Source organism: Oncorhynchus gorbuscha, linkage group LG26 (genome assembly GCF_021184085.1).
Source record: "Oncorhynchus gorbuscha isolate QuinsamMale2020 ecotype Even-year linkage group LG26, OgorEven_v1.0, whole genome shotgun sequence".
Classification (NCBI taxonomy): domain Eukaryota; kingdom Metazoa; phylum Chordata; class Actinopteri; order Salmoniformes; family Salmonidae; genus Oncorhynchus; species Oncorhynchus gorbuscha.
In genome coordinates this window covers 24,553,900-24,698,078 of record NC_060198.1, presented here as the reverse complement: position 1 = coordinate 24,698,078, position 144,179 = coordinate 24,553,900, and the positions used below count along the sequence as shown (strand labels likewise).

Sequence of the window (144,179 nt, the reverse complement as noted above, 5' to 3'; positions counted from 1 at the left end):
ACATATCCCGTTGTCATGTTTTCATCCTACCTATATGTCCAATTTGATGAGACATCATCGCATTAGGTACATTTTTGCCCTTTAAAATGATCAAACTCATGTTTCACTGTGGTGCTACCCTAAAAAGGTACAAACTGCAAGGGTACAATTATCTACCTATAACTAATGAAACAAAGGACGTACCTTACAGGGTAAGGGGGATGCCTAGTCAGTTGTACAACTGAATGCATTCAACTGAAATGTGTCTTCCACGTTTAACCCAACCTCTCTGAATCAGAGAGGTGCGGGGGGCTGCCATAATCGACATCCACTTCTTCACAGATTTTTACCTTGTTGGCTTGGGGATTCAACCCAGTAAACTTTCGGTTACTGGCCCCACTACAGTGATAAGAATTTGTACCCCTTTAAGTACAATTCGGTACCTTTTTTTCTGAGAGTGTAGGGCTCTAATAAATCTGACCCAAATCAGTGAATCCCAATGCCAGCCTCTGATGGAGTACCTATTGTATTTGCCTATACCACTAAGGGGCTAATGGATGGATGCTCACTATGCTTGTGAACCATGTCTTATATCCTCAACATAGTTTATTAAAACATTGTTCGCTCCTACAGACAGTGAGTCACGTGGCTGTGGCTTACTATAAAAAGCAGGCAGACAGTCAACGAGACATTCAGTTACTGTTCGATTGAACGTTAGAATAGGCAACATGAGTTACCTAAGTGACTTTGAGCGTAGTATGATTGGCAGTGCCAGGCGCGCCAGTTCCAGTATCACAGAAACAGCCAGCCTCCTGGGCTTTTCACGCATGACAGTGTCTAGGGATTCTTCCTGTGGGCAAAAACAGATTGCTTAACGAGAGAAGTTGAAGGAGAATGGCAAGAATCCTGCCTAGTGTCAATGGTACAGGCTCGTGTTGGTGGTGTAAGGATGTGGGAAATCTTTTCCCGGCACAACGTTAGGTCCCTTGATACCAACTGAGCAACATTTGAATGCCACACCTTGTAGAATCCATTCCCAGAAGAATTTGGGATGTTGTGGTTTCAAAGCGGGGTCCACCCCGGTACTAGATGGGTGTATCTAATAACCTGACCACTGAGTGTACATGTCATTAAGGCCCTAAACCATGGCAAGGAAGGTGCACAACAAGGCCAATGCAGGCATCCCAGTAAAAACAGTGAATGGTGTACAGTAGAGTAGTGTCGGCTATATTCAGAGACTGCTTACTAAAGATCACATGAAAAGGCAACAAACCGTGTCAACATTATGGCCCATCTCCATGACAATCTGTGGGACCCAAGTTATGAATCAAATGGCAGCCGGGTTTTGTGGTTAAGATAATTTACTTTTGTGGTTATTCAAGAATTATGTGAAATGTTGTACTGGGAACTAAAGCCTTGGGTGTAACTTACCCAGATAATACTGTGCAGTACATAGATTGTTGAAATGAGCCCCAGCCTCCTGAAAGTCACCAGCTTACCAGGTCTGATTTTTGTGGGTTGTGCTTCACGGGCCCACATGGTTTTAGGTGATGCTTTGCACGGACACACATGGACACACGGACACACACACACACACATGGACACACACACACACACATGGACGGACACGGACACACACACGGACACACACACACACACACACACACACATGGACGGACACGGACACACACACACACACACACACACACACACGCACACGATCTAAGGTCAGAGTCCTAACTTTAGATGTGTAACTCTAATTTCCTCCCAACACTCCCACAGACATCACTGCTGTATAATTTAAATGAGAGACCTAGTTACACATGCATGTTTGTTGGGTTAGGATTCCCTGACAGAGTAAAGGACATCCACTCATATTGAGGGGTCTATGCCTTATCTTAATTCTAAACATGTGCTTTTAGGGTCGAGTCCTGTTCTGTAGTTATGCTTCTTCTTGTACGATCAAAGCATTTCTGCAAGAAGTTATACTGTGTGTTGTCTTTGTTGCAACCATTTCCAGTTAGAATGAGTCTATCTTCTTTAGTGGACAGTTTTTAATCTAGTGGTTTGTTCTTACAGAATGCCATACTAATAACACACCTACTACCATACATCGTATGTTTCCAGTCATAAGTCAACTATATCCACGTGTTATAACAGTTCCATTATAAATAGCAAAGAAGCACTTACACTGGTATGGAACAAGGCCCATGCTGAAATGAACTGACACCACGCCTCAATAACACTCCAGTCAACAGTGATAACCGGACATTCAAATGATCTCTGTTGTGTGTTTATGATTGTCAGAGTTATAAGGTTGGTGCTAATGATCCGTTATGATTCCCTTCGAAGGAGTAGGATCATTTTCACAACATCTTTATGTGAATACAATGACAGGCTGCCTGTGTGTGATGCATCACATGACCCTTGTTGTTTTCATCATTGTTGATTATGTATCTGAGACAGGGACCATCATTTAGAATACTTTTTTTGCCTCTGTAACTATTTTTGAAAGTTCTTCACATAGTTCCATATGGTAAAACAATTGGTAAGGGATCTGAAGATTATTCAAACTTTGTATCTAGGGCTAAAGATCAAGAAAGCATGCACTCGTTCACCATTATTCCAACCATTTAATGGCGGTGCATTTGGAAGCAGTTAGAGGCATTTATATAACCACATAATAGCCACTCTATCTTACTAAGTGTTGTAACACTCCACACTCTTTTCTTTGGTGCTGGCGGACATAAAGGACATTTTGAATAAATAGCCATCATTCTACTTCAATTTCTTATATTTCACGACTTGATTTCATGTTAAACACTGCTAATGTTTACTCATCCAGTTTAACAAGCTCAGTAACAGTAATTAAGTCATTTAGATTTTGTGTTATCAATGTGGCTATGATGATGATGATGATGATGAATATGTAGAGTTCTGGTTATTTAGGCTATTAGTAAGTAGCACCAATAATAGTTTTACTTCAGTGCTGATGCATGGATATATTTCTTCAAACTTTTCCCACAATTTATTCTAGCTACAATTTGGTGATGATACTTGGTTAATACCTTTAGTGGTTTAAAACCTAATCGAGCTACATTAATTACTACAAGAGGCTGCAGTTATAATAGTGCCATTGTTCTGAGCCTGAAATATAGCCTGACTTCATGTTCATTGAAATGGCCTTGGTCTGGTCTGTCAATTGGATCTTTTGACAACTGTTTTGTATTATTAACCACATGCTGCTTAACATTGTGTCAGAAATGAGAGAAACATGGTTGAAGGGTGTTGATTCCAATTAACAGCAAGCGTCAAATGTGATAATATTTTCGATATTATTATTAATTTCGAGTAGTTAATTATGCCACAGATCAAATAAGATTAAACATGCGTTTTTTTTCCTTGCCTAAAACTCAAGATTCGATTTTAAGGATTAAGTATTGACGTTAATGGCAGTTAAGCGTGAACATGGAAGTCACACTTCTCCATGTAGTTCAAGTGAGGATTATGCCAAATCTCACTTTTTTTAAACAAACAAATAAAAACATGTATTTTTTTCACGCATGTCAGACTGTTTAAACCAGCTCTTTGAAATGTAATTTAAAAATTCAACCAAAATCTACTTTCAAAGATATAGATTATTCTACTAATTTACTACACAGGAAAATGTATGTTTGCCTCCCTATTATATTCATTCCTCTATAATGGTGACACAGCATGCAAGGTCCATAACTGGACACTGTTTCATGGGCAGAAAAGATCCATATGGTGAAGATATATTTACACGGAAAATAGAAAACAAGGTGAAAATGCCTCGTGTCCAATAAGTGTAGGATATTACAATACTGCAACCATGTCTGCTGTAAATTTAAAGCATGTTGCTTGCATTTGCGCAAATATTCAGTTCACAAAATGTAGGCCTAGAACACCTTTACAACAATGGACTAGGTTACTTTGATTAGCATGTACTGTGCTCCACGAATCCACGTTAGAAAACATAAATAGCCTACTATTAGATCATTGAATGTTGTTTTTCCGAAGAAAAATGTATCCGAAAGTCTCATTGAGGACTTAGACCTCATTGCGAAGAGTGGCCCCTCTAATAAAACTGTGACTTGACGTGAAACGCCCAACCTGTCCCCTGCACCAAATGGTGGTACTTTAGAGATTGCAAATACTGTACAAGGCAGCTTTAACGTCTGGTTCATATTTGAAGAAACTGTTAGTATATGGAGAGTATTCGTCGATAATTCACCCAATGAATCGTTAGTGTCTTGTTTTCAGAATGCTGATGCTATATTTATGTCCATTGTTTATGTCCAAAGTGTCGGTATCCAGCATTTTCATCAGGAAGAAAGGCTATAAGCTACGTATCTTCTCAGGGTTGGAAATATTTTAGAATCAAGCCAAACACACAAGGAGGTAAATGTGAGGCCATGGCAACACGCCATCTCTGCCAAGTGCTCAGGGAACAATGGGAAATTACATGACATTTGCAAAGAGTTAGTATGCTGAATAATTGACATTTATTTGTGTATTAGGAATTATTTGTAGTTTAAAAAATATTTGTAGCATACATGATCAGACAGTTATTGGGTGTAAATAAATAAATAGCGGCATGTGTACGCACACAACCATATTGTGTTGGGCTGTTGGCTACTCCTTTCATCACACTTTTAAGGCCTTATCATTCTCAAATGTTTAATATAGAACTCTTAAATTCCAGAGAGCTCTTATATTCCATGATATGTTTTTGGTTTGAATAAATAAATACAAATTGGTACACATTCAAACGCCCAGGGTTGTTACCTTAATATTCATACGCCATGTCTGGTATCCACACACAGAAGACAAAAAAAAAATGTTACTGAGACCTAATCATGTTTGGTGAATCATTATAACTACGCACAACACGTTCTCCTCAATAACTTTAGTACCTGCATGATATACTTATTCCACATTGAAGCCTGATAGTCTAATGTATTGTTTCCAAACGGTATAGCCTACTGTATTCACAAGTAACTCATACCAAATAAAGCTAGTTATTGTAAAAACTTTTGTTTTGAATATGTTTTATGGACAAGTCGTTTGAAATGGAATATAGTATGGCGCTTGTAACGCCAGGGTAGTGGGTTCGATTCCCGGGACCACCCATACGTAGAATGTATGCACACATGACTGTAAGTCGCTTTGGATAAAAGCGTCCGCTAAATGGCATATATTATTATTATTATTATTATAGTATCGTTTTCAAAGCATTGGTAATACATTTTCTTTTTCCCCCTAGGAAATATTTCACCTGAGTTTATTTGCACGTGTACACCACTCTTTCTATTGTTGTCTGTCCCGCGAGGCACTCCCTTTGTCAGTTGCACAATTATGCATAGTTAATATTACTTAGGTTACAAATCAGTTTTGAAACTTACCATTCCTTATTCCTGGATTTGGGTATAGGAAAATGCCTTTTATTTTCGTGGAGAGCGAGAGAACCGTGAAATGCACCGACCCTTTTGTGAAGTCATTATGAGCCTCGACAACTGGGCAGGAAGTTTGAAAATAAGGCTTATTAAGGCATTTCCTGCGTACAGTAGCTCTGTGCGCAAGTACAGCGTGTGCCATTAGGCGAAGGCTTTTTGCACCTCAAGGAGCCACGGCGCGTGGCATCGACGCGGTACGCATGAGACGTGACACAGCAGACAAAACACGCCAAATACAGCATAACATATGTTTTCTAAAGTGGATTCGTGGAGCACAGTACATGCTAATCAAAGTAACCTAGTCCATTGTTGTAAAGGTGTTCTAGGCCTACATTTTGTGAACTGAATATTTGCGCAAATGCAAGCAACATGCTTTAAATTTACAGCAGACATGGTTGCAGTATTGTAATATCCTACAATTATTCAAGAGGAGTCTTATTATAAGTTTGGAAACCGTAGCGCCACGATTACATTCTTAATACATGATCTTAGAAATCATGTATTCATTGAGCATATATAGGCTAGCCTAGTCTCTTGCCCTGTGGTTTGTAGGTCTATCTTTGATTGAAATGAAAGAAAGGTGCTGCTTACAAACGTTATATGCTATTTGTGCGCCTTGTGTGTCTGTGATGATGGCACACAGACAGAGGCAGCCTTGAACTTGAGCATTTGCTCAGGCATGGTCGTTTTGGTCTGGTCGGTGGCGGCCTAAACAGAGCCTTCAGGGAGGGCCAGACTCACTTTAAACTTGGCCTTGACCTTGAGGGCCTATTCTGATCCCTATGTAAAGACTACTGTCTGGGGGGTGTGTGTGTGTGTGTGTGTGTGTGTGTGTGTGTGTGTGTGTGTGTGTGTGTGTGTGTGTGTGTGTGTGTGTGTGTGTGTGTGTGTGTGTGTGTGTGTGTGTGGTGAGGGTTGGAATGAGTGAGGGGAGGGGTAGAGGATAAATAATCTGGGTAGAGGATAAAGATGATAGTCTTTCTACCTATCCCATTTAAACACAATGTACAAATCCTGACTAATGAGAATAATCATACACTAGTTTAGACTATTTTTATTGCTAGAAACATTTTCATTATGGTTATATTGTCTGAAACATTTTCCATATCGCTGGACCTTTTGCGTCTCTCGCTGACGCAGGTCAACTATTAGATGCATAACTGCGCCATTGAGCTGAAATGTACATTTCCATACCTGATAGCAATTCCAGAAGCAGATTCACATGTGTTTTCATAAAACTAGATAACATCAGTCCTACCTTCAAAATGGCAGAGTCGGAGAGGTCAAGGATTTTCCATTGCAGCATAAGGATACATTTCAGATATAACACCACTTTTCCGCACACGCGCATGAGCATTTGCCCACTTATTCAATCTCGCTCAACACATTTGTGAACATGCGATAGCTTTGAAAGAGCTATACGAGCAACCAGTAACAATTTACTTATTCATTGTGTTTTCCATGTCGTTCTCTAAAAACTATGTGTAGTATTTGACGTGTGGGCATAGCCTACACAGATTTTCAGAACATGGCAGAATGAAAGCGTACTTTGCTTTTTTTCAACCACTTCATTTCAGGTTTGACACGTTTGTGATATAACATGTATTTATTTATAACCTTTATTTAACTATGCAAGTCAGGTAAGGACAAATTAGTATTTACAATGACTGCCTACCCCGGCCAAACCCTATCGCGGACAACGCTGGACCAATTGTGCACCGCCCTATGGGAATACCAATCACGGCCGGTTGTGATACAGCCTAGAACCGAACCAGGATCTGTAGTGACGCCTCTAGCACTGAGATGCAGTGACTTAGTCCGCTGCGCCACTCGGGAGCCCCAACATACGTACAACATTTACTTTAGACACGTTTAGCTATATCTCGAATAATGACAATAGGCCTGTGCATTTCAGTATAAAATACTTAAATTCATAACTACAGTCATAACCACAGAAATAATGATTACACAAAGAATATTACTCTGAAGTGCCTCAAAACCCTAATAAATAAACTTCAACCGTATTTTAGAAATCTTAAGACCTCCAATCCCGTTCATAAATGATCTTTACGATTCCTTCAATAATATGTTTTTAGCCATGAAACATTGATCATGATATATTAAAAAAGCGCACATAATTTACTATTAAACGTACAAAGAAGTTATTTTATGACCTCCTCCCCCGCCCCCCAAAAATGTGGAAGGTATCTAATGTTATGTTATGCTTAGAGAATACTTTTATGACAACGATAAACTTTCTTCATGCATTTGGCAAGGACGATTATAAGTCTTTAAATATGTCCATAACCATTGGGAAATATTCAGCATTTTACATTAGCTAATTAAATCCGAACCAAAAAGGCGAACGGTGTAACATAATCTGTTGGGTTTTGTGGTAAAATCGACATTAATAGTAATTTTGTGTGAAAGTTAAAAAATAAAAAAACATGTTTTAACAGTGTTCATTTTGAATGACCATTTCTCTATGTGATGCCTATATTATTTTTATGCAATTATTTAAAGAAAAAAAGAAAACAGTATTTTTCAAAGTAGGTTCCATTATTACTGGACTTTTGATGGAGCGATTGCCAAAGTGATTCATTCCCAGATTATCTGCGCATTCAATAGATGTCATAGGTAAAATTAGCCCCCGTACCATCATTGTATGACGTGATGTAACATAGGTAGCCCTTTTCACGGCATTTGATTTAGAATAGCGATAATTGTGATGGCTACATGCTCGTTGGTCTGCTTCCATTGGCCTTTGGAGAGGTAGACGCATGGAGCTTTGGGAAGCTTTATTCACCCTACACATCCAGTACGAAATGCATGTAGAAAGGCTTTTGTACACCGTGTTTATTGTTATGCTGTGCTTCAGAATTGTAGTCAGAGGTTGAATTGTGTTATTAGAGACAGTGTGTGTATGGAAACCGCAGAAAACACAACAATTGGGGAATAGAAAATGACAAAACAATACGCTGAAGAGAATCTCGTGACATTTCTCCAGAGCAATAAAAAATAATGAATTTGACTGACATCCCCAACAAGGGTTTGTTTTATTTATCACGTGGTAAACTTTTCATCCAATGGCGATGCCCCATTCCATGCCTTGGTCCGTTGCGTCAATACAGCTGTGGATGTAACCTGGTGTCCTACTCTGGACTTTGGTCTTTGAAACAGAATTCTCCGTCCGAATGGTGAGCGTGATATGACCACCTCCTTGGTCCTGAATCCTCGCTGGGCGGACACGGTTATGTTTGTGTATGAAAACAACTTGGATGAGTTAAACAAGAACATGGAGGGTCTGGTTGGTAGCGGCAATTTCGCGGCCAACCAATGCAGGAATCTGATGGCCCACTCCGCTCTGGGGGGTCACCCCTCTAGCTTGGTGCACAGCTCCGGCTACTCCGCGTTGGATGTATCGGGCTCAAGCTCCGGGGAACCAGGCAAACAGTGCACACCATGCCCCGCGGTCCCTCAAGGCTCCTCCACAGGTCCCTTACCCTATGGGTACTTTGGCAACGGCTATTATCCCTGCAGAATGGGGCGGGGTTCGCTCAAGTCCTGCACCCAGCCCAGTGCGCTCAGCTACTCTGCGGAAAAATACATGGACACCCCGGTCACGTCTGAAGAATACCCGAGCCGGGCTAAAGAATTCGCGTTTTACCACGGGTACCCAAGCCCCTACCAGTCCATGGCGAGCTACCTGGACGTGTCGGTGGTGCAGACTCTCGGGTCAGGAGAGCCCCGTCACGACACGCTGCTTCCAATGGACAGCTATCAGCCCTGGGCACTGACGAATGGCTGGGGCGGCCAGATGTACTGCTCAAAGGAGCAGAGTCAAGCCGGACACCTTTGGAAATCTGCATTGGCAGGTAAAAACATATGCTCTGAACACTGTCTTAGTACATTATTAGATTACTGTAATGGGACACATTGTGACATTAGTTGGATAGCCTATATAAGGCACATTTCATTCGCGCTTTTTCTAATGCATGATTTCGCAATATAATCACCCTTCATGTTATGCATTATTCGCAAGCCATCGAATACATGATGATTTTCAATCCCTCATTCTATCACATGTTTGGGCTGAATATTGGATGTTAATAATGTGTCTCTGTATAGGCACGCACGTTTATATGAGCGACCATTTTGGTCGTTGTAGTCTTCCTGGTTTTCTGAGTTTCTGAATACCTCATTGTAGTGTTAATTCATCAATATGTAGGCAGTTATACACTGCCGTTTCCCCCAAAAAACGCAACGTGGGTTATCCCTTTCAATGAGAACGACTGAATTATAGAATTAAATGCACATTTTCCAGACTCCAGTTTCTCTTTGTTGTCCATTACAGATGTAGTGGCCCACCAACACGATGGCAACTCCTTTCGTCGTGGTAGAAAGAAAAGAATACCGTACACCAAGATGCAGCTAAAGGAACTGGAAAAAGAGTATGCCGCCAACAAATTCATCACGAAAGATAAGAGGAGAAAGATTTCAACAGGAACCAACTTGTCGGAAAGGCAGATTACGATCTGGTTTCAAAACAGGAGAGTTAAAGAGAAGAAGTTCGTGGCCAAAGTCAAGACCAGTGCGCCGTAGCCAGCCAGGCTTGAGCTAGACGATTTGGATGAGGGACATTGTTTCTGGTGTATGAACAAAAAATGAAGGAAAGAAAACGTCGACGTGGTACTTTTTTTTGGATTGGGATTTGTTTTGCTATTTTGCCTGCGCAATTGCATCTCCAATTCGTCTTTTGAAAATAATAAATAAAACAAGAACCAAGCACTCTAAAGACAATATTTTAGAGGCCTGTAAATACAGCACTTGCCTGCTTTAATGTAACACTTAAATCTGCTTAACTGTTTAACTCGTGCTATACATGAAGGTATATATAGGCTATATGTTAGGTATGTCAATGTTGTTACTGCTGTAGACTAGGAAACGTATTATGCAATCATATTCCCAATATTTACTGTTTATAACGCTTGTAAAACAGTACTTATAAAAAATATAGCGTAATGCTTAATAAATTGTTTTAATCCCAGTATGTTGTATAAATTAAATGTTACTTCGTGGAATATATGTGTTATATATATGAATCTGTTTGCAAACCCTGTTTATATAGGGATAGTTAAAGATAAAAATAGAATAATGACTGGTAGAAGTACATATTGAAATATGGATGGTCTAAGACCAAGAAATGGAGTTCAGAAATTCCAGTGTAATGTAAAGTTACATTCAAACCGTTTATAATATATTTCAAATATGAGTTTTAAGTTAGTGATGCATTTTACATATTATGCTCCATCATGAAAGCTGCATCAAAACTTATTTTTTTAAATTCCAACTTTTAAAGTGTCCATGCCCTCTACAAATAATCCCGTGCTTTTCATGCCAAATAAGTATTTCCCGGGGTCATGATTTTGGTGATGGGCAAAAGCTACTGTGCCGTTTGTGCCAAATATATTATTTATTAAAAACTGGATGGTGAATGCTGATTGGCTGACAGCCGTGGTATATCAGACTGTATACCACGGGTATGACAACATGTATTTTTACTGTTCTAATTACGTTGGTAACCAGATTATAATAGCAATAAGGCACCGCTGGGGTTTATGGTATATGGTCAATATACCACGGCTAAGGACTGTGTCCAGACACTCAGCATTGTGTCGTGCGTAAAAACAGCCCTTAGCCGTGGTATATTGGCCAAATACCACACCCGATCGGGCCTTATTGCTTAAATATACTTTGAAAGTTGAAGGCCTGCAAACACAGCCATATTTGAAATGGCTAGCTATGATGTGTTGTATGTTATTACTTAGCCTTACTTGTATCAGCTATTGATGCTCTTTTTACTGCTTCGTTTATACTCTTGGAATCTTTGGGCGTTTACGCAGGCCTAGGCCAATAGGCTACTTCAATATATATATATGAATAGTTTAGTTTGTTAATTTGCTAGGCCTATTTAAAATGAGCATAATTACTAGCCTATTCAATACGAAATCAGTCAAATATGGCTACAAAGGTTAAACTGACTTCAGATATAGGCCTTTATATGCAAACTAAAACAAATTAAATTCACTTCAAGCGTCAAGAAATTAGTTACGGATACGCGGATACGAGAAATGTTTTGACGAGAAATGTTTTGATGTTCAAGAAGAAAACAGAGCATGAGTCAACTGCAGACTTCCTTAATCCGGCCTTGACCTTAAGTGTCACTTGGTCCCCACCTTCAGTTGTTCATTTCTCGGATATACAGTAAATCTCACAACGTTAGTAATATTTTGTGTCAATATTGTTTGGGGTGGCAGGTAGCCTAGTTGTTAGAGCGTTGTACTAGTAACCGAAAGGTTGCAAGATCATATCCCCGAGCTGACAAGGTACACATTTGTCGTTCTGTCCCTGTTCCTAGGCCTTCATTGAAAATAAGAATTTGTTCTTAACTGACTTGCCTAGTTAAATAAAGGAAGACATTTTTTTTATGCAAAAGACTCTTAAAGTAGCTTCTAGCCTTGGTTCCCCACACATGCTTCCATTCGCGTTGAGAGGACCTCATAGTGACTATCCTCCTGCGTAACTATGAAATAATATTCGCCGAATGTTCGCTCGTTTGGAAAATACATTTTACGCACTATAATCTGTTTTACAGTCTTTTGAGACGCGATTTACGTATCTGTCCGGTTCCGAACAGTTTAATTGTTGAATAGTGAGCAGAGCTAAGGCGCGCTCCGGCTGCATACTACTCTTAACGCCGGTCTTGGTTAGTCAGGGTGTAAAAGGTGCGTCGTTATTCAAAGGCTGCACATCATCACCTTTGCATCGTCCTGTTGCTTTCATTTTGCTGGGCTCTGTTTTAAAGTCAGTTGACACACCACATAGGCATGTATTTCTCTCATTGGTGAAATATAGACACTTTTGGGGAATGTTGCCCATGGAAAAATTTAGCAGAGTGAAATTTCGGATTAAAGCATATACTACCGACGCATTGATGAAGACCATACCATAATATACCACAATACCATATTATGTATCATAATATGTGCCATATGTAGCCTTGGCAACGCTGCATAAAGTAATGTAATAATAATACACTACTACTAGCCACATAGTCAGAACAGTGTTCATTTTCAAAATGTAGGTTATTTCAGTTTTCCATTGATAAATGCAACAACTGCAAAGACGAGCTGAAGCACTAGTTTTACGGTCCAACCTGGATTGGGGACTTTTGTGCTTTGGTATGGATTCTGACAGAATTCGAGAGCAACGACATCAAAGCCCATTCAACACTGTAGATAATGATGCCAGCGCTTCAGGTCGTACATTTCCCTTTGCGGCTTTACTCATAGCGAGAGACGTTTGGAAATCCATCTGAGTTTTTTGGTATTCCAACCCAAACCCACAAATTTTATTATATTATCTTGGTGCTACTCTCAGAACCAGACATCACTAGACGTACGAGACCAAAATAAAACGATTAAAAACACGTGGAGCTATTAGACCTCATAGGCCCATTTGAACACTGCCTAAGTAAGGCGCTTGTTGTATCACTTTTTCTTTTGCTGACATAGGAACAAATGAGCCATAGTGTTCAGCTGTATGTGCCCCGTAGCATTTCTATTCAGATAAGCCTCGGTAAATAGCAATGCCTGCCATTTGAAACCTTCTTGTAATGTTGTTATTTCAGTTCCATTGTGTTAAATACAATTTCAAGATGTATATCTAATTAAGTTCGGGCGTTATACTAAATGATTTATAAACATGGCCTATAGCCAATTCATGGCGATTTTGAATGGACCGGTCATTTCTCAGTCCAAGATTTCACGGCATGTGCAGTGCAGCTTTTCAGACCAACACAGCTTAGGCTAGACGTGTCTTGCACCGAACTGTGCTAGGCAATAAATGCAGAACACCATTCCGTCAACCGTTGGTTAACATTGAACTTGACAAAAGCGTTCTAACAAACGGCGCGTCTGCTTTGTGTTTACGTTGTGGTTTAATGGGAGTTCCTTCTCCTCCTTTAGAAAACGCACAATGTGAGAGCATCAAGCACGGAAGTAGCTTTCCACCAGCAATACAATAAAGCTGCAAATTTCCCTTAGTTGAAATAGCAGACCCTATCATTCATTGTTTTACTCTTGAATAGTACATTGTAATGGGTCGATATTTTATCAATGTATAGGAATATAGCCATTTCCCATTTCGTATGACCTGCATCCACTTCAAGGATTTAAACGTACATCTGGGCCTATACCACTCTGGAGTGACGGATGATTGATGCTGTAGTGCCGCAGTACTGACGCAATAGTGTGTTTTTTGTTGTCTTCACTGTTATCATCATTTTGCTTTTGTCAATTTAAGATATTCTCATAACTGAAACGCTCCGAGACTTGAGTGTGCTGTATACCCAAATACCAATACAATATTACGGTTTGGGAGTATAGCCTACATTTTTGCTCAAGATTCACCGAGGTGTAAACTTTAAACATAACCATAAAGAATAGCATGTCGTGGCTTTTTGAAGTAGGCAACAGATCTTATCATCATCACACAACATTCCAACTCTGAAGAAAGTGCCATTTCAAAGTGTGACGAATTCTAAACGAATGTATTTTATTACTGCTCCATTAATACTCTTGGAACCCTTGGAAGTTTACGCAGGCCTAAGGCCAATAGGCTACTTCAAGATATATATGAATGGTTTAGACAGGATTTTGTTAATTGGTTGACCTATTTCATTTTAAAATTAAAATCAGTCAAATACGGCTACAAAGGTTCAACTGACTTCAGATATAGGCCTTTATATGCAAACTAAAACAATTGAAATTCACCTCAAGCGTCAAGAAGTGAGTTGCAGATTCAATATTGGTTGTTAGAAATGTATGTCCTGCTCTGGGTGGATACGAGGAATGTTTTGATGTTCAAGAAGAAAACGGAGCATGAGGCAAATGCAGACTTCCTTAATCCGTCCTTGACCTTGAGTGTCACGTGCTCATCAGATCAGCAATACGGTTTGTCTCACGCTAATCATGAATATTTATACGGGGAACGGGAGTTTCTATGTCCCTATGAATAGCCTACAGCAACCGTTATGCTAGATCTGATTATCTTCAGTTGTCCATATCTCGGATATACAATGAATCTCACAACGTAAACAATATTATGTGTCAATCTTGTCATGGAAAAGGTTCTCAAAGTAGCTTCTAACCTTGGTTCCCCACACATACTTCCATTCGTGTTGAGAGGACCTCATAGTGGATATCCTCCTGCGTAACTATGAAATAATATTCTCCTAATGTTCACTCGTTTGGATAAGCAATTTTACGCACTATAATCTGTTTTTACAGTAATTTGAGACTCGATGTACGTATCTGTCCGGTTCCGAACAGTTTAATTGTTGGATAGTGAGCATAGCTAAGGCGCGCTCCGGCTGCATACTACTCTTAACGCCGGTCTAGGTTAGTCAGGGTGTAAAAGGTGCGTCGTTATTCAAAGGCTGCACATCATCACCTTTGCATCGTCCTGTTGCTTTCTTTTTGCTGTGCTCTGTTTTAAGGTCAGTTGACACACCACATAGGCATGTATTTCTCTCGTTGGTGAAATATAGACAATTTTAGGGAATTCTCATAATATATTATATATATAATATAATATTAAGTGTGCTTTATATCCAAATACCAATACTATATTAATGTTAGGAGTATAGCCTATATCTTTGCTCAAGATTCAGCGAGGTGTAACAAACCTCATACCTTTAAACATAACCATAAAGAATAGCATGTCGTGGCTTTTTGAAGTAGGCAACCGATCTTATCATCACACAGCATTCCAACTCTGGAGAAAGTGCCATTTCAAAGTGTGACGCTCAAAAGGAATTTATGGATAGGACAGGCTATGTCACATATTGGCTATTCATGTATGCTTTAATATCATAGTTAGGTCTACTTGACTTTATTCGATTTATTTGACAGGGACAATGTTTATGTCTGTGAAAATTGACGGGTATTTGGAAGCAAATGTAAAATATATATTTTAATACGCCTATTTTCCATTTGAGTATTTTTTCTGATAATATGAAATATTGCGATAGGAAAGTTACACAAAGTTAAAAGGAGAACAGCCGTTTAATAATTGTTAACCTATTGAAACGACTTAATTATATTAAATGTTTTTGGACATGGTAACGTCAGGCCTATTTTAGATTTTAGACATTCGGCCACTCAGGCTAATCTTTTAACCTCCTGAGTGTGCTTTAAAATACATTTTTTTTTAAACAAGGCAGATTACAAATTATTATGTCAATCTGTCGATGTTAAAATATGAATGTTTTGACAGTGCTTTTGGTGGCTGGCTTGAAGACAAGAAGGAGAGTCCAAGCTACGACCCGAGATGACTTCCATGTCAATATCCCTCCAACTGGTCGTCCCAAGAGCATGCTTCATTTCTAGAATGCCAGACTCTTCTCTCTCAAGTTCACGTCCAGCCCCCCCACCCCAGTTTACTACACTCTCACTTTGCAGACTCCTCCTCCCCCTAGTCTGCATTGCGGACAGTCTTTTGTCACACGGTGGACTTTGCAGTTGAACTTGAGACATCTTGTAAACAATAAGTAGTCTGGCCCTTGTCTGGACAGAGGTGGTCAATGGACCTGAGGCTCAAAAGGTGTCCGCTGCATGCAGGAGGAAGAGGAAATGACTACACACCAGGCCTCCAACAATGCACCTAGAAATCGTGATCAGCTCAGTCTGAGCTCCCTGAGCTGCAAGGTGACACATATTCCTACATGGTTTAATGAATTGAGGATAGGACCTGCATTCCTATATAGGAAAAAACGGGGACAATATCAAAATCACATAAAAACATTGACGATATTTATATATTTGGGGTGGCAGGTAGCCTAGTGGTTAGAGCCAGTAAGCGAAAGGTTGCTGGGTTGAATCCCCGAGCTGACAAGGTAAAACATCTGTCGTTCTGCCCCTGAACAATTCAGTTAACCCACTGTTCCCCGGCAGGCCGTCATTGTAAATAAGAATTTGTTCTTAACTGACTTGCCTAGTTAAATAAAGGTTAAATAAATAAATATACAATATTTACAAAGATAAACATTATATATATATGTAAGAAGATCATGGATGAAAATCACCACCTAACGACCCGTTTAAAACGGCACAACACTATCACACAACACTAATAGTCTAGCTAATAGTCTAGCTATTCTAGCTGAGCTAGAATTTACCCAAATGTGTGCTTTAATAAAGAGCCTATAGATTGTAGAAACAAGTGATGTTTCTTACAACTACATCAGCTGGTGCCAACACTAGTCCAATAGGGTATGAACTCAACTGCAAATATTTTCTGGCGGTGCACGTGCTAAAGTTTACTGCCCTTACAAGTGGTCAAATGTGCTATTTTGAACGGCTCACAAGAATATGTCTACACCAACTTTTATGATTGGAATGTCTTCTTTTGTTGCTGAGCAAAATAAATTGTTGGCCTAGCGCTGTGTAGATGCTCAAAAGTTACATACGCCAATCGTTTTCAACAATGTATCTGTTTACCCTATATGTTGCCAACATAGTAGTAGTATTATTATTAGGCATGTTAGCTCTGTAATAATTATTTACAAATAAAAACCTAAAAAGCGTAGGGCTATTCTAATGTTTATTGTAGGTCTGTATCTCGAATGAATTATATGAAAGTAACAGTGATTATTGCAACCAATACTATTTCATGTATTCGTTTTATGTACGCCCCCCACATATTCACATGAACATACTAAACTCCTAGCCAAAGCTGGATACTTACTTACTTACATTACATTTGGAAAGGAGAGTCATTAAGATTCATTGATAAGCCTCTCGTCGTGTTAGGTATGCCATTATTTACCTTCCTTGCATAGTGTCATGCCAAAGGTTATTGATAGGCCCATACGCCAGCAAAGGTACTTTTTGGATAGACGCATTCAACCAGGCCTAGACTATTATATTTTCAGCTACCGGATATGGCTGAATAAATGGGGCTCTGGGAGACAAGGCTAGGCTACTTACAGGGAAATAAATGTACAATATTTAAGATGAATAAAGACTATACTGAAAATAATTTGACAGGTAATTATACTAAAGTGTGACAGCATGGACTTGGCCTGCCTTTTGGCCATGCGCTAGGCTACTCAGTGTATATCTTGAATCTGGTTAGGGTTGTGCTTTCTTTTCTTATGTCGCCAGGGGATCTGGGAGCAGCGGGAGAGGTGTTGGTGTTGACAAACAGGAACACGAGTTGGAACATCTCGAGCGCGCTAATGATCACCAGCCCACCCCCGCGCAATGGAACCACATCATAGCATCGTTCGGATTGAGAAGAAAAGCTCGCTTACTTAAACCGAGATCAACATAACTTTAAGACTACGCAGTAAAATAACCAATTGTATTGGCATGCAACACACAACTCATCTGTGAGATTTTACGGGGCACTACAATTATGTGGACCTTATAAATCGGAGTTGGTTTAGGGAGAAAGTGAGGCAACGTTTTGCATTGTACTGGGCTAATATTGGTTCCATTATTTTCCCTGTCATTGAAATAATTTACGTACTGACCTCCAGTTTTAGAACCTAGTTATTATGTTATAACTGTTAGCTACATTTGGATGTATATAGCCCACCAATATTTCATTTCAATAACATTATGCTGAATGTATTGTCAATAATCACATATGGCTTTACAGTTGGCCTACAATTGCAAAAATAATTTTAAACATTTTGTGTATCGGAACCGAATAACACAAATATAGCTATATCTACCATGTTAATTAGGTAATTGTAAGCAACAACCTCCATCTTTCACCTTGACCTGTTGTGTGGAGATTTCCTTAAAGGAACAGTTCACTCAAATTACAAAATTACACGTTGGTTTCCTTACAATATGACAGCAATCCATGCTTTAGTTTAGTTTCCCTTTCCGGGTGCGAATATTTTAGCATTTGTGGCACAAATCCCATTCAAGTCATGGGACTGATATTAGCATTTAGTTCAAAACGTCTAAAAGTGACTTTGTTGAGCTTCACGAATAATTTGAGATTCTTAGAATGATTTGAACATGATACGCAAGAAATGCTCATATCGGTCCCATGACTTGAATGGGATTTGTGCCACGAATTCAAAAACATTAGCATGTGGAAACAGTGCCCAAGGGAAAATAAACCGAAGCATGGATTGCTCTCATACTTTGCCCATTGATTGCTTACAGGGTAAGGAAACCAATGTGTAATTTTGTAATTCGGATAAACTATCCCTTTAACCTTGCTCCATGCCTTCTACACGTATTAAAATCTGACTCGGTACATCTGGATGAGTTGTGTAACTAGAATCGTAATGAAAGGCGTGGATGTTTTTAGCAGCCCAGTGCACTAGCCCGCTGGCATCGCGTGGATGTGGTCCAGATGTGTTGGGCCGCACCAGAGTGCAGAGGTGCCCTTCGCGAATCAGTAGCGTGTTAGAAGAGGCCGAGGCCAAATTGACCTTACTCGCATTTTCTGGTTGCCGATTCCATATTTCGATGGCCAGTAAAATGGGAATTTTGTATCATGACGTGGGTGGTTTGTCAACACCTCACGCCAGACATTGCTCTCCGGGGCGGTGGTGTAGGCATAGCCTATAATGGACAAGTGTCGATGCCAGGTGTTGGAGTGTATCAGCGAAACCGCAGTTCACAAAATATATATATTTATCGTGGTTTTTGCAGGCCGTTGTGTATTTTAACGTTTTTCCAAAACAATAACACACAAAATCGTTAATAACCTGTAATTCTGTTAATTCATTCTCTACAGCCATAAATGATCAAAAAAAAATTTCGGCAGACAGTAGCTTCCAGGGTTATAAACCCTTAAATTAGCCGAAATTGGGATACCAATTGTTGTACAACTTCAGAATTGTGCAGGTTTAAGATATATAGACAACGTTATATTAATGTTGTAACCTGTATGGGTACATATAGCCTAAGTAACAGCTGGTGAACAACGTAATCGAATGCAATATTTTTGATCCGAATTGTTACATGTTTGATCGACTAATCTATTGCATTCCCATTTGGAGATATGAATCAGGCCTGCTGTGTTGGACCTTTGCTACTATTCAAAACGTTTAGTGGTTCTGTGATATAAATTCTAAACGTAATATGCTACACATTTCTTTATTTCGATAAGTGCGTAAACAAAGACTCATTTAGCCGTATTAGTTCTAGAGAGAGAGAGAGAGAGAGAGAGACTCGCAAATGCAGGCTTCGATATGACCAATCGATTACAATTGTTGAACTGTTAATACATTTAGCCTAAATGTAGAAAGCGATAGGCCACAGTGACCAGTAAAATTATAAATTATAAATACCTACTGCACACACACTTCTTATAATGAAACATCTAGGCTACTGAAAGAGCTACTGCCTAAATACTGCAATGCGGGATCTTATGCATCCGTCGGATTGTGCAATTTTCTGTGTCATGCATAAGCATATGCTGTCATGTCAAATACCTCAGATTTAGCAGGAAAACATTTAAATACTGGGCTGTAATTTTGCATTGTAAAAAAGATTTGCTCTTATTGTCGTATGAAGTATCTCTAGAGGCTTTGATAGCGGTTCAAAGACAATAAGGTGTTTGTTTATGCTATTGCTTTTCAACCAAAACAATAATATGTATTGTATTCAATTCCGATTTTGAGTTTTGCTATTCATCTATGCCTTATCTTTTCAAATCTTGATCAAAATGTATTTGATCCTACGTAAACTATTCGGAACAATTACAAGAGGATCCGATGAAAATGGTAAAAACGTATTTATTATGGTCCAAGTTGTTCTTGAGTCGACCTGCCTCGAGCTGAATTTCTCTCTTCCCTGTTCACCTTGTAAAAAGTACTTTCCAACAATAATATCTATCGAAAAAAGTTTACAGCAGGAGCTTTCTTATTTTATGGATGTTTGATTGTCCTTTTATGAAATAGGATTTTGCAATTGAATACTCAAATCATATGGCACATTTTGTGCTCCCAGACACAGAGCTGAGGCCTATATTTTCTGACATTCAACAAGTTATCATTAGCTTCTCGCACATACCGATTAATCTTCATGAATCATGAATACTTGTTTTGGGACTTCAGTGGTTTCTCTTTTTTTTCAGTATGTACAATTGCAATTTTGTGCTAGCCTTGTTATGAGTTAGCCTACTCGTGATGTTTTGCAATGTGATGCTTGATGATTGACATGATAAAGAAAATAATGTATTGAAATTGTATTCATATTTGATTAATAGCCTATTTCCCAGTCCCAATTGTTTATACACTTCTAGGCTGCACTATAAACTTGTAGAATATAGTTGTGTTAAAATATGATTGGTACATTTGATATGAATTCGTATGCATAGTCAAAGAGACAGACACTTTTGTGCAACATCCTCTTCAGTAAATCGGCTCTCTTCTGCCATCTTGCGTCGTTTTGAGAGACATGCAACCAGATAGTTGCATTAAACGTCCACTAGTAGGCTACCCATGAGGTCGATGGAAGAATTTTCCTTCAAGGGAATTGTGCACAGACTGCACTCACAAACCAAATATACAAATCTTTAGATCGGGATTTGACATCAAGTAGAATAAGGAGAGTTACAGAAATATAACTTTACACAGACAGAAGAGAATTTCTTGGTTTTGTCAGCTTTCACGGTCACTCAAGGTCAAACGAGATCTTGAAGCGAGAGCCTCTGATTAGAGAACGGCCTAGTGTTTTACGATTTCTTTCCAGTGACGACATCGGCAGCTCGTTTTACAGGAAGGCTCTTTATTGAATTGTTCTCGCTCTGATAGGCACCCGGGATATTGAACGTGTGTTCCCCCATCTTAATTGTCTGTCGGAGGCAACAGAGTCACTGAAATACACAACTATAAAATACTTCACCCTTGTCCAATGATCTAGATTGGCTGTCACCAAATATATATGAATGAAAAATACAACTCAGGAGTTATTGGAAAATACTTCTTCGCATTGTGCAGTTTTGCTTCCATTTTGAGAAGTATGACCTATATGCCTTCATGCGTTTTGCATGCTTTTGAATTAATCAACTGGCTTAGTGGTTTAATTATAAGTATCACAATGTTAGTCAGTCCTAGAAGTTGGGTATTCATCCATCATGAGATCAGGGGTTGTCTATCATCATCTTTACATGTCGATGTTTGATTGCTTACCACAGGTGCTGGTAGAGCCTACTGTAGGCCATGTACAGTATACTATACATGATGTAATTCTTCATAATGTTTCATTGATGTTTAAGTGTGATGTACATTTGATGCACAGCGACAACAATCTGCCCAACAGGCTAAACACAGTTTCCATTCAGAATGCAGTTTATTAGATATTGGGCCTTTGTTAAAATTAATACCATGTACATGTAATATACTGCATGCATAACAAGTAGGCAGAGTGGAAACCAAGGGAAATACTTTATGAATATGCTCTTACCCTTGTAAAACGGACTATCCTACCAATCCTTGACTTCGGTGATGTCATTTACAAAATAGCCCCCCAAAACTCTACTCAGCAAACTGGATGTAGTCTATCACAGTGCCATCAGTTTTATCACCAAAGCCCCATATACTACCCACCACTGTGACCTCTATGCTGTCGTTGGCTGGCCCTCACTACATATCTGTCGCCAAACCCACTGGCTCCAGGTCATCTATAAGTCTTTGCTAGGTAAAGCCACACCTTATCTCAGCTCACTGGTCAAATACCTCAGTGCCAACACTTCCTTTGGCCGCCTTAACTTCCAGTTCTCTGCTGCCAATGACTGGAACGAATTGCAAGAATCTCTGAAGCTGGAGTCTTTTATCTCCCTCTCTAACTTTAAGCATCAGCTGTCAGAGCAGCTTACCGATCACTGTACATGTACACAGCCAAATAGCACACCCAACTGCCTCATCCCCATATTATTACTTACCCTCTTGCTCTTTTGCACCCCAGTATCTTTACTTGCACATCATCATCTGCACAAATATCACTCCAGTATTAATGCTAAGTTGTAATTATTTTTGCCTCAATGGCCTATTTATTGCCTACATCCCTACTCTTCTACATTTGCACACGCTGTACATAGATTATTTCTATTATTATTTTATTTTGTGTTATTGACTGTACATTTCTTTATGTGTAACACTGTGTTGTTGTTTTTGTCGCACTGGTATGCTTTATCTTGGCCAGGTCGCAGTTGTAAATGAGAACTTGTTCTCAACTGGCCTAGCTGGTTAAATAAACATTTACATTTACATTTAAGTCAAGGTGAAATATATATATTTTTATCAGCATGTTTATTTCATCACAGGCTTTTTCAGGCTGAAGTAATTACCAATCAATGTCTCCGATCCTCCTGGATTCCAGAGCGATTGTGAATGATGGTTCATAGTGGACCCATCATTGCATCTTTCTCTCCCAGTACAGAGGGGCAGACCAGAACAGTACATCTAAGGGCTGTGGACTGATAGAGAGAATGGAACAATGATGGAAAGAGGAAGATTTTTGGATGACATTGAAAGTGCCCTTGATATAATTATGGGTTGAATTGAAAAGCACGTATATTGTGGTCTGATATATCAACATGTTGGAAGAGAGTCTCTGCACAGGGTGTCATTGTTAAGCAAGATTATGGCCATATGAATTGGATTAATATGCTAATTGCAAGCAGACCATCCAAATCATAAATGTTTGGGCCAAAAGTGTGCAAACTAGTCAGATCGAAATTTGGTTGTGCATCGGCAGTTTTTGTCTTGTTTTCTGAGTCACTGACAGTCACTCAATTAGCCATGTCAGCTTCCAATTTTTACATTGGTAAGTTAGTCTAGCCAGTTATCTAAACTTAATTATAGTACACACCGGGCATGCAGGGCACGTGCCCAAGGGCCCGGACCTCCAGGGTGCCCCATTGATTTTCTAAGTCACTCTCACGCATGGCATTAGTCATGGCAAAATGTGTAGAATTGCAGGAAATTAACTTCAAAACATACATCTTTTCTCTTCTGTCACAGAAAATGTTGCCCGCTTGGAAGGGGGACCCCCCAACCAAATATTGCTTAGGGCCCCAAAAGGCTAGAGCCGGCCCTGGATTGACGTAGACAAACACATCTGTGATGAGTCTGCTTTTCACATTTGTTCTTGTGTAAAACAATGTTTGGTTGTTAATCTCCATGGCCAGTCTGTTTCCTGTGTCCGTCACAGGCCTCATTTATATACAGATGCTGCAGTAAAACTTAAATATCTATATCTGGGCATTTGTGATTAAAGCTAGTAACCTTAGTTGCTACATCCATTTTAGGACTTATAAATTGACAATATATACCCATTGATTCTTGAAGAATACAACTTAAATGCCTCATGAGCTTATTTCAATGGTTGTATCCCATCAGAACCCAAAATGTAAGCTTGTTTTACTCCAATGTTTGTAAACAATATAGATGTAAATAAACACCGTATAGCTTTAAAGCATGGTTAAAACGACCATTTTGATATCATGGATGGTCAGTCCCTTGCATCCATACCTCTGTCTATGAATTTGATAGTGGATACATTTCTCCATGCCTCTATTTATTTCAAAATAGAGGCAGGGTGTTGGCTTTGTTATTGTTTCAATTAAGGATTCTAGCTTTAAAGGGTGCAAAATATATCAGTAATGTCGAATGAAAAGAGAGTAGATTTTCACTGCCCTATTGTTTTCGGGCAGACACCAGTACTTTCCACTGCAAACCTTTGCATACATAAATCAGCTTTTAGTTTTCTTGCACCTTATTTGTGGAAGAATCTTCAAAATGTTCGGACATGTGATGTTCTGGTGCCTCTAGGGCAATTCAGAAAGCTGATTTGAGGACCTTATTACTGAAGAATGTGTTTGTTTTTTATGACCTTGTTTTTCGTTCTGCTTGCATTTTTGTATTTACATTGATTTGTGTATTTTCTGTCATTTCTGTAATTCAGGGCTCATCTGTAAAAGAAACCTTGGTCTCAGTATGACTCCCTGATAAAAATGAAAAGTAAATTCAAATAAATACAGGAGTCAAAGTTAGGCAACACTGTCACCTACTGGTCATAGTATAGTATTGCACACCGAAGGCAGACGTTCTCTCCAACAGTCAACTCAAAGTATTAATGCAAAAGCATAGCTCTTTGCAGATTTTTTTTGTCCATATATTCGTGGGATAAATAAGATGGTTTCTACATAATCTAAAATACGGAGCAATTTTGAAATACATAGCATATTAATTAACGGGAAATACAGAATGAATCCATTGACATTTGAAGGGATAACACATCCAGCAATACAAATGATTTAAAGCATGCTGTTCTGATATCTATTTATAAACATGCAATTAAAAGAAAAAAATCAGTCTTCTACACAATGAACACCCCACTAATAATAAATGAATAACAATAACAAATAACAATCCATTTACTTGTCTTCTTCTCTCGCCTCTCCTCGTTTTCGAGTTATGATAATAGTAATAATGATAATAATAGTAATACTAATGATAACAATAATAACGATGATCCTTAAAATAACAGACAACAATACTATTATTGTTGTTTTTAAATTATAATATTTACCACAACAATGCAAGTATTAAAGATTGGTGAAATGTAAAAGTAGGCTTACACGCCTGCAGGATATTGAAATATCTGTTTGAAAATAATTAAATGCATAGCACTGTAGTATACAACATAGTGTTTTTAATGTGTGAAACGGCCCTGCATTACGCACAAGACAATCTATTCCGTGTTGTTTAGTTTTCACCCTCTTATTTCAGCTTTTTAAATATAAAATTAGGATTTCATATTGAACGACTCCTCTGCACTTCCAATCATGCGTTAGATGCCAAAATTGTAATCTGCCAGATTGGATTTGTTAAAGTTAACATGTGCCATTCTATTTCTGGTTTACGGCACAGGAAACGTGTAATTGTTAGCAGAACTTGCATGTGGGTTTGTCCATGGCCTTATGTCCCAAAGTCAACCACTTACTGTAGTTCACACTGCGCACAGACGTCCGTTTAACGGGTAATTTTCATTTACATTTGGTTGAGTTGTTAACTAACTCGAATTTATCGTGAAATCAACAAAACATGTTACCATGTCATTGGATTTAGGTTAAATGGGTGGAAAAAAAATTACATTCCCTTACATTGATGACTTTTTACAAATCCAATCAGTTTTCCACGTTGATCCAACGTCATCACATTGTTTTCGTTTTTTTTAAATGACGTGAAACAACGTTGATTCTACCAGTTTTTGCCTAGTGGGTTATTTCTCTTGTCTTTTTGCCGAGGATGCTAGATCTATTTCCAGATAGTTTCTCAAAAGTGTGCACGGCTGAAGATTTGTACAGTATTGAACGTAAACTTTCAGTTCCAATAGCCTCTTTTTTTTGTATCAATTGCGTGACTAGTCATAATGAAGAAATACTGAGGAGATTCCGAATTTGGAAAAATTGTGAGGTAGGTAAGCACACTGGAAAATATTTTAAACTCCTATTGTCATTATTTGCCATAGCCTGGTCATGGGCCTAGCCTACTAACGTTATGCTATTCGAATTGTTTTCAACCCTAGACGACGAATAGGCTACTGATTTCGTCAACACCAGACAAACAGGTATGCCAATACCTGTGTCGGTAGTTTGGCAAAGGCTGGAAAACATTGACTCGTTTTCTATTGAGGAATTTAGATAAAAGCCATGTGAATAGTACATAGCCTATGAATAGCCATTTCTAGTAATGTAGCCCATGCACTCAACTCTAGTTGAGGTGCTCGACCTTCCAACCTCAAGGTTAGACTTTCGCGTTGTGCTGATTATTAGATATGCAAAACAGCTCGTTATAATATGGTTTAATTCTACTAATGCACTATTCTACTATTCTCAGCAAGTAATGCACTCACAATTATATTTTCATTAAAAAAACTAGTTTTTATATAGATAATGACTCATGCATGGATTTGTCTTTTAAAAAACAGCATTTGAGAGGAAATATCTGCATAAGATCGATTCCATTACCTTCCAGAGCAGTGGCATAGTATTTCGAGCCTTTCTCAGTTGTAAAACTTTATAGCAATCTGGGGGCTCCTTAGTCATGGATACAGTTAAAGGAGTTTCACTGATGTTCCTCTCAGCAGTTGGAGAGCAATTATTTGTGATTATGAAAAAGGAATGTTGGGAATATGTAAATTGTCGTGCCTTCGTTGCACAAAAAAAGTTGTTCTATCTGGGCTACTAGGACATGGCCGTCATTCCAAGTTCCCCCACAAATGTTTACTTGCAGCCCACCAGACAAAAAGTAAAAAGCCGGGTTAGACTGGTGTTGTCAACGTCAAAACTGTCTGGGAAACTATTGGTTTATCTTTTGTAAAGGAAGACACAAATTCGTTTGGTTTAGCATCAAGAGACCTATAGCTTCAATACAATACTGTTTGTCATACGTCAACATCCTCGAAGTCTAGTAAGCCTAGGTTACTTTTTTGAGTGTCGTTTTACTGTAGACTAATACGCCTTCCCATAGCTTATTGTTGTTATTGACTACGTAACTTGCACCATGCCATATGCATCAACGTCCATCCCGCAATGCTATGTGTGCAGTGCAAGTTTAAGCTACATTGAATGATGCAGCGTAGGCATACTGTAGAGTAGTTCAATGATATAGAATATAAACAATTTAAACATAGGTCTGTCTATACAACTTTAAAAGCATCACCTATGTTTAAGGACACATTTTGCAGGCCTATGCAATGCGAACGCGGTAGCAGTAGCAATGGTCGTTCTGCGGCCATTGCAAACGTTTTATACAACCGTTTACATCTTTCTCAGTTTAACGTTTTTTCTTTCTTCTAATATAGGACATATTCTCCCCTCAAACACGGTTCTTATGTATTCTTCTGTCGAAGTCTGACCTTAACATGTGTCGGCTAATAGCCTAATATTTATGATAACCTATATCAGTTTGCAATAGTGCTTTTGTTGACCAATGTGCTTTTTTCTTTAGCAAAACGATTACCTCCAACGAATCATGTCTATCAAATGGACAGCCGCAAGGGCCTATTGGTTGACGAGAAAGAAAACGAGGTGTTACTCGATTGGCTAGTTAGGCTAGTTATGTTTCTTGGCTATGTGTTTCATACGTACGAAATATGGTTATCGCACATGGCCCTTTTAGTTTTGATCAGTTGTAATCTATACCATTTAGTGAACTGTAAGAATTAGGCTACATATTTATGTATTAGTTGCACTTTGTTGCCTGTCCAAAGCCAACATATTGTATTAGTTAGCCTGTAAACGCAGATAATCAAGAGGGTTGTATAAACCTTTAGGCCCTACAAATTCACAATATTATATCTGTATCCAATATACAACGTTTGCATTCAACGTGGCATGAGTCCTTCGATTGATTCAACTGTACAGCGACATCTGGAGGACACAAAGGATTTCTGCTCGGGGAGATTTCCAAACCTTTCTAATTTCCCTTTGTTATTAGCAACCTCGGTTTGAACTATAACCGTTATATGCATTCAGAAGTATCTGTATTCTCTGTCAATTTTCAGCATGCACAGATTCCCTCAACTCTTTTTATTTTCATCAAACCTTTCACATCATTGCTGTAGACTACTCCATTGAGTGGGCCTTGTTGAATGAACACTAGGCATGCCTATTTTAGGATACCTATTTTGCGCATACTTGGGCACCAAAGAGCAGGTATAAGTCTATCGTTGAGACGTACAGATGTTTTCACTTGTTTCTAAATTCAGAATTTACGCACTTGTTTCGAAATGAAACATACCTGCTATGCCAGCTGTTTTCTTTGGCCATATTGCCTAATGCATTACAATTTTGCAGCTCAAAAAATAACAATAATAATAATATATATATATATATATATATATATATATATATATATATATATATATATATATATATATATATATATATATGATTATTACAATTTTAGGCTTAATTGTAACCCTGAATATGGGCCATGACATTTACTTTCTTGTCATCTCAAACATGTAATGCTAGATAGCCTATATCGAAAATTATACAGTTCATTTAAACTTCAGCTCGTTCGTGTGACCACAATAGGCCGATCCTCTACCTAAATATGAAAGACAGTCCTGCGTTAAATGATTGTTTTCCTTCCAAATTGAAGTGTCTATAGGTGTGACTGAAATAATACTTTACATAATTAAAGAAAACAATGTCATCATTTTTTAGGAATGTGTGTGACGGGTACTCTTCATTTTTATTTATTTAAATGACAACAATTGTAGATTTCCAATGTGCTGCTAAGAAGGTAAGAACATTATGACTATTTATCTTGTAACTATAGGCCTTAGTTGTTACTATTGTTATCATTATTTTATTATTACTAAACAATACAGCGTTAAAAACACATTTACAAAATGAATGCAGAGTTCTTATATATTTTATCCAGAGTTGGAAAAATTCAAGATGGTCTTTAAAGCTGGGGGGTTTATAATTACAAATAATTAACAACGTTTACAGAATACAAATAATCAACAGCAATGACTCATTAGGTTATAAGGAGCCATGGCTAAGGTACTGTATATAACCTGTACTAAAACACAAATAAGTGTGTGATTGTACAAAGTATTGAAGTAATCATCCATTTAAAATAAGATATGTGGTCATAATATTTGTGCGTAAAGTAGTCATATCTGTGCGCAATGATGTAAGTGATAGGCTATTGCTAGGCGTGAATTTGAGCTAATAACTATTGTAATGTGTATGACATTGCTGCACATTTCGTCGAATTTATAGGCATAAATCTGACTGATAATTTTGCCATTTTAACAAGGGATTGTAGCCGACACGAAACGCTGCTTAATTTTGACAACAGGTTTGAAAGCTGCAATTCTATAAACTCATTAGTTGAATATGAATATGATCATACAGCTTGGAATAAAGTCAAGCCAGGTGTATATATATTATTAAACCGAGTGAGTGAATTACACATCTGTGTCCAAAATATAATTTAATGCAGATGTTCCATCTAGCAGTGAATAACATGTCAATCTCTGCCATTTTGAAGCCATTTTGAAAAAAACTCCGCTACTTGCATTGACACATTGGCGATATGAATTTCATTTAATTAAGGATGGATAAGATAAGAAATGGATAAGAAATCAATTAAACAGGGAGTTCTGGGAATAGGATATTTAGCGCCGCAAGGGGAGGAGCCTGCCGGTGAACCCCAGACTCTATTGGGTCCCCTGCAGGAAGCTGCTCGCCAGACTTTTCGTCAAAATATGTCCTAGCAATGTCATGCTCTGAGAGATTCGTTTTCACGGCGTCCTTGGTTAACTCTTTCGTGGACTGCCGTCCAAAGGAGCCCCCCTCTGTTGCCCACCCTCACCAGCACGCCGCCTGCTCTGACCCGGACTGCAGTGTCCAAAATAACTGTGGTTCCGTGCCAAACACGGCCATACCCGGGACAATGAACCAGCACCAGCAGTTGCAGCCGCAAGAAGCAATGGCTCAGTCTCGATACCAATACCACCAGGGAATACTGAACTGGGACGTGCCACATTTGAGCCCGGTCCGGGTGCCGCAGGTCAGTGCGTGCCCTTACAGCGCGTCAAACAGAAAAGACAACTCCTCCTATTTGCTTCTGGAACCGGACAACCACTCAAAACCGTCACCGGACGTGTCTGCCTTCACCAGATTAATGTCAGAGATGGGCTCCATGACGGGCGGTTCTGGTCCAATTCAGGGCTACTTCCGACCGGAGCAGTCATACTCGGGGATCAAAGTCCAGGAGTACAACAACAGCGTGCACAGCTTGCCCACGACCAATCCACCGCGCTCTCCCCACTCAGACTCGCGCCATTTGTGCAACTTGAGCTTCCCGGTGCTGCCATATCCAGAGTCTGACTTCAAGCACGTTATTGATGACTTAGAGCTGGGCAGCAGTGAGTGTCAAGCCCAGAGAAGCGATAGCAGCAGCATCACCCTGGCCAGTCAGACCAACACGGAAGACTTAGTCATAGGTTTACGGCGAGACAAGTCCTCATCAGTCTTACCCGAGGGCGATAAAAGTCCCAGACAGGAGACGCAAGGTGGGTAAATGGAATGAAAAGGAAAAAAGCTCTGAAAGATAGAACGCGACCATGGCAATTGCCACAGGAAAGCGTGATCCGGTCAATCGAGACATGGTGATTTTTACTAAGGCTGTTAAAGGGAAGAGAGAGTAGAGGACAAAGGGAGCCATTCCTCGAAATGTATTTATTGCACAGAACTACCCTCGCCAGACTAAATTGCACTCAACTGTGCGCTCTTTTGAACATCAAAACAGCGGAAGTCTCCTTTGTGTTTAGGGACAGTTAGCTAGGCGTAGCATACAATTGATTGTGGGCCCAGGTTTATGTGAGAGTTGGCTGTAACCGACTGACTCAGTCTCACAATAAAATGTAGGCTAAAGCTAATGCTAGCTTCTATTTGCCTGTTGCGATGCTAGATGCTATAGCTAACATGAATATAGTTTCGTAAAATGAGCACTGAGAGTTGCCATAAAATCTCTAATTTAAAAAAGGCACGATATAACACGACCGTTAACCAATGATCCAAATATTGACATATTTGACAATATTGACAATATCAGGTTGTAAAGTCATCACGCATGCCAATATTTGACATTGAGTGTTCAAATATTACGCCATTTTGTTCCAAATAATATTTTTTATGTACAAATATATCATGCTTGCCACTAGTACATATCGAAATAAGTTGTCCAACGGCATTTGGCATATTATAAATAAATTGTCATTATAGGCCTAGTACAACAGATGAATGGATCAACAATAACCCATTTATTTTATGTGAAATCTTCTGATTTCTATAGCCTAATCAGAATAGAGCTTTGTCACGTAATGATTTATTGTGTAGGCTAGCATCATTTAGCATAACAATAGCCAATGCCTTGCTGTTAGGCTACACACTATTCACATCATCTGCTACATTCAGATAGACTACTACTTTTATTTTTGTCAATTTACAATTTAAACATATAAAAATATTTAGATTCGTAAAAGATTTGTCCTTTTGATAATAACCTATTCACGCCCAAGTAGAATGTACGTCGTTTTAGCTAAGGCCTACATGATAACAAACCTTGCATTTCAGAGAACTACCAGAGAACTAACAAACAGTGAATTAGAGGAGAAAATAGAACACAAAACAATAGTACTATCACACACACACATACGGGAGCGATGCATGTCACGTGACATTATATCCCGTCATAAACTGAAATTTTATCAATATAATAATAATAATATATGCCATTTTGCAGACGCTTTTATCCAAAGCGACTTACAGTCATGTGTGCATACATTCTACGTATGGGTGGTCCCGGGAATCGAACCAACTACCCTGGCGTTACAAGCGCCATGCTCTACCAACTGAGCTACAGAAGGACCGCGAGAGCATTTTAGAAATGTGCACATCCTAAAACAAATAATTCGCGCTCTGCCAGTCTATCACTAAATAAATGTTTTGTCTTGTTTTGACAGAGGACACAACATTCAAAAAGGATGCGTGCTGTGGATGGCTGTGGGCGAAGGCGGGGAGGAAGAAGCGCTGTCCTTACACCAAATACCAAACCCTGGAGCTGGAAAAGGAGTTCCTCTTCAACATGTATTTGACTCGCGATCGCCGCCTGGAGATCGCTCGCAGTGTCAACCTCACTGACCGTCAAGTCAAAATCTGGTTCCAGAACCGCCGCATGAAGATGAAGAAGATGACACGGGAACACAGAACCAGGGACACGGTCACACATTTCCCCATCTGATTCCCCACAAACATGGTACGCAGAGACAGGCCTACATGGACATGACTGAGTGCAGGAGCATGGGATGATGCAAAGTCAACAATAGGATGGACCATATACTGAAGGATGTGGAGATAGTTGTTCTGATCTGAAGGATGGGCTGGATGAAAGTGCAAGGATGGGCTGGATGAAAGTGCCATCTATGTCCTATACACTTTGCATGAGGATATGGTGGCTCTTACCGGTTACACTTGAGTTTTTCCATGATGGAGAAATGTCGGGAAACGTTTTCTTTCTCCATACCCCTGTCCCGCAACACCCTTCATAAAAGCACTTTATTTGATCATTATTTAAACAACTGTCTTGTCGTTGTTTCTTGATGGCTCAATAGAATGATTGCAACGTTGCTTAATTGGTCTTTTTGCCAGACATAGGCGACCGTCTTGAATCGAAAACTATTGTTTACAGTTCATGCTAGGCTATGGGAAGCCAATTTAAAAGGATTACTTTATTTATGACGTGAGCACTATTTTATTTATTTTCGGACGCAATTGTATTTGTAAGCGCTGAAAAATGTGCACCAATAAGCACAATATTTTGAACTTCAATTTTGTAAAATAGGAAGGATTTAAAACATTATTTATTGTCTATACGGAGTCCTTTTTCAGCTTGACTTGAAACAAAGGATGTGTTGATTACAATAATGAATGATTTGATTATAAAAAAAATACATATTTGTTTCCTAAATGAGAGCATTTGAAATAAAGGTTACGCTTTCGGTGATATAGGGAAACATGCTCCTACTACGCACACGAGCCCTTGACCTTCCAAAAGGCAAGCCTGGGATATAATATATATTTTTAGTCTTGTATTAGCAATTTCTAAGCTAATATTTGTTTTGATATAGTTTCGCCTATCACTTCTGCTTGAATAAATATTCCCCTGTTCCCATATTTCTTCATTTGCAACTTTGATATGGATAGATAGATGGAGAAAAACATACAGAATAGCTTGTTTTGGGAACATCCCATTGCAACAACTTCTAGTTCTAGACGGCTATTACCACCTTTAGCCCATTCCTCTTCCTAGGAGCCTACTCCTACCAGGTCATATGAGCTCCAGTAATGTGATTACTCTTCCTGTAGTGATGATTGTAGTTGCTGTAACTATGATTATCAGGCTAGTATTTGTGGTTTGCAGTAGCATAGTTGTATGTTGTAATGTCCTTATCATAACAAGCAATGCCAATGCATACATTAGTTTTATACAAGGTCTATTTTAAAACCATTTAATCTGATTTAGGAGTGATTCCTTGTATAAAAAAACCGAATAACGTATATAATATACTTTGTCAAGGTTAGCCTACATCTATCGTGTCCCTTTAACTTTATGTCCATTGTTCACTAGCTGCGTTCAGTGGACACCATTTTTTTTGTAGCCTACCTTCTGAATTCAAAATATTATTGTTATTTTTTTTTTCAAAAGTCATGTTGCAGATGCCAGAGATTCCGCTGCTGATTTGCGGGTTGTTAGCCAACAAACAGGACCGTCTTTAACGTCCTCTGGGAACAGTGTAGGCTTACATGCATTCCACATAGAATTCCCTCTTATTTTTTTTCTTCCATATTGTTAGAGATTGGTCGAGCTGGAATTATGATCTGGTCTGTGACATTTATAGCCTTTTACCAGATCATCATGATAGCCACTGCACGTTTATTTAAATTAATAACGTGCGTGTATTTAGTGTGTGCATATGATTATTTAGTCCCCATGGATCCCATTTGTATCTAGATTTATGGATTCATTCGACGTTATTGACGTTATCTATCGTTTCATTTTGCATGGACTTTCTCTGATATTGTTTGAATATGAAGATTTGATGGAAAACACATGCCGCAACTTCCCCACACTGGATACTTGATATTAGCATTTTGTCTGTTGGCCTTTTGTTTTAAAATGAAACTGTGTAGCGTCTCCTGCTATAGCATCGCCATATTGAAGAGCGCCCAATTTATACTGACGCTGTCTGGGGCATCCAGTTTTTTTTATCAGGGGCAATTGACAGGGCATTTATTGTAGACTCAGGAAGTCAGTGTAGCGGATGTGTCACAGGGATTACACTACTGTACTTTTCACTACAATAGTATTGCCTGCTATTGTGGCTAACAAATAGGTCTTAACGTGCGTTATAGGCCTTTATGTGCATGATTGAAATGGCATGGGCATGCTACTTCCTCTCATATTCCCCATTCCTGCTGTATTGCAGTTTGTATCTTGTCTCGTTTTATAACTGCTGATCACTTTAGCTAGTAGACATGGAATAAAGGCTACATTTAAAAACAAATGCTATTCATATGGCGGAACCAAGAATAACGTGTATGGATTGTCACCCAGGTTTTTACGGTATGGGAACTTGTCCAGTGGCTCAATCAGGTTATCTGAAGGTCTTTGAAGAGAATATGAGACAAAGCTGTTGTGTGATTTAGGTAGTTTCAAGTTGTTGGGCTGGACGCTTATCACAGGAACCTGAAACTACCTGAATTACTCCAGTACTGCACATCAACGCTGGTGCGTAATGGACGAATGCAACAACAACGAGAATGAGCCGTTTCCACATGTCTGCGCACTACCCTCCATTTTGTAAATGCACACTAAAAATGTTTTCAATATTATCTAGAAAAGTTGTTATTGTTGACATGTATTTCACTCCCGAGAGTCAACTTATTGCACATGGGCTTGTGGAGAGTTAAACGGCTAATTTAAGCCTCCCCCAAAATACCTGTGCACACTTGGGTGTAATGAACGCTTCTTCTAATATATGAAATACATTGTATGAAGTACAGCACGCCCAGACGCCGTAAATTATCTACATTAAAAACACCAGCACCGGCTCTTCCTCATATTCACACCAGCTTGTTTTTACTTTTGCAGGCAATTTAATAGCACATTAACATTTACCGTCTACGAAACATTTTCTAACTTCTATCATGTTTCAACTTTGCAAAACAAGACAAAAACATTCACATTTTTTTTGTTCTAATTTTCTGCATTGTGATCACGAACTTTTCAATAAACTTCAATGAACAAAAACAAACTCAGAAGCCATACATGCTTTTGATAAATGTGTTTATTTCTTACAGATAAATGTTACAGCATTTCCGTTGAAACCTTCACAAAGTATTCATTACCCTTTTTTATTTATTTATTTCACCTTTATTAAACCAGGTAGGCAAGTTGAGAACAAGTTCTCATGTACAATTGCGACCTGGCCAAGATAAAGCAAAGCAGTTCGACACATACAACGACACAAAGTTACACATGGAGTAAAACAAACATACAGTCAATAATACAGTATAAACAAGTCTATATACGATGTGAGCAAATGAGGTGAGATAAGGGAGGTAAAGGCAAAAAAAGGCCATGGTGGCAAAGTAAATAACCCTTCACTTATACCACATTTTGTTGAATTCAAAACGAATATTCTTTTTTATTCTCACCCATCTACACACAATGCCCCATAATCACATAGTAAAATCATGCTTTTCAAAATTTAAGGCAAATTTATTGAAAATGAAATACAGAAATCTCTCATTTACATGGCTATTCACACTCCTGAGTCAATATATGTTTAAGATTACAGCTGTGAGTCTTTCTGGGTAAGTCTCTAAGAGCTTTGCACACCTGGATTGTAAAATATTTGCATATTATTATTATTTTTTATTCCTAAAGCTCCATCAAGTTGGTTGTTGATCATTGCTAGACAGCCATTTTCATGTCTTGCCATAGATTTTCAAGGCAATTTAAGTCAAAACTGTAACACGGTTGGTCAGGATCATTCAGTGTTGTCGTGGTAAGCAACTCCAGTGTATATTTGGCCTTGTGTTATAGGTTATTGTCCTGCTGAAAGGTGAATTTGTCTCCCAGTGTTTGTTGGAAAGCAGACTGAACCAGGTTATCCTCTAGGATTTTTCATGTGCTTAGCTCTATTCCATTTATTTTTATTTTGAAAAATTCCCTAGTCTTTGTCGATGACAAGCATACCCATAACATGATGCAGCCACCACTGTGCTTGAAAATATGAAGTGGTACTCAGGACATAAAGTACATTTTTTTGCCACGTTTTTCACAGTTTGACTTTAGTCCCTTATTGCAAAACGGATGCATGTTTTGGAATATTTGTAATCTGTCATTTAGGTTATTATTGTAGAGTAACTACAATGTTGATCCATCCTCAGTTTTCCTATCCTTAAGTGGTTTCCTTCCTCCGGCAACTGAATTGGGAACGACGCCTGTATCTTTGTAGTGACTGGGTGTATTGATACACCATCCAAAGTGTAATTAATAATATTCAATGTTTGCTTCTTTTTTTAACAAGGTGCCTTTCTTTGCGAGGCATTGGAAAACCTCCCTGGTCTTTGTGGTTGAATCTGAGAGACCTTACAGAAAATTGTATGTGTGGGGTACAGAGATGAAGTAGTCATTAAAAAAATCATGTTTAACACTATTATTGCCCACAGTGAGTCCATGCAACTTATTACGTGCCGTGTTAAGGAAATCTTTACTCCTGAACTTATTTAGGCTTGTCGTAAACAAAGGGGTTGAATACTTATTCACTCAAGACATTTCAGCTTTTCATTTAATATTAACTTGTAAACATTTCTAAAAACATAATTCCACATTATAGGTTATTGTGTGTAGGCAGGTGACACAAAATCTCAATGTAACCATTTCAAATTCAGACTGTAACACAACAAAATGTGGAAAAAGTAAAGGGGTGAGAATACTTTCTGAAGGCACTGTACATCTTCATATATAACCCCAGGGTTACCATGAATTTTACCTCAGGGATGTCTCTATTGGGAAAATGACAGTAAGACGCAAATGGCTGACACACTTTCTCTTGTTTGTTTTGATGATTTCATGTGAAAGAAAGAGAGAGTACAGACTTTTTGGACTGGTATGAAGAGCGAGGCCCTTAGAGGTGTGTGTGTGAGTTGTGTGTTGTGTGTGTGTTTGAGAGAGAGATCTGTCATCGTGAAACCTAACAACGTCATTAACTTGGTCTGAAGGTGGATTCTTACACGTTCAATGGCAATCAATTTAAAACAGGTTCGCCCCGATCTGCCATTGCATTCTGCATTTCAGTTGGCAAAGAAGCCTATTATCTACTTCCCCAGAGTTAGATAAACTCATGGATACTATTTTCATTTCTCTGCATCCATTATGAAGGAAGTTAGAGGTAGTTTCGCGAGGCAATGCTAACTAGCGTTAGTGCAATGACTGAAAGACTATGGTATCGAGTAGCATGCTAGCAGTTACCACATACTTCCAGTCATTGCGCTATTTCGGCTAGTATGCTAGCCGTTACCATAGATATCCAGTCATTGTGCTAATGCTAGTTAGCAATTGCACTAACACTACTTAGCAACTTCCTTCAGACTGTAAGCAGAGACATAAAATGGTATCCATGATTTAATCTGACTCTGGGGAAGTAGATAAAGGGTTTGATTGCCAAAATCCTGAAGTATCCCTTTAAGGCTTATCCAGAGGAGGCTCACAGAAAGATGACAGAGTGTAACACATATTCATGTCAGAACGGTAATTAACAGACATAGTACGTTTGTATTCAGTCATGTCAAACTTCAATGTCTGTAATATTATTTCAGCAGTGTTCACGAAAACATGACCCTTTTTTAGACGCTAGCCGAAAAAGCTAAAGGTCAATTCATTTGCATTTCAGCTACAACTTCATGGCACTGTGTTAGATATGTATATATATATATTATCATTATATTTTATCTGATCAGGATAGATAATGCAATGCATACGAATATCATATGTTATATAGTTTACAGAGAGCAAGCATATGTGTTAACTATTTCCCACATACAATCATGTCTTGATTATTAATATCTTAAAGGCAAAGCACTTGTACTCAACATTCCACATTGCTCAAATGTGTAGGTTACTGTTTACTGCTTTAGGCTAGCAGCAACCATCACCGAAAGAACTGCAGACTGCATACTATTTAGCATATAGGCTAATATTAGCTGCATGCTATTCTAATGCTGAAGCTTCTACTACTAACATATACAAGCCTGCTGCTGCTACTACTATTACTACTACTACTTTCTTACAACGCACTGTTATGTAAAATGCATTGTGTTATATTTAGTAAATAGCCTATTATAGTTATGTAGTCCCAAGTGCAAGCGGGCTAGCTGTTGTAAGAGCATCAGCACCTTTCAAATCAAGCATTTACTGTCAACAAAGGACGATACAAATAAATTAGGCCTACTTGGAGATGGGGTTGGTAACATAATCATAGTTGACATGAGTCACTTAAGGAATTAGACTGAGCCCATTATATAGTGGTATTTACAAAGTAATATTATTCACATAAGACAGGAGAGCAACAAAATATAATTCATATTATACACCAATATCCCTTCCCTCCTTTTTTGCGGACAAATTAATCTACATAGCATATAAAGGCATATAGCCAAAGTTAATTAACAACATTTTGTATCAAAAGTTTCTGGATAGAACCAAAAATGGTTATATGCTTGTTTCATATATGGCACCCCGTAAGGTTCGATATAGAACCGACATTGGTTTCATATAGAACCATTTATGGGATGGAGCCCAATGGTTCTATATGGAAGCTTACGGGGTTCTACATATAATCTTTAGGGGTGCCATATATGAAGCAAGCAATAGAACCCTTTTTGGTTCTATCCGGAACCTTTTTTTCTACGGTGTAGGCTACTTATTGTATTAGCTCTCTTGGACAGAAATCCACCTAAGAGACTTTCTGACTGTCTTTAAACAGTTCTAAACAACCTGAGCATAATCATAATATATTTCATTTTGCACGTCACTAGTGTTGCCCATAGCTTTGGAGGAGGATAGGATAGTTATTGTAACTCTTGGCAATATTAGGTTTCTTAAAGAAAAGTTGAGGCCTTTGTAGTGGGAAGAAATATCCGATGATGAATTACAAGTATAGATACATGTGTTTGTTTCATGGTTTGTTTTAAATTGATTTAACAATGATGTGTTATCAAACCCTTATTATTGTAACTTTTAGGCCTATCTCCTTACCAATGATTACATTTTGTTACGATAGTTAAGATACAATAGTCTACAACATGTAATTAAACGTTGCTCTTGACATTTAAAAAGAAAAACATTTCGTGCGGTTTGCAGATAATGTGTTCAATGTTTACTACTCCAGTGTATCTAATTAAGTTGTTAGCACTTTGCACGGCGGGTATTGGGTGGAGTTCATTAAATTATCAACGCAACATTCAAGCCAGTGGAAGGCTACACGCAATGGTATATAGTGAAAAACATTCAAATCACCTTACAGATGAATCTCATCTACCCAATTCCCTTTCGCATGTTATCGTGCTTTGGAATTAGCCTATATATTTGTTTAACATAAAAGCTGCTAGGCTATTTAGTGCTCAATAACTCTGCAGATATATTCGAGTGCAAACACAGCGCACAGTTTTATCCGCCGTAGGTAATCCTATGTTGCTGTTCTTTTTGCCCTTGATATGAGTTGTTCTGAAGCTGAAATGCATTAGTTGCTAGCACGAGAACAAGTGAAAGGCAGAGAGAGAATTGAAGGCCGAGGCCAAAGCTTTGACCCGCTTGAATGTGACAAGTCATGTACAATACCTGGAAAGCTGCCAGAAATACATATGAACTGTCTCCAAACCGTTAACTTATGAGTCTTCTTCACTTCCCCCTGTATCAGTAAAATGGTTATCATCCTCTGGGTTTTAGAATATACTGATGTAGTCTCACTTCTGCGGTGTTTACTTTTTGTGTCTGAGTGTGAAGTGAACGTTTTTGTCAGTGGCAGGAATGCTACAGCAGAGTCGTTTACGGTCCCCGCCACAGGCGATATATCAAGTCTATAAAAATCAAAGCTGCCTGATGTAGTATTTTATTATAGTATTAAACGACCAAAAAAGTTCAAGTAGTTCCTTCCATAAAGACAGGGGATTGGCACGCAGTAGTGTTTAATGCGCTCGTTAAGAAAAATTACTCTTAATCTTCCAATAAAGCATGAACATAGACATTTCCTACACCAGAGGAAACTCAGACACAAGTTTAAAGAAAACAAACCAATAAAGGTCTAAAAACCTGAAGATTTGAAACATAAAGCGTTATCCGTGATAGACATCTAGAGGCGAACGTGATAGAGAAATAATGGCGCCATAATAGTATTCCGACGTTAGTTTGATTCTGATGATGTATTGGGCATTCATAGACGTAATATATTGGATAATGCTTATTGTATTCAATGGCCTTGTTCCATGAGACGCGTGCACGTTTATCAGTTTGATAAAGAAAATAATGTGGTCGCTTATTTTGTCGTCCATCGTTTCCAATATGCATGTATAATGTCGTTGGAATGCATGATTCAACTGGATATTTCTACGACAGCCTACAGATACCCACATATATATGGATGCACTCACATTTTGCATATTGCATAAACAAGACAATTTATTTAGAGAGGAAAATATGTACAGTGCTAGGAGAGGTGCAGCCCCTTGGCGGATTGATTTACGCCCCATTGACGCTTTATCAGGCTCGTGAAAAAAGTCTGACCAATCATTTCGCTCCGAGCGCACAGCCCCAGCAACCTAGCTCTACTTTGTTCGTAGGCTAGTAGAAGGCTAGTAAAAAAAGACTTCTGTCCTACATGTTTTCAATTCAATGAACCGTGAATTGTATAATGTCCGAGAATGTCCATTTCTGGAACGCTGAGCAACTATTATGTGGACTCTATAATAAGTCACGAGAGCGAAGATCCGACTTCAGTCAGGTTTTCCAATGTACAGTATTCCAACTCCAGGCAACCGGGGGGACATGGCGAGCATCCCGAATTCCCCTCTTGTAGCTTCCAGCCTAAACCTCCAGTTTTTAGCTCGTCCTGGAGCCCGTTCAGCCCCCATGCCTCCAATGGCTTACCAGCGGTTTACCATCCATACATCCCGACTCAGCCCGTGCCTTCCACGGACACCCGATACATACGCACTTGGCTCGACTGCGCTCCGCGCTCGGAGTCCCTCCCCGGGCAGGGGCAGGTCAAGATGGAGCCGCTACTGGGACACCTCGGGGAACCCCCCAAAATCGGTGGACACGAGTACATTTTGGAATCCTCTTCGGCAAGAGAGATGAATTCCAGCCAGGGCTCCGGATTCGAGGACAATAAGGATATCTGTGAAGGTAGCGAAGACAAAGACGGGCCAGATCAAAGTGAGTTATAAAACGAGGAAGTGAAGTCTGTAAAGCTTTTAATGCTGTCATAAAACAGGAACAAAGAGATAGCGAGCCATAGAGGCTCACTACCAAATCTGGTCCGTAGTGTGCGTGTAATGTACTATGTATGTTTACGTTAGAATTATTATCATACATTTATACATACATTAGGTCAAGGTGTGGATGGTGCTCTGTTTTGGAGCTTGCGACATTTCACGTGGGCAGTTTTCTGCCCTGTCCTGTCTTAGTTTTGGGGACCAACTGGTATTGAATATAATTTTACTGCAGTAAGTTTTGGCACACAGTCTCTGAGAACAGGTTATCTGCGCTCAGTTGCACTTTAGTGCAGTTCATATTGTCAGCAGCTTGTTTTATTCCTGTAATAACTGAACAGCACCTCAAGAAAGACGTCCCTCTATTGAACCATGTGCCAAGAGCCTCTCTAGTGCAAAATTAGGGTTTACCAGGGCAAGGCCCTCTCAATATTTTAGTGTAAATACCCCCTCTAAGGGAAAACGAGCCTTTGTTTCATTCACGTCTGATGACAGTAGTCTATTTATAGACATGTAATGTCATTTAGAAGGTGGAGTGTGGGGGATTGGGCTATATGTTCGTTTCTGCAATAATTATTATTTTGGCAAAGAAACCGCATTGACGACATTTTCTGGAAATACAGTTTGATTGATGCCTTTAGGGCTGTTGAGTGGGCAAGAGTCTCTTTTTAACACCAGAAAATACATCTGAAATATTTTCCAAGTGAGACTCACAGTTGTTGTTTTTTACAAGCAGACTCATCTGTCTGAGCTAAATGACATTATGTGGAGGATGTTGGTCACTCTCAGTTGACTCGCTTTTCTAGCCATGCCTATGGTTGCCTTGACAGAATCAAATTAATTTTCCCTCCTTTACCAACACGGCCTCATAAGATCAGGCTGGCTATTAATCAGGCCTGAAGCCGAGCCGGAGTGGAAACCTATATATTTGTGTTGCTCCGCACAGCACAGTCTTGTTGAAATCGGCTGTGGGTGCTCGCCCGGTAACGTTTTGGTGCGCCGGGAAACTGAGAAATATATCATACATATGATGCCTAACCTAGATTGGATGGGTCAAGGTTCTGACAGATGGTCATTTTCTAGTAGCATGGACTGGCGGTGGAGACCAACGTTGATTTTAATCCACGAAATGGGTTCACGCACTACGTGAACTCTCTAATGGATGGTGCGCAACAGAATTCCCCTTTGTGTTGCCCTGGGCGGCATTCCAGAATAAACTACGGGCAAAGGCAACGAAGTTGGGAATTACACGTCCCTCTTTGTGCTAGCAACGGCTTGTGAGTCAAAAAAAGTGATTTCCACTGAAGTTTATTAAGTTATAAGACCAGCCAACATCACTATTAATTATTGTATGTTGGCTCCCTGGGACAGTTGGGGAAAAACATATAAAATATGATGCAATCTTAATGTAGAGAAATGCAATAACGAATATCTCTAGGCATATACGAACGGTCAATTTCTCAGACTAGTAAGGCAAACTTGCAAAGAGACATGATGGTATAATAACGGTCTGTAGCCATTATGTGTTTCCATCCCAACATTCGTCACAAAACAGACCATGATCATCCAACGACAATTCCCTCTTAAACGTGCATTGTTGCAGATCATGTCTCGGAGCTCATAAGTATTTAGATGGCACATCTCTATCTCCGAGGTGTATGCCGGCAACGGATAGCTTTACAGGGTTATCAATCATCCCCGAGGAATTATTTCCTTTCATGATAACAATAGGATTGCGTCATAAGATTTAGGACATTGGAGACAGTTGATGTGGTATGAAAGTGCGTGTCTAGGGGCATGGGCCGATTGGATTTCTCTACGTTGGTTACATGTATGTAGCCTAAGAGAAATGGCCATGAGTTTCAATGAGCCCAGATTTTTTTTCATCTGTAGAAATGCCCGGATCCATTGGCCAAAGCTATGACCTTTCACATAGCCGTACGCGTTATGGGATAGCACTGGCTGGTTTGTCATGCAGTGACAGGAAAAGCCCCGACTTTTCACGGGATGAATGACACTAGGTGATTATGTACTTGGAGAATGCGAAGCACCACTTTGCGTGTCACAAAGCCCACTTCTACCTCCAGTGCCTCGGAACAGGCATTTGTGTCCACTTGCAGATGCAAACGATCCAATGCCATGCGTGGGATATTTATATCCCCACGGCCTTTTGAGTAATCAAGGTATTCTCAGTTTAAGCTTTTCAAGGCCGTTTGAATGCCATGGTAGCCCAACATGCAGGCTGTACACAGTGATGTTATACCAAAATCAACTGTGAGAAATGTAGATGGGCCTACATGAAAATACATCGCATGCATTCCCGAGAAAGCCACCAGAGAGGAAAGGCGTCTCCACGGAGACAGCAATAATTATTTCCCCTGGAACATTTCCCATAAAAAGGAGATAATCCACTTTCCAAAGCAACCGCATTTCAGGGGGACTGCATTTTTGTTTGGGTTAGGCTCTGTTGCTCACTATAGGTCTCTCATAGTTCCAATGCTTTTGGCTCTGTTGGGGGAGGATAGCTTCTCCTCATAACCATGCTGCGCTTTCTTCACTAATTGCATTCGGCTGAGGCCTGCTAACCAAGCTGAAGGGTGGAGTGCATTGCCATGATTGGAGGTTCTGTCAAAAAAAATAAGGAGAATCGTAGTTTACGAGATAACATCACATCCAAGTGTTCCACCCATTTAGAGTGTACTTCTCACAAACAGGGTGATTTTCAAGGTCTAGTGGGGTGAAGGACACGAGTACTTTTTCCATTACCTTTGTGTTTCCCATTGTTATGGTAACATGAAAAGACACCTTATGGTCCAGGAAGTACTTTCATGCTAAACATGTACAGTGAAGGAGAACTGCTTGTCCTCTAAACCCATTTACATTACCAACCAAGGTCACCTTCGGCCTGAGGGGCGGTGAGGAACTACTTTCCTCTCTCCTCTACTCCATTACATTACCGAACACGGTTCCATTTGGAGCAATATGAGCCTTGGCTTTTGATATCACTTTAAACTCAATTATATAACGCATGGGCATGGAAATCTTGTTATTACGCACGCATGTTTGTATTTAGCTATGTTATGAGGCTTGCTAGTCTAGGGCCTATTCTGGTCTGTGTTTGTTAGCCCTTTACTAAAGGTGTCTGTCTGACTTTCCTTTGTAGATGACCCCTCTGCCAACTGGTTGCATGCCCGGTCTTCCCGGAAGAAGCGGTGCCCTTACACGAAATACCAAACCCTCGAGCTCGAGAAAGAGTTCCTCTTCAACATGTACCTCACCCGGGACAGAAGGCACGAGGTAGCGCGCTCCCTGAACTTGACCGAGAGACAAGTCAAAATATGGTTCCAAAACCGACGGATGAAAATGAAGAAAATGAATAAGGACCAACCCAAGGATTAAGAAAAAAAGGGGAGTGCTATTAAAAACACCACCATCACAAAGAATCTGCGTTCTCGTTACTTTTCTCTTAAATAGGCATACATGGACTGTAATGGTTAAAGTGGGGGTGCAGGAAGTTTGTTTTTATTATTTTCCATATCGATGTGAAATATCCTCTGACATTATAGAAGCGCAGACCAATAGAGAAAACCCTTATGGCCCGTTGGTACAGCATGGCGCTTGTGACGCCAGGGTAGATGGTTTGTTCCCCGGGATCACCTGTACATAAAATGTATGCACGCATGACTGCAAGTCGCTTTGGATACAAGCGTCTGCTAAATGGCATATATTATACTATACAGTAGAAAGGAGGGTGGATTCACGCGGCTCTTTCTCAAGCACTACTTTGATCACTTATTTATTGCTTTACGCATGACACCAACGCTCATCAGGAGAGGCATGGAGGTGCCTAAACGTCGGTTTCATGCGGTCATTAATACATAAGAGAAACGGTTGTAGTCAAAGGGTGTGTGCTACCTGCATTTCTTCTTATCTTTTAGTTTTTTTTCGCTCCATTCCTCTGTTCAACTCCATAGATGCGTCTTACGTAATGATGGTGCTGATCTTTCACGAAAAATACATGATTTTATTTTCCGAGCAGCAGTTCCCCAATTCAGTTCCCCAATGATGTTATATTATAACTCGATTAATAACCTAGTGTGGCGTCACATCCCCCAGAGCCTCTTTGACTGCGTCGCATTTACCAAAATATCAGGGTTCCGGGTATTTGTTGTAATCCCTTTAAGTACTAACTCAACAGGTATATGCACACTCTTATATGTATATCTTTTTTTCTACATAATCATTTTACATTCAAGTTCCTTGTACGTAAAAAGTGCGTAATAACCTAATAAGGGTTTCATATGGAAAGGTCTATGACAGGGCTCTCCAACCCTGTTCCTGGAGAGCTTCTCTCCTGTAGGTTTTCACTCCAACCCCAGTTGTAAACTAACCTGATTCAGCTTATCAACCAGACATATATTAGAATCAAGTACGCTAGATTAGGGTTGAAAAGCTACAGGACAGTAGCTTTCCAGGAACAGGGTTGGAGAACCCTGGTCTAGGGGGAATTTATCCGTTAACATTTCCTTGAGACCAATGTTACTATTTCGTTGTGTAATTGCTATTAAAAAGGTATTGTAGACTACTTGACGTGGAAATTAATCAGGAATACGTGTTTTCGGGTAGATAGCGCGACATGGTATATTTCATTGAAGTATCATATGCAACAATCTTAGATCACATGCAATATGGAACCTTGGTCGCGACTGGGATCAATCCTAGTTTTATATAGTTTGGTCTGCCAATATAAGGTCAATAGATCCAATGGTCTCGAGCCTACTTGCTTTGACCTAATGACTGTGCAGTCTAACAGTGGGACGTTTTTGAACATTTACGTGGAAATAAAAGGGCCTACAATAACCCGCCCTTTTACGCTCTCTCTCATTTTGATATTTGCCATAAAAATATGTACTCCCATGCGCTTAAATACAGGATATAACATATGTCGAAGAAAAACAAGCCTACATTTTTCTAAGAATAAAATGTTTACATTGTTAGCGCATGCCTAATATCATAATGAAATGTAATTTATTTCTTTATGTTTGTGTGTTTTGGAAATGAAAATCTATCTGAAGAAAATGCGCCATGCTATAGCAGTTTTTGGATGATAATATTTCTAATTAATTGTAAATAGGCCTAGGTGAATAACCTCGATTGTTTTTATTGGAATGAGTTGAATATGTTCAAAATTGGTGTTTTGGGAAATGACATCGGAGTTGAATGAGCAGACGTCGTTTTTCCAGTTTTAGATATTGTTTACATGTTCTTGTCCAGAATGTATTGAGCATTAACTGATTTAACCGTGTTGTCAATACAATAAGGAATGATGTACTTATTTGGTGTACATGTATTTTTGTTTGTTTGTTTGTGTGAGTACTTACAACCATACTGGGAAACTCTTATGATGCATTTTCAGTGAGATATGAAATGGGTGGCGTTTCTGGAGTCACGAGCATGGCTGTCCTTCATTCTGAATATTAAGGAGCAATCAGACCCCATTGTGTCTCCATGCGCTCGAGTCTCGCATATCCACGGCAGCTTTCATTGCAGAGGCCTTCAGGTCATCTCAGTTGAACTCTTAGTTTTTAATAACAACAACGCTGTAAGGACCGACTCCAGAAACTACTAACCCCCTCTCAGTCTTTTTTTATATCACATTAATCTCTTGTGTCCCTCATGTAAATTGTATTCAGTCCTGTGTTGTTTATCTGTGAGATAGCACTGCTGATGCTGGATTCGTATTAAAAAAATAGTTTACATTAGAACAACGTCTCTGCACTTTTTACTGCTGTTGATAACTTTATGTAATTGATATGAGATTCAAATGAAAATAAAACAGTTGTATTTATGACAGCCAATTCATTTTGGACAGTGGGAGCGTCTCAAGAGCGCGCGTAATAGGGCGCATATGCGCCTTCTCTGCGTGTGAGTGACGTCAAAACAAGTTTGAGGCTTTTCATATTTCCAACTTCACTTCATCTTTTAGGAAGAGCATGTGTTCGAAATATGTCTCGTGCGCAGGAGCATTTGTCTTGAATTGTACTTCAAGGAACGGAGTCAATTTGGCCAAGTATGCACATGGTTCCCTGAAGAAGATAGCCCGAGACCCCAATATTCATTAAGATGACTCTATGGCGATGTTTATTTTGACGTTTTCATTTAATAACGTTTATGACAATAAAAGTTTGGGTTATGTGTATTTAACATGTCCCACTCTGTGTAGAACCCGAGAAGGCGATAGAGAAGGACGTGGAATGAAACCAATCTGCTGTGCTGTACTGTGCGTGGAAAATACCATTCATGGGGCCTGTGGCACATGACTAGTGAGGTAGGTTATGATTCTAAGGCCCTTGTTCGCTTTTTTCCAAAGATGAACGCAAAGAAAACTGTATGATTTTTTTAATGGGTCTTTCCAAAAATGGCACGCCCAGCAAATGCTCACTCCTTTGCATAATGAGTCCATATATTATATTGAACTAAAAAGCAGTCTATTCATGAACTTGGATTAAATAGTTTTATAGATTTCTTGCCGTATTTTGGTACAATGTGGTGCATAATGGTACAATTCATACCCTATATCCTCCTGTAACATCCCATAATAAAGAATTATGCTAATATTTCATCGATTTATTTTTCAGAAATGGAAAATAACAACATGGGCGTGGAACTCTGGAGACTGAATATAGGCTACATGAGGTTGAATGTACAATAACATTGTTGGGTTTTATTCTCTGAATCCCTGCAGCCTATAGTAATTAAAATATGTCTTGAAGTTCGGGCCAACCAGAACTACTGGCTTGCAGATGTGCAACTGAGATATATATATATATTTTTTTTGCGTCGCCAAGCATATGTGAATAAAATGCCTATTTCTTGTTAAGTAGCCTAGGGGGTCAGTATTGGTTATTATGGCTCTGTACCACCCAATCCTGGGCCTGTTATGGTATTTTTCAGGAGGAAACAAACAGCTAAAACGATGTGGGCTTTCGTTTGGGGAAGAGGAGATGGGAAAGCCGACTGTCATAAAAGAGAGAAAGAAAATTCAATGCGGTGTGCCGCAATAAAATAATATGACTGCAATAAAACTTAATAGGGTATACCTTTCTGAAGGTTAAGAACTAAACGGCTGTAAAGCAAACACGGGGAGAAGGAAAAGTTTCAAGTCCTCCTTAATAACTGTTTCGAGGTGTCGTGTGGTAGGCCTAATCCACGTTCCTAGACCGGGGATTTACGTTGTTCCTTTGCGATTTTGTCGTTTATTGTTCGCTGCGTTTGTTGTTTTCGGATTCCACTAGGAGTGGGGGGCTTGCGTGGCGAGGTCTGGACTTCCAGATGAACCGCCGGAGTCCAGTGTTCGCGAAGCCTCCCTTTGTTTCATATCCGAGCGCATCCTGGCCGCTCAAAAGCAGTGCCATAAAACGCCACAAAAAGATTCTGGCGAGACGTCTGACATAGGGGAACCTTAATCTGTTAACAACCTCGCCCCCAGGCTGGCCATTTTGTGGCAGAACCTTCGATTGTTAGGTCATGGAATAGGTTATAATAGGTGGTCAGAGTGCATCTCTTTCATTAAAAAACTCTGTTTTCCCATGCTCTCATTTTCAGTTTGCAATTCTGTTGTATGAGTGTGCTGGGATTTTACATACATTCATTGAGTAAAAAGACAAACTCCTAGACAGAGTAAATTCAATTTATGATGGCAATTTTATCAAACACCAGTTTATCATAACAAATCTGAATTTTACAATAAACATTGCAACCTATTTTTGACAATCATTACCACTCTTGTCAGTACTTGCTACCACTATGAGGCACACAATTCGGGTTCTACTACGACCCTTTTCAGAAGAAATGACCATAATTAAAGGCTACAATTAGGCCCCACAACTTTAACCAGAGATGAACGAATAGTAATTAGCGAAATGTATATTATACTGCCTCTAAGTTGTTTTGACATTTAAACCTCTGCAAGCTACACTTCTCAAATATGTGCATAGTCATTGAGAGTCTATTCACATTGTTTTATTTTTGTGATCAAGTTTTTATTATTTCGGGAGGGGGTTATCAGGACAAACAAAAAACACAAGCCAACAGAAATTACACAAACAATTACTGCTTACTTAATAAGTACATATATTAGAATAATTCCTTTATACTACCAAGTGTTGTAGTCCATAAATTAATATTCCCTAATGTTGCACCATGTAGTCCAGAGATCATATGAGTAACTGTGCCAGGAGCACGCTGGGTGCAGAGCATACGGACAAGGGTTGAGTTTATGTTCACCTGGAAAGCTCTTTTGGAGTCGCATAACTCAAATGGGCAAAATGAATAAATAGCTTTGACTTCTAAATCTCTGCAAGCTAGACTTCTCAAATATGTCCACAGAAAATTAATGTTTCTATCATTTTTGTTGATTATGTTTTCCCATCAACGTTGGCAAAAGTTACGTAAATTATAATTTCCTAACATGACTCCAAGTTCTTAAAATAAATCTTCGGATAATTTTTATTTTCGATTGAACCATGCACGAGAGAGGTCGTCGAATAGGGTTGAAGCACAATTTTCCCTCGTGTTAACACGTAATTCGTTTTTAGAAATAATTAAAAACCTCACTTGCCATATGATTACAAAGTTTCATAAATATTTTAACAATTTCGTGTTTTTAAAATTAAAAAACAAACATTATTCAGGTTATTCATTTTACATGATTCATCTCAAATTATATGTTTAATTTGTTGTCTGCATATAATCAAACAACTCAAATTAAACAAATATGTATTATAGTCTTTCCAACAATATGTAGGCCCATGTACGCAGCTAATTATTCTTACAAAAATACGTTTTTAGGCTACGTATAGAAATTACTCGATTGATAATATGTTATCAATTAAATAGGCCTAGATAACGACACATTGTTTAGCAATATTAATTTAACTAGACGGCATTAGGTCTAAGTATAGACAAACATGTCTTCAGAAGAGGAACAGAATAGGAACAGGTCTTGTGGCCAATATGTTTTCTTATTTCGAAATAAGGCCTATACTTTCACAGTTTAGTTGCGAAATACCGTCATTATGTTGGTTTATGTGTGGTGTTTCTAGAATCATGCACTGGTATCAACTTGAAATCCCTGCGTCACACCTAAAAACGGCCTCTTGGTGGCGATGTTGGTCCACGAAAGAAAGCCTCCACTGGGTTGTCTGCCTATCCGGAAGTCCTTAGAAAACTCAGACAGGCCACTTTACACCACCTAAACTTGGGCGAAGAGAACCTCTTGCTTTACTTAAGATATTTTGAGAAGCATATTGACAATGATTTGGCTATTTGTTTGCTTCTTCAGAAACGCTATTAGCCTGCAAATAATGTTTTGACCCCAAAGCACATATATAGAGGGCACAGCTCTTCTGAGAGGATTATATAGCCTACTAATCTGTAATAATTGATCTTCTGTTGGTTTAAAGTTGTTGTCCATGACTTTGGGAATAATTACTAAAACCATGAATGTTTGCAATATGTTTAACTTTGTAATACAACTATTATATTCATTGTTCGGATCGAAAAACGCTGTTCATATTTAGTTTTTTTACTATGTAACGAAATATGGAAATAAATTACTCTTGCTCTAAACCGTCATACTAGAAGTAAAATGTCGCTAAATTGGGTAACACTCTACATTGGGAACGCTTTTGGCGCTGTGAAATGTTTGAAGTTAATTCAGTGTAGCTAATTCGAAAGTTTGTTATAATTCCAATAGATAACACATTTATTTGGGTTAGAACCTTTATTAAAATTGCAGTACACTCCTTAACGTCATGAATGCACAAGCTAAGAAGTATGAAAAAAATGGCAGACAAATTGTCCTACTGTAAGTTGGACATTCACATGACATATGTTTTAAAGTTTTCCAAAAACACGGTTAATAATATGATTTTAAAAATTGCAACGGTTACATTTGACAGTAGCCTAGCAGGGCTAATGCTTGCGTACGCACACTGGGAATAAGATAATGCACGCAAAATTAAAAATTTCTCACTTAATTTCAACAATCTTGAACATATAGACCTATAACCTACATAATATCGGACAACTGCATAAAAGAAGAATAACAAAGAGGTATAATTCGTTTGGCTCCTATACTACAATGTAAGTCATACATTGGCCAATACAACCTAACTAAGACGTTATCATAATCTTAATTATCTAGGCTAGTTGTCCTAATATTAGAATTCTGAATAAATGCTTGGCGACACTCCTCCTGGCATCATTTTGTAAATGCCAATTACGCTCAGCCTATAGATAGGCCTATATTCTCTAACAATAGTTTCGTTTTTATGAGGTCATTAACGAACACAACCTTCCCTCAAGTTATCCCCTCGTTAAGTTATTCCAGAAAATACGTCTAGGGGTTCAAATATCAGCGTCTATAATGACAGTCCGTATGGAAAACACAACTGAAATGACAATTAAATACTTGAATATTTCTGTATCGGTGAAATTGCTCCAAGTGAAGCATTTATGGCTTTGGTCGTGGAACCTCATAAAATCTTAACAGCTTTTTTGATGCTAGGTGTAAACAACAAACAGCCTCAGCGTTTATTGCATTTTATAGTTTGTTAAACCATTTACAACCACTTTCTCCATTATACCACGAGTGTCGCTCCTTTCAGACATCTTTTTATGAATATCATATTTATAAAAAATACTATAATCAAAATGTTAAATCTGACTACCTCGTTTGTTCTCAACAAGCCTCAGACGCTGGGTGCCGGGGCTTTGACAAGTTGTTTTAGAACTGCAATTACATTTATAGGACTTGTTAAAACTGATACCAATTACATCGTGTACTTTCACAATTTGCAAGGGCGACTCTGACATTTTCGAAAAAGAGGATCCCACCTCATTATAATTTAGGAATGAATGAGTAGGCTATATGTGCATCCCTTTAGGTTGACTATTAGCTAGGCTAATGCTAAAAATCCATCTCTCCAAGAGAGGTTTTTAGAGTGGGTAAGTTGTGGTGGGTGGGGACGCTCTCTATTTGATCTGATGCAAAGCGGCAGATTTCTCATTAACTTACCCGCTTGAATATATTAATGCGCATATTCTCCCCTCCTCTCTCCCTCGACCCCCCTCTCTTCCCCCTAGTCCATTGCTCCCTCTCCCTTTCTCTTTTTCTCTCTTTTTCATTCTCTCACTCCTTCCATATCAGAAGCCCGCAGAGTAGAGCAGTGTCCGTGTGGGATGCGAGAAGCCAATGAGATGAGGACCCGATAATAGATGCAAATTATCGTGAAAAGACACCGCAAAATATGAAACAACTCATTTGCAGCGGAGTAAATCACAGAAAACTGTTTGTAAACTGGCACCTCATACCAGAATTGTGATGCAGGAGCACTTCAGTGGAGACGATTTTATGGAATCGGCATGATTGTGGCTTCGGCTATTTAGATTGGGTGTTTTGAAATACAACATCAGTCCATATATTGCGAACCAGCTTGGGTTCTATCTTTTTTTTCACCCAATAACTCTTCAATTGCCTTCCTCTCGAGCGCTTGAGTCTTTATAATCACAAACAACAACAAAACCAACAACAACAAAAGATGAGTTCATATTTTGTCAACTCTCTCTTCTCCAAATACAAGAGCGGAGACTCTTTACGTCCCAATTATTACGAGTGCGGGTTCGCGCAGGACCTTGGGAGTAGACCCACAGTAGTGTATGGACCAGGCTCTGGAGCAACTTTCCAACATCCCCCTCAAATCCAGGAATTTTACCACCACGGAGCGTCCACGCTCTCCAGTGCCCCTTACCAACAGAGTCCCTGCGCCGTAACATGCCATGGAGAGCCGGGCAACTTCTACGGGTACGACGCTCTCCAGAGGCAAACCCTTTTTGGACCCCAGGACCCAGATTTGGTCCAGTACAACGACTGCAAGCTAGCCGCTGGTGGTATCGGGGATGAGACGGAGAGCACGGAACAGAGCCCCTCTCCAACGCAGTTATTCCCATGGATGCGACCGCAATGTAAGTCCGAGCTAAAACTGAAACACTGCGCGTGGGTATGCATGAATAGCGGGAAAGGGGTAGAATATTAAACTTCAAACCATTCGCAATTAGGGCCGAGGTGCGTTTCCTGTGTTCAAAAGGAGAGACAAAGTGATTTTATTGTTTTATGGTGTCCAAAACTTTACAGTTTAATGACCCCGCCATATACAAGAGAGAGGGGTATAGAGAAGAGAGCAAATCTTTTCTCTCCATGTGCGAGCTGGCCCGCAGCTGATTCTCTTACTTCTCACCCAGGTTAAAGTTTTACTACTCTCTTTTACGACTTAAAGTGGTCTCGGGGATTATTTCGCTACAAGGTGGCCATTTCCCACAGGTTAGGCGCTTTATGGCTTCACCCAATGCGTTGAGTAGGCTATGTGTGGCCGTCAGACATGATTTGCTTTGGATTTTATTGAATATCCTATGAATGTGTGGACATTGAACATCCAATCATTTGAATTGCATTGCAATGCTGATAAATCACTTGTAAGTCAATCTAGGTTTAAGTAACCTCGGATATATATATAAAATGAGTGGATTATATAATTGATAACTTCAGTCTGGGGGCCTAGACAATAATAATTGCTTATGGGGATATTGGGGATGGAGATAAGGGGATTGCATTTGTGAAATTGTATAGGCTATTCGTTATGGCTATTTGTATGTTTTCCTCAAACATGTCCTCTCATTTTGTCAGTAGCTGCCGGACGGAGGCGAGGCCGACAGACCTACAGCCGTTACCAGACACTGGAGCTGGAGAAAGAGTTCCTATTCAACCCCTACCTGACCCGCAAGCGGCGAATTGAGGTATCGCACGCCCTGGGACTGACCGAGAGGCAGGTCAAAATCTGGTTTCAGAACAGGAGGATGAAATGGAAAAAGGAAAACAACAAGGACAAATTCCCCAGCAGTAAGACAGAGCAGGAAGAGATCGAGAAGGAGAAACGACAGAAGGAGCAGGGCGCGGGGACACACTCGTCCGGGGAAGACTGCGACAAAGCTAAGCAAATGTAAGCTATAGGGAGACTGGGGGTCGAAATCAGCACCGCGAAAAAGGCAGCGAGCACGATAAGGGAAGTGGGGCCAGCATGTGGTTTTGTCTCGGAACATGGCAGTCTTTGGCTAGTCATTCCAGGTTTGATTAATTCGAAGGGAAAGTCTCCCGACGGTGACAAAGGACAGGACCATTCACATTGTGGTTGTTTGGAGACAAAACGAAACATTTGAACGGGAAATGAAGCATTTGTACTTTTTATCTGATGTTGGAAATTATTATTGTGTTAAAAATAGAGTCCTTTCATTGTGGAACAATTATCGTGAAAAAAAACAACATTTATATTGTTAGAATTTTGTCATTAACAATTATCTCGGCAGCTGTATAGTTTTTAAGTTAAATGGTGCACTTTTTACTGTTCTCACTTCTATGTTATGACGACGTGGCGAATAATGAATTCCAACAACATGAAACTGCCTATTTATGCTGTATATGCTTTCCTATTTTTACACTTGTCCTTCCTTAGTTCGTTTTGATTGATGGTATTTTGTTGTCTTCCTTATTTGGGTAAGCATGCGCACAGTGCAAAATGGAGAAGAAGAAAAATGAATAAAAATGCAATGGAAATAAAAAAGGATGTCATGTGACCCCTCGTTTAAACAGAATGTGTACTGTAGGCTACTCGTGAATTAGTTTATGGGGACTTGATGATATGCTTTATTGTTCTTCACCACTTTGTTCTATTGTCTAAACCTGGAAGCGGCGGAAGACAGAGGACACAATAAAGTTTACAAGCGAGAATCTGTGACATCATTGCCACTTCATTTCCTCTCAAGGTGTGAATCCCAATAGTGCCGGTCACCACACAGACTGACTCAAGCAATTAGTAATCTTACCCAAAGTACACAAGTGCATTAAAACCTTCAACAAACCAATGAGTATTTAAGGCTACTGGGTGCACACTTCTAAAAATGTAGGGATTGACGCATGGTCAGAATTGTGTCGCCCATGTTTATCTCCACGCAAACTTGACATAGATAACGCCATGGCATGTGGAACCACACTGTAAAGTCTGGCTAAATCATATGTCTATTGGCAGGAACAACACCCCCCCCTTCAGAAAAAAAACCGTGATAATATCTGACTTCCCATAACAGTCACATTCGTGTTGAGTCTTATTCGAGTGCATAAAAGAACCTGTGCGCCAGGTAAACCTTGTCAAACGCTGGGAGAGCGTGGCACGTGGCACCTAGGCGACTCGAGACAGCTACTGGCCTCCCTGTTCCGTAAAAACAAAAGTGCTCGTGTTGTCCAGAGCTTCTCTGTCGTGCTGGAGATGGAAGCTGTGAAAAGAGGGATGCTCTGAAGCAGAAATTCTCCCAGAGAGGGCCGGAGTGGGCTCCATTGGTCCCTGGACATAGTACAGGCATCGTGCGCAGAGACCACAATAACATACAGAGGAACTTGCTGAGAGATCCCACCACTGACAAGGATAAGTAAAATCGATATGGAAACTAATAGGTTTTTCTTATTTGTGTGGTGTCCAACGAGAAGTCTAGGACAATTTAAGATCTGTCTGTATACATTCAGCTGGATATTTGTAAGCATCAGCCCTTTTAATCACTGTGAAACGCGCCGGGTGATTACATAATATATTCTATTGACCATCGATTTGTTTGTGTTCTAGTTAGTTCCTTGATTGGAGGTAGGCCTACATTTTGGCTTCGAGTGAATAGACTGAAGTATTTTATGTGTATGGTCAGCGGTGCACTATTTTCCACATTAGCTGAGCTTGTAGGAAGCCCTGCTGTTATTGGACGAGTTTGTATCACATGGCCCTCGTCACGTGGCCCCTGAGGAAAAAGGGGTGATTTTTGGTGTAAATCTAGACTGTAATTCTGTAATATATCACAGTACCTCGTAAAACCGACAGTAAAACCTCCCGGCCTACAAATCACCGGTCAAATTATGAGTTCATTGTATTATGCGAACGCTTTGTTTTCCAAATATCAAGCTGCAAGTTCGGTTATTCCAAGTGGGGTCTTTCCCGAGCAAACTTCTTGCGCCTTTGCGTCCAGTTCACCGGGAGCCAGCAGCTATGTCTCGGGCTCCGGCGGCGCAGGCTTCTCCTCCTCTTCCTCCACACTGTCGGGACTGTACAATAACGCAGGGAACATGCCCACCCAAACCCGCAGCATGTATCCCTCTGCGTACGGACTGGGCACCGGCTCTCTGAACATGCACTGCTCCCACTTTGAACACCCCAACCTCTCCATGATTTGCTCCGGTGGTGACCCGTCCAAGGTGTCCAGCTGCGGTAAGGCGGAGCAGAGACAGAACGAGGACAGTTTACGGATCTACCCATGGATGAGAACCTCAGGTATGTGAGCTTAAAATGTATGTTTTCAAATGAAGAAGAGGGGAGAAAGGAATGGGGCTTTGCGCCGACCTAATAATTATCGTAAACGGTCTTATAACAGTGCGGTTGCGAAGTGGCCAGGACTACTTCCTCAACTATGCTTTACGCCGCTTTGCCTGCGCATCTTTTATATGACCTCAATAAAACCATAATTTAAGATATCTGAATATTCATTAGGCGGTATTGTGTTAAAACAGAAAGAGAAAGGGCGTTGGATTATTTTACTCCGTTCTCGGGTAGAAAGAAATAGCCTAAACAGGCTAATCCATCGCTTTCTGTTGTTTATGCTGTTTCGATAGGATCCCGTGGTAAGCGCACTACAACACAGCATGATTTCCAGATGCCTGGTCTCTGCCCCGTGTTCGCTGGCTTATAATTATTATCGCATAAATGCCTCCGAGTGTTGCAAACACTAAAAACACTGTGATGCTAATAGTTGGTTAGCTTTTGGTTTGCGATGTTAGACTGTGTTGTTTTGTTATAGAAACGCCTTTGTCTGACATTCTGAACTGGCTTGTTGAATAGTTTCAGTGGGCCTTACAGCTGCCTACAGCCCACACAACAAACAAGTATGTCTAGTCTGAGAAAATGATGCTTACAAAATAGCAATTCATGTTACGCCAGTGTTTGATTCAGTGTACTGTCAAATAATGTCATGCGTAAAACGTGTGTGTGTAGATGTGTAAGTGGCTGTGTAGCTGTGGTATGTGTCTCTGCGCGCGCCTGCCTGTGTTTGTGTGGTGTGCGTTGTATGCACTTTAGGAGGCTGAACAACTACACACCATCAACGAACAACCACTTTTAGTGCGCGCGGCTCATGTGAAATAGTGGCTGACAACAATTTTGTCGAATCATTTTCAGTAACCTCTCAAGGCCTTGGCTACTATTACCACAAAATTCCTATCAGTCAATTGTCAATTTAGTGCTCCTCTTGTTAGCCTCTGGCGTAAAACGTACAACATCATAAATAGTTTTGAAACATACGTCCACATTAGCAGGGATTTTGACATCTTCTTGCAGACATTCGTTTCCACGCGTTTTCTCATACATTTACGCTCGTCGTGTAAGTTGTATGTAGGCTATGTATGTCCTTGTGTGAAATATGCATACTTAAAAATAAAAAAAATCCTAATGGAAGCGTGATCATGCCTGGCTTGTCTGTCTCTCTTTAATTTGGTTATAGGAGCCACCAACTGACTTTGAAAACCTAATTTAGATTTTCAGGTGTAATTTTATGAGGCTAAGACTATTCATACACAAATAAATATCAAATCAAGACATTGCTCAAATTGACTAGTAGGTACACACAGTGATGGACCAGCAGGCAGGCAGTCTGTCTCTCTCTCTCTCTCACACACACACAATTCACTTCCATTCAAAATCCTATTTTCTCTAATCCCTAAGCCTAACCTTAACCCTAACTCCTAACCCTTAACATAATTCTAACCTTAACCCTAAACCACCTAGAAATGGCATTTGAGCGCGTGGGGACTAACAAAATGTCCCCAGTTGGTAAAATGTTTGTTTGTTTACTAGTCTTGTGTCGACTAAGATCCTCACAAGAATAGTTACACACACACTAACACACACACTCACTCACTCACTCACTCACTCACTCACTCACTCACTCACTCACTCACTCAACATGTTTTTTACTGACATGCTCACCAGCATGGCATGGCCTAGCAATTCACTTATTTAATTGAATTTAGATGAAAGGACATAAATAGTTGTTTAACTAGACTATTTGAGTGTGATGTTTGAGCCTACAAAGCATATTTTCCAATGTGAAAGGAAATATATGCTCTGGAAATACACCCACTTCTCCACAACAAATGTAACTTCATAAATAATATCCTTATCAAATGTAGTTTGTACTTCGCAAAAATACACGCACACACACGCACACAAACGTGGCATGGCACAACAATATCACATATAATTTACACAGATGATAGTCACACACACACACACACACACACACACACACACACACACACACACACACACACACACACACACACACACACACACACACACACACACACACACACACACACACACACACACACACACACACACACACACACACACACACACACACACACACACACACACACACACACACACACAGAGAGAACCCTCTCTCACACAGACATTAACTTTCAATGTGTTGTAGACTATGCGCGAGCGTACTAGAGGGTCTCTGAGAGCACAATGCTCTCTCTTGTTAAAATTCCTGACAAAACTGCGTTTCACGGAGAATAATTCCAGCCAAGCCGTTTCTCTCTGCTGAAACACAAATCACCGAGGACACCATGGGAGAGAAAAATATAATCCATAAGAATATATACCCCCTTTCTCTCTCTCTCGCTCTCACTCTCACTCCCTACGTCTCGCTCCCCCCCCTTCGGCTGGCTCCCTAGACCTCCAAACCTCCTCCTGTCTCATGTCGAGCCAGTTTCAGCCAGAATTGTGACACGTCGCCAGAGAGGAAATGAGAACCAAACCAGTGACCACGGCGTGCAATAAAACCCCACAGTGCTGCAGCTTAGCTCAGACTCCATTCGATGTCTGCCTTGAGCGGAAACGGGAGGAGACCCGTCCCATTCGCAACGTATGCGGGTCTTTTGGAAGTAAAACCACTTGCGTATGTAAACAGGGAGTGATCTTGTTTTGCTCCTCGCCTGTATGCCATCGACGTTTATTCGAGAAGGCCCTACGCCCAATTACGATAGTGGTCCTGTTGTGTGGGGAAGGGTTGTGTTGTTGTGCACACGAAAACTCCCATTTTATGTTCCAAGGAAATGGAATGTTAGGTATTTTGTGCAAAAGGAAAATGCATGAATATACAGCTGAGCATTTTCAGCTGGATTTTATGGTTTTGTAACCTACTTGTATTTGAATGATACTGTTATAATGAACTTGTCCATTAATAATAATATATAAATATATGCATTTACAGACGCTTTTATCCAAAGCGACTATATTCTACGTATGGGTGGTCCCGGGGATTGGTCTTGAATCCTTGCCAGGTGAATGATACTGGGTATCAGTCGATATATCTTTACAGGTAGATGCTATTTCTATTAACTGCATCATTAATGTCAATGAAAAGTAAGTGGCGCTAAGTATAAAGCTATGTGAGATACTTTACAAAAATACAATGTATTATGCACATGATGGAATAGGAAACCTATAGATTACCTAAGCTTGTAATACAAGCATTTAAAGGCCTATAGTATCTCATTACAAATATTCCTTATTTATTCCTATTATTTTATTTTTATTTTCATGAAACGTTGCTGGATTCGAGGCCAAAATGGCACTAAAGATTTGTGGTGGGCCTACAGTCAACGCTATCTGAATGTATCACTTATCAGAAATATAAATAAATTGCAGTGTTTTTTTTACTAATGAAAAAAAAACACTGCAATTTATTTATATTTCTGATAAGTGATACTTTAAAAAAACTAGAATTCCATAACAAAATAACAGTGTGGTAATGACTCTCACTTCCTTTCAGGCCTATACATCCGCTTCCCTCTTACTACCCCACGGCTATACCTGCGGGGATTATGAAACTATTTACTGTACACTTAAAATTAGTAGTGGAAACAGCTCGTAAAATGTAACTTTTATGTGTTTATATTTGCTCCGCAAGGCTTGTTTACAACATAGGCCACTACTGAGGTAGCACAACAGATGCAGTACATTTGGCCCAGCTAGATTCAGAAATGTAATTATTTCCAAACTATGAGAAAGATTTCCCCCGTTGCTTTTTAACCTCCGAAAAGATAGTAAATAATAACAATATCCTCTCCACAACTAATTCCTCGAATCATATAATCTTCAGAAATATAACATAATTGTTGCATTTATTTCAACGCATATCACAACATTACCCTCCACAGGACTTTTGCTTTCTATGCACTTTTATCAAAGCTTTGTTATTTAAAAAAAAATGTAAACCACAAGGTATAGCCTATAGGCCTACACGTTCAAAAGAACAAACAAACAAAGTCCATCTAGAGCATTCGATGATATTACATTTTTTTACTACTTCAGTTTGTTGAGAAAAATTAAATGGGGTTTCCTCTCGATTTCTGTCTGTTCAGTGTTTTCACACAAGCTCTTGCCTCTGTTATTTACAGGTGCAGACAGGAAGCGAGGTCGACAGACGTACACACGTTACCAGACGCTGGAGCTTGAGAAGGAGTTCCACTTCAATCGCTACCTGACTCGCCGAAGACGCATAGAGATCGCTCACGCGCTGTGTCTCACCGAGAGGCAGATCAAAATCTGGTTCCAGAACCGGAGGATGAAGTGGAAGAAGGAGAACAAGACGCCCGGACGGAGCTCCCCTGCAGCCGAACCGCCGGGGGGCGAGGAGGACGAAGATGAAGACGAGTAGCGACGGCGAAAGGACGGTGAAAAGACTAATGGGCACTACATGAGACTGATATTATATTAAAACCGTAGGGGGAAACCGTGTCTCCCCTATTCTTACACTGAGTTAAACATACAATACTACCTACAAGATTAATGATTTATTCATGTAGTCTAAAGCCACGTCTTGTTTTGTTAAAAGTACAGTGAAATTGTATAGATAAAAAAATGACATTGATTTCTAAGCGATACTAAATAAGCTATTGTTGCTTACATGTTGATTTAAATAAATATTATCCCGTTTTCTTTGGCATAGATCTGTAATATTGCAAAACCCTGGTTGGGAAAACTAGCCTGTTTGCGAGAAAAGGGATCTACTTTGCAGCAGTTATGCAACTCTACGATCAGCCTTGTTATTCTATGTTCATTCTCTGTCATCTTGTGATATTCTGGGTGTATATTTTATGACTTGTTGTAAAGGGCTTTTACCCCTAATGTCAATTGATTTGACGTATTTTGTTTTTATTCTCGACATGTTGGCCTACAGTGGACCACGAGATGTAGGAATTTGTATATTTTCGTGTTGTGAGGAACTATTTGTTATTCAATTGCACAAGTGTTCTGTTCATGCCAATAAAACAAAAAGTAAACAATTGCAAATGATTTTGTTTTTGGATTTCTCTTGGGTATGTGCTACATTCCTAAATGCTCGGGCACTATATGTTTGTAGTGCATAGACCTATGTGATGGGCGATGGCCTATCGATGAGGCTTAGGCTATTTGTTGAATCAAAAAGAATATTCTTATCGAAGATTAAAAGATAAAAAGACAAACGCTAACATGTATGATGGTTCAATTACTCGGTCTAAAGGCTACATGTACAGTTGTAGGTGATATATCTTCATTTCATTTCACCAAATAAGCATTAAGGCTTTTGTTTAACAAAACAAGTGGAAGCATGATACTATCCACAATTCTTAACATAATTATTTTCGCTAATTATCACATTTTGTTGATAGTAGGCTAGCTTTCCACTGACAGGCTAGTCTGGTCAAACAAATAAATAGGTCCATTCATTTGTAGGCCTTATAGCAAAGTGTTCCAATTTTCATTTAATATTATTTTGATATTATTTTGAATCTGTGTTTATAAAGTCAAGATAGTCTAACATGTTTTCATTTCTAACGCAGCCCAATGTTTAATATAGATTATAACAGGGATACTTGTATTGCTAAAAACAGCCTATCAGTATCACGATTTCATCATCCTGTTTAGTTGATTGATGCAAGTGTTTGGGTTATTTTGAATATTCCGTTTATTTATATATCTTTTAGGCTAACCTATGAAAGTTAAATCTACCCGTTTGTAGAATTGTTGGCTGTAGTCTCTGCCTTGTTTCTGTGCATACAACACTGACCAAAAGAAGGCTTATATTGGGGGTTGTAACTAATGCGTTTATTGCATCAATGAAAGACCGGAAACCATCATCAAAGTAACAAAAAAATCAACACAATGGGAAACAGGCGCTTACGAAAACGTCTGCTCATGTGACAGGATTGCAGGCCCAGCAACAATACCCGTCTTCAGAGTTTAGTCTTTCCTTTTTCATTTTCGTTAATAATCAACATATTTCATTTGCTTATAGGAAGCATCAAATTGCATCGTTTAGCTATTGTATGTTAGACGAAAAAGAAACCTGGATGCAAATCCACTTCATTCTCTTAAGGACCTTCTTAGAAGACATCTTTATGATTTTGGGCCTTGGCCACAATGCGTCTTTTTTATGCCGCAGTGCGAAACATTTTACGCACGCCTTTTTGTAGCATAGATATTCAGTTGAATGTTGATATTTGAATATTTCCATGGTTGTGTTGTTCCACACGATTCGATTAAACCTTCTTATCAAAGTATCTCCTATTGGACATTTTGGTAGACCGGAATGCTTTGTTGTTTAACTTCAAAGTCGGTTTTTAATGCTATATCGTAGCCGTGCAAGACTTTCTGTTCTGAAAATGGTTTTATTCTGAACATGCACCACCAATACACAGTCAATACATAAAGCTGGTCTCATACAAGCAATATTAAGGCAAATAATATATAACATCTGAACAAAGGCCTCGAAAATGCAAAGATAGCCTATCAGCAACGTAAATGGCTAACATTTATGTGATATGAGTATGCAACGATTCAAGTAAGTAATTGTTTTTGATGTGTTTTTTAAATGTATTTTACGTTTCAACAATGGTCAACGTAAGCCTAGTCTTGTCCTCCCAAGTTCTTGCTATCCATAATATTTACGCATTGTGCCAATAGCACACTGAGACATCCCCTTTCAAATATCTTTGGACAAAATACTAGATATGAAATATCTGAGCAATATCGTTGTATTAATTGCTTATAAGCGCACAAAAACACCCTCATAAGAAACGTTTATGTCCCACCGATCGGCCTTTACAACCTCTTTCATGTAAAACGCAAGAGAAATCCTCCCTTTGCTTTTCCTTTTTGAGAGAAAAAGATGGCGATGGAGGAACCACTACTGCCAAAGCAGTCGTGAAGAAATGCAATAAATTCCTTGTTGTTTTATGAAAATTTACAACTTTGTGATAGAACTTTATGAGTGCCTGGGTCCTGGGATTGGCCGAGAATGGTCATGTGGATGGGTAACCGTGAACATGAACTTTTTATGATTTCCCAAGTGGTTATATTGCAGCAATCCTTTGGACACCGCACCTTCTGCAGCAACACTGTGCTCCTTCAAGGTTCTAGGCTCTTTAATCGCAAATTGAAGTTTAAAAAAAATAACCTTGTCCCGCGCAGTGTTTACAGAGAAACTGAAAGACCTGCCTCCTCATCCTGCGCTATGCAAATGTGGCCGACTGTGATTGTGATTTCCGCTGCGATGGAGAGAGTGACTGACTGTGAGAGATCTGGACACACTGGAGGGTCTCGTCTCATTTTTCATAACGGGATGCTTCATTCCTGTTGACTCACGTAAATGAAACGGTATGGAGGCGGCCTGTAAAGCCACAGTGGTGACTTCGCGCGCTAATGGCGGTACGGAGCTGGGGCAACGGGAATGCTGTATGGCGAGCTGCGAGACTCGCGGATGCTATCCAAGGATTTAGTGACGGATTATCAACAAAGGTAAGGCGTGCTTGTCTGTCATTACACTCACGCTGTTTCGTTTCACAGAAAGTTTGAAAACAATTATGCAAAACGCAATCATAGCTGCTCTCGCCAATGAAAATATTCAAATTTTGAGTGTGCATAAACCTTTAGTAAATATTAAATTATATGATGACTTTGTATAAGATGTCGTCATTCGAAAGTGCTTGTAAATGTTTACCTTGTTATGTGTGCATGACGAATTTGTATTTGGTTCGGAGTCATATTAGAGAAATACATATCGATTTCGATATGCTCATTTGTGGTTGGCTGAGGGTGTTTGTGGTATAAGGATACCCGTGTCCGGGCTACGAGGGCGAGGTTTGATAGAGCGGCTCCTATGCAAATATCATTTCTGATGTACAGTCTTGGGCCACCTCTTACGAGGAATCCTTCATCAAAAAGCACGGGGCTATACAACATTCCTTCACTCTCATACGACTCCCTAAACCGTGGAAACAAACAAGACGAGGCAAACAACATGCCGTTTTGTGGAGATAGCAGATTATCTTTTGAATGTAGCATTGAGACTGGCCGTCTTTTTTTTCTAAATCCTCCATTACGCAAGGGCTTGTCAAGTAGTGGTGTAGTGTATCACTTCCAGATCATCGACGCGACGCTTCCAGGTTACTGGACAGTTGGTGCGTCTGTGCGGTGGAGAATGTTATTTTGTATGTGTCTGCGGGGTGATCTCGCCCACTTTTAATTGCTTCATTTCCCCTTTCATTCCTCCTTCTGTGCCATCATCTGGTATTTTTTTTGACGCTAGACCCTTGGGTGTCCATTTGTTGTCTCCTCGTCAGTAAAAGTTCCCCCACACCCACCATAAAGGCTGCTTCCACAGTGCACTTATGATATATGTTTCAGTCTGTCTGTGCCTTAAAACCAAATGTAGCCTACTATAAAAGTGATTTTTAATGTACCACTATAATCATGATCACATAATAGGGCACCACTACTACAACTACCACTAATATATTATACTGACACAAATCATGCTTGCCAATCCTCATCCAACGTTATTTTTCCCAATGTATAATCAATGGTGGTATTATTGTTATTATTCGTATATAATGCGTAATTGTGAGTGATTATATTCACTTCTAGCTGTGTATCAAGGGTCTGGCAGATATATCTATCTGTGTGTCCGTTTGTCTCTGTGTGTCTGTGTGTCTGTGTGTCTGTGTGTCTGTGTGTCTGTGTGTCTGTGTGTCTGTCTGTCTGTCTGTCTGTCTGTCTGTCTGTCTGTCTGTCTGTCTGTCTGTCTGTCTGTCTGTCTGTCTGTCTGTCTGTCTGTCTGTCTGTCTGTCTGTCTGTCTGTCTGTCTGTCTGTCTGTCTGTCTGTCTGTCTGTCTGTCTGTCTGTCTGTCTGTCTGTCTGTCTGTCTGTCTGTCTGTCTGTCTGTCTGTCTGTCTGTCTGTCTGTCTGTCTGTCTGTCTGTCTGTCTGTCTGTCTGTCACAATACTTCTAATATCAAAATCAATGTTCTTTATCATCTCACTTGAGTATTTGACATCCCAACAAACAACAATTCCTTATTCAGAGTTTATTCAGCAGTACTGCAAAATCCAAACTAAAATCCAAGAAAACAAATGACATGATAAAAACAAAAAACCACTGAATGATATGGTATTTAATTACAACATGTTATAATATGCATTTACTATGTTATAGCATAGTATACTTTGTATTGTATGACATATTGCCAGCAAAATAGGGAGCCGACCTTATAGGTTCGTCCATGCAGATACAATAACTATCAGGAAATAAAGGATAGCAGCCTGGTGCATAAACAGATATCCTATTCCACTTAACGATGATAGAGGCTTTGTTTTGGATTTAATTTCCAAATGTGATAAGCCGCCTTGGCAGTCTTGTAGCTTTGCAGTAATTCCAGTTGATTTGATCTTGCAGTGACGCAGGACGCTGCAGACTCTGCTCGTTCCTAACTCTTTGGTGCCATCTAGCGTCCATTTTTCCATAATGCCCAAAAGCCTCCGAAATCATGACCTTCTGTCTGGTGTGTGTGTGTGCGTGTGAATTTCTGTGTGTCTCTGTGTTAGTGCGTAATAGTATACAGTTGAAACGTACGTATTTTGCTCCTATGATTGTGCGGAAATGTGTTTGTCGCTAAGTGCGTGAGCTGTTGACAAACCCATATGTGATCTTTCCAGTGTTGTTGGTCCCTCTCTGAACTATTGCGTGTAACAAAGCGGTGAGGCCCTGGCTGGGGCAGGAGATAACAGGAAAGCTGTAAGGGGCGGGTTGGGCTCGGTGGCAGTGAAACGTAAAAGAATGCAGAGGTTGTAAATTCTCGAGCTGCTGTTGCCGCGCTTTGATGTGCCTGGGTTTTGGAGAGATTTGTGGCACACACGCAGAAGCCCAAGCCTTAAGGCTCGATTTCGTGCATCCCCCCCATTTCTCCCACTTGTAAAAAGCCCTTCTCCAAGACGTAAGCGGATGACCGCTCCAAGGTTATTACATTGTGCAGTGAATGGAGCGTGTAGTGGCGGCCGGGTGTTAGAGACAACCTGGATTCACTCAGTGTAACTTTCACTGTTATTACGCGGCTGACTTTAGTTGGTCATTTGGTGTATTAAATGATGTTCTGGTGTTGTGTGCTCTCTCCCCAAGGAAACAACCGTGCTATAAATGTCATCTGGCAATCTGAGGGTCGTGTTGAAGTGGAGATACAGTGAGACTGGTTGTGGATAAAGGGTAGGGTGTGTGTGTTAGTGTGTTTGTGTGTTTGTGTGTGTGTGTGTGTGTGTGTGTGTGTGTGTGTGTGTGTGTGTGTGTGTGTGTGTGTGTGTGTGTGTGTGTGTGTGTGTGTGTGTGTGTGTGTGTGTGTGTGTGTGTGTGTGTGTGTGTGTGTGTGTGTGTGTGTGTGTGTGTGTGTGTGTGTGTGTTGGAAGCATACTGGATTTGTCCTTGGTCACTGTTTTCATTTGGTTTAGTGGGGTCGCACACTCAAGGCAGTCATTTGTAAACACCGCAAGACATGTTTTCACACCGTGTGTTTGTGTGTGTGTGGGTACATGAATGCGTTTGCTTGTTGGTGCGTGCATATGCGTGCAGCGTGCAAACTTGTGCGCGTGTGTGTGTGTGCTACATTGAACAGGCTAATTTAGTTTTAATGTCAAATTTAATTTTACAGGTTTATTACCATCGACTGTTGTATAGCCCGTGATACAACAAACAACACAATAATTTCCATTTGAAAATGAAGTGTGTATTTTACACTAACATAATACAGTCATGACTAATTAGGTCTACAGTAACCCTATATGTAATTCTATGAGACTAACGCTGTGAACTATTTAATGAGTAACCTGCGTTCTAAGCTTTTGGCTGAAGGCTGATCAGGTAAACGGTCTAGTGACTTCACAAGAGTTGAAAGTCCGTGAAGGACTAGTCACTTTCTGGAGAACAATAATAAATATGTAAGGAAGGGTCTGCCTTGTAATCTCATTAACCAGCACAAGTTATTCACTTGATAGAACACTGTTGTAACAACGCGATTTAAAACCACACCATGCTGCATGGGCCTATATAGGCAACGGTAACAATATTTGCCAATGTTGATATAATAAGTTTGCTCCTATTTGATTATAGATCTAAACGTTAAACTATGCATTTCTAAGCTAAACTATGCGGAAAAGCTTGGTTGTTATAGTCTCCTTTAATTTATGCCTTATTCACATAGGCAATCTACTTCGGTTGAATTCGATATTTCCACGCACTTTCATCCATGTAAAGACTTGCAGAATGCCTTGTACAGAACTGGAGTTTCTTCAGAATTCAAGAGTTGTTGTGTATGTAATGACAATTCACAAGTTTGGTATATCCTTGGTTGAATATAGTACAATAGACTAAAACGTTGAATATTTAAATCACAGTAATCACTTTCAATAGTTAAAAAGGTTAAAACTAGGATTACTGTTTACGACAACTGTAGCAGAATGGGGCGAACAAGTGTCAAAAGCTTTTCGATAACCGAATAGATTAGGCTACTAGCGTGCGCACTAAACCGTCTGGAAAAGTCTAATTGTTCTACATAATTCTGAATTGTTTATTGTATTATGGTTAGGCTAAGTGCACGTATATAATAAACACTTAAAACAAAATTCCAGTCAAGTAAGAGCTTAGCCAGGGGCATTTGTTATAACTTCTGTTGAACACCACTTGTTTTCAATTCCAATCGTGTCTGTGAATTTACAAGCCCCGATAAAATCATAAAACACTAAAACAATTTCCCCAGTGAAATAAAACAAGCAACTACAAAACACAAAACAGCACAACTCGTTTACAACTTTCTAATATTTTTATGAAAGGCCTACAACATCACCAAGATTACAGATAGGCCAATGAAAAACTAGAATCAACAAAATAGGCATTTTTACATTATACGCAGTTATTAACTTAGTAGAACACATTAGTGATATGTTTAATCGTGCAAAATATACTTGTAAGTCAATTATCGCCATCAAAAAGCTGCGCGTGAAATACATTTTATTCACAGTAGCAAATATAACACACATACTCATATGCATACATGTATTCCTATATTATCAAAGAAACAAATATACAGAACAATGCAGGATCGTGAAAAGAGCACATACTTACAAATATGCGTATGTCATGCGGAACTCGGGGGGGTCTATGAGGTAGTTCCGTGACACATGACAAAAAGTGACAGGCTTGTGTTTCCTCCCTGGTCTGTATAAACAAATCATCACTTTTTCTCCATACAGTCAGACTCATCTTCGCTGGGATTTCCGGTCATAGTCCATAGATATCGTGTAATTTTAACTGAATTGGTATCCAGTGTGTTGCTTCCCATGCAATTTGTGGACAACTTTTCTGCAGTGCAGTTTTGTCCACAAAAGTTACCAAGTCAGAGAACTTCAGCCGGCTTTACCTTGCTGTTCGTAAAGTTGTCAGGAGACCTGCATCGAGACAAAAAGCTAAATGAGAATTGGTTCAGACATTAAAGTTCGTTTTTACACAACAATAGATAGCCCCATATCATCAGATCATTATGTTAAATTTGCTTAGTTGAGACAGAATAAAATTGACTTATGGTAGTTATTATTCATGAATTATTAACCGAGACTTAGACTGGCACATTTCTCTGTGTACTTTATGAAGAAATGGTCACACAATGGACGTTTTCCGTTCACACAAAACTAAGCCAAACCAAAGGTGTGTCCTGGTTTGAAAGGGAACCAAACTGAAAGTAAAAATACACATACTGCCGGCGCTTCTAGACAGACAACACTTGTGTGAGGACCGGACTTATTTATGGGACTGGCTAATTTATGATTTTGTAAATGCCATTTGTAAATGAAAAACAGATCCAGACCTGACTTGACTCGTGGTAGAAAAGTCAGTGAAACATTTAAAACCTTACAACGCGTAATGACCTTCCCAGTCAATAATTCTGAAATAAAAACCGGTGCATGAAATGTGGTCAGGGCAGCATGCACGTAAACACACACTCAGACTAGACAAATGCGGTAATAAGGAACGTGTATGATACCGCAACGTAGGCCTGAGCCGTTCAACAAACATTTATAAAAGCCAGGGCTTTCAAAATATTGTATAATGTTCAACTAATATAGGAGTATTGTTCAGTGAAGGCAACTGTTGTAATACTGAATATTCCAATATATTCCAATAAATCTAATAAGCACGTGCATGTTGAAATATACATTAGGTATATTGTCAAATACCCGGATGGAAATCGCTATGAAAATAATGGGGATGATAATGTGCTGTAAGAGGGGAGAAGACATATCTCACCACATATCTACTGTACTGAGCGAATAAATCAGACCTCTAAAAATATAAACACAAAATATTTCAAATGCAAACTCAAACCCCCATTGGTGCGTCTCTATTTGATTTACGTCTTGAAGTCCTTTTTAATGTGGTGATTATTTGAAGGGTTATATTTGTTGTCTTGAGTGAATAGGGTCTTTACTGTATATGGGCTCGCCAAATAACAAATAGAAGGGGGAAAAGTGTCGATGTATTCAATTTACCACTTTAAAATTCCAGTGTGATTCGTATTGTGCAATCTCATTGGAAGGAGAGAAAGGCGAAAGAGAAGCGAGAGAAAAAAACGCCTGCTCTCTAGTTTGCGCTGGGGTCCCCCGACGCATGCAATCACAGCCCCCCCTCCAGGGTGCTATTTTGCAGGCACTGACGCACGCTATTGGTCAGCGCCTGGTCAGATGGTACGGTTTCCCTCTGTCCCGCACTGGCACATCGCCACCCAGCGCCCCCCCCCTCAACTAAAACCCAATCTCCGATAAACTACTAATAGCTAAACCACTTGGACTATAAAACACAACAAATCATAAACCAAGGAAAAGAACCTGTACCCTCCCAATGAGTTCCTATTTTGTAAACTCAACTTTTCCAGTGACTCTGCCTGGAGGACAAGAGTCTTTCTTGGGACAGATACCGTTATACTCCTCCGGATACACTGATCCTTTAAGACACTATCCCGGTGCTGCCTATGGCGCTACCAGCGTTCAAGACAAGGCGTACCCATCCTCATATTACCAGCAGGCGAGCGGTGCCTATGGCCGGGCCAGCGCCGCCGGTGCATGCGACTACGCAGCAGCCAGCTTTTACAGGGAAAAGGACCCCGCCTGCACCCTCGCCAGTATAGAGGAACATTCGCTCGTCCTGAGCCAAGACCATCGCAAGACGGACTGCTCGGGGCAAAATAAAAGCATATTCGGGGACAGCGAGGACCAGAAGCCCTCGACGCCCGTTTATCCGTGGATGCAGAGGATGAACTCGTGTAACGGTGAGTCCACATTGTCATGTCATTTGTTTTTTCTTACGGTTTGTTTTGGTTTTTGCCTGTCTAGGCTGATACATAGAGCTTGCCTATTACATGTGACCTGCAGCTGCACTGTACAGCGCCGGAAGAGCATACCGTGGGGACTATTGTCTCTCTGGTTGTGTCTGAAAGTAGAGGAAGCAAAATATGCTATAAAAAATTCAAATGGACACTTTTGCGTTAAAATCGCACGCCACACGAACACATCCTTGGCAACAATGGAGCAGCAGTTCCAACAAATATGGGTTCTTATCACAAAATGGCTCGCATTGTTATTCTGACAGGGTTCCTGCTATTAGTGCTCAGTTCGTCACCACAACAAGAATCTCACTATCACAAAAGTTCAAAATGTATCACAAGGCAAATACATGTCTGTGCTATGGGTTACAGTTAGAAATGATGTCCGAGACATGAAATATGATAGGGAAGCACACTACACAACAATAGAGGAATAAATTAGCGCCATAAATTCCATTCGAGGAATTCCGTTTCGACAAAAAAAAAAGCTAAAATAACTCTTAATAGACAGTGAGAGAGAGCTACACTTCATTGACTGTTGGATATCCTAATATTTGAATTATGATCACTTTAAGTACACCCTCCATAATCCGAACGTTGATTGTCTTCTTCTATATAGGCTTTTTATTGTTTTGCGTCTCTAAGCGGAAGCTGTGTGTGACTTGCTAGAAGCAGTGTGGGTAAATTAGTGAATGCTTAGAATTATGATGGTCAATATAGTGCTTCTTGTTCTTTAATGTTAGGATGCGCCATGGTTTGCCCCCTACTGCGGGCTAGAATGTGTTTATGAAGATAAAATACCTTGTTATTAAACTTGCCAAAACTAACATCCCCTCTCTGAATAGCTTATCTTTTTGTATGTGTGGGGGAAAAAACAACAGGAAATAGACATGATATTTCAGTTGCTTATTTGTAAGGCTGGCGCTCATTGTTTGACGCAAAGAAAAACACACATGCACGACTCAAATATCGTGCATATTATAAAAGTATTACATAACCCTATGCCATATGATGTAAACACGACTTTTACGAACTAATTTAAGGGCAGCTTCCAGGACTATATAAATAATATCATTTTTTGCTACTCTACACGTCTACTACCAGTAATGCGTAAATCCTCAGCAAAAGCTCACGAGTTCCAGTCATGCTATTCGCCCTAAGCTCTTTCTCCTCGGACATAGCCTTATTATATCAGTCCTATAAACACAACATGTTTGACTCTCTCTTCCCTTTCTTTTGACAGGGACCTTCGGTAACCCTGGTCGAAGGGGTCGTCAGACGTACACCCGCTACCAGACGCTCGAGCTGGAGAAAGAGTTTCATTTTAACAGGTACCTTACCCGTAGGCGCCGTATCGAGATCGCGCACGCACTGTGCCTAACAGAACGCCAGATCAAAATTTGGTTCCAGAACCGAAGGATGAAGTGGAAAAAAGAGAATAAACTGATCAACTCTTCTCAGACCAGCGGAGAGGAGGAGGAAGAGAAGAGGTCAGAGTAAAGAAAAGAAGAAACAAAAAAAAACGCATAAAATGGCTTATGGCACCATCTTCGAATATCCTACAAATATGAAGATACTACTTTCATATGCCCAAAGTTCCCGCCGGTGAAGTTGTGTTTGTTAAATTTGTTGTAGCATTCCAGAAGTTCACTTAACTGTCTATTTTTTTATTGTAATTTTATGTTTCTTAAAAAAAGAAAATCAGAATTCGGGTACCCGAATGGCAGATTTTTTTTGTGCACTTGCCTCTTGATTTAGGATACCCCCCCCCCCCCACACACACACACACACACACAAAAATGGCCATGTATAACGGAACTATTTGAAATATATGTCATATTCGTGTTCATATTTAAACTGTATAGAAATAAAATGAAATTCTCATTGTATGGTGAATGAATGTATTTCTTTTGTAAGTTAAATACCCAGCCTTTATCTAGTTGTTTTGTTGACTTGTATAGTTTCATGGGGAGAACAAACTGATCTACTGATAATTCAAAACTACCAAAAGACTGGGTCAAAAGTTTATATTTTATGGATTTTATACGTGGTTTATGTTTGTGGTTTTGTCACAAATAGATATCTACTTACGAAATCCTTCAATAAAATGTAATAATTATTCAACCTGTATTGCACGGTCTGCGCGAGCATACTTTATAGGTCTTTGTGATTTTGTCACCTGCTTGGAACGCCATTTACAGTAAGTCGGCTAGAACACATTTGGCTCAGGAAGTGAAATAGGCCTAGGCCTATCTATATAATTCACAATTATGTCCAGAACAAAACTTGTGGATAAGTATTTGAAAGAGCAAATCACAGGAAAGCTACCATTTCTCTCTTTGAAAACGTATTTTAATGAACTGTCTACCATTTGGCCCTGCATTAAAAAAAAGCGAGCACCGTACATCTGTTGCAGTTATAAAGGTATGAGCAAACACTGACTTGGTCATAAACCAAGGTTTGCTATTTCACAGGTGTATGAAACACACGAATTTAAATGTATCCAAGGCTAGTGAAATACTTACGGCCCAAACAGTGACAGCAAACTTTGCGAGGCTGATTGAATTCATGAGTGGGAGGGAAAGTTGACCTGTCCGCCCAGAGACTCACCCAAACACTCAAGTGTCCAATCCACGACCCCATGTCTCTCAATGGTCACGTTCCCTTTCCAGGTACCATCAGCGTGACATTTCATATGCAATAGAACCCTCGGGCCTGGTATTCCCTAGTAGATAATTACACACAAATTATCTGGAAATTGTCAACCGACAACCTCCCCAGTGTACATGACACATAAAGTAGCCAAGACATCACAGTGTTGTCGTTTGGAGTTAAACCGCACAAATACATATGGGGATACTTGTTTTATTTAATGTAAAAATTATTCAACTAGGCAAGTCAGTTTAGAACAAATTCTTATTTACAATGACGGTCTACACCGGTCAAACACGGACGACGATAGGCTAATTGTGCGCCGCCCTACGGGACTCCCAATCACGGCTGGATGTGATACAGCCTGGAATCGAACCAGGGTGTCTGTAGCGACGCCTCTTGCACTGAGATGCAGTGCCTTAGACCGCTGCGCCACTCGGGAGCCCCATACATACTTGTGAACTACAGCTAAATGTATAGAAGTGTTTATTGCTTGGAATAGACTGATATTCTCCAGGCTTCATGTTACAGAAGTAGTACACACACGTATACACACACAGAGAATAGCGTCATGTGTGATATGTGGATACGTAGAATGCATACGTATCAATCTGTCTCCCCTTGGAGATCATCATTTTCCGGTCTATATGTAAGCACACATGTATGTTCTGTATGGGGGGGGGGGTTACATATCATGGTACACATAGCCTACATGAAATAACTTGCGCCTTTCAATCAACAAACCATAAATCAATCGTTACCGTAGATCATGACTTCGCATTCCTCTTGTGAACAGCAACACGTTTCCAGTCAATGACTTTGCATGAATGGTGCCTCAGAAAAGAGCGTAAAATACAAAGAGAAATTGTGTGACGTCGAAACAACACGTTGATTTCCTTTCACGGCTCGGCCTACTCCCCGACGAGATTTTACTTACGTGTAAGACACACCAGCAGGTGTGCCATTACCTTGGACTGAGGGTTTACTATTCGCGTTCGATTCGAGAACTATTGTACGCTATATTCTACATACAAACCTTTCAGACTTCCTAAAAATAGTCTCGTAACCTCATATTAATAATACAAAAAAATAATTAGAAATGAATATGACTAATGTCATAGTGTTCAATATCTACCAGGTATTATCATTAATATAATTATTATGATGATATATGACGGAGAGCCAGTGTGACTAAAATCTTGCATCATAGCTATTAACGTTATTAGCTGTAGTATGTGTGTTTCTCTACTGTATCAATATTCAGTTATTAATGGTGCATTTATTGCCATGAGCCCACTTTTTCTCCCACAGAAAAGGTTAGTAAAATACGCAAAATTATACTGCAATCCCAACATCCAACAAAATAAGGTTATGGGGGAACAAATCATTTTTATTATTTCCGAAAAGAAACCTAATCCTAACTAAAACTCATTCTCCTAAATCCTTCTTTACTGCATTAAATTAAATTCCCAGTAGGTGACGCTCTCTGCCAACACCGAGCACAACCCTGCAATGGGGAGGCACACGTTGACTTGATTCTAACGACTCCAATCTCGTCATCATTTGTAACCATAGAGCATGAATTACCTCTTGAAGTCATCAGTGAGAATTTACGACTGGTCAACAAGAGCACGTGATTCTCAAACGCACCCCCACCCCCATATTTGGCCGCATACATAGCAAAAACGAAGTACAGTGCATTGCTATAATTCATTAATACATCATAAATCGTGAAGCACAGCGTTATAACGACCAAGATCTACAAATCAAGCCCTCTAAAACAACCTAAATGAGCTCTTACTTTGTAAACTCGTTCTCAGGGCGCTACCCAAATGGCCCCGACTATCAGTTACTAAATTATGGAACTAGCAGCAGCGCTATGAACGCCTCGTACAGGGACTCCAGCACCATGCATTCGGGCTCTTACGGCTACAACTACAATGGCATGGACCTGACCGTCAATCGTTCATCCAATACTGGCCACTTTGGGGCTGTTGGGGATAACTCCCGGGGTTTCCAGTCTCCCGCTCCGGAGACGCGGTTCAGGCAGCCGTCAAGCTGCTCGCTTGCGTCCCCGGAGCCGCTGCCGTGCTCCAACAGCGAGAGCCTGGGACCCAAATGCTCCTCGCCCCTTTCCGACCAGAACGCCTGCACGACGGGAAGTAACCTCACCAACACCACACATTTCACTGAAATAGACGAGGCGAGCGCTTCCTCCGAGACCGAGGAGGGCACCCATAGAGCCAGCGGCAACACCGCCGCCCGGACGCAGCAGAAGCAAGAGTCCACAGCTACCTCCACCACCACGGCATCGAGCGATGGCCAAGCACCACAGATATTCCCTTGGATGCGGAAACTGCACATTAGCCATGGTATATAGCCTTACGTGATGTCTATCTTGACTTATTTTGATATCAGAAAGGTTGTGTTTTGTCTGTTCGCTTTATTCGTTAGCGTTTCCTCTGTTGCTCCCGATGGTGCCTTTATTTGAGTAAATTCCACAAAAGCGCCATAAATCTGTCAAGAGGGTAAGCCTCGCAAACCGAGGTCTGGAGAATGGAACAGGGTGAGCGAGAGAGAGAGAGAGAGAGAGAGGGCAAAACGGCAGGAAGACTTAAAAGTTGTTGTTCCTTTGAAAAGTTCAGTTTTATTACGTGTGGGAACTTTATTACTGCAGGGTGGGAGAAAAACGGCAATAAAATGTGGAGAACGGAGAAAGCTAGTGGAGAAAAGAAGAGTGCAATAAGTTGGGGGATGTGTTGTGGACAGTGGCTTCTCAGGAAAATACATTACTAATGTTTTAACCAAGCATGTTCTTTGTAGTGGGGAATACATGCCCAGTGAAAGGAATGCATTGATAGCCTAAAAGAAGACACAAAAATACCCCAATTACAGCCCGATGAGGCGTATAACAGCATTTGGCGTAGTTTTATGTGCATTGATAGCCGTAGCCTATATCGTTGGTCTTGGTCGTGTGTTGTGTTTACAAACGCGTGCTGGCCAAAGTTATTCAGTATTTTGCTTCTGTAATGCTTTTGGTGGTCATTTCTAGCTAATGTTTATCCCCTTGCGTTTTGTCCATGCTATTCAGATATGACTGGACCAGACGGCAAAAGGGCCCGAACAGCATACACTCGCTATCAGACGCTAGAGCTGGAAAAGGAGTTCCATTTCAATAGGTACCTTACCCGGAGGAGGAGAATAGAGATAGCCCACGCGCTGTGCCTCTCAGAACGGCAAATTAAGATCTGGTTCCAAAACCGAAGAATGAAATGGAAAAAGGACAATAAACTGAAGAGCATGAGTCTGGCTACTGCAGGTAACGCTTTCCAGCCATAGACGTCACGCAAGTAAATAATACACTACGTTGGGTGAAAAGAATACACACGTTCAAAATAGTTTTTAAAAACACTATAACTCAGTACTGTACAACGCGGCATCTTTTGGCATGTTGTTGATGTTTTAGGGCAACTTAACTTCTACTGTTGTACTGCTTCTATAAAAAACAGTTCATGTTCATATGTTGTTGTCTTTTTAATACAACAGTGATTATTGTTTGGAGGGAGAAAAAAAAAAAATAGCTATCAATGCCGCCCGTTGTTATTGTTATAAATATCGTTTACGTGTCAAGTGCTATGTTACTGCTTTCTTGAAAGCTGGCATGTGAGCTCTTAAATGTTATAACTTATTAACAAACTATAACGAATATACTTTTGAGTTTACAGCTTTAGAGACTCCTCTGCTCAAATATGAAGTTAAGCTATATTAAACAGGCCCCTGTATTGCTTTAGCAGAAGTCTCGGTGTGTTATATATGGTGATTTTCATGTTTTCATACCATTGTTTGAATCATATCTTTGGATTTTGTCATGTGTCTAAATTACTCATTTATTTTTTGAAAAAAAAGGAAACCTGTATAAAAAATTATTGACTAGAATTCCTGTATCCGTTCAAACGTTTGTATAGTTATATTCAAAATGTAATTGTATATTATTGGATCATGCTTATGTTCCAGAAAGGATGTATATATTAGACATTTTTAATGTGACCAATTGGCTATTTGTATTGGGCAGAGTGAATGACAAGTGCGTGGGGGAAAATGACAATTGTCATGTCGGACTGCCTGTAAGCATTTTGCCAATAAGCTTTTTGTATTTGTTTGTAGCTTACCTTGGAGTACAAAATAAAGTTCCTCATACTCAGACCAAACCCCTCGAGCACACTGCTTGTAATTATGTACCCCCTGCCCCTACCCCACAAACGACCCACCTGGGGTCAAACACGCATCAAACTCCCAGAACCTCGTGTACCCACTGTCCAAACCTGGTAGAAGTATATCCTTCTGTGTACGACATCAGCTGCCAATTCGTCTCAAAACCGTCTCAAAATACTTCGGGAATATGTCTAAGTCTTCCACAAATGCATTCGGACAAATGATAGGCCCGAGTTAAATCTTAAATGGAACAATCGCAGTCACGCATTACGCACAAGGACATAGCCACTACTGCAGTCATTCCAATGTTTTACTGCAACCAAAGGGACATGTGACAATCAAAGCGGCAAAACTACTGAAACTCAACTAAAATACACACCGAGCACACACTCTTGGCCCATCCCTTGTTGACAAACTTTGACATCCATAACATTAACGAATTGGGCACTTTTCTGTAATGATTTCCTCACTGTTAAACGGTGCCCCTCCTGTACAAATTAGTTTATGTCTCACTTTCAGTAAACAAGCACCGCACTTTCAAACTTACCGGCGGGTCCTCAACGGTTCTTTCTGGTCCTACGCTACTTTTTTTAGAGCCGAGTAAAGGTCCTGCCAAAAATCCCCATCTGCCCGGCGCTGCCTGGCCAAATTGCGTTTTGAAAATTTGCTTTCCCCTTTGGCCAAACTATACAAAAAGAAGCTATGACATTTACATGTCAAACGGATGAGGGTTTTATCTTGAAGTTAGACCGTAAAAATCGCCCAGGCCACGGACAGATACCCCTTACTGGCTCTCAAAAGTCACGTGGGGTCCATAAAGTTAGTTTTATGGTTTTGGGGAGTTGACAATATATATTTCACATTCTAGAATGCAAGTGGCGGTTTAACTGCTTCGGAGGGATTCTAAAGGGTCAGTAGTTAGACAAGAGCTATGTAGTAGGCCACTTCCATGCCCTTGTCTGGTACACACAATGCCTGCGCTCCAGTTCAAACCATTTCAAGGCAGACATGTAATCCGTGGACTGTATGACTGCACCAACTGCACAGTAAGTCCAGTTTTAAGGCTTATTTGGCTGGTGGCTAGGCCTAGGGGCAAGGGAGGACGGAGAGGGGAGGCTTCGTTTGTACTTACTGTGTCATTTATTTGACTCTCAACAGTGGTATTAATATGATACTGAGTCTCTGGACCTTCCTATATTTCGGGTATTTTAGTTAGGCCTATCTGCTATGTGTGGGGACATGTGATACAGGCGTCGTAGATGCATGTGTTTATGTGTGCTTGTTTGTATGCTTTAATTGTGTATTTGTGGATGTAACTACACAAACCGTGACCTCCGCCTCCGAGGGAATTCATGTAGACTCAACTGTTGAGGGAGGTTACTTAGACATATAGCCTGTCGTTTTCTATTGTCATTTTGCATCTACGAAATAAAGTTTTGTTGTAGTACACACTTTTGTCATCCTGATTTGGAAGTATTGTGATTAGATATTCGAAATGATTGAATATTTCTTGTCAATATTCTCATAATATATATATATATATATATATAAATTTTAATGCTAAAGCGTTAAGGTGCTTGGTAACCTGGAGTGGAGTTGCTTCAGCCACAAACAGATTGCAGATTGCAGGCTACTCGACGGTGATGGCGATGGGATAGAGCTGTAATAGAGCTGTGATCAGAAAATAAACAAGTTCAAAGTGATTATGAATATGAGCGTGGTATGCGTGATTTTGGTTGTACATTGTTTCCACCTGTCTGATTTGAGAATCAGATGTGCTATTGTGATTATCCAGTGGACAATAGATTACCTTTACCCACACTGGTTTAGTGTATGGAATGGATATCAACACCAACAATCAGAAAATGTCACCAAAGTGCGCTATGCCAAATGCTAAATTCCACGATTTTTCATAGAAAGACCACACACACGATCTCACACACACACTATAATGATATGCGTCCTAGATGTACAAGCAAATCTTTGTTTGTACCCTGCCCAAGTATTTTCAAGCAGGGATGGTGTGAATAACAAAACTGGATACGAACATTCACATTCGAACCCTGTATCAAAATCTCCATGTAGGCAGGACAATTTCGAGGAACAAAGCCTTGAATTAAAATCCTTGAGATATATCCAATACCATGGAAATGGCACCTCTGTATGACGTGGGATTAAATCCCTCATGTAAATTGTTTAATAGTTGTGTCAACGCGACACTTACATTTGAGACCAAATGTAGTTGAACTCAGTTGTAAACTTTAAACTCTAAATCATTACATGTCCTTGTGTAAAGATCTTTATCGTGGAATCTCTGGCAGTTACTGTCGATCAAAAAACAGAGGATACAGACGTCATTATTTTAACAATTAATAACTATGTAGTCTACCTAAAGCAGGGGGGCAACGGCTGCTAAAAGGGAGGGGTTTTTATTTCGGAAGTTCCTCAGAACTCGTCTCCAGATATCCAACTGTCATTAATTATTTTCTCTCAGATCTATCCCAATGTATTTTCAATATGGTTGACGACTGGCCCTCTTTCTTTTCTAGTATTTTCAACCGTTTGAACAGTTCGTGTTTGTAAGGAGAGTTGTGAGTATTATAATGCCACATATTAGGAAAAAACTACTTTACACACTGGAATATTTAACATAAAAGTTATTCAGAATCAACAGGTTTGTTTAGCATTGTTCATATTTATGACAGGCCAAAATGAATTAACAAGGATACGAGTTTTAATATTTCTAATGGCAACTTTTGCATTTGATATTCGGAAAATGGAAAATCCACTACGGGCTTCTTCATGAGGCCTATATAAACTTCTATTCATAGGACGAATATGAGCAAGACAGATGTAAACACGTTATTAATGTTTAGTTTCACAATAATAACTATATCACAATAACAATTGCCAATGAGGTTAACGTTTTATGCGTAAATATCAGATTATTTTCCACTGAGACTACTTTTGCTTTTCCAAAATATTATCGAATCAACAACACAATATAATTATTCAAATCATATGTTCAGCTGATGGAAGCGTCCCATACGGTAGACAATTTGAGAATCCATTATTGTCCAGTGGGATTGTAGGCCTAGTACATGTGTTGTTGTTTTTTTTACATTGAATCCTACAGCGTCCTATTTATTTAAAAAAAAATATATTGAGTTTCCGGTATGATTTACTCTTGGCTCGTTCCGGTGTGTGTGTGTGTGTGTGTGTGTGTGTGTGTGTGTGTGTGTGTGTGTGTGTGTGTGTGTGTGTGTGTGTGTGTGTGTGTGTGTGTGTGTGTGTGTGTGTGTGTGTGTGTGTGTGTGTGTGTGTGTGAGAGAGAGCACGTAACAGAGTGAGGAAGTTCCAGCCAGTAAACAGGAAGGCGAAACTCTGGTTGGGAGGCGAGGTTAGGGCTTCCATTTCATTTTTCATCGGCTGCCTTTTGATAATGATAGCCTACATTCGGAAGGGCTCTGGCCAGAGGCCTCAGCCCGTCACCGAAGTAGTGCGCGACATGAATTTTTACCTCTTCAAAGTTGTCCAACGGGTTCACCGACCTAGACCCCCACGAAGTCGACCACTTTGTTTTTTCATCATCTGTTTCCCGTTTATGTAGGCTACATGTACTTTTTGACAGTCAGAGGCTTAGCACGAGCATACAAGTTTGTAGATGTGTTGGGTGAGTAACTAGGCGACAGCTTTTTCATTGCAATTGGGGTGTGTTTTGGTGATGTGTTGGCACAACACGAGAGAGCAGAGAGAAGCGTATCCATAAATGGGTCTGAAAAACTGTATGGTGGTTTTAACAGAAATTATAAGATGTGTGTCACAAGTCTTGGTCTTATACAGTGCTTTCAATTTGAGACGTGTATATAGCCAATTTAATTTGAGTTTGAAGATAACATGACTGACCTAAATCATCTTGAATTATGACAAACTTGTTAATGCAATTTGGAGTTGCTGTTGCTTGTGTACAATATGAACACGACTTTCCCTTTTGTCTGGGTCTCTACGGTTATTTTGTATCACAAAAACCTCTAAATCTTTCCGGTCTTTTCGATGGAGGACCTGGAACATTCGAACGCCACAATTTCGAACGTTTAAATTGCCATTTCAACAGCGTAATGTGTTTTGCATATTGATAGGGGTAATCTGGGCGCATATCTCATCCATAATGCATAGGGTGTCACCGCGAGGTCAGCAGACGAGCGATGCAAAGCGAGCTCTATCTGAGTGCGCAGGCGCAACCACAAAACATCAAGCCCATCAAGCGCAGCCACGTGCCGTGTTTACCCACCGACAGGGGGAAAATGAATTAACAAAGTTGTTTTTATATACCTATTGTTTACCCGCTTCTGTATCCGAACCTCGATGTGAAAGGGGGGGGGGGGGTAAAGGCAAAGAAAATATCCTAAATGTGTCCTGCACGTGGCCCATGTAGTGTCCACGTTTGAGAGAGGATTCCAACGGAAACGCGCTGAATACTACAACAAATCTGATATTCCTTGCGTTGAGATGAGAACTTGATTAATGCCAATTCCTTGTTAAAATTCGCTAAGATTTATGGTAAGGGGATCACCCTCCTGCAAGTATTTGAAGTTGTATATCACCTATATTAGAGGTGTATTCCATGCATGTTTAAGTTTAGTGATTACTGGAGGAAAGGGAATCTGTACATAGTTGTATTACTTCAACATATTCCCTTCGAAGGGCTATTAATTCCAGAAAAAGCTATTTATATTTTTGCAACTTTTCAAATTATTATGTAGGCCTATGTATGTGATTTATTTTTCATATTGCAGATTCTTAACATTTCCTACACTTCTAAACTAGTTGTTAATGGTTTTCGTCTTTCAATTCTATCTACACAATAATAATAATAATAATAATAATAACAATACTTTAACAATGAAACTGGGCCATTGCTGATCAAAATGTCATGTGTGAAAGAAGCTGACTGTTTCATGTGAATACATATCGAATCTCACACTTACCAATTGATGTCAGCATTACAAAGCATTTTTATTTCCCCCAAAAAGTTTAGTTAACTTTGATGATCTTATTCATCCTCAAAAACCACTTTAACATAATCCAACCATACACCACTAAGTAGGCCTACCTATTTTCACAAATATCTATACAACGAAATATGTTTTGTGTCCTATTTCTCTCTCAATTCTACTCATGGTGCATACCTTTGTCAGGCTAAACATTTTCTGGAGTAGGCCTTAAACCTATTTCTCCACAAACACAAAAAGCTGAACGTCTTCCCATGTAGTTATGTTTACACAATTAGATATGTGCAAAGAAATATTCCCTTTAAATGCAACTCTCTCCCGTCGCCAGCAGAGCCCGCTTTAGACCAAGTTCATAGCCACAAGAGAGAGTTGTAAAGCCCGCTTATCTTCCACCCACCCAGCGCTTCGACCATTTGAAACATAACAGTCGATAACCTAAACACTATTCTTGACTAAAATAGCCCTCTCAACTACGTAAAATATTACTTTTATTCCACAAAGTGGAGACCACGAGTCGAAACAACCTTACTAAAATACAGCCAGACGCACATGACAAACAATTCACGTTGGACTGTCTATCCCTGTTTTTCATTGCTTTTTTAACTTACACGAAAGGCAACCAGAAAATAACCAAGCAGCGTCTGCTAAAAGCAGTTCTGAGATAAGAGAGTTAGCATCGTACACTCCCGGTCTTTCTCTTCCCCACTGAAGCTAATAAAGGAAGGTGAATCCAGTATTGGTCGATTAGTTGTATAGCTGCATGAGGTCAAACAGTTGAGGGGTCAAAAGTTTACGTCGTGCGTGACTCTGCCGTTGGCTGTCGACTCTGTATTCTAGACCAATTGCTGGGTGTCAATGGCAAAGTGGGAGAGGAGAGGGAGGGAAAAGAGAGAAGGAGCGCGAGGGAGGGGGCTACAGAGATGAGAGAAATGATAGGGAGAGGAGAGGGAGATGTGAGGGGCTGACCTTCGTGGTAACAAAGCAACCCACAGCGCGCGATGGAGAGAAAAATGGACGCTTAAATTGAGGGAAGAAACGGAAAGATTTGGTGACATTGGGGGTCTCTCACGCACATTACAGGTGTTAGCTCTCCCCAAATGTCCTGTCACAGGGACAGCGGGAAATATCTGATGGCTCGTGCAATAAAATTGTATTGATTTTAAACAGAAGCATTACGAAGAGAACGAGAGTAAACTGCCCATACATAAAATGCACGATGAGGAATTTTGATAATTTACTCTAAAATAGCTCAGGTCTCTTCATCATATTGCAATTAAATGTTACTCTACATGCGTGCTTCAATCTTAGTGGTGTGTGTGTGTGTTTTAAAAACCTCAAAATATAGGCCTATAATTAGATAGTTTTCCCCTTTCCAGCATTGGATAATCAAAATAATGATAGACCTATCAATTAAGCACTATTCGTTGACACTAGCCTATATATTTCCGTTTTTGTTGCGTTATTTTAGTGTCAGACATTTAGCGAATTGGCCTGTATGAGGACACTTCTTGTCTGTTTAAATAACATGGGAGAGGACAAACTAAAATGAATGATTTGCTTTATTGTTATTAATTATACTCTTCCACGACTACAACAACTACAACTATTATTGTTTTATTATTACAATTATTATTAGCAGCCGGCAGTAGTGATGTGCAGTAAAGAATGATGGTGCTAGTGTTACTGCCACTGCGGAGATTAAACTATAAAGGCAATAGTCTATAGTATAGGCTTAATAATACAAGTTGTGTTAAACTCGAATGTATTGAAATATCTGAAATCCCTGTATGCTACCTGCGGTGGTGAACCCCAGAGACATCCCTCCCTCGCCGTCAAAAAAAAAAAATCTTTATCTTGCTTACCATCTTCAAAATGACTCACCTTATCTGATTTTCCGCTTAAAAATAATGTGCACGGAGACAGAACCAACATCTTGAAAAATGAGTCTTTGAGGCATCCTAAAGAAGGTTAAGCGGATACACTCACGCTATAGACTACACTTATACTGGGATGTTTAAAAAACAGTTAAACAAAATGTCTGTTTATTCCTATCCTTCGCCAATTGTCTCCAGACTAACTCTAAGCATATTCAAATGTTGTTACGGCTGGAATCATTATGGAGCAGGTTCATTCTATTTCTAGACGCTACAATTGCATATGATGGTTTTCCCCTCACAAATGTGTTGGATTGTTTTTGTTTACGTCTATTTTATAAACCCTGTAACATTTTTTTTAAACACAACAACGTTTGTAGGCTACTAAAGGCGTATTGCAATGCACATTATTTCAATACTCAAAAGAAGGAAATCACCCTCTGTTGAAAATGCCAATTTGTCACTTCCACAAAGCACTGCAGTAAACAGTGAAAATACAAGGAAAACATCCCGTGCCCCCACCCTGAGGAGAACAACAGTTTTCATTTCACTGTGAAAGGGATGGGTAAAGGATAGTGGTTGGCAGAAAAGGGATGTTTAGACAACGTTTTGTCCACATGGTGACAACTTTCCCAAGTAAGAATATCAAAGCTGCATACCTGGAATAAGGCTATATCATGCAATCTGGTTGCCATTTGGAACACTAAAACACCACCCTTCAGCAAATTCAACAACAAATAGGCCTCCATTTCTCTTTACGTAAACCTCTTTATCAACGTCGAGAAGTTGAATTGGTGACTTTTGGACGTACATTATTGAGATATGCTTCATGTTCGGTGGAGAAAAGAGAGGGGACAAACGAGAAAATTGATAATTCAGTAAATACATAATTTCGTTATTGACAGAAACATTTGGCCTAATGGTAGAGTTTAGCATGATATAATTCTGGTTGTTCGGTATTTTGTCAAACAAATAAGTGCATAAGTGGTGAATAATTGTATTAGAGAACATGTCCCTATTGGAGTTCATCCGGAGTTCACTGAATTAATTTCAATTCCATTCAAGCTTGTGCGGTTGCCTGGCAGGGTATTGCCGTGAATTTTAATATCTGCAGTTTGCACACGGCTAGAGGAAGACAAGAATGAATATATCTATCGTAGCTTTACACTTTTCAGTACGTCAAAGGAATTAGCATCGAATGATAGCAACGATTATTTCATTTACTTTGAGCCCACACACGATGCGTGCATCCCTAAAATGTTCAATGTAGGCTTATTATATACATTTAGATGAAAATAAGACAAAAAGCGAGCACACATGTTAGATCCACAAAACACAATAAATCTATTGTAAGGAAAAGGATATCGAATATCCTCAACTGCATTTACTTGATACCCTTAAATCGACAAGGAGCCTAGTGCCTTTGTGGTGATATATAGGCTATCAACTAACAATCAATTGAACAATTTATAAAATGTTAAAACAAAACATATATATATATATTTTAAACAAGATAGATTTCTAAATTTCAATATTGTATAGCAATATTGTATAGCACGGTTTGTTAACTGCACATTTGGTTCCCCTCATTGTGCATTTTATATATGCAACAAAGAAAATGAAAATCACTATGCTTGAGTTGTTTTTCGGGCTTGGAAAGCCTTTTTGAATGAGCCCCCTTCCTAGTCCATTTTTCTTCAAAGTAATGACCTGGGCACAATTCAATATGACCGAGCAAGCTATGCATGCATTACTATAGAAGTTGCGAGTGGGAGAGACCCAAAGAAGGGGTGAAACGCAGGTCAGCACGTCTAACAAATATTAAAATGTCCTCGGACTCTTGACACGCCTTGCTGTTTAACAAAGACTGCCAAACTGCGAGATTAATACGAAAACTTGAGTCCATAACAAAAAATGCATTAAAGCACCCGGTGGTTTGTCGCGTTCACAACAGTAGAGGGGTAATGTGCATTTTATTTTTTAGATGTATTAGGTGGCATACGGTGGTGTTGAGCGGGGGATAGACTAGCCCTCTCTTTTCGCTCACCGCAAGGTTAAAGCGAATATGTCGCATTCGTTCGACTGATGAAGTTGGTCTCCTGCTGTTTTATCGTATTCTTTTCTTCCTCTTATAGTGTGTGTAGTCTACTCGTCGGAGATCGGCTTTCGCCCTTTGGATAGTTTAATGTCCGCCCGCCCATTGTTGCCCTATGCTAACCGGAGTGAAGTTTAGGGGAACATCGCAGAAATGAGAGGGAGTTTCACGAAGAAAAGGTATCACGGAGAGGTCACGGGCTAAACCTGTGGCGTTAGAGAAAGGTAAGGGGGCTTCAGGGCTCACCGTACGGCGAAAGAGAAAGAAAGGCTTGGAGAATCGACAATTACCGGAGCAAGACCGCGTCCTGTGTGCAGCAGGAGAGATGGGGAAAGGGGGAATCGAAGACGAGATGAAATGTGCCAAGGAGCGAAGTAAAGTAAGAAATTGGCGCTTAATTTACATATTGCGGTGTTCTCTATTGAGCAGGTGCTTGCCTGGGCGGACCACGTGCTTTGCACTGCGGTGAGTGACACTGTTCCCCCTCCTTTCATATTTGGAGTAGTTATTACTTTAATTCAGCTCATTGAGGCGCAGTACCCTGAGCACCGTGTGGGGTTTTGGGGTGAATATTTACCTTGGCTATAGTTTGTGGGTGCTCTCCTTGAATGCCTGTTGGTGTACACATTAACCCCGAAGGGGCAAATGGCTCAGGGGTCCCTATGCCGTTCAGAGGGGATAGTTAAGGGGGTGAAGGCGAGGTCGTGGACTCCAGGGGGTGAAAGGGCTAGAGTGGACACTAGGGCTGGACTTTCTCCCTTATGCTATGAAAACATATTGGTCCTATTTTTGTGCGTTAGAATTTAGTCGCGTGACATATGTTTTTTTATACAGGCATGATTAGGACTAGCTGGATTCATTTATTCATATTGTCCACATTGTATAGTGATTAATTCAGCCCTGATATAAAGAATGCCAGTTGTTTTGAGGAGAAAGATAGAAGAATAGACAGACAATGCAAGAAATGGACGATTTGAGTGTTCAGGACATTGTTAAGGCCTATTTGTGAATTAACGAATATGTAAACGCTAGGGGTGCTAAAGATTTCGTAATATAGATTTGGTTTGTTGTTTTCCTCATTACAAAGTATGAAACGAACAAAGAGAATTCTGGTATAGAGGTTCACTTCGATGCCATCTCCATTTTTTTGTTTTTCTGAAATGACTTGGCTTTTGCTCAGTAATTGTTTCTTTAATTGAATTTGGTCCCAAATTCCATTTAAAAAAAAAGAACCGTTACGATTTCTAAACAAAGACCCATCCAAAGAATAACCTATACCCATTGATATAGGAACACTTTGAGATAAATATATTTAGACTAAAATGGACACATGGGGATTAATAAATATCAATAGGCCTACTTTTTGCTTGTTTTACTACTCTAATTTATTGGTAGCCTATTAAATAATGGCACAATATAAGATATTTCAAAATATTTTAATTCTCCATCATAGGGGTAACCTATCACAGGTATCATGTTAGATGATTAAATAATATTTCCTCATGAAATAAATAGCCTATTTGAATATGGAAAAATATATTTTCCTAGTCAATATTTCAATTGATTTAAAACAAACAAAAATGTGTATAATAATCGAATTTCAAATGTCTCTTATAGTTTGAGAAACATGCCTTAATGTTGATTAGAGGTGAAGGTCTTTGTTGAATGTGTTTGTGCATTATTTTATTTTTGGAAAGTAAAAGCTGTACTCAGAGACTATACACACATTTTATCCTAAATAATTCGACGTAGTTTGATATGCATTTTAGTATACATATATACAGATATAAAATGCCAACGCAACCTATTCCTATTAGGTATTGTTCACAACACATTTAACATTTAGCTCTCACAATGAAGTCGATATCAAATGGTCTATCTACTCTGAAGAAGATTATTGTGGTTCTAAATGCTATCGTACACAGGTCTTACCTCGATAGTATGGATGATAGTTTTAGCCTGTTGTATATGGTCAATATGCTTGCTTGCTTCGTAAGGTTGGAGTCTTGAGTAGCCAGAATGAGTATATGTGTTTTTTTCCAGGACGTTTAAAATCGAAATGAGAGACTCTGTGCTTGTTGTGAGGGGGAAACTTGTTTAAAAGGTCGTAAATTCTGCTGTGCTGCTTTAAGGATGTGAGAGGAGTTGGCTTTTCTTGCTTCGTGCATATTTTATTGTTTTATATACCCTACCTCCGGATATCGCCGTTTGAGTGGTGTTTGCCGGCGACTTGTAAACAAAAATGACCTGCCATAAAAAAAAACAAATGTTTTATTACAGCCTGGGCTCGAGCTTCGGTTGACCTTTCTGTAGTTTGACTCACTTGATCTTTCTTACTATGTATATCGTTGCTTGTCAATATTGTGTACAGTAGTCGATAAGGAGCTGGCTATCTTATCATCCCGTAGACCCTCAAGTTTATTCACTTGGCGTTTGTTCGCTCTGTATTGTCAGATAGATTGGTGGCTTCGGTTATAAACGAGCTACTCCCTCTCATTTAATTGTAGAAGTGTGAGCTAAGCTTCAGTCTCCCCTGAAAAGTAATATTTTTGAAACCCAATTATTTACACTGATTTGCTCTTACTGTTCTTTTGTGGTTACCGAAAACCACTGTGCCATTCACCTATTGTGCAATATATTTTGGTGAGTCATGCTGTCTTTTTCAAAGCATAAATGCATGGCAGAAACAAATGTGAATTTGTAAAGTTGGTCTCTACACATCACGAGCTATGTTTGCGAGGAAAGCACCTTTCATTATGTAGTGCTGTAATGCTGACACACTTGAAGGAAGCCTGCTTTGGGCGTAGCACCTTGATACCTCACAATGACGCAGTCAAGGTGAGCAGCCCCTTTCAATACCTGTCTGGAGAATACCTGTCATCTATATATACCCTGTAGATCCGGATTTGTGTGAACAGACTCACGGTCACAAATTCGTGTCTAAGGGAGTATGTAGTTGATGTATACACTACAAGCCATCGATGGATACAGACGACTGCCAGATGATGTTTATTGTCATTTTGTTGTACCATTAGACTATATTATCCCAATGTAGGCTAATGGGGTGAGATATTTTGATATTGTTTTTCAATGTTGACAATTTCTATAGAAAAGGTAACGGAAAGTTATAATGGGTTTTATTTGCCATGATAATCTGTCACGTGCTGTGATATGCTTGTCTTCAACTGAAAAGAGTATTCACGGTGTCACCATTTCGATTGAGAAACAGTCAATTTGAACAACAAAGGAGATTTATCGCATGATCACTCACCATGCATGGAGCCTTATTCCAACGATAACATTGCATGGGTTAGGATAATGCAATCCTGATAAGGACCAAAACTATTATTCGGTTAGTAATGCAAGGGAGCATGGTCTCAATTACTATGCAAGGTAGGTGTGTAAATTGGTGTGCAGGATAAACGTGGTCTTTAGGGGGACTGACGGTGACTCGCTTTAACGCAAAGGTCTAGCTGTGATTTAGGAGGCTTTGTAACCTGAATTAGTTGATGAATTTTCTATCGATCCTAAACAAGCCTAGATTCATCTCTGACAGGCTTCTGCTGCACGCAGCGCACGCCAGGGCATTCTCTCACCATTATTAGCGAGTGCATTTAAAAGCCTGGCAAGGACGAGCACACGGCATCACTTTCCCAGCCCTTGTTTTGAAAAGCTCCAGTATAAAGAAGAAAAACATCGTTCAAAGGAATATAGCTTGACTATCAAGTCTGGGACGCAACACTTTTCTTGTTAATGTACTGTATGGGGAATTGGGCAGGTGAGGGGGTTGGCTAGTTGATCTGCTCTATAGACCGTGTGTAAACTCCGGTGTTATGTATTTCTGGCGTGTCTGCTTCGGGTTGTTATTGTTTTGATTCGTGCTTTTCGCAGAGCGTGCCAGTGTGTGAAAAAAAGTATGCAACATTCGAAGGCCACATACTGTGCTATGCCAGGATGATGTGCGGGTTCTGCTATGTCTAATCCTATTTCCTTATCCGGGAATTGTCAGGATCCACGCCATTGGCTCTCGCTGTCACATGGATTCTTAACTTTGTTCACTTGACAGAAAGTAGGAGGGTTCTACGAAACAGGAAAACGAGTAAAGCGATAGATATACATTTTAGTATATTTTGTGTGCAATTCAAAGAAATTAATGGCCATGAGTTCCTATTTGATCAACTCCAACTATGTGGACCCCAAGTTTCCACCCTGCGAGGAATATTCACAGAATGACTACCTACCCAGTCACTCTCCGGACTACTACAGCGCCCAGAGGCGAGAGCCTGCGTTTCAGAATGAGTCGATCTACCACCAGCGGTCGGGCTGCGCCGACCCGCCTTACACAACGTGCCAGGGTCCGGGGCAGCCCGCGGTGGTGATGTCTCCACGGGGTCACGTCCTCCCCCCAGCCGGACTCTCAACCCCTCTCCCGGAGCCTAGCCACCATTGCGACTCCGTAACTCCAAGCCCTCCACCCGCGTGTGGCCAGAATCCCCTCAACCATAGCCCTTCCACCGCCAGCTCTCGCCAGGATCCGGTGGTTTACCCCTGGATGAAAAAAGTCCACGTAAACATCGGTAAGTGCTGCTAACTTCTCCCTACTCTGCGTATTTGTGAGCCTGTATCAGTTTACCTAAGGTGGGAAGCTTAGTGTTCGGTGCTAAATCTATCTCCCACGTGAAGTCGCCCTTGGTCTAGATTTACGATCGGCTGTTTGCAGGGCAATATAATTACATCCTCCATAAATTTTTATTGCACTTGTTCGCCAAGTACCTTTGAAGTCTATGTAACCTAGCCCTTCTCATTTCTTCCTAAGATTGGTTTTATGACGACTCGACTGTCCCATAAGTTCAGTTTTATGCTTTGGTAATTTGATTTTAAGTGGTTGGATGTACAAACGTGCACCTTCCTCTGTCGCCTCTCTATTGTTCATGGAAAAGTTTTATGGAAGCTAAAATATTCATATGTATGGAGACTACAATAAAACACTAATGGTAAGGCAAATAGTTGAACTCTATTATAGACCCACACAACTATTCAGCAATGATTAGAGTGTGTGCTTTGAGAACTAGAGCATGCATTCAGACAACGACAAAATGCGACTATTATAAAGTCGTCGTTTAAAGACATTGCCCTGTGGATAATGCCAGCGCCATTCGCCAGAAATTCAAAATGAATGAGTTAGGGCCTTACTTTTAGATAAGTTATTAGGTTTGTATTTTATTAGGCTTTTTGTGGATACTATTCACTGTGTTTTGTCTAGTTTTGAATGAGTTGAATCATATCCAGCACCCATTCAGGCTCTAATAACACCCTCATGCGCCCCTCATTCACAGTGAACGTATATAAAATACTATCAGCATCCATGGACGTAGGCTTACTTGTAGAATTTTGCATAACATATTCCAGCATGGTTATGTCTATATAGGCCTACTTTGTGTCACGTTCTGAGGCAGATTTAATATAATATTCAAATGTTTTGATCTGTATATTAATAATGTATGTTAAGGCCTACAAATGCAATACACGTGTGTTTTGGGGATGGCCTGTAATATGTTGCTCTCTGTCCCACAGTGAATCCAAATTACACAGGGGTGGGTGAGCCCAAACGCTCGCGGACAGCCTACACGCGACAGCAAGTCTTGGAGCTGGAGAAGGAGTTCCACTACAACCGCTATCTGACCCGGAGACGCAGAGTGGAGATCGCCCACACCCTGGTTCTGTCCGAACGCCAGATCAAAATCTGGTTCCAGAACCGGCGGATGAAATGGAAGAAGGACCACAAGCTGCCCAACACCAAGATTCGCTCCAACAGTAACTCCAACAACACAAACTCGCAAAGCAGCGGGCTCGCGCTGGGGAGCTCTCAGAACCGAACCAGCGGGCCTCCACCGAGCCTATAGCCTCCCTCCTTTTCCTACCCATCCACCACCCACCCAACATGCACTTTGAAACCTCCGTTTCTGGAGTTGGATACATGGATTCCACCATGTTTTTACCTCTCCCTTCAATTCAATTACAGGGTTATAACATGGGGGGGGCGAGAGAGAAGGGGGAGTAAAAAACGAAGAGAAAATGTGTCTCTTAAAAAATGTAAAAGGGGAGAAGATTCAAACACAAACACTTCCAATGATGTGTTCACAACCGGATCCAGTTCCCTTTTTTATCCCGTGCCCCTCTCATTCTCTCTCTCCTTCTCTCTCGTCCCCCCCGCTCCATTAGGACAGAAGGCGGCAGATACTTTTCAGATTTGGTGAAGATGGATCCGTGTTTCATCTTTAATCATGCCAAACTCGGCGCCATTTGTCATGTTTACTCTGCAGTACAAAGGGTGAACGGTGGGGCCTGCCCATTACCTCAACGTCCAAAGTTCTGTTTCATACAAAACCCCCTTGTTTTGTCAAGAGCCGTTTTCTTACTCCTTTTCCTCTCCTCAATACTAAAAAATACACCGAATATGTTCTCCAAACATGAAGTTTTTTTGTAAGAGAAAATATAGCTGATTCTCAGTTGTATTCTATGTTTATCAAATGCAATTAAATGAAGACTGACAACGATTGTGAGGTCCGTTGCTAGTTCATTTTTACAGGGACTCCTTTCGCTTCTTTCTATCTTTCTAGCAGAGACATGGTGCATTTGAACAAAGATGGTAAATCACGGTATTAACATAGGACAGTCGTCGCAGTGGAAGGATAAAGCTGGACTTATAGAAACATATATGAACCAAAAGCTGGTACAAACCTACCTAAGTAAAATAAAAACAGCACTGCAATGTACTACCTTGCTATTATAATTACCTCAGTTGTACTTATGTACATTATTTTCTTGCCTTGTGTTATGAAGTGACAGGTTAAGCTCATTTGAATTTTGTGGCAAGTATCTGCAATACGAACGTACTCATTTCTTGTAAGTGAAATATAATTTAAGCAATTTTGTTGGCCAGGGTTGTAAAGAGAAAAATGGTGCGTATATTGCATGACTGAATACACGTTAATTTGATATTTTATCTTTATCTATCTGGTATCCTTTCATGGCACATAAACATGCGCCCCCCCCTCTTTCTTTCGCTCTTTCTCTCTCTCACGCTTTCTTCTCACCATGTGCCATTTTTGGTATTTTATTTGTATGTGTTCCTTTTATTCACATTCCAAAGATGTTATCGTTATTTTCTTCCTCCATATTTGAATGTTGCTATTTGTCTGCTTATTCTCCTCAGTGTCTATCTTTTATTTGTAAATAGCTATAGAAATGTAATAAATGCTTGAAAAGGAGTCCATCTACCCTCTGTGTGTCCTCCTTTCCCTCTGTCGCTGTTTCCCCAATGCTCCAAAAGATACTGAGATATGTCGCTCTCTTTCAGACCAGCTCCTTTAATAGCAAGGGATGTGTAAAAAAAACAAAAATGATTCAATTTAATTTCGCCCTCCCATGGTGGGTTTTCGTTTGCCTTTCTATGTAGCCTGTCTTTTAAAAAAATCACTGAATATCTCCGTGGTTGATTTATATCTTGTGGTCATGAGTGATCCTGGTACATTATGCCTTGTAATCTCGTTTTAAATCACAAACCCCTTCGTTTCACTCTCTTCTCTCGTTAATTTAACGGTGCTCACACACCCGCTGCTCGCTGGTGCTGAAAATATGGATCCTCGTTTTGAAAAAAAAAAATGTTAAATAGGTTCTCGGCTCGTGGGCTTTTAATGCTTTAATGAGTCTAATTTTTGCACAACAGTTTCTCTGTGTTTGCTGGCTCGCTGTGGGTTTTTTTATATTACAAAGGAGCGGGCCGGTGCCATAGCTCAAACCTTGACAACCAAATAGATAATCAAGAAGACAAATGGCTTCTTTTGGAAGGCGCGGCTCTTGTATTAATTTTCATTTTCTTCTCTTAGAGCAGGTATCGAAAATATAGTGCAGGAGAAAATAGCATTCTGTTTGGGTGTTGAACTTTAAACAAAAGTGTGGGCTCAAATTGGTCTTCTAGCGTTCCGTGGAACAGAGAAGATTTTCTATTACTTGATTGATGTAAGCCCATGTGCCATATAGCTTCCTCCAATCCATTTATATGATTTTTTTTCTCACCATATATTTATGAAATGCCTTTTCAAAACCTCCAGCTTCCTACAGGCCTATGCTATACCTCAAGACGTTGAAGCAAGTCCAGTCAAATATACACACACAGTACCATTGAAATACATACAATGTGATAGGCCTACTATCGAATTCGTTCACAGTATTCTTGAATGTGCTCCTTTTTTAAGTCTATAGCTCACACACATTGGGCCCTTTGGCAGTGTCTATACTTTTCAGATGGCAAGTGATATTATGTCCAAATGTTGTGATATTCACAACAGTTCAAACGTCGTTTATTTGAATAGATACATTGGTCCCCACGCATATGTGTCTTCACAAAAAAGCCCCCAAGCACTTGCATAGTAAAATAAATGAATTTCCGTGTGACATCACATACAATATGCACCTTAGAATTCTATTCTTATCCTTTATTTTTTTTTAAAGAAGAAGAAGCCTTCTGCCTTCGGAGGGTGAATAGGAGCGAACAGATTTCCAAGGGGCCCCAAAAGTTCACCGCCATTATTTGCGGACAGAGCCAAGAAAAATGTGAGAATTATACAGAAAAATCATTAATCACTTCTTCTCTTTAAACACTTCTTCTCCTCTATTGTCATTCAGCAGCACAACTGCACGGACCTTCTGCTAGGAGGGGAGAGGAGTCTTGGAAGACACTTGAAGATACACGCCCCCCCTTCTCAACCCACTACCTTCTTTTTGACCAAGAAAACTTTTTTTCTGGAAGAAAATCCTCATAGAATTCCAACGACATTGAGAATCTTCGCATTACCGAGGATGGCAGCGACGAAGGTAATGACTTTTGTTTCGTTGGTTTGCTTGGGTTAGAGTTTTATTGCTTCATAGCCCTTGCTTTCACAGCCGGGTAGCAGGCGCGCATTTGTTGCGGTCGGGGGGAAGGCTAGGTAGGTTTTATGGTCGCTTTGATATAGCGTGGGGACTTCTGGATCCCTGCTGCTGTGTATCCATGATCGGTGTGGAGGGTAGAAATGAAGTTGCGTTTTCCTGAGAATTTGTGTAACTGTTTACTTCTCTTGGGCTTCAAGCGTCACCCCTGAAATGGTGTTAACATGTCAGATGTCTCTCTCGCTCACCCTCTTCCTCTCTCGCTCACCCTCTTCCTCTCTCGCTCGCTCTATTTGTGGCTCAATAGGCCTTGGTTTTTAGCACATTATATATATATGGATATGGGTGTATAGGCTTTTGTAATAGGCCTACACACCCATGCGTAATGTTGCCTTTTGGAGTGGACAGCGTCCTTGTCTTCAACGCTTGACTGTATGCACTGCATTCTTACAGGATTAGGATATTTACATTCTTAGAATATTGTACTCTAATTGGCCAATTTATATTTTTCTTCTTGAAGATACTTGTTTAGTGCTACTTGCCAGTTAGATTTGAATTTGAATATGAAGCCTAAAGTCCTATCGTTTTTATACAGTAATTCGATGGTCAATTGGTCAAACCAAAATGAAAAGAACGAATCGCTAAAAAACAATTGACCTCGAAATAAACGATTGGTAGCACATCTCTGCAACGCAATTGCATTTAGTAGTTTGCTTACATGAGCACGAATGACTCAGAAGTGCATTCACTGCTGCTTGACCCCTCCAGATCAATCTCTGCGGGTATATAAAAAAAGACCAGAGGTTCTGCGCCATGGCTTCTGCTCCCTCTGCGGGCCTGTGTGGCACGATGCGTGTTAAAGTAACAGAAACACATCGTAAAAATATAGGGACTGTTATCGAAGGGAGAGGCAGAGAGAGAGAAAAAAATCGATGGGTGGAATTGACAACAGAATGGCCTGGCCGAGCGCGAGTTCAACCAGGGGACACGTTTTCTGACCGATTAGGTCCGTTGCCAAGTCACAGACTGACCCTTGGTACCCCTTGACCTCTCGCAGACTGCACAGTGCTCCATGTTACATTTCCAGCAAAGACCCCGGGCGAGTTAGTCATAACACCGCGGCCAGGTGACTGTAACCTCGGGGCACGGTGCTATCTAGTCTCAGACAACCACGTAAACCAAACAGGGCCTTAAGAAAACAGACAGGCGTGCCCTTCTCCAGAGCTATCTAGCTGCATGGATTCTTTTTTTCTCTCTCGTTCCCTTCAGATTCACAAATATACAGGCTAAATCACTGGTTGCTATAGGAGACGTTTGGGTTGTGTCCCACATCTCGTTGATAGGCCTCGCTATGAGTGAGACTGTACATTTCAGCAGCTTCAGCATAACACAGGAAGTCATGGGGCTTTTGCCCCCCCCCAGATATGACTACTATATGGTATGCCAAAGCTTTGCATTGTATCATGCTCCCTCAGTCCCCCTCCAGCCTCGTTCCCTCCCTCCCTGGACCTAAAAGCCCTCCAAGATTTGTTGGAAGCCTCTGCCGCTTGTCCCGGAGAGCTGCGGTGGTGCGGTGCCTGTTTTAGATCACCCCGCTAATTGCAAAACAAATAGCCTCCGCGCATTGATGAATCATTTTTGTGGAAAGCCACTGAGCGGAGGTCAGCGCCATGTAGTCACAGAGATATATAGCGAACGCACGCGCACGTTGTGTGCAAAAGCTGGAAGCGTTTCTTCTTTTTTTTCCTTTTTTTAAAAGGAGACATTAAGTAAAGGAAAGCACGGTCGTTACTGCCGCCAGCCCCCCCCCCCATTCTAACCCACTGTCCACTAATACATAGTACAGTACACCATTTTACTGTATTGACTGTGTAAGTTGTTGTTTTTGTGTACACGAATGCCTCCGAAATAGCTTACATTCACTGTGCATAAATGTCTGCACGCAATAACTTGCACAAGCTGCCTAGAAAAGTGATGGTTCTCTTTGGAGTCTTTTGCCTTTTCTTTGTGGACCCATGGGCTATGTCTGAATGTGTGGCTCAGTATGATGCTGTTTCACCAAATAATCACCAAATGCGGCATGTGAAAATAAACAAAAAGTTATATGTTACTATTTTAGCGAATAAGTTTCGGGTTTCAAGGGTAGTAATGCATGATAACTAATGGATAACGCAATGAATAATAGCACTGTTCCTATCTATAGCGTACTTCTAGCTGGCCTCTTTTACTACTCTTTATTATTACTTAGTCTACTACTATTATTATTATAGCCTACTACTACTACAATTACTACTACTAGTACTTTAATGATACTACTATTATTATTATAGCCTACTACTACTAGCTACTACTACTAGTACTTTAATGATACTACTATTATTATTATAGCCTACTACTACTAGCTACTACTACTACTAGTACTTTAATGATACTACTATTATAATTATAGCCTACTACTACTAGCTACAACTACTTTAATTATAGGCCTACATTCAGACAAACAGTACATACATACATTCAGACAAACAGTACGTACATACATACATACATACATACATACATACATACATACATACATACATACATACATACATACATACATACATACATACATACATACATACATACATACATACATACATACATACATACATACATACATACATACATACATACATACATACATACATACATACATACATACATACATACATAAGATATATAATACATAAATGCATATCAAAGGCTACAGTACATACACTAACAGCATCCATAATTCATCTTTATCATTATTATCGCAACGCCAATAGCTTGATTCCGTTCATCATGTAGGCCTACCTACATGTTTTATCATATTTCAGACTGTCTTCCATAGATTTAGATTTTTTTTTCAGAAGCTTACAGTATTGATTGAAACATATCTAAAATAACTAAAGTATAATGTCAGGTTATGTTACATGCTGGCTGGATGCTGAATTACTGTCCTATGGAGTCAATGTCCTTCGCAGAATATATATATTTGTTTAAAGGCTGTGTGTGTCCTGCCGGCTCTGACAGATTTACGATCCCCAATAAAGTCCGGGATGTTGGACTTCGTAAATCAATCTCTGCTACCCCATATAAACCTATCCTTTAGCATAACGTTGTGTTTACATAGCCAAACTCCAGCTTTGATTTTCATGGACTGCTATTTGATTTTTGTTTCTGATGAGAGTATTTATTGTTATTGACCATTTATTACTATTATGATGATGATGATGACTAGTGTTATTGTTATTATTATGTCTTCTGTAAACAACAGTAATCCACAGGTAGGCTATTCTTTATTTACACAGTATTTCAATAGTTTTTTTTAATGTACACTTCAGTTTTAAGTGCAGTTTTATTCAATTCTAGAGTGATTAGGTTAATCATTTACAAGGATAAGGCTTTTGGGTGTTCCCATCGATCACGGATTTTTCTTAGACCTTTTCTTGCAATGTATTTCGTCCAAATAAAATGATTTATATTAGGCCTGTGCAATCATCACTATTATTCTCATTCAGTTATTGGTGTTGTTGGTGGTGTTAATATTACTATTATAATTAGCCTACACAATATGGTGTCATTCTTTTGTGAGCAGTATTCGTTTGTTGTTCTTATTGTGGTCATCGATGTTGCGTTTATATGGACCTACTGTGATTAGTGTACTTTATAGCCATCATTAATAGTGCTATCACCCCTGCAAATATTTGATTTCAATTATGGGTGAAATCTTTTGCAACTCCTTGAAATATGTTGTTAGTTTTGGACTTCAGTGTTTCCCAGTCGTCCCTTTGCGTCTCCCCTATGCTTTATCGAAGAAAGTAAAGCTACAATAATGATACAACGATTTTATCTGACACGCACAAATGTATTGTTCTACTCTGCCATCCGCATGTTGGTCTATCTTGCGTGCATTGTTCACATTTTCCCCCGAACGCAAATATTTCCAAAGAACCAGCTGGGCAAAGTTAAAGCCGGAAAATAGATGTTCTACACAGCGTTGGTTTCTTTCCTAAATTCCTCGGGGTAATTACATTTGATATCAAACCCCTTTGTGCCGTTTTCCCTTCAAGCTGTCTAATTTCTTGTGTACGATATTCCTGGGGAAAAGGGAAGCAGCTTCAGTGTTGTGTTGTTCTCTGCTTACTCGCAGGCACAGCACCAAGTCCTGCTATTGTTTGACCTTCAGGATTATCCTTTAGACATAGCTGCATGGGTTTGTTGGACACAGCCCCAGGTCTATTGTTCTGGGAGAGTGCAATGGCAGAGCACACCAAAGGATTGGTACCATTGTTGCCAAGTGCTTGCGGCAGGGTGTCGCCCCATACAACTCTCTCCTATCTGCCGCGTGCTACCTGTCTTTTATTCGCTCCACAACCGTCCCTGCAAAAATGAATCACCCCTCGTGCCACGGGCTTCCACCAAATGTGTTAATAATTAGATGGTTGCTATTTAGAGATCTCGCCGGCACAGCTATGTGTGATATCACTTCGCAACTCCTGTCGAAGTAGTTCGAAAATAAGGATACCACAAAAGGTCGTTGTTTTCTTTGATCTTTTAGAAATTGTGTCATATTGAATCACCATCAGTAACGATAGTGTTATTATGAAATTGACTGTGGGTGAAAGAGTGTATGCATCGTTTTAATTTCTTCCAGAATGGTCAAAAATGTGTTTAATTATTGTGTCAACAAAAGATTTGTGCAAACCAACAAGGACTTCAACGAATAATAGGACATCAATAATCTCAACAATAGACCAATCAAACAAGTTTAGCTATGACAAAAGTGGCTTTTAGTCTACACCTTCTGTGCATAAATCTATATCTAAATAAGGATTTCTTGTTTTCAAGCGAAAGAAAAACACCCTTATCTCGAAATACATAAACAGAGATGGTAAGGAATAAAGACAAAACGAACGCACCCAAGAGTTTCACTATCCTCTATTCGTATCATGTCATCTCTCTCGTATTGCCACTTAACATAACTTATTTCAGTAGCCTATATAGCACACACGTAGCCTAAGACGTATTTCTCCCATTCACAAAGAGCTTTAGAGTAGACGGTGTATGCCTATAGGCTCGTCTTTGTTTTATTTTTCTGTAAAATATTTAAGTTGGAACGTGGGCTCTGGAGTGTTGGGTCAGAGTGGTCCCGCGAGCGTGCAGGGAGAGGTACCCCATCCCCCTCCTGGTCACGTGATTCATTAAATAATTAATGCAGAGGTTGCAGAATAGATATGTATTCGTCAGGAATATCGCAGACATGGTCTCCCTGTGTCTGACGTGAAATTCAACTGTCCTTTTAAAAACAAGACCTATAGCGGAGAAAAAAAGAGAGGGGAGAGACACACAGAGGCTGCAATAAAACAAATTTGGACGGGAGCCTCTCGTGGTGTGGACATTGTGAGTATAGCGGAAACGGGAACGCCACTTCCACGCAAGTGCATTGCTGCGCTGTTGGCTTACCCGAGTCAATGAATTATATGCTGTTTGTTATATTGTGGTAAATATGTCAAAAATACTCATCTTGCCGTACTTTGACATCATGTATGTGTTTGCAACCATCATCCCATCGTTTGACTTCAGCATCGGTTACATGAACGATGCTAGCTGTTACTTGTCATAGTACTGCACTGTATTGCAATGCAATGATAGCGATGTATATATTTTAAAAGCAGTCGTATTACTATTCTCATCCGCCCCCATCCCACCTCGGTCTTCTTCATGTCTGCATGTCTCTCTCTCTCCCTCTCTCTTCTTTTCAGCCAGCTTCTTCGCTTGATTTATTGTGATATGTGTGTCAGCGGCAGCGGGCTGCCATTGTGTGTTTGTGAGGGAGTTGTGTTGTTTATGGCGGTCTCCGCGATAAATCATTTCTCGGGAAAATGATTGGCGAGTGATGATACGCGGGAATGAGGAAGAGATTCCTGGATCCTCGTTTCTCACTCTGGCTTTTTCGGTGCTTCTTGTCTCTCGTCGGTCGAGAAAAGCTTTTGCCTTTTTCACACTCCTCTCTCCCCCCCGCAGTTGATTATCGCGGGCGATTTACGGCAATGGATCAGCAACTAATATGAAGGCTAAGTAGCTCGAGGTCTTGAGTTACTGCACATGCGATTACCAATTAAGGGAAGATTTGTTTAAATTTGGCAAAACGGGAACGCCTCGTCGCAATTTGAATCTCATAAAAGCGCCGGAGCTCGCCAGCATAGGCCTATTCATAGCCAGAGGTGTAATACCTGAGCTTCAGACGTTTTTTTGGACAGGATAGACAACTTAATTGGAATACAAACTTAGGAGAAGAGTAGGCTATAATTCAGCTAGGTGGGAAGTGTTGTATAGAGGGGTGGCGTGAAGAGCATAGTATCGACTCACTGTAGCTAAAGGGACTGGAGGGTTTCTTTTAGAATATTTTTCGACAGATTTTTTCGTTGACATTTCTGTGGATTTTCTTCGACCTTGAAATGATGCAACATTCGATTACTTATGTCAGTAGCTTATATTTCTGAATTTCGCCATAACGCACACTGCGACCTGTATATGGGGGTGTTTAGTAAACAGCAGATAGTATTGTTTATTATTTGGTATACTGTACTATTGTGTGTTATAGCACAGTCACCATTTATATTGGTTGTGGTGGCATGGGGGGGGGGGGTATGTTATTTTCTGGGCTAACGGTAGTAAATGTTGTATATGACGCGTTAACGTTGTTTTGGTGTGGATATCACACTTGTATGGTGCATTGATGCCATTGAAAGAGCAAACTACAAAGACAGACAAAGACTGCAACATTTTCCCACTTGAAAATGTTTTACTCACATTTTGGTGTGAAAAAGGATGACAATGAAATCAGTATTTTGTAGGATAATAATAATAGGCATACTAATAATAATAATAATACATATTTATTATACAGTGCTTCCTTGTATTCATGAATACAAAACAGCTTAAATGTCATTACCATGGCTGGCTCCTTCCACAATCCTCCCCTTCGCCTCGCTAGTGTAAACCTTTGTGTAACAAAATTAGAACAACTCGGTGGCTCCCATCAAATATTAATGGGCATAGCAGCAAGGGGCAGCACTTTTCAAAATGTCTATTCCAGCGGCGCTCCTTGATGTCGGGCGCTGTGTCAAAAACAATATTCCAGCTCATTTCGGTGGACGCTCAGGGGGCAATGAGAAGGGGGACATTGTGCGCGTAAGAGATCACCGTTGTTCACTGAAACCGCCTCATGTCTGATTTCAATGACAGCCCAGCGTTGGAAAAATTATTCCAAATGCCAGTCAGATGGGTAGCTAGGCTGGGTGCTCAGATTATGTTGGAAACAATTGTGCATCATAATCATGGTGCCAAGACAAATGCTAATAGCATATAGTAAAAAACGAACTATTAGCATTACGCACAGGTCTAATACACGTAAATAGGCTACAAATAGATTATTAGTAATACTTGTAATTAGCATATAATGGTAGCAACAGTGGGACATGAGGCTTCTATAATAGCATCCGTATAATACTATTACAAATGGTCTATATTCCCCTCCCTGCCATAACTAGAGGTTGAAAGCTGAAGGTGGGCCTTTTGTTTGAATGGCTCTGCTCTTTGGTTCGATTCTATCGGATAGGCTATTGCACTTCAAAAACCTTTTCAGCAACCTGCAACTGATTCACGGCGTCCAGATTCTATATGTATATCTCTTTATGGCTCTATGTATGTGTGCGTAAGTGTGTCTGATTATTGTTTATCATGTTTTGTGTCCCAGACAAGGTCGTTAGAATCCCACGCATGCAGCACGAGCGCATCTTCCCGCTCAACAGCAGTGGGAACAATACAAATATATGGCAGCCATATTGAGCCCTTCTCTCACAAAAAGGCGCGACCCTCCAAGAATACACCATTCATAAGCATAGCCCCTTTTCTCCAGAATATTCTCTTGCTTACCTCAAAGTATTCGTTTTGTTGTGCTACAGCAAACATATCGAGATAAATGTATTTCCATCCGTTTTTTTTGTTGCAATTTGTTTGCACAAAGAACATGGTGGCTCTATAACACTAGTATTTTGGAGGTAGCTTAAATTCGATTGTTGCACTTCCTTTTTACAATTATAGATAGACTACGACACTGCTTTACTTCACTCATTGTAGTATAAAAACAAAAACGGAACCTTTACATAAAATAGCATGCATGGTACATAACACTGCAGGGCGACAAAAGATTCACTAGAACACAATACTTTTCCTGTGGACAAAAACAAAACAAAAGACGTACCATTAATCATTAATTTACGCGTAAATAAGTAGCACATGTATCTACCAAATAATAACCTGGACAAGAGGTCCACAAAAAGCAATGGGATTGTTTTAATATAACCAAGCAAGAGAGAACTGTTCATTCTAAAGCCTGTCCTAACCTCGATCTAACATAGCTCCAAAATTGCAATATTTGCCCATTGTAAAACAAATATCGAAAGCTTTAGTTTAAGTTTTACGCAATGGAAATATAACCATCTAACATATCTTGCATTTATCCACTAAAACATAAGCGTAATATGTATCCCCTTTATTTCGGTCAAATTGGCCACCCTTTGCCATAATATTAAGCAGAAATTTGACATAATAGATGCTCAATGACTTGCCCAAAAGCGACACAATAATATAGCTCCCCAAACCATCTGTTAAAAGCAGGTGAAAATACAGCTAAAATATCAATCTAGTGGTCATATTAGTCTTAAACTTGAATCTTCAACTTGAAAATAATAGCTGTTATTTCCCCTAAGTTATATTACCAGTATTATTATTATTATCATTGTGAGTAGTCTATTTTAATCTCCTAATTCTTTTCAGGGGGCCATGTAGTTATTGGTTGGCCAGGTAGGTATTTCCCCGGCCTTCAGTAATGCAGGAATGATTACCCCTTCGGAAATAAATCAATATGAAGCCCCGCGCTAATTTATAATGATCTACAAGAGCAGCAATTCAAAAGCGCATGAAAAATGACCGGTGAAACCGTATCCAGAGGCTGCAAGGAGAATTTTCACCCGGTTGAAGAGCATGCAGGGGAGCGATAAGAGTACCAAGCCGGAAATGTTCAGAAGAAAGGCAAGGTTTTTCATGCAGGACTCAAAATAACTCGGATACTATCGTGGCACATTTGCATCAGTGTAATTGAACTTCCCACTATTCGTGTGGGTATCTCTACCACCCTCTCCATACCCTGTATCTCTTTCTCTCTCCCCCTTTCTATCCATCTCTCTCCATTTCTTTCTCTCTCTCTCTGTCTGTGTGTCTGTGTGTGTGTGTGTGTGTGTTGTCTGAGCGTAGGCAGATAACACTCAGACGCAAAAAAGGATCAGCCAAGAAACAAAGCCAAGTGCATCCGACTTAGTCACAAATTCTAAAACGTAATAATCTTTACAAAATGTACAAACGTTAGTACAATAAAAAACTATCACAGGGTGAGAGCTTTACATCACATCAAGATATAGGTAATTTATTGTTATATCCCCTGCTATGATGCAAGCCTATTTAATTCGTGAAGAACATACTACCCGTTACCCGCCAACCACCCCCAGCCTAAAAATGAATTTAACTCTGGCAAGAAAATGGCAGTATCGGAATGAGGTTGACCACGTTCACCCCTGCAGAAGCCCGCAGGTTGTAATCGCCATATGGCCCGCGTGTCGGCCTCGCAGCCGTGCAGTCAGCTCCCTATTGGACAGACGAACCCCTTTGCCTTCTCCACCCTGTGTGTCCTGTAAATCCACTGGTTCAGTAGTTCACCGTGTCAATCCACCCCGCTCCACGCAAGCAGCTATAGGCGGAAAAAAAGAGGTAGAGGGTAGAGGTGGACTCTGTCGCCTGGTGCTGACTGCTAAGCCCGAAGGAATCGCATGCAGGGTTCGAAGAGTTCGGAAGTGCAAAGGGTGCTCCATGTTCGGGAGCACTCGGGCTCGGAAGACCCCGTCGTGTTGATGGGTGCGCGCGCGCATATGTTGTGAGCAGTCCGTCCTGCTCGCGGTTGAGGATTTATAGCTTTCCAAAGCTGCCATGTTAACTATCTTATTTTGTTTTGTTTAGTGGAAAGATACCATTACCAAATTACGCAAAACGCATCCAAGGTCACCAAAAAGCAAAACACTATATATTCCAGGCGCGTTTACAGTAGATAATCCCGCAAACGCTGATCAAGCTTGGCTCATAAGACCCAGAGAAGTGCTGTAAGTCAGGTAAGGTTTTCAGGCATCGACTGACGCCGGATGCTTGGGCTCTTCCCAGTGTTCTATGCTCTTCTGTAGACAAGTCATTAATTATCCGTTGTGTGACCCATCTTTGGGTGTGCCTGAGCTCGCAAACTTTTGTGTTTTCGAATAGCCGAAGACAGATGCCTTCGAATAGGTAACCGAGGAGGGCTAAAGGGCTACTCGCTCCCCTCTCCCTCTTTTCCCTCACCCGCTCTCCATTCTCTCCCTCTCAGTGCATTTTGTTGTACGTCTCCCTGCCTGTCCCCCTTCTTCTTCTTTCTACTTCTCTGTCAAGCATTAATATCTGGGCTCCCACACCCCCATTAAAAAAAGTTTACTCATTGCGTAAAGTGCGGTGCATCTAATGTTTAGAGAGTGGAGTGGGGGAGTCGCGGTGTGGGGTGAGCGGTGAATGGATCTGATGGCTAGGTGTAAAAAGAAGATGCGTGTGCTCCTGATTTATGACCGTGTGAAAGGATTGCTTACTCTAGCTGCTCCCAATCTAGCCTCGGCTTTTCTGTCTCCCTGGGAATCCAAATGTACTATCAAGCCCATCACGGCGTGCTCTCTTTGTTATTATTGTCATTATTGCTGTTTGTGGAACAACCTGTGCGCCACACACACCTACAAATGGCGTTTTAGACTATGTGAAGTAATGTAGATTAGCGCTATTCATTCTAACACGACCTGGAGGTTCATGGACAATTGAAAGATATGGTCTTTCATACTGTAACTGCGAACCTCTAGGCGTGTAAAATAGGTGTTCTAGTAAAATAGAACATGTTGACTTCAGAGGACCCCGAGAGCTCACCGATAATAGCAAGATAGGCATTTTATTTAGGCCCTCTGTGAGCCTTTACCGTAATTGATCATTTTGCTTCCCATGCGTCTCGGTCTGTACATCTGCAAACTCCAAATAGAGAACTTACAGAACTTAGTACAGCAAGAGATGCAGTAAATTAAATCATGCTATTACATGCAATGTCAACTTTGCACAATGTAAAAGCATTGTAAACCGATTATCTGCAACTGCCATTTTACAAGTGCACATTGTAAAGACATTATCTATGCAATCATGATCTAGACTACCCTCGAGATAAACACGAGCAAGACGTCAGTGAAAGACATCTACAAGGCACGTGGACTTGCAACTATATAGGAACCAACACGAACATCATGCCAACTCTAGCTTCTTCAACGTACAATAAGTTGTTGCGCGTAAAGGAAAAACAAACAATACATAGCCACATACGTGGGACACCTGTGCTGTTGTTGTTGTTTCTGGGTTTTTAACATTTTATTTCATTATTTGTGTACCTGTTTGACACTATACTGCATTGCTGGGAGCTAATAACATACGCATTTCGCTGCACCCGCTATAACGTCTGCTAAACTGTGTACGCGACCAATACACTTTGATTTGAATGTGGTCCATTGGTTATCTCAGTACATGAGGACCATGTTTTGACATTACCACTATACTTCTATAAAACTCATTTACTCCCATAGACTCACTTTGTCTATAGGGTGTACTGCATATCAACCATTAGCTAGATAGCTCCGTGGAAATCATGACCTGGTAGTGTGTGCGTCATGTGATGGAAAACTGAATGAAACCACACAAGTCTAAGTGGCCATGATTTAATTGATTTTATCATACATCACTGACAATATAGGCAAGCTCCAATGGAAAAGGGGAAAGTAAAACTACTGTGTGTCAGTATATAATATCTGACAGCTGCGGATAGCGTCCATATGACCTTTATGCAAGTTATTTGCTATAGTGGCATCTGCTTAAGACGCCTTGGATCACTCCGCAACACAACCATCATTAGCATCATCTCTGAAGCATATTAAATGTCAAAAAGGTACTATGAAAATCTAAAAGTTCAATTTAAGTCGTTTTATATTGAAAATAGCTCCAGGTTCCAGTAAAACCTTGTAGGGCTAAATCTAACCATTCATTCAAGAAAAGCCCGGTCACACCACCCCATCCTCACATATTGGTGAGGTGGACACTTTTTTAGTTCCCTGGAACAGAAAGGGTCCTGTGACCTATAAGGCCCCCTACCCCAGCCGTCTCCAAGTCAGTGCCCTCTTTGACTTCCCGGTTAAAGATTACCACCTAGAGCCCTTCTCTCATAAAGATTAACCCTGATCTCTCAATGAAACTAGCTGATGGAAGTGGATTCCTTGTTGAGAATGTAGAACATGAAGATGTTCTATGTTCTGCAACCAAAAGCCAATAAGCTAAAGTCCATCATATGCAGAGAAGTCAGCGGCACTGATGCCATATCAAGGGATCCATTTCTTCCCTCTTCACTGGCACCTTTCCCTCTCCATTCGCACCTCCAACAAATGAGGTGAACAAATTAAATGAACACTTGGTACATTTAGCTATAACGCCACCATAAGAATGTGACCTAATGACATTCGCCTCTAAAAGCACAACGAGCTAATCTTGCATAAACACATTTGCCCATGTTTCTTATTCAAACACTAGCACACCACTTCTGAACTTGCGTAGGTTCTCTTGCGTAATCACAACTAGCTCCACAGGATACAGACATAACGCTCAGGTCACCGGGCCTCAAATGGGAGTTGAATTGTAATCCGGAGATCTTTAGTAGAGGCTATCTGCGTGGGTGTAAAACCATGCCCCCTTGCTCCACCAGTCGCCCAGTGAGCAGTGCAGAAAACCCTTTTATCACCCAAAGATTGGAGGCAGAGGCCTCGCATCCCCACCGGTCTCTCTCACTAAGTCCATGGTGTTGAAAGTCTCATGTCATCCGGCAGAATGGGAGAGAAAATAAGATGTATCATGTCTCTCGTCGTTTAGAACAATTTGTCATTTGCCATTTGGGAAGCCAGTCGTTAGACCTCATTGCATTTCAAGGTGGCGGAATTCGGCGAATGGACCCGATGAAAACTACACCCTCCCAGAGATTGGGAGAAAAAAATATAATTTTGGGGGTGGGTGGTGCTTGCAAAATGGGGCAAAAGTCAGAGAAGCAACCAATCCGGAAAATGTGAAGGAAAATATATTTCTCCGTCGTTTTGGAGGCACCAAACAAGGGATGAACAGTAGCCAGAATTATATCAAAACCAGAGTATGCTACGCGCATCACGTGAGCGCATGATACCGGGGCATTATTTTGGATTTGGAAAGGACCTTATTGTTGCTTGCTGGCTATGTTTTCGCCCAGTCACTAACTCTGCTGTTAACAACTGCCTGGTAATTACACAACAAATGGGATGTCGGCGTTTCGCTGACTTCCAGAAGCCCACGCAGGCTCTTTGAAAGCCTTGGACAGCAAGGCCCGGATTAATACATAAATATAATACATTAAGAGAGGACTCCAAAGTAGACTTCTTCCGTTGATTGATCATTAATCTGGTGAGTTATTGCTCTTCAACGCAAAGGTCACTTGGAAAACCGAACGCCAATCCGTCACATCGAGATGTAGCCCCGCTGCATGCCTGTTAATTTCGGTTGTTTTGCACCCAGCTCGTGTTCATTAACCTGGTGCACGTAGAAGTTGTGATGGTGGAGAACCGTTTTTCGGTAAACGAATGGCCACGGAGGGTGTGAGGGAAACATGGCCAGACAATTGCTGGTGAAAGGACCGCTAACGGAGTGTTGAGAGAGAGGAGGGGGGAGTGAAAATACTACTTGATAATAAAGTTGGAGAGAAACTATTTGTGTACTGGGGCTCTAGTGTGGAGCTACAGGGCTTTGGGATTTGATCATTGGCGTAGATTTGATAGAAATTGACCAAGTAGGCAAGCATTCCCCATTCCCCTAATGCCTGTGCATCCACTTAATATGCATTTTGATAAATTATGCAGGAGCCCTTTGTTGCAACCAGTGCAGAAACGAACCAGCCAAATCCCTATGTTGTTTGTCTACGTTATTCGGATAGCCCTTAGCACATGCCAGGCTTTTTGGATGATTTTCGTTGAATTAGTGCTTGGTTAGTCGTCATTTCTTCTGAATTTCCTCGCCCCGTGGCTTCTTTCAACCTTTTTCCACAAAAAAAATTGGCTCATCAGCTCTTCTGCTTGTAGCTGCCTCCTCCCTTTGTTCTGAGCGTGCAGCGTTGCTGGCTGCGGGGGCTGTAGCACCCTGCACTTTGTAGGTAACTTTAGGTTAGTCCAGTACGGCTCCGGGTCGAGCGAGCTATCGGTGCTGAAAATCTTCAAAACTACCAGAGTAGCAGTGGAGTAAAAACCGGGGCAACGGGAATGGAAGCGAGCCAATGCTGTGCGTGAGTGCGGGGATGCAATAAATAACTTTATATCGCTATAGGCCGCAAAAGTCGGGGAGGTCGGGGAATCCTCGTTTTGATTTATGTGTTTGGGGTAGCTGTCAGGAGCCGGCGAACGAGAGCGTCCAACGTTTTTATTCCACTTTTAATAAGAGCTACTATGCAGACCATCATGGCCATTTGATTTCATTTCTGCTCCGGCCCTGTCTCTGGATAAAGCCCTTTTCTGTCTACTTTTACTCTGAAACTGGATATAGTGCTACATTTACCTAGACTTTGGGATAATTTCCCCAGAATGGTGGGGCTTTTATTTACGGTGTTTCTCAATGGGCGCTACACTTTCGTTTATTTTCGATTTCATTCGTTGAACTGTTTCGTTTATTGGGACTTTGTAAGCTATTTCTCATCTTTATAGCTGTCTATAATTATAAATCCCCCCCCCCCCCATTATTATTGTGTTCATTATTTTCCTTATTATTAGCCTATGGATATTATTGTTATTGTTGTTGTTATTAGGCTATTAGAATATGATTGTCATTAGAACATACTTTGATCCCTATTGCCTTGATTGGTAGGCTATTATTTAATTGCTTCATTTATAATAAATTAGTAATTGTCAACATAGCAACAACTAGCCTACTTATTATGGATGATTTTTGATGTATTCTTCATTCATGCTTGCTACACGAGCAACCTTGAAGGAAAATAACATCGCATCAATATCCACACAATTGCTTTTCCGTATATTAACATAGCGGGAACATTTTTTGTTTATTTATTCAACGTGAACCTCACTGTCGTGTGGATTGATTGACTTGCTCCATATGTAGACCTACTGCGCGAGATGACAGAATCTCCAAAATAAATCATGGGAAATATGTTATGTAGTCTGATAGTTAATTGAAATCAATACATTGGGCTCCTGAGAACACTCTGGATTATTTCCTTTGGTTTTGCATTTATTCTGTGGTTCCACGGGAATAATTTAAGGTTAACGATGTCTGTCACCTGTGGTAAACTCTCAGGTTGCCCGTGTGTTTCGATTTGTAGACAAGAGGTCATATGCACTGTATTGGATTTTTTACGACCTGCTTTGATTGCATCTTTCTCTCCCCCCCCCCCACCCCCTCTGCAGTTCCCTCAAGCCTTCAGGAAGCAATATTCTTGCATACAATTCAGTTATAAGAAACAACATCATCCCGGTAAGTCACCCTATTACAAGTATATAAGCATTGCACATGATTATTTGTTCGCTTTTATGAATAGGAGTGAAAAACGGATGTGCTATTGAATGTGACCTATTCGATGAATATTTTCATTTATCCCATTGAAATAATAATATATTTTTTTTACATGAGAAAACGTACTCTGAAATATTTGAAAGTAAATATGTTTTATTGGAATGGAGTATGCATTCATTGCATACATTCAACAGTGATGATTGAGTCCGCATATGACATTCACACAATCGGGAAACATTTCCTAGGCCAAGAGTATCATAATGTTCTCTAATATGGCACACATGCAGCCCGTGAGAATGGCCTGTGGTATATTTTTGAGGCATTGGAATATAAGTATGAGCTTTTCAATTGAGCTTTTAAATAAATAAATAAATAATAATAAACATAAACATCGCTTTGCTTATATGCATAAAGCACCACAGATGAATCTAAATCATTGTCAAAATGGTGGTGCCTGTGTGTGTGTTTGTCCTTGTGTGTGCTTGTGCTCTCTTCTTTCGATGATGCAATGAATGCCGTAGTGTAATATCTCTGTGTGTGTGTGTGGGGCGGGAATATTATGGATGATGAATGTATGGGTGTAGCGTTATGTAGATTAGCCATGCAGCAGCATTATTCTTACAACATGTGTGACAGAAGAATCATCGGCAAATCATAACGCACATAGGCAAAGAGGTGGCAATGTCCTTTTGTCCAAATGGAAAACGAACACTTTCAATATATATACATAGATAGGCTATGTCTTGCAGTGTAAGGGGTCTGTCATATGAATACAGTAGACAACGCTCATTACATTTTAAATGAAATATATTCACACTCGATGGCGTATTCACCACACAATCACAAGCATTTACCCTTGAAAAGACACTACACCGCATTTAAAACACTTTCCACCTAAAAAGCTATCCTCCTCATGAACAAAACAGGAAATACCAACGAAATGTATCACTGAGTTTGTAGTCTCTTTAATATGTTGGTTGCAATGTTCACCGCAGGAAAAAGGAAAACCTTGCATCCCAACATCTGTCCACATATTCCACCGTTGAAATAGTATGTCCATGACTCAGCCAACTCCAAAGTATTCAGGAAGGCGACGCATCTCTTGTCATCCTATGGAAATAACGAAAATACTCTCCCTCAATCTTCTAACAAGCACCGACATGTTGTAATCCCCAAAATCATGTTGGTATAGACTCTTCTCTTGCCGTAACTCAGAAATAATAACGTGTCTTCCCCCGGTATGTGCTTAGTCGTGAAAAAGGATACCAGTTTTAAATACAAAATATTGGAGCGTTTGGGTTTTTAGCTCATTAGTAATCTTTTAAGTGGGTTGCATTTGTCCATTTAGCAGTAGTTGCAAATCCAGAACAATGTCAGGCAGATAAAAGTTGCAGACACCTACATTTTTGTCTCCTACCTTCTTCCTACACCGTTGGTGATCCTCTCTATTCAAGTTCCCACGCGAAATGCATCTTTTTAAAGTGGCTGTTTACAGCTAGTCCTGTGTGGTAGAAGTCATAAATCTTACGTAGCCATAAACGAAGGGGGTAGTGTCCTGAATAATAAAAATAGAGAGAGAGAGAGAGGGAGAGAAGATAGTGAAAAATTGAGAGAGTGAGAGAAAGAGGGAGGGGGGAGAGATGGTGAGAGGTAGTGAAGAGAGAATATAATAACCTGTAAAACACCTTTGGCTGCGTGTTTTCATTTCCATGTTGATCTCTCCTTGTTTCCTTCTCAGTTTTCCTTCTTGCTGATTTACTTTTCTCTTCCCGTTGGGTGTTAAAGTCCTACATAGCCTACAGTAAAAACACAGGAAGCCCTTTCTTCTATTTTTAACATGGACTCGCTATCGAAGTTTTTCCAAGTTTGTGTAGCACCGGCTCGTCCTAGCTGTTAAATATCACAGATTTTCTATTATTTCCCCCCCTTTACTGATTTGTTTTTACACCCCTCCCTCGTTTTTTAAGTGCGCCTGTTGTCTGTTCCCTGAGCCCCCCACCAGCCTCTATTTTTCGCATTAGTTATTACACTAGTTGGGTGTGTTGGGAGAGATGTGTTGAAACATTAACAATACAGGCAGAATTCAGTTTCTGCCGGGAGCCAAGCGAGAGCCGGCTGTGGAAACCCACTTCCTGGTCATTTAATGTAGGCTGCACCAGTGGAGTAAAAAACAGAGGCTCCGCTCATATACTTAACAATATTACCTTGGCTTGACACCTAACCAGGAATCACGTGAATCAAAAAGTACTGGCGCTGTCTCTCCGCTTGTATGCCCCTGTCCTGTCCAGCACGTCTGCAATTAGCATAATTTTTTACTTTTACTGGTGATGCTGCTTGATGGGGATTAACAGCCGCGACTAGCGCTCCAAGTCAACCCCGCTATATACAAATAGCTGCACCAAGGCCTTGTGTTGACGATACAATAACCCACCGAAAGAGCTACGAAGAGCGAGAATAACCGCCGAGAGAAACCCACGCATTGGGGGAAATGCAATGGAGGAAATTTCGCGGCGAGCCGCGGCTCTGCTCGGATTATGATGTTAAGGTTTGCGCTGTGAGAGAAAGGGAAATCTGAGGCCATTGTTATCAGCGAGCAGGGCGTACCAGTCGACAGGGCAGCCAGGCGCTTGCTGCCTGTCCATTCGCAGCCCCCCTAGCATTCCTCAGATCTTTCATGCCAGACCGTCTCCCCCCTTCCCAAGCCGAGGGGATCCGTGCAGGAGCGCCCGGACTCAGGCTCGGGGCAGCAGTCCTCGAGATACCGGCGGATTTACATTCACTGCGAGTTTTTGAAGGGAAGGGGAGAGCTCCCGTTTTATTGATTGCACCGGGGCCGAATGTGAAAAATATATGATGCCTGCCCGTGCTTCCTTCGTCAGAGGCTAAGGTAAGCTGGTTTGAAATAGGCTATCAGTTTGTGAATGGCGGAGAGTGTGTCCCGGTGATTTATGACCATATGACTCCAATCGCGGTTCAAGAAGAGTTCACAATGCTTTATGCTTCCTTCCACGACGCCCCCCTTTTTCCTTTAGAATCTCTCTCCAACGGATTCATTTTCCCCTCTTATATTTATTTACAAAGCAACGAGGAAATAATTTTTGGGCTATCCGTTTTCGTGGGCTTTGATGTTCAGACATGGGTACGCGTTTATTTTCAGCTAGTACCGAGGCATGGATCCCCATGTTATTGGACTGCCGTGCTAAAATCATCTCAAATTGCTTTCTATCTGGTCATATTTCTAAATGGTTTGATAAAGTGATTTTCGTATGACGTGCCATTCAGACGTATAAAGGCCTATTGTTTTTAATTGAAGCAAGGCAATGGGCGAATGACGACGGCTTTACATGAGACCATTGCACTACTCATGTGTTGTTTTGATGCAATAATTGCCATTTTTCAATCTGTAAATGAGCTAACACATGTCTCGATGCATAATGTCTTTATGTGTGTGTATTACCGGCGCCATTTGTAATTTTATCCATGCTAAAATACAAAATTGGACACCCAAACTGACTCTAACTCGTCTCCATGTTGTTGTTGTTGACGTCCTTGTATGGGATCGCTTTTTATCCAGCCACCATTCGCTCTGGACCCCATAATTGTATTAGAGCGAATCTATAGGAAAGTTCGTTATTGTGTTAGTGTTACAAGCAGGCCAGGACATTACGTGTTCCATTTAATGGCATTGCGATATGATTTAATATATATTATTCCTGTAGCCACCCCCCCTTCTTTCTCTCTGTCTCTCCCTCGAACAATTCCTTAGAGAAAATAATTAGGATTCCAGCCGTCTACTGGAAAGATAAATGAGCGACATTTGTGACGTGGTGAGAGTTGGTGTCCTAAAGCTGTAGCCTAGGATCCCCTTCCTTCTCTCAGACATGGCTCTGCTCTCATCACATTTAGCCTATTCCTTACCTCTTACACATCTTTTTTTATTCAAATTGGTGTCTCCATATTCCATTTTGTTTGTCCTTTTAGTGGGTAGGCCTATATTATTAGGATGAGCTATACGTCTCACAAAGGATATACATACAATAAGAATCATTATTTCTTTATGAAAACAAGCTTTGTATTTTCTTGGAATAGCATGTAAGCATTATCTTGTTTTTTTATGGGTAATTGATTTTAGCCTTAAAAATGTGTATAATGGTTATTATGTGGATTATTCAGATGGTGTTTTTTATGTTTAGGCAATAGTATTGTTTTATTGTTGTCCAGGGATTTTCTAGTGATTATATCATTTCAATGTTCGTCGTCTGTTTACCATTTTTGTCATTGTAGGCTATTGGGTAATTTATAACAGATATTAATAGGTGATAACATCAAATATGTCCATATTATTATGACAAAATCCTAATAATAGAACAATTCCATTGATATAACTACATTCACTTTTGACTGTGTTTATTTGGGGGAATTTGCCATTATTAATACCAAGTGTAACCACAAACACAAAGCATATGTTTTTGTTTTGACTTGTATGTAAGTGAACCTGCTAGTTGGCTTTCTAACTGAAGGCTGCCTGCTACAACAAAACAAAAAAATCCTCAAAGCTTCCATGGTCCTTTCAAACCTATTTTCCAACGTTTTATCTCTGTCTTCAAGCGTCCAAACGAAATTAATCCCAGGTGCGTTATGGTGCTTGGCAGGGGCCACGCACACTGCCCTTTTGACCACCCCAGCAGTTAGCACATATAAGGTCTGGAGCTTTTTTTAAGGGCTATAAGTCCTCTTTGGCCGAGCTACGGTTATGAATCAAACTCGCCTGAAGCTTCCGGGGACCCTATCTCATTCTTCTTCTATTGGGACGCGCAGCAACGCTCACAACAGAGTCTCAAGTGCCGGTTTTTCTGGGTTTTAATGGTTGCCCAAATACAATATTGTGTAACCTGAGAAAAACTGACAGGAAATTGAACTAAGAGCGACATGCACTGATTTCCCTCCAACAACAAGGCAAAGGCCCATTCATAGCTTTCTACACAGGCTAGATAAGCATTTTACAGACAGCATTTTAAGACAATTCTTTTAAAAAACATCACTAATTGTATATTGCTCGTTTTCATTCATAATTAAGGCAAACAAGAATAAAAGCCATTATATGGCCTAGTTTGTTTTTACATTTTTGACACCGAAATGCACCTTCTTTACACAGAAGGTTTCTGTCTTTATCTTTCAATTGTGAAAATAAATAGGACTTTTCTATTACAACCATAACACAAGACATGTTAGGATAGTATTTTAATACAAACAACCTTGCAACCTGCGTATGAAAACGAACACATCACTCTATAGCAATCCAAACGACTTTCAATTAATGAAAAAAAACAATTATAACGAAAACATTATAACGAAGTTTTATTATCGTAGAAATAACAAAGGCCAACGCTGAAACATTATTCAAAATGTTCTAATGTGAACATCCGGACAATATGCACAAATAATGGGTTATACCTACCTAAACAATGCAATCACCACATATTTGTGAGGTTATATTCGTTATTTATTCAAGGACAACATCTTGAAGACAATCGTGTCCTTGCTCCCAGGTGCGAGTAAAGAGTGACTGGCTGGATGTTGTTTGTGTTCGTGTGCAGTTGTGTGTATGTGTGTGAGAGAGAGGGAGAAAGAGAGGGAGAGAGAGTTAGGAGAGGGGGAGTTCTGCTCACAGTGAGATAGAGGAGGCCCAGTGCACCGTGGCCTGACATGGCATCTGCAAGCAGTGTTGTGGGAAAGCGCTATTCATGTCATGGCGCCTTTCAGCGGTAGAAGATGGATTTATTTTGTGCCTTTCTTATTATGTGCTTCTTATAACCTTTCAGGTCAGCTTCCAAGAGGCCTTTGGAAAGAGACCGTCACGTGACATCTGGTGCCAATGTTCTTCCAGAAGGTCGTCAGGACCCTGGTAGCCGGTAACTCCACTTTTGGAAATGCAGAAAACGACCTACTACGACAACTCAACGCTTTTCGGAGGTTACTCGTACCAAGGGGCCAACGGCTTCGGCTATGATGCTCCTCAACCGGCCTTCCAGTCCGCGGCTCACCTCGAAGGCGACTACCAGAGGTCCGCCTGCTCGCTGCAGTCCCTCGGTGGCAACAGCGCTCCTCCCCAGCAGCATGCCAAGACGAAAGAGCTGAATGGCAGCTGCATGCGGCCCAGCCTGCCACCTGAACACCAACCTCCCCCCCAGGTGTCCCCTCCCGTCATCCCCGCCAACGCCACCAGCAGCAGTGCCACCGCCACCAGCAGCAGTGCCACCGCGCAGCAGCCGGGAGGCAGCGGTGGGGCCGCTAAATCAGCGCCCAAGACGTACACTCTGTCCACCAACCCCACCCTCAACAAGCAGATCTTCCCCTGGATGAAAGAGTCGAGGCAGAATACTAAGCAAAAAAACAGCTCGCCAAGTGCAAGTTCAGCTAACGGTGTGTGCCCCCCTCCCCAATGCCCCTTACCTTGTTCATGCCCCTTTAATACACATTCAAAGCTGGATAGCTTAATTACAATACAGTTACAAAACATAATCATGGATTTGTATCTAATGACCTAACTTACTATTTATATATTTAAAGCCTGTGCTTTTTTCCTAGTTAGGTTGTTAGGAAAAGCCCTGTAGTCATAAGCATATTAATTTGGTAACTGAGACCTCTATTAAAGCAGTAAATCCCTTTATTGATGAGCATTTGAAACAATTACATGAAAACATGGCAGTGTTTGGCATATACTGTGTATCTTTTATCAGACTGGAATCCAAATGTGCTTGTTTATTTGCAGCTAAGAGCAATGCTTAATCTAAACTGCAGGTTGTCAAAGATGATTGATTTGAAGATATTGACAGACAAACACACACACACGCACACACACACAAACACACCAATGTATGTACATTAATTGAACCTCAGATACGTGTGACACAATTGAAGTGAAAACAGTTCATGTCCAGCACCTTCAAATATAGAAGGCTACAGTTCTGGCTGTGGGCTTTGTCTATGATGCAATTTACGTACACGGTCAATGTAGGGTCTCGAATCTCTTAATAAATGCCAAAGTTATGAAGTGTTGACAACTAATATCAAGGGGATAAGTTTCGTTTCCTGGCCTCTGCTTTATTAGGAAATGATGCATTCAATTTCCGCATGTAGTAATTATGTTTTATTTCATTCCCACCCCAGCGGAGAGCAGCGGAGGTGAAAAAGGCCCCCCGGGTTCCGCAGCCTCAAAGAGAGCGCGCACCGCGTACACGAGCGCTCAGCTGGTGGAGCTAGAAAAGGAGTTCCATTTCAACCGTTACCTGTGTAGGCCTCGCCGCGTGGAAATGGCCAACTTGCTAAACCTCAGCGAGCGCCAGATCAAGATTTGGTTCCAGAACCGGCGTATGAAGTACAAAAAAGATCAGAAATGTAAAGGGCTGGGCTCTTCATCAGGGGGCCCCTCTCCAACCGGAAGCCCACCCCTACCCATGCAGTCCTCAGCTGGCTTCATGAACTCCATGCATTCCATGGCAGGCAACTACGACGCCCCCTCCCCGCCATCTTTTAACAAGTCCCATCAAAACGCCTATGCCATGTCCTCAGCCTACCAAAACCCCATGAAAAGCTGCCCCTCCCAACAGAAGTATGCCAACACAGCACCAGAATACGACCCGCACGGGCTACAGGGTAACAGTGGCAACTATGGAACTCCCAACATGCAGGGCAGCCCCGTGTATGTGGGAGGAAACTACGTGGAGTCGATGCCCACCTCTGGGCCGTCCATGTACGGCCTCAATCATCTACCACACCACCAGGCTGGGAACATGGACTACAACGGTGCCACACAGATGTCAGCAAGCCAACACCATGGACCGTGCGACCCCCACCCGACATACACAGAGCTGGCAGCCCACCATCCTTCTCAGGGTAGAATCCAGGAAGCTCCCAAGTTAACTCATCTGTAGTAGCAGGTTTGGGGAAAAAAAACTAAATTACAACTACAAATAACTAACCCATGGGACGCTGCAATGGGGTTGAAAAAAAATATGATCCAGTGGTTTCTTGCCATGGCCAAAAAAGTATTGTCTGTTGTCTTTATCATTGTGCGTATTAGTAACATTCACTTGAATTGCGTTTTGATTAACGGTTTATTTCCTTGAATATGGAGCTCTCCCTCGAAAACAAGTCATTAAATAGTAATAGTTGGGCTTAATGGATAGCTAACAAGGTGGGGGGGTTTATTACTGTCAGACATTTTTGACTCGGTGAAACACATGTTATGTCAAGGTGGATTTATGTTTAGCCTGCGTCCTTGCAGTCAGCACAAATGGCTAAGCTTGACTGACGTCAATATGCATTTTTCAATTGGTGCAAGCAAACCACTGGATTGTTTTCGATTACTTCCCTTATTCATATTACCTCTCTTTGGAAATGTCTCACTAACCCACTGTGCAGTGACATTTATTTTTTATTTTTTACATGTCCTCGCCAAACATTGTGGCTTCAAGGGAAGAGCTCCTTCAGCATCACGCAGATGCATCGTTGGCCTACACCCCCACTGGGTTTATGGTGTTTGGGTTCACATTGCTATGCTATGCTATGCTAGCTAACGTCCATAAACAATCACAAACACACACGCGAGGACATAAAATTGATATTTGTTATATCATCATCACAGGGTAAAAAGGAGTTGAGAACTCTTTTGACAACTATGATAGGCTCATTGCCCCCTCCCTTCTTTCCCCCCTCACCACTCTCTCTCCGTTCTCCCTATCACTTCCTACTCTCACTCTTCCAACTCTATCACTCTCTCTCGTTCAATCTATAGGGTTCACTTACATTAGCCAAGACTAATGCGAAAGGCTCACAATTTCTCATGTCTTGACTTAACGTGGAAACAGGGTATATTTGAACAAAATGCATGTCCAGGAACCAAGCTGAAGTGTAGGTTTACACTAATGCTTTCTCGTCTGGGCATCATTGTTGCACTTAGAGTTTACATTTTGATGGTTAAGGGAAAAATACATCTTATTTTGGAAACGGAAGACCTCCAATCAGCGTCTTTCTCAATGTATGTTCAAGTGAACATTCATAAATATATATTTATTTGTTATAGCCAGTTTAAATACTTTCTTTTTGTATTATTTATCCCCCATGTATTTATATCAAGAAAAAAATGTAATTTTTTAGTATTTACCTGTTATAAAGACGTTGTGTTCTTGTCATTGTAACGAATACATTTTAGTTATTGTATTTTAGAAATAAATAGTTTATGTTACCCTTGTACGTAAATAATGTCTTGACTTGTACAGGGGTCAGCGAGGACGGAATCAGACCGTTCCTGCATAGTCGAGAATTAGACGAAATATAGCTAAACACTTTTGGAGAACTTCCTTTGTCCTTTGTAGCTCCTTTTATTTCATTGTTAAGAGTTGTCTGTTGAACAATTCTTTAATAAAATGTTATGTTATTCAGTTCTATGTGGTCATTTCAAGTTTTCTGAGACAAAAGGAGGGCCATACTTTTACATTTGCTAAAAAACGCAGAGGTATTCATCAGTATAGTAGACACGTGCACAAACGATATTGCTCCCTCGCTGGCTCTATTCCCCTCTCTCTCTTTCAGCCACACACACACACACACACACACACACACACACACACACACACACACACACACACACACACACACACACACACACACACACACACACACACACACACACACACACACACACACACACACACACACACACACACACACACACACACACACACACACACACACACACACACACACACACACACACACACACACACACACACACACACACACACACACACACACACACACACACACACACACACACACACACAGAGCTTCTTGGAAGCATCTTTCCTCGTGCTAGTGCCAGACGACTGAAAGAGCCCTCGGGTATGCGCTTGGGTTGGTCACGTGGTCCAAGGCAACACACTCTTTGCCAAAAAGCTAAATGGTTTTGTACATAATTTACACATAGATTGCCTCATATACTGAATCAAATTTTAACGAGAGTAGGCCTACTGTATGAAGACAATCAACGTATAGAAAATAACATTTATTTTCATAGAAATCTTAATTTATTGGCAAATAAGCAATCACAGATTTTGGAATATGCCTATACCTAAATGCAAGAACATATAGCTTAATAGCTTGCATTGCTACCGAAAATACTCATTATCATTGACGTTTCAGGGCAATTATGTTCCCCTTCAGATGTTGTTAAATATTGAAAGGCAGCCATCAAGACTAATACTCTTGCTAAAACTAACTGCAACTGAGGAAGTTGATTAATACAGCAGTACTAACATAAATAACACAAGTAGCGCTAACAACAGAATAGTAATAATAATAATAGTAATAAAACACACTGTATATTCTATGCTTCAAAACACATTTGGCTTGTCATAAAATGATCAAATCAACTTACACCTAATTGTAAATGTGTGAAAACACTAATCACCCAACATGAATAATAAAAAGACAACACATAGCCTAGCTAATAGTCTGTTAAACAGTAGTAAAGTCTGTTAATCGTTTTTCGAATGGTTCGCTTTGCTGTAAAAAGGCAGTAAAAAGAGCACACTCCCACCACACTCCAAATATGAAAGAGCACATTCCCAAAAAAGAAATATATAAATAAACAAATAACGTTGCAAGTCCATGTTCTGGCAAGCGTAAAGATTTTTGTGGCACAAACAAACCACATTCAAAATTCTAAACAAATAGTCGTAAAAAAATGGAAATGAAATTCCTGATGATGAGAAATACTCCTAAATTGTCCCAGTTTTTGCACAGTCAGCTCCAATATAAGCAAAGAGAGCCCGTGCTTCTGACCTCCTTTCCATAGTCTACATCGTGCATATTAGGGAGAAACGCGGCCTACTCGCTGCTTTGCATTGAGCTTTAAATGGGCCAAACACCCACGCACATTTCTCCCGTCTTTGTTTTTAAAACCTAGAGTCAAGTCAAATGGAGTCGAATAGTGCCCGGCAATCTTGGTCCTTTTCTTCTATTTTGAGATAATGCTGATGCCTATTTCAGCACCAGGGTTTTATGCGCAATGGAAAACAATTATAAGGCCTGCGTTTGGGTTGTTAGACTAGTGGCTTTTTCGTAAAAATCTGTAGGTCTAGATTCTGGGGGATAGAGAGAGTGTTTCTTTGTTGAGATCTTGAAGGAAAGAGAATAATTCTTGAGGCTGTTTGCTGTCAAGCGCTTTGCCTGGGAAAAGATTGATCACCACAGTTCTTTTTTTCACTAATTCAACTTTTCCAAAAACATCCTAGCAGCTAGGCTACTTACTATCCGCTTTAAACTTCTACAATATCCTTCAATATCAATACATGTAACCTAGACCTATACGCAATATACTATGGCATTGATTATCAATAAACACAAATTCGTATAGGGCATTAGTGTTAACACGGCCTAAGTTTTTAGTTTTTAAGAAGCTAGGATTCGCAGTTGTACACGCGACCTCGCTGTGAACTTTAGTCAGTCGGCTCAGTAAACAAGCCGTCCATTTTTTACACCGTGAGAGAAAACTCCTAGCTAGCAGTCAGTGGAAGGCCTTGCTGGGCTGCATATTTTTAGGACCATTTCACACACACACACACACACAATATATATAATTTAGTAGCATATCTCTCCGCAAGGTGATAAAGAGGTAGGCTAGCAGTTATATAGAGATAACATAATATAATTATACACTTACACACACCGACCTTTCTCTTCACTGTAGCTTCCATTTATGAAAACAAAAATATAGCAGTCTACCATTACACCATGCAGGCTGCTAACCTGCACCATGCTAGGCTCTAGGAAACCGTTCTTCAGTATTTTACCAAGCGAATCTCAGCCTCCTGTTGAGACATCACCCATCTAGGTTGGGTGGAGTTATTTTTTTTACCTTAAGTCTGCTCCTCCTGTCAAACTTTTAAGATTAATGGGCCTCTTTTGTATAAACACCCCGTTTGCCATATTGTAAATGTGCTCTTAACAATAACCACGTTTTACTGGATTACATCACCAGGGCCCAGGCAGAATATCTGCATGCAGATCTCCATTGTTTGACATGAAGGGCCTCACATAACCTCCCACTCAAAACATCGAGGTGAGACAGTTGGCAACCGAACACTTTTTTTCTCTCGAATATAATACCCCCTGCTAACACAAACCAATATCTTATGGTATTTTTGAGCATTTGCTGAAAATAATGCTTTCTTTAGCCACCAGGCCCCGGCTTTCCATTGGTTGAATCTGGTCATGTGACCAGGAATTGGCTGCAATTTCGCCCATAGTCTTCAGTTTAGTAGACCAAGGTCCCCATACGCTAGTAATATCACCAATATACACAATTATTAAAGCCCGCAAATGCGGGACAGCGGGGAGCTAATAATCACGCGTTTTTGTTTTTATTTTGCTCGTTTTGATCTCGCCGTCCGCCTGTGGACTAGGATAAACTATGAATTTTGAATTTGAGAGGGAGATTGGGTTCATAAACAGCCAGCCTTCCCTTGCAGAGTGCCTGACGTCTTTTCCCGCTGTCCTGGAGTCATTTCAAACTTCATCAATCAAGGACTCGACAGTAATTCCTCCTCCTTTCGAGCACACCATCCCCAGCCTGAGTCCCTGCACAAGCAGCCAGGCGCGACCGAGGAGCCAAAAGCGAACCTCCAATGGCCTCCAGCTTCGGACGACACAGCCGCAACAGGGCCCAGCCCCGCCGGCAAGTACGGCTGGCCCGCTGGCACACGAGTTCCCCTGGATGAAAGAGAAGAAATCCTTGAAAAAGGGACCTAAATCTGGGAATGCCACGGTAGCCTCCTCTTCTCCCTCTCCTGCATCCTCCGGGTACGCCACTGCAGGACTTGAATCACCGACAGGTCGGTACATGATGTAAAAGACAAGGCTATTCATTTTTTCTGATGTTTCTTTTCTTTTCCTTTCCATTTTCTTTATTTGCATGGTTCCACTGCATGTTGGTCTATACTGCACCTCATAGAAACAGCTACGGAATCCTCATCTTTCGCAATCGTTGTTGCAAGGCTTTTGTCTCATGTTGATGTTAATAAAAGGACAAGAAGCATGCATTTATTTCTGAAATATGAGTGCCCTTCTGTTCTGTGTCGTGTGTATGGAGGAGTCACAGAGACCTGCATTATGCTGCAGTGTTGCTTTGAATGGATTTATTTCCCGTCATAATCCTTAATGTTACTAATCTATTACACCATTTTCGATTGTATTTCACTAACATATCAATTTCTTGCATTGCGTGATTTGATGTCAGGCATATAAACATTGATATAGCCTACACATAATATGCTATATGTTAGCTATATTGCAAAGTCTTTGTAATGCCTGTATGTGTCAGATATTCAATGCGTAATGCGGATGTGTGTGTGTGTGTGTGTGTGTGTATTCTTGCTGATAAAGTTGCCTTTCTCAAGATACAGATTGCAAAACTTGTCCTGGAATAACGATTTAATCGCAGTCAGTGTCAGTGCTGTCTTAATGATATATATTCATAACCATGTCTCGAGGTTTGGGGTAGTCATGTTGGATGTCAGTATATAATGTGGAGGCAATGGGACAAAACAAAATATGGGGTTTAGAGGAATAACGCGTGTTCTCTGCAAACCTGATACACTGACATCAGAGAAGCACTGCAGTCATTTGAAAACAATGCACGTGGGGCAGGCCTATTGATATTTTGTTACGCCTCGTTCATTTTTATGGTTTTCAGTAGCTACGTGCCAAATGTCCAGGCTCAACCCTATTAGCTTGCTATTTTGGACTTATTTATGTTCTATGTCTGGGCTTTTGCAGAGGCGCAGGGTGGACTGGACAACGGCAGCGGATCCCGGAGGCTGAGGACTGCCTACACCAACACGCAGCTTCTGGAGCTGGAGAAGGAGTTCCACTTCAACAAATATCTCTGTCGGCCCCGGCGGGTGGAAATAGCTGCCCTTCTGGATCTAACCGAGAGACAGGTCAAAGTGTGGTTCCAGAACCGGAGGATGAAGCACAAGCGGCAAACGACACACCACAGGGAAGGCCAAGAGGGCGACCCCGGCGGGTTCGAGCCCCTGGAAGGTGCCGATGCTTCCTCGCCTTACTCGAGCCAGCCACTGGAAGCCTCGGGCTCCGCTGCGTCTGAGGGGGAGACGTGTAACTCGGCAGCCTCCTACACGAACAGCAGTGACAATAACCAGCCCACGCCTGAGGAGGGCCAGCTGAGCTGCCAGGAGCCCACATCAGTCTCTGACACAACTGTGCGGTCGACCCGGTTCCCAACGCCCACTGCAGATAACCCCGCAACAATGGGCGACGGTGGCGCATCTGGCCCGGATCATTCGTTTTCAGAGCAGCAGGACGCCTCCTCCCTGCCCGATTTGAATTTCTTTTCTGCTGATTCCTGCCTCCAGATTTCTGACGCTTTATCGCCCAGCTTGCAGAGCTCGCTCGACAGCCCGGTAGATTTCTCCGAGGCGGACTTTGACTTATTTACAAGCACACTTTGTACAATAGATTTACAACATTTACAGTTCTAACGACAACAACAACAACAACAATACAGAACAATCGAATTAAGGAGAATGTCCCACCGTATTACAATGGTATGAATGCTTCTCGGCAACATTCCTGAAACACATTTATGAAAAAGATTCCTGGGTTTAATTTGAAGATAACATAGAACCTGAGATAGCAAAGGAGCGATTATGTCCTTTCCTGGCATTATAATTTTGGTTTACTCCATCGAAATCACATACGGATTTCCCCTTGTTCAAATTTCAGGTATTTATTGCCTTCTTGTTTTCTGACAGTATTAATTGGCAGTTACAGTAAAATACTATACTGTCTCCTTAATGTTTCAAAACTGTTCAGTGCAGCTCAATCGCTTAATTCTCAGGAAATGAAGGCCTATCAGATATATAGGCCTAAAGGATAGTTGAACTGCTTTTAGAAATTCTCTCGAGACGGGCGGTGATCCCGTTGATGAGTTTTAGAACTAGTTTATTTATTGAGATTCTTTAATAGTAAATTTCAAATTATTTATTGTACATTATTTTCATAGTTGAAATAAAAACAAACTTTTATAATGTGGCCTAAGTGTTTTTGATTGTGTAGTTACTAGTAAATGAAAAGTGCAATTATTTTTGATAGATGATAATTCAAACAGTTATTTCAGATAAGAAAAATACAGAAATATTGCAAACTGGGATTGTTTGAGATGTATTGGTCTACCAAATATATTTTACTGGTCTTGGCAAATGCATATTTTGCTATTGCAGAGTTGATATGTTCAAAATGCAGCGTGTTATAATAATAATAAGTAATATTATTATTGTCGTTAATATTATTTCCACACAATTATGTTGTGATGGTTTCATCAATTGTAGGGCAACACATGAAATCTCCAAAGGTTGTATAACCCGTTGGTTTCAGATTTTGGGGTACAAAACGAATCTTTTGCGATTTTAAATATTATTGAAATGTTTTCATTATCTTCCAATAAGCTATTGCTGGGGCAAATGCATTCTTATTGTGAATTAATTATGTGCAAAAAATAAACCCAACACAAATGATAAAACTTTTTGGGTAAAGACGTTTGCCAAGATAAATCGTCATAATCAAGAGCTGATAAAGAACACAATGTGTTGACCAAGTTATTGTTTTTGTCTAGCCTAGCTTGGTGGGAATTTGGTTTATGGTAGGCTAGCCGACCTATCTTAGCTTACTTTAGCTAGCATTGTAGCATGAGGGAATGACTGAGGTAACGGCGCTCATGGCTGCTGTCATGCTGATGCAAAATGGCGCTGAGAACACAATGGGCGATATGAACAATAATGCGGCAGCCATTGTAGGACATTTGGTCTATGTGGCTTCACAGCCCAGCATCCTGCAACACGTTCAATGGTAATTGGATAATACATAGGCCTATAGCCAAATTGATAAAAAAATAAACCAGTTATGTAATTGAACCATACCTTTTGTTCATGAGACTGGCCTGGAGTGTAGGACTATTGACAATTTAAACCTTTGTTTGGTTGCTACTCCCTCAGTTATTAACATGGTCAGAACCAAAACAATAACGTAAGAAGAAGAAGAATGATTATAATACAAATAATTCTAATAATATTTATTATGTGCAGTGTTGCATTGTTTTATGGTAGGCCTAATAATCATGCGTTATAGCAGGCCTAAAATTCACAAGGAATAGTGTGTATTCCTAAGACATAAATTAAGCTCTTCTCTAAGCTCACCCTGTCTACTGTACCCATCTATCTGAAATGCATCTCCTGGATCTGTGTTCCAATAAGCCCTATTCCTCCTTGTCACCTTTTAACACTGCCTGTCTACCCACCTCTCCATAATCACATAGTCTATGCACATACATGTTATCTTATCAAGCAGTATTACTACGCCATCACTACATAACGCACTAGCTAGTCCAATATTCCCTTCTATTATTTCACTTAGAGGGAGTTATTTTATTAAAGACATTGATATTTACTTCCTATATCAAACATGAATATTATTATTATTTCATACTGCAATTACTTAGCCTACCGTGTCTCTGCCAAAGTAATGGCATTTACATTGTACTCCTGGTGGGGAAACCAAATGTATAGTGTGCACCAGCTAGACCCAGAATGGCTTCCTAGTGTGCATGGAATCAAGTTTAAGGAGAGGAAACTGAGAACTAGAACCGGGTCACAGACCTCTGGAATCACCAGACTCAGGGGGGCTTGAGGAAAAACAGTGGAGTGGTCCAGACAGGGTTCAGCCAAGACGAGTGTGTGTGGCTGTGGCAAGAATCGTCGCTTGCCTATCAGCAGTTAGCCTCCACTACACCCCCGCCCCATGGAAAACAAAGACACCTGATCGATCCCAACTTCAGAGGTCCCTATCTGCCTGGTCAATGGCAGAGCACGCTCACAACCCTGGGACCCTAGCAGTGACAGGTATGAATCAATTGAACATTCAAATAACCACCGGAATGAATGGGGTCAGTTCAGTTCACTGGTGTACCTTGGTGTGTGTGTATGTGTGTATGTGGCGGAGATAGAGGATAGTGGGATGAGGGGTGTGGGGGTCGAGGTGGTGTGCGTTCATATTTGACGAGGGTGAGAGTCACTTGATCCCTTCTATGGTATATCAGCTGATCAACGTACATTGTGAAGGCCATTGAAACACGGGTTGTGACAAAGTGAGATGTTAACAAAAGGAGCATGAGTAAACTTAACATTAGCATTAGTGGAAGGCCAAGAATTACGATTAATGTCAAGTTTAAGGTTGAAAAAGGCAACTGGGGTGTCTTATCGACCCAAAGAAAGACCATCTCAACTGTCCAAACTTATATCCTCAGTGCTGCATCTCACCAGAGAGTCACTTCTTGGCTCAAGTTCAGCAAGCTCAAGCTAGCACTCCCCAACCTCCTGAAGTGAGTCGCTATGGGAATGGACATATTCATTCAGCTTCTCATGTGAAACATCAGTTGGTACTTCCAGTCCACTCTACCTGGGACCAGACCATAACACAGACATGAGCACAAGGAAGACGCCAGCCATTGTTTAGACAACAGAAGTCATGCCCTGAAGCCCTTGCTAGATCAGTAAACACAGGAGCAGGAAGTAATGGCCGACTGTTGTGGTTTATGTGCTTGATAATTTGAGGTGTGGTGCCTGTGTCTATGCTTTTCCATCTGTATTTGCTTTCTTTGGACTCCTGCCACTGCTAAGAGAGAGAGTTTATCAGTCGGGTCCCCTCACAATCAGCGAGAATCAAGATGTTTGTTTATTTCCCTCTTAGAGAGTGGCCATTGCTGTGAAGTTTTTGCGAGGTGTTTCTCTTGGATGGTGCAGGCTAGTAAGGTGGAGCAAGGCAGATATTTATTTCATGAAGAGGAATGTCACTGCCCAAGATTTTCCAGTATGATATTAACATAGTTATGTTTACACATAAAAGTGAGATGTGTAAGTGTTCGCTATAGCCAATCACATTTGAATTATTGGCTATAAGGCCTCACATGACTGTGTAGGAGAGGAGATAGGCCAGGAAAAGCAGCATCTGCATGCAAAAACTGCATTGGAAACCTGACTAGGTTGACCTGTATGTACAGTGCCTTCAGAAAGTATTCATACCCCTTGACGTATTCCACATTTTGTTGTGTTACAGCCTGAATTCAAAATTGATTAAATATATTTTCTCTCCCCCATCTACACACAATACCCTATAATGACAAAGTGAAAAATACATATTTTTTTTGTGCAATTGTATTGAAAATGAAATACAGAAATATTTAATTTACATAAGTATTCACACCCCTGAGTCAATATGTTAGAATCACCTCTGGCAGAGATTACATATGTGAGTCTTTCTGGGTAAGTCTCTAAGAGATTTGCACACCTGGAATGTAAGATATTTTCACATTATTGTTTTTAAATTCTTCAAGCTCTGTCAAGTTGATTGTCGATCATTGCTAGACAGCTATTTTCATGTCTTACCATAGATTTTCAATTTAAGTCAAAACTGTAACTAGGCCACTCAGAAACATTCAGTGTCATCTTGGTAAGCAACTCCATTGGATATGTGGCCTTGTGTTTTAGTTTATTATCCTGCTGAAAGGTGACTTTCTCTCCCAGTGTCTGTTGAAAGCAAACTGAACCATGTTTTGGATTTTCCCTGTGCTTAGCTCTATTCCGTTCCTTTTTATTCTAATAAAAACTCCCTAGTCCTTGCCGATGACAAGCATACCCATAACAGGATGCAGCCACCTCCATGCTTGAAAATAGGAGGAGTGGTACTCAGTGATGTGTTGTGTTAGATTTGCCCCAAACATAACACTTTGTATTCAGGACATGAAGTTCAGTTCTTTGACACATTTCTCCAGTTTTGGAATATGTTTTATTCTGTACAGGCTTCCTTCTTTTCACTCTGTCATTTAGGTTAGTATTGTGGAGTAACTACGGTGTTGTTGATCCATCCTCAGTTTTCTCCTATCACAGCCATTAAACTATAACTGTTTTAATGTCACCATTGGCCTCATGGTGAAATCCCTGAGCGGTTTCCTTCCCCTCTGGCAACTGAGTTAGGAAGGATACCTTTACTTTGTAGTGACAGGGTGTATTGATTCACCATCAAAAGTGTAATTAATAACTTCACCATGCTCAAATGGGTATTCAAAGTCTGCTTTTTTTTACCCATCTACCAATAGGTGCCCTTCTTATCAAGGCATTGGAAAAACCTCCCGGGTCTTTGTTTGAAATTCACTGCTCGACTGAGGGACCTTACAGATAATTGTATGTGTGGGGGATAGACATGAGGTTGTCATTAAAAAATCATGTTAAACACTATTATTGCACACAGTCATGCAGCTTATTAAGCAAATTTTTAGTACTGAACGTATTTAGGCTTGCCGTAACAAAGACTCAAGACACTTCAGCTTTCATTTGAATTCATTTGTAAAAATTCATAAAAACATAATTCTACTTTGACATTGTGGGGTATTGTGTGTAGGCCAGCGACACAAAATCTACATTTAATCCATTTTAAATTCAGGCTTTAACAACAAAATGTGGAAAAAGTCAAGGGGTGTGAATGCTTCCTGGGAGGCACTGTAGCTAAAGACAACAGTGTGAGGTATCAAACTCTGACCCTATTCATCAATTTGTTCTTTGATTCGCATGGATCCTTGTGACCACAACATTGTTGTTATAGTAGATATGCAGTTGAAATATCATATTAGGATCATAGCAACACAGATTTCATATTTGACATGAAAGTATGATGTAGGGTTTGACATAATCTCATACAAGGATGGAATAAAGAGTCACTGAAAAGTGGGAGAACTCATCACATTTCTTCTTCGTATTGCCTGAATTCAACAAAGGGATTGCTGATTGGAAATGAGCGACTCCAAGACTTTGGCTGGTACTTTCACGGTTTGATCGTAGAAGCCGCAACATCAAAGAGCTATATTTCCAGGATGGAACAAGACAATGTCCTGTGAGTTGCTCCTGACACATCTGAGAGAGAGAAATGGTAGGCAACAGCCTCAAGTGATGCCGGAGAGTCACGTCATGTCACATCTGCATGGTGTACACTTTGTGGAATTACACCGAGACTCTTCCTCGACACAGTAGGACAGGTAATGCTTCACATGCAGTTCTCCTTCCATTGTCCATCTTTCGATAGACAGAATTACAATCACTCAGATCTCTGCTAAGAAAGTAGGCCTAACGTGTAGAAATACATCATCATTAGGCCTACACACGTTACACTCCACTCCATATGACTACTCCATGTATAACTATGTTGTAGTATAGTAGGTATTTTCACAATTATTACCAAATAAATTTAAATGATATGTGATGTTTGGGCAGCTTTCTAATAAGAAGTGACCTAGGTTATAATGGTATGGAACATAAAGTCTAACCTTATAAAAGTACACTGTATATGAACATGATGTCGCCATTCGCTCCTCCTGGAATTCCCCTGTGTTTTCCCAGGAGGCAATCTGAGGCGATAACATTGGTTGACAGCCAGATAACTTTTGAGCCTTATCATCGATTGTTTCACACAGATAAGACAAATCCAATGTGGCATTGAACCAATATGGCTGCGGACACATTGTCTCAGCCCACGACTGCTGATGTCCTTCAAACGCAACTGGGGCAAGCCGTATAGAAAGAGGCGCAAAAGCAAAGAAACAAACAAGCTGTGTTTGAGAGCCATGCAAACACGCCTATGAATTGTGACACATGTTTTGACTGGCTAGAGACAATACTGATTCAGTAGTTCTCCATTGTTCAGTAACAGTCTTCGTGTCTCATCATTCCGTAGCGTCACCACTGTGTTAGACTCCCACACACATACACATTCACTCACTCACGTGTATCAGGTCAGAGTTCAGAGGATATCAGAAACGGAGGTTTCTGCCACCGTTTAAATAGGAATCTCTCAATGTACAGTAAAGACGGTGAAAAACAGTGGTAAACACTTGACACCGTACTTTACATTGCCCTCAGTTACTCTATAACCACTACGGTAACCTCTGATCTGTAGCTTCTCAGCATTACACACACGGAGTCAATCACCACCTTCCGGAGACACCTGAAACCCCACCTCTTTAAGGAATACCTAGGATAGGATAAGTAATCCCTCTCACCCCCCCCCCCTTTAAGATTTAGATGCACTATTGTAAAGTGACTGTTCCACTGGATGTCATAAGGTGAATGCACCAATTTGTAAGTCGCTCTGGATAAGAGCGTCTGCTAAATGACTTAAATGTAAATGTAACGGTAACGGAAGAGAAGTAACAGGCAACAAGACTTGACAACTTGACATTTGATTTGGTGACCGACCCGATTCGGTTACTACCAGCATCGTTTCCATGTAGTTTATGTGAAAAAAGCATGTTACAACTAATAAGCATGCATATATCTATATCCTGCAAGTTTCACCCCACCCCCATCTCACACACACAAATTGACTGTGTTAGAATTGTACTGTAGATTCCTCACATTTAGCCTTTCTCAACATATCGAGTTGAGAACTTCAACAGCCTACAGCTGAGTGCATTGTGGCCAAATGAAATATGTCTGACTTTACCATAACCCGCCTGGAGGGGCCTATAGAAAAGGGGGGTTGTGGGAGAGGGATTTGGGGAGGGTCATATCCTGTGGTCTAGAACATGGGCGGAGAACCGTGCTGCTGGTGAGCCAGGATAGTCCCCTCCGTCAGCACCTCATTCAGAACCTGAGCAGCCATACGAGATGACCTCATCCAAACTAAGGCTTCCATATGGCCATCCACATCATCTGAGGGAGAAAACTAACCAATCAAGGTTGTTTTTGTGTCATACTTTGACGTGATTGTGGAACACACAAAAGACAATGGAGAGTTTCAACCAAGAATATGTGACACTTGAGAATATCACTATATTACCAACCCTTTTTTCTCTCCTCTAGTCTTGTTTGTTTCCTGGTTCCTGGTGGAGAGTGGTTCTACATTCTACATTGCGGCAGTGTTAACGTAATAGGCTGCCTACTTAGCAGTCGAGAGGGAAATCTCCTCATCCAGTTGCTTATCACATTCCACGCTTTTCGGGAAAGACGGGGCCTGCTTCCAGGAATGCTGTAATGGGCCCGGAGGGTCATGTGACTGTCTAAAAGCCCCGAGTGGTTCTCAGACCGCCCTCTGTATAACGGAAGGATCCGATAACACAGCGCTTAGGGAATAGGTCGGCGACAAGCCGCACACTTCAGCAGTATGGCCATTCGGTATAGGGGCATTGTTTATCAAAATCAGTAGGTCTAGGTGTCATGATATGGCCCATACACTGTCAGAAAGTAGAATGACTCACACTCACAGAAGCTGACAGGCTCTTTGAGGAGTGCGTCTCACACAAAGTGGGTTTAGTAAAATGACGGAGCTCTAACCAGGTCAAAGGTCATGGGGTCCTTATCGAATCAAACTGTTAATATTTGCAATGAAGAGAAGATGGCATAGCAGGTTATTGCACTGAAGACACTGACTTGCAATAAAGCAGTAGATCAACAAATATTTTTTACCTGATATTGCACAAATTAAATCTGCTAATTTGACACATATGTTTGTTATATTCAATATTAAAATTCGGAAAATATAGAACTAAATATATAAATGGTATTTTCAGAGCCATATACACTGAGTGTACAAACATAAGGAACACCTTCTCTTTCCATGACATACACTGACCAGGTGACAGCTATGATTCCTTATTGACGTCACTTGTTAAATCCACATCAATCAGTGTAGATGAAGGGGAGGAGACAGGTTAAAGAAGGATTTTTAAGCCTTGCGACAACTGAGACATGGATTGTGTATGTGATTTGTGCTATTCAGAGCGTGAAGCGGCAAGACAAAATGTTGAAGTGCCTTTGAACTGGGTATGGTAGTTGGTTCCTTGGCGCACCGGTTTGAGTTTGTCAAGAACTGTAACACTGCTGGGTTTTTCAAGCTCGATAGTTTCCCGTGTGTATCAAGAACGGTCCACCACTCAAAGGACATCCAATGTGGGAAGCATTGGAGTCAACATGGGCCAGAATCCCTGTGGAACAATTTCGAACACTTTGTAGAGTCCATGCTCTGACAAATTGAGGCTGTTCTGAGGGCAAAAGGGGTTGCAACTCAATATTATAGGAATGTGATAATAATGTTTTGTACACTCAGTGTATAGCGATGTAGTCTATGTAGCGTTGGTTATACTGTATTAGGACATCACGATATTCAAATGTGTTTTATCACCTGTTGATGGACGTCATTTTCTCCCCTGAGATACTGCAACACCCATCACAATGGTGTTGCCACCGAGCACTGTACAAATTGTTACATTGAGTGGCTGGATAGACAATAACTGTGGTGACAGCAGTTGACTAATCATCCCTGAGAAATACCTTACTCTGAAGTATTGACACACAGCGTGACAGGTACCATTATGAAATGAAAAACTAGCTGTCAAAACGGACTTCATCCTCGCGTTGTGAAGAATAAAAATTGCTTCAATGTCTTACCATCTGGTGTAACTACAGTAAATCAAGTCAACATAAGCCACAGTCAATTGACACAAAGGCCGGAATAACTGTTTGTTGTTATGTCTATCTTTTTTAAAGACATAATGAAGGACAAAGAACAAAATAAGATAAATATCTATCTGAAGGGTAAGTTAAGAAGAGGGTGTGGAGGGAAATAATGTATGGGAAATACAAGAAAGCCCTTTCCTACAATAAAAATGTTTTAAGAGGACATTAGGAAATACTGGTAATGTGATGTCATAGAACAGTGGCAGCCGCTGGTTGGCTGAAAACCCAGTGAGCAGGGTGGTTGGAGTTGTCAACAAAGCAGCATGACAGAAATATTATGCCATATTTTCAAACTACCGGTAGTTTCTTTGAGAATATATATAAAGCGATCTGTGCATTTTCAACAACAGCATAAATACACCTATTTAACTTTTGCATGTAAAAAAAAAAGAATGACCACTGCTGCACATGCGGACACTGTTTTGAACAGATTAGATTATACTATTCAGAATGAGCGGCCTGCTCACGAACTGAGGAGTACACAATGGAGTACTCAACAAGCATGCCGATGCAATAAGTGAAAACACAATATCCCTAACTGGGGATAGCTAGCTGACATATTACTTTAAAAAGACTTGAAATTGGCATGGGAGCTCACTAGCTAGCAAAGCTACTAAATAGCTAGCTGCTTATCAAAGGTCAATTGGTTAATTTGACAAAAGAAATGACTGAACTATTTCTCAATGTTTCTCAAAATGACTGGAGCTGGCTAATTCATTTGATCGTCCTTTGCGCTACACCCCCGGTTTTATGCTGTTTTCGTCGACACAACATGTCAATGTCTCACCCACAGTAGAACCTGATGAACAATCAAATTGGCCAGCCACCGTCATGGCTTTTTTGTCCTCCCAGACCTGCGATGAGAAAGTTCTAGCTAGTGTATCCCTCTGTCCTTCGACTCTTGTCGGTTGTAGTCGTCCGGTTTATCAGGTCCCAGGCTCCCGTGACTGTTATGATTATTTATTTACAAGATAATTACAGTTGGCTTTTTGGTTTAGTGACATCTGTACCTGATAGAGCAGATCTAGTCTCACATGCACATTTGGTGCAAGAGGCTTTATTGGGAGGGAGAGCAGACCCAGACATTCTGACGGGACTCACATTTGAGCGACCAAGGACAGTCCAATTACTTTGCGCTGTCACAATTTGTGCTAGAAAAATCTGTGATTTTCAGTTCCTCCTCATAGCAAATAGCTGGCAACACAATCCAAGCAATGTTTGCATGGCCTATGCACCTGCGGAGCTGCTGGCAGTCACTGAGGGGCAGAGTAGTAAGTAACTGAACAGCTTGATTTGAACAAACAGGTAAATATACACATTTACCACACTTCTATGAGTATTTAATACATACATCAATGAATTATGTAATATACAGTACCAGCCAAAAGTTTGGACACACCTACTCATTCAAGGATTTTACTTTCATTTTACTATGTTCTACATTGTAGAATAATAGTGAAGACATCAAAACTATGAAATGACACCATATGTGTTATGTAGTTAGCAAAAAAGTGTTAAAGAAAATCAAAATATATTTTATATTTGAGATTCTTCAATGTAGCCACCCTTTCCGTTGATGACAGTCGACACAACAGTCGTCCTTTGGTCTGATGTGAGAGTTTTGGTTCCAACTGCCGTGTCTTTGTGAGACGCAGAGTAGGTGAACAGGTGACCTCCACATGTGTGGTTCACCAAACCTCAACCCAAATGAGATGGTTCGGGATGAGTTGGACCGCAGAGTGAAGGAAAAGCAGTCAACAAGTGCTCAGCATATGTGGGAACTCCTTCAAGACTGTTGGAAAAGCGTTCCAGGTGAAGCTGGTTGAAAAAATGCCAAGAGTGTGCAAAGCTGTCATCAAGGCAAAGGGTGGCTACCAAATAGAAAATGCATTTTGATTTGTTTAACACTTTTTTGGTTTCTACATGATTCTACAATGTACAAAATAGTTAAGATAAAGAAAAACCCTGGAATGAGAAGGTGTCCAAACTTTTGACTGGTACTGTATATAGTTTTATACAAAAAAAGTGTTTACTTATTTTCTTGGACCACCCTAATGGACGGGCCGCCACTGTCATAGCATCAAAAACATCAAGCAACCACTAGCTATTAGAACATGACCCTTTGCAGTACCAGATCTAGCCAATGGTGGAGACAACTATATGGATTCCATAGTGACAGGATGCCTGGCCACATTCCTCCAACATTTTCATCAATCACCCACAGCTTGTTACGGTAAATTAATAGTATAATAGCTCCTTCAGAAAGTATTCATACCCCTTGACTTATTCCACATTTTTGTTGTGATACAGCCTACAGATTTCAAAAAGGATTCAATAAAAAATCATCTCAGCCATCTACACACAAAATACCCCATAATGACAAAGTGAAAACGTTTTTAGAAATTGTAGCAAATGTATTGACAATGAAATACAGAAATATCTCATTTACATAAGTATTCACACCCCTGAGTCAATACTTTGTAGAGACCCGTTTGGTGGCAGTTACAGCTTTGAGTCTTCTTGGGTATGTCTGTATCAGCTTTGAGTCTTCTTGGGTATGTCTGTATCAGCTTCGAGTCTTCTTGGGTATGTCTGTATCAGCTTCGAGTCTTCTTGGGTATGTCTGTATCAGCTTCGAGTCTTCTTGGGTATGTCTGTATCAGCTTCGAGTCTTCTTGGGTATGTCTGTATCAGCTTCGAGTCTTCTTGGGTATGTCTGTATCAGCTTCGAGTCTTCTTGGGTATGTCTGTATCAGCTTCGAGTCTTCTTGGGTATGTCTATCAGCTTCGAGTCTTCTTGGGTATGTCTGTATCAGCTTTGCACATCTGGATTTGTGGATTTTCTCCCATTCTTCCTTGCAGATTTTCTAAAGTTCCGTTAAGTTAGACAGGGAGCAGCGGTGAATGGCAGTCTTCAAGTCTTTCCACAGATTTTCAAATCAGATTCATGTCCAGGCTTTGGCTGGGCCGCTCAAGGACTTGCACAATCTTGTTCTGAAGCCATTCCAAATCAAATCAAAGTTGATTTTTCATGTGTGCCGAATACAACAGGTGTAGTAGACCTTACAGTGAAATGCTTACTTACAGGCTCTAATCAACAGTGCAAAAAGGTATTAGGTGAGCAAAAAGGTATTAGGTGAACAAAAAGGTAAGTAAAGAAATAAAAAAAGATATATAAAAAGACAGTGATGCTTTGGCTGTATGCTTGGGGTCATTGTCCTGTTAGAACATAACAATTCCCCCCTATCTAAGGTCTTGGCACTCTGAAGCAAGTTCTCAAACATTGGCCTGTATTTAGCTCCATTCGTTGTTCCCTTTATCCTTACCAGTCACTGCAGCTGAAAAAGTATCCCCCATAGCATGATGCTGCCACCACCATGCTTAACAGTGGGGATGGTGTTAGACGGGTAATGAGCTGTGCCTGGTCCCAGAAAGCCCAGATTGGGGAAGTGCTGGAGAGATTGCTGTCTTGGCAGGTTCTCCTATCACAGCCAAGGAACTCTGTAGTTCAGTCAAAGTGGTTATTGGGTTCTATGTTACCTCCCTGACCAAGGTCGTTTGTGCACTGTTGTTTAGTTTGGTTGGACGGCCAGCTCGAGGCAGAGTCTGGCTAGTTCCATATTTTTTTCCACTTCAAAAGGGATGGAGACCATTGTGCTCTTGGAAACATTCAACACTCTCGAAATGGTTTAATACCCGTCCACAGATACATGCCTCATCACAATTATATCTTGTAGATATACACATAGTTCCTTGGACTTCGTGAGTTTGTTTCTGCTCTGACATGCTCTGTCAACTGTGGGACCTTACATAGACAGGTGTGTTTCTTTCGAAATCATTTCCAAACAATTTTATTGGCCACAGACGGACTCCAATCAAGTTGTAGTGACGTCTCAAGGATGATCAAAGGAAATTGGATGCACTTGAGCTTCATTTGGAGTTTCATAGCAAAGGGATGTGAATACTTATGTAAATGAGATATTTCTGTGTTTCATTTTCACTTTATCATGATGAGGTATTGTGAGAAAAAAAAATGTTTTATTTATTTTGAATTGAGGCTGTAACACAATAAAATGTGGAAAAGGTCAAGGAGTATGAATACTTTTTGAAGGCACTGTAAATTAATTTGGCAAATTAGAGAAGTGTTATATTAGTGATTTAGTATATTGAGCTTAAAGCAACTGGTCCATATCACCAGAATACTACTAGACTAAATTATGCATGTGACACACACAAAAAAAAGAAAGAATTTCTATCATTCTGAATACCAAAACACATAGCACCATACTTGAAAAACATTGATCAACACTACTTTCACATACTCAAAGCTGGTGAGACAAAATACAAAAAGCCAAAGCTATTTGTGTACAGTACACAGAGTGAGTTGACGTCCCTGAGAGAACACATCAAATACACGTTCTTTGCTTGGATAGAGCTGAAGGACAGTAGCTTTGCATGTAGGTAAATATTGTTGTTCGTATCTGGAGGCGGCAGGACATGTCTGAAAATAAGGGTCCATAAAGGTTTGGGGATGGTGGCATCTCCACGCTCAGCCAGCTGAAACGAAAACAGCAGGGTATACTGACGGAAATCGCTTAGTGCCAATTGCATCATCATTTGCAAAAACACTTCTGCAGGGTCATTTGGACTGTGTCTCAAATGACACTCAATTCCCTATATCTTTCCCCCTTCTGATGACCAGGTGACGAATCGCATCTCTGCATGTCTGGCAGACATATCAGTGTGGATGACGGATCACCACCTCAAGCTGAACTTCGGCAAGACGGAGCTGCTCTTCCTCCCGGGGAAGGACTGCCCGTTCCATGATCTCGCCATCACGGTTGACAACTCCATTGTGTCCTCCTCCCAGAGCGCTAAGAACCTTGGCGTGATCCTGGACAACACCCTGTCGTTCTCAACTAACATCAAGGCGGTGGCCCGTTCCTGTAGGTTCATGCTCTACAACATCCGCAGAGTACGACCCTGCCTCACACAGGAAGCGGCGCAGGTCCTAATCCAGGCACTTGTCATCTCCCGTCTGGATTACTGCAACTCGCTGTTGGCTGGGCTCCCTGCCTGTGCCATTAAACCCCTACAACTCATCCAGAACGCCGCAGCCCGTCTGGTGTTCAACCTTCCCAAGTTCTCTCACGTCACCCCGCTCTTCCGCTCTCTCCACTGGCTTCCAGTTGAAGCTCGCATCCGCTACAAGACCATGGTGCTTGCCTACGGAGCTGTGAGGGGAACGGCACCTCAGTACCTCCAGGCTCTGATCAGGCCCTACACCCAAATAAGGGCACTGCGTTCATCCACCTCTGGCCTGCTCGCCTCCCTACCACTGAGGAAGTACAGTTCCCGCTCAGCCCAGTCAAAACTGTTCGCTGCTCTGGCTCCCCAATGGTGGAACAAACTCCCTCACGACGCCAGGACAGCGGAGTCAATCACCACCTTCCGGAGACACCTGAAACCCCACCTCTTTAAGGAATACTTAGGATAGGATAAAGTAATCCTTCTCACCCCCCTTAAAATATTTAGATGCACTATTGTAAAGTGGCTGTTCCACTGGATGTCATAAGGTGAATGCACCAATTTGTAAGTCGCTCTGGATAAGAGCGTCTGCTAAATGACTTAAATGTCATGTAATATCTATATTGTGCATTATGGGATCCTACTGGACTCTGGTCAAAAGTAGTGGACTAAATAGGGATATAGGGTATAGGGTGCCATTTGGGATACAGCCTTGGCCAGTGCCAGATTGCGGCTTAGGGGCACTTGAGGATAGGAGATGATGCCACTGCCACTCTGTAGAGTCAGAGTCTGGCTGCAGTGACATTGCTAACAAAACAAGGCTTGTAAGACTGTGATGTGATGATTATGATTTTAGCCGCCCATCTGCATCTGTATGATTCAAGTCAGCTAACAAAACAACAGGGCACAGCCTGCGTTGGGGATCAGACAAGTATCCACCAACAGCATAGAAGGCCACATTCAGATCTAGAATGTAGACTGCAAATAACCCAAGTGGGTGTTCCAAACCTCCTCAGATATATTTGCCCTCCTTTCGACTCCCCTCCTCATCATAAGGACTCACTTGAGCCACAACACCAATGTAACAAACCCAGGTCTCCTGTGTGCAACCAAACAGTGTTAACCTGCTAAACTGAAGCTCAGGGAGCCAACTTACGCACATTGGAAGTCGGCAGTTTACATACGCCATAGCAAAATATATTTAAACTCAGTTTTTCACAATTCCTGACATTTAATCCAAGTAAAAATTCCCTGTCTGAGGTCAGTTAGGATCACCACTTTATTTTAAGAATGTGAAATGCCAGAATAATAGTAGAGAGAATGATTTATTTCAGCTTTTATTGCTTTCATCACATTCCCAGTGGGTCAGAAATTTACATACACTCAATTAGCATTTGGTAGCATTGCCTTTAAAATGTTTAACTTGGGTAACCTTCCACAAACTTCCCACATAAAGTTGACAGAGCTGGTGTAACTGAGTCAGATTTGGAGGCCTCCTTGCTCGCACACGTTTTTTCAGTTCTGCCCACAGATTTTCTATGGGATTGAGGTCAGGGCTCTGTGATGGCCACTCCAATACCTTGAATTTGTTGTCCTTAAGCCATTTCGCCACAACTTTGGAAGTATGTTTGGGGTCATTGTTAATTTGGAAGACCCATTTGCGACCAAGCTTTAACGTCCTGACTGATGTCTTGAGATGTTGCTTCAATAAATCCACATAATTTTCCATCCTCATGATGCCATCTATTTTGTGAACTGCACCAGTCCCTCCTGCAGCAATGCACCCCCACAACATGATGCTGCCACCCCCGTGCTTCACGGTTGGGATAGTGTTCGTTGGCTTGCAAGCCTCCCCCTTTTTCCTCCAAACATAACGATGGTCATTATGGTCAAACATAATCTGTCTGTAAAGAATTGTTGGGAGAATTACTTGTGTCATGCACAAAGTTGATGTCCTAACCGACTTGTTTGTTAACAAGAAATTTGTGGAGTGGTTGAAAAATGAGTTTTAATAACTCCAACCTAAGTGTATGTATACTTCCGACTTCCACTGTAAGTCTTTACAGGTCTCAAGCAAAGTTACTTATCATGTGAGCATGGTGAATGAGACATAATGGTCTGGGGAAATTAAGAGGTATTCGGGCTATGCTTCAGCGGCAATAGAAAGTCTTATAGGAATTTCTGACTCATTCTCAAAGATCTCTTTACACTTAGATCTGAAGTGTTCCTTATCTAGAGTCAGCCCTGGAATCTTTCACTGACCAGTAGACCAACTAAAGGGGGGCAAGAGAAAATCATGTTGAAAACACAACATAAAAGAGATTTATTATTATTATTATTTATTATATATTATTTACACAACTTTCTCCACTTTCTAGTATTGTGCATTATTTAAAATTCACTGGGCTATCAATAAAAGTATATTCACGTTGTAGCCACATTTATTGTTTCTTGCTATTATCCTCCCTTATAAACTACTAATGTAGCCAGCCTACTATTGTCATGATAGTGTTATTATGATTACATGTGAAATCAAATAGATTCTAATGTTATCTTGTTATCGTTTCGAGTGGTACTACAAAGATAACTTTTATGCTCCTGAACAGATAAGACAAGCTGGAATGGGACTCTGAAAAAACATCGCCATTGAAGAAATCGAACTCCCTGTTGTTACGTCATCGTACCGCTTGGTGGGTCCTACCAGTGTCATTACCATTTGCTTGTATGGCCGGATCTGTTCTGTTTGTTAGCAGTTTTCGGTAAAGGGATTACACGCTGGGAAGTGTTGAAAAGGGGGTAATGATCAGAGCGTTCGATTCTAATCCCTGTTCACATTTGCATTTGAATTCATCTTTAGATGGATCAAGATTTCTTTCTCCATGACCTTTTGTTAACCTTACCGCTAACTGGTGATTTTACCACATTTTCCTCAATGGCCTGGAAGACTTTACCGTGTAAATGACAAATTGTGTTAAGGTAAATTATATGTTTATTATAAACTCACAAAACGTGGATATATTGGAGAGCATATTAGCTATCAAAAATAATTTTTCAATGATCCAACAAAGTATTTTCATAAATACAACGAACACAAACGATCGAAGGAATTCGTAGCCTACGCGTAGTCAGATGCGGCCGTGCGTAAAGTCCATCCAATAGGAAGATTGGCCATTCAATGGGAAAATAACAATTTCCATAGTTAATGAATATTTAAAAGACGTTTCACATAGCTATTTAGCTTTATTTGGAGCGTAGCCTATTACACAATGTGTAATGGTTTTTCTGATTGATTGTTGTTTTGTATGTTAACAATTGTTAGTGTTTATTGCAAATTACCATGTAAGAAATAGGTCTACTATAACCACAAACAAACACAGCCTAATGTGGGCAATTTCGTTTACACCTAGCTTTTAAATCGTTTGCAG

General features: G+C 40.5%; 10 protein-coding genes across 20 annotated transcripts; all 10 read left to right on the top strand.

Moving 5' to 3' along the window:
- Positions 1-8,638: 8,638 nt before the first annotated feature.
- On the top strand, positions 8,639-10,503 carry LOC124016168 (homeobox protein Hox-B13a-like). The gene is made up of 2 exons (XM_046331706.1): positions 8,639-9,331; positions 9,811-10,503. Exons 1-2 carry the CDS (start codon positions 8,665-8,667, stop codon positions 10,056-10,058), a joined length of 915 nt encoding a protein of 304 aa, XP_046187662.1. The 5' UTR covers positions 8,639-8,664; the 3' UTR covers positions 10,059-10,503.
- A 19,287-nt stretch (positions 10,504-29,790) lies between these two features.
- Positions 29,791-35,380, top strand: LOC124016059 (homeobox protein Hox-B10a-like). Its single transcript, XM_046331581.1, has 2 exons — positions 29,791-30,598; positions 32,051-35,380. The coding sequence occupies exons 1-2, from the start codon at positions 29,800-29,802 to the stop codon at positions 32,326-32,328; spliced, it is 1,077 nt and encodes a 358-aa protein (XP_046187537.1). The 5' UTR covers positions 29,791-29,799; the 3' UTR covers positions 32,329-35,380.
- Positions 35,381-40,953: 5,573 nt separating this feature from the next.
- Positions 40,954-47,401, top strand: LOC124015875 (homeobox protein Hox-B9a). The gene is made up of 2 exons (XM_046331354.1): positions 40,954-41,586; positions 44,806-47,401. The coding sequence occupies exons 1-2, from the start codon at positions 41,073-41,075 to the stop codon at positions 45,039-45,041; spliced, it is 750 nt and encodes a 249-aa protein (XP_046187310.1). The 5' UTR covers positions 40,954-41,072; the 3' UTR covers positions 45,042-47,401.
- A 5,439-nt stretch (positions 47,402-52,840) lies between these two features.
- On the top strand, positions 52,841-55,479 carry LOC124015895 (homeobox protein Hox-B8a-like). 2 transcript variants are annotated; one of them, XM_046331381.1, is made up of 2 exons: positions 52,841-53,669; positions 54,391-55,479. In XM_046331381.1, exons 1-2 carry the CDS (start codon positions 53,246-53,248, stop codon positions 54,702-54,704), a joined length of 738 nt encoding a protein of 245 aa, XP_046187337.1. In that variant the 5' UTR covers positions 52,841-53,245; the 3' UTR covers positions 54,705-55,479. The 2 variants fall into 2 exon arrangements, with proteins under 2 accessions (XP_046187337.1, XP_046187336.1); XM_046331380.1 differs by having other exon boundaries at positions 54,388-55,479.
- Positions 55,480-55,957: 478 nt separating this feature from the next.
- LOC124016543 (homeobox protein Hox-B7a-like) lies at positions 55,958-62,147 on the top strand. Its single transcript, XM_046332130.1, has 2 exons — positions 55,958-57,064; positions 61,258-62,147. Exons 1-2 carry the CDS (start codon positions 56,653-56,655, stop codon positions 61,515-61,517), a joined length of 672 nt encoding a protein of 223 aa, XP_046188086.1. The 5' UTR covers positions 55,958-56,652; the 3' UTR covers positions 61,518-62,147.
- Positions 62,148-64,208: 2,061 nt separating this feature from the next.
- On the top strand, positions 64,209-121,533 carry LOC124015726 (homeobox protein Hox-B3a-like). 10 transcript variants are annotated; one of them, XM_046331149.1, is made up of 5 exons: positions 64,209-64,639; positions 96,071-96,259; positions 111,982-112,048; positions 117,910-118,510; positions 119,258-121,533. In XM_046331149.1, exons 4-5 carry the CDS (start codon positions 118,018-118,020, stop codon positions 120,019-120,021), a joined length of 1,257 nt encoding a protein of 418 aa, XP_046187105.1. In that variant the 5' UTR covers positions 64,209-64,639; positions 96,071-96,259; positions 111,982-112,048; positions 117,910-118,017; the 3' UTR covers positions 120,022-121,533. The 10 variants fall into 10 exon arrangements, with proteins under 10 accessions (XP_046187105.1, XP_046187109.1, XP_046187108.1 ...); XM_046331153.1 differs by lacking the exon at positions 64,209-64,639 and adding an exon at positions 79,330-79,447; XM_046331152.1 differs by lacking the exon at positions 64,209-64,639 and adding an exon at positions 81,850-82,074.
- LOC124015729 (homeobox protein Hox-B6a-like) lies at positions 70,958-73,667 on the top strand. Its single transcript, XM_046331163.1, has 2 exons — positions 70,958-71,483; positions 72,781-73,667. Exons 1-2 carry the CDS (start codon positions 71,057-71,059, stop codon positions 73,035-73,037), a joined length of 684 nt encoding a protein of 227 aa, XP_046187119.1. The 5' UTR covers positions 70,958-71,056; the 3' UTR covers positions 73,038-73,667.
- LOC124015727 (homeobox protein Hox-B5a-like) lies at positions 75,599-79,850 on the top strand. Its single transcript, XM_046331160.1, has 2 exons — positions 75,599-76,561; positions 77,281-79,850. Exons 1-2 carry the CDS (start codon positions 75,979-75,981, stop codon positions 77,526-77,528), a joined length of 831 nt encoding a protein of 276 aa, XP_046187116.1. The 5' UTR covers positions 75,599-75,978; the 3' UTR covers positions 77,529-79,850.
- Positions 90,381-94,653, top strand: LOC124015728 (homeobox protein Hox-B4a-like). The gene is made up of 2 exons (XM_046331162.1): positions 90,381-91,959; positions 92,957-94,653. The coding sequence occupies exons 1-2, from the start codon at positions 91,536-91,538 to the stop codon at positions 93,283-93,285; spliced, it is 753 nt and encodes a 250-aa protein (XP_046187118.1). The 5' UTR covers positions 90,381-91,535; the 3' UTR covers positions 93,286-94,653.
- A 2,749-nt stretch (positions 121,534-124,282) lies between the features above and the next one.
- Positions 124,283-127,192, top strand: LOC124015891 (homeobox protein Hox-B2a-like). Its single transcript, XM_046331373.1, has 2 exons — positions 124,283-124,983; positions 125,927-127,192. The coding sequence occupies exons 1-2, from the start codon at positions 124,563-124,565 to the stop codon at positions 126,649-126,651; spliced, it is 1,146 nt and encodes a 381-aa protein (XP_046187329.1). The 5' UTR covers positions 124,283-124,562; the 3' UTR covers positions 126,652-127,192.
- The last annotated feature ends 16,987 nt before the right edge of the window (positions 127,193-144,179 follow it).

Bases quoted from the DNA above. Each gene is read 5' to 3' on its own strand.
- LOC124015727 (XM_046331160.1), top strand. From the start codon at position 75,979: ATGAGCTCTTACTTTGTAAACTCGTTCTCAGGGCGCTACCCAAATGGC. The intron at 76,562-77,280 runs GTATATAGCCTT...CATGCTATTCAG, and splicing joins GAAACTGCACATTAGCCATG to ATATGACTGGACCAGACGGC.
- LOC124016543 (XM_046332130.1), top strand. From the start codon at position 56,653: ATGAGTTCATTGTATTATGCGAACGCTTTGTTTTCCAAATATCAAGCT. The intron at 57,065-61,257 runs GTATGTGAGCTT...TGTTATTTACAG, and splicing joins CCCATGGATGAGAACCTCAG to GTGCAGACAGGAAGCGAGGT.
- LOC124015895 (XM_046331380.1), top strand. From the start codon at position 53,246: ATGAGTTCATATTTTGTCAACTCTCTCTTCTCCAAATACAAGAGCGGA. The intron at 53,670-54,387 runs GTAAGTCCGAGC...TCATTTTGTCAG, and splicing joins CCCATGGATGCGACCGCAAT to TAGCTGCCGGACGGAGGCGA.
- LOC124016059 (XM_046331581.1), top strand. From the start codon at position 29,800: ATGTCATGCTCTGAGAGATTCGTTTTCACGGCGTCCTTGGTTAACTCT. The intron at 30,599-32,050 runs GTGGGTAAATGG...TTGTTTTGACAG, and splicing joins TCCCAGACAGGAGACGCAAG to AGGACACAACATTCAAAAAG.
- LOC124016168 (XM_046331706.1), top strand. From the start codon at position 8,665: ATGACCACCTCCTTGGTCCTGAATCCTCGCTGGGCGGACACGGTTATG. The intron at 9,332-9,810 runs GTAAAAACATAT...TGTCCATTACAG, and splicing joins TTGGAAATCTGCATTGGCAG to ATGTAGTGGCCCACCAACAC.
- LOC124015728 (XM_046331162.1), top strand. From the start codon at position 91,536: ATGGCCATGAGTTCCTATTTGATCAACTCCAACTATGTGGACCCCAAG. The intron at 91,960-92,956 runs GTAAGTGCTGCT...TCTGTCCCACAG, and splicing joins AAAAGTCCACGTAAACATCG to TGAATCCAAATTACACAGGG.
- LOC124015726 (XM_046331149.1), top strand. From the start codon at position 118,018: ATGCAGAAAACGACCTACTACGACAACTCAACGCTTTTCGGAGGTTAC. The intron at 118,511-119,257 runs GTGTGTGCCCCC...TTCCCACCCCAG, and splicing joins AAGTGCAAGTTCAGCTAACG to CGGAGAGCAGCGGAGGTGAA.
- LOC124015891 (XM_046331373.1), top strand. From the start codon at position 124,563: ATGAATTTTGAATTTGAGAGGGAGATTGGGTTCATAAACAGCCAGCCT. The intron at 124,984-125,926 runs GTCGGTACATGA...GGGCTTTTGCAG, and splicing joins AGGACTTGAATCACCGACAG to AGGCGCAGGGTGGACTGGAC.
- LOC124015875 (XM_046331354.1), top strand. From the start codon at position 41,073: ATGTCCATTTCTGGAACGCTGAGCAACTATTATGTGGACTCTATAATA. The intron at 41,587-44,805 runs GTGAGTTATAAA...TTTCCTTTGTAG, and splicing joins CAAAGACGGGCCAGATCAAA to ATGACCCCTCTGCCAACTGG.
- LOC124015729 (XM_046331163.1), top strand. From the start codon at position 71,057: ATGAGTTCCTATTTTGTAAACTCAACTTTTCCAGTGACTCTGCCTGGA. The intron at 71,484-72,780 runs GTGAGTCCACAT...TTCTTTTGACAG, and splicing joins GAGGATGAACTCGTGTAACG to GGACCTTCGGTAACCCTGGT.